The sequence below is a fragment of the Gavia stellata genome, chromosome 16 (genome assembly GCF_030936135.1).
Source record: "Gavia stellata isolate bGavSte3 chromosome 16, bGavSte3.hap2, whole genome shotgun sequence".
Lineage (NCBI taxonomy): Eukaryota > Metazoa > Chordata > Aves > Gaviiformes > Gaviidae > Gavia > Gavia stellata.
In genome coordinates this window covers 11,690,211-11,831,762 of record NC_082609.1, presented here as the reverse complement: position 1 = coordinate 11,831,762, position 141,552 = coordinate 11,690,211, and the positions used below count along the sequence as shown (strand labels likewise).

Below are 141,552 nucleotides of genomic sequence, written 5' to 3'. Positions count from 1 at the left end.
TATGTGTAAGGAAAAAAACCTTACACATAGTAGACCTGCGGCCCATGCAGCCCATGTGTTTTCCACACAGCCAACACCCCCAGAAGTTGGGGCTGCCCAGTAACTGGCAGTGGAGTAGTGGGAGCTCTCTTCCCCCCCCCCCTTGGTAGTGCATCAACGCTTCCCAAAAGTTTTCTTTCCCCCGTGGGTGACCAGCTTCCACCAAGACACTCGGGTATTTCTTACTCAGGGCTTCCAGTCAGCGTCACTTCCACTTCCCCTGCCTCCCTGCCATGCCTCCCCGGCCCCGCCGGCTCCCGGCTGCTGGCTGCCGCCCCACCGCTGCCCTCCCAGCACCTCCTCCCACTCGTCCCTTTTCCCCCAGCCCTTTCCCAGCGATTTTTCTTCCCCCCTGCACTGCCAGCCCCAGCTGCACTGCTCCTTCCTCCCCCCTCTCAGCAGTTTTCTGTTTTCCCTTCTTCAGCTGCTTCTTTCGGAGAAGACCTCTCCATCCTCCCTTCATTCCGGGACTCCTCTCCCACCCTCCCGCCCCACCAGCCTCGCGGGCTGCCAACCATCAGTCCTCAAATTTTCCAGCTTCTCCCCCACCAATGTCCCCCAGTCTTTAACCACCTCAGACCTTCTTCTAAACCCAGCCGGCTCTGTATCTGGCCGAGAGCTCCAGGGCTTTCCAGGCTCTCATGGGCTGTAGGGAGCAGGGGACATGGGGAAGGGCACGGGCAGGCAAATGCCAGCTGCTGCTCTACCCACTTATCGCAGGATTGTCTCTGCTCTGCTGAGCAGTGGGGTTTGTGCCAGAACTGCAGCCTCGAAGCGAATCCGTTTTTTCAACACATTCCTTAAAAATAAACACAAGATTGCACTTTTCATTCCATTTATTTGTTGTTCTTTTAACAGTGGGTTGGAAACAGATTGCGAGAGAAATGCTCATACACTTCAGTGCTGGGAAATGACTCCACTCGACCACACCATCACCCACTCTGTTACTGGGACCCCGCAGCTGTCCACAGCGCATCGCTGGGTGTGAATCACGGGTCCCACCAGTTGGGTGGATGACACCAGTTGGGTCCCTCCGCACCACGAGCGCATGGGAGGTGGGCAGGGAGCAGAGGCCACACCGCAGGCAGCAGAGGACCAGCCTGTCTGATGAGCTCCAAGCCAAATCCTCGCAAGACGTGGTATCACTGTGGCACCACCACGCCATGGCCAAGCTCTGGTGACCTTGCTTGTGAGCTGTCGAACACTGACCTACCCAGATTTTTCTAGGAGATGAACAGCAGGACTTACCAATTATCAATTCCTTGACAACTTTTTGCAGCAGAAACCAGTATTGCAGATGGCCACAAGACAGGACTTTAGTCATCACCTTTTCCTAGAGAAAATGTCCTCCTTTTGATACGGAACTCAGACGTTGCCTTTTCTGTAGGCTTATACCCAGGAATCACTTCACTTTACTCCTTTGGAGTGTGATGCCAGAGCGATTTAAGGCATCACCTGGCAGGAGCACAGGAAAGGCAGGGATTCTGCTCAGCCGGCGCAGAGAAGCCCTGCGGGGTTAGGAGCTGGGAACATCCTTCTCCCAGGGGATTTGATTGGGATGTTGCACTCTTCCATCCAGCCCAAAGCCTTGTGCATTCCAGAAGCAGCAGCATGGGTTGGGAGACCTCACTTGAACGCTTTAATGGAAAGCAGTATTTAACGGTGCTGTGCCGCTACTGCCTTGTTAGTGGGAACAGCCAGCCAGGGCTCACAGACGCAGGCATCCCTATGCCGCTGACGGTCTTTTCTCTTGGTGTCCTAAACTCTTCTCAGTGTCCCACACAGAAAACAAAGCTAAAAGTCTGAGATCTTTTCCCCCTAGTTTGGCAACTTCAAATTTTCCCAAGTTTTTAAAGAAATCACCATGTCTGACACCTGCACAGCTAAGTGAGGATGTGCTCTCAATGACAACCACCTTTCCAGCCATGATGTTAACCAACATCATACAAATATTAAATATGGGCCAGACACTGTGGGCCAGATACCTTGGCTGCTCTGAGACAGTGCAGGGAAGACATCCAGCCGAGGCCTTTGCGCAAAGGGAATTTACCTCCACAACAATGATAATTGCTCTTCGATGGACTTATGTAATTATGAGACTTTTGAATCTGATCTTGTTTACACCCAGTGCAAATGAGGAAGAAAAAACTTCATCACATGTGGCAGTGTGTACTTAATCACTTGTAATCCTGGACTAGCTATTTCCTTGCTTTACTCTATCTTTGTTTTCTTTTCTTAAATAAACCTTCAATAAGAATGAAAGAAAGGAAAATACAAAACAGGGCTGAAGTGGCTTTTAGGAGCTCACTCTGGCCTGAATTACTTTCTTAAGGGTTAGATTTCCTGCTTTAACAAAAGCCAGGAAATACAAAATTAACCCCTTCCTCCAAAACAATCCCTGTTTGCACTTGGGCGACAATGTCATTGTAAGGGTAATAATAGAAACAAGAGCATGAAGTCTGGGGGTGGGAGGTGATGCTTTGATTTGAGCAGATGGGACCCACTGCCGGCATTCAGCCCCCCTTTATACCCTGGGCTTTAACAGTTCCCATGTTGCTCTGCCAAAATATCTACAAGTCCATAACGGCATGAGAGCCCCATGAGTGCGAGCCGGCACTCATGGCATTAGGGACTTCTTGGGAAAATGACTTCATGGCAATTTCATCATGTCACAGCTGAGCATGTTGTCTTTGTCTCAGCGGGACCAGAGACCTGGCTGGCTTTACCAGAGGCTGCGGGTCTCCCAGTGCAACCTGGTTGATGTTTATCTCTGGGAGTAACAGAGGGCTGCAGACAGCTTTTGCATTGACTGACACTGATGCCAATTTGTTAGCAAACTGGTGACAAGTGTAGATAACCCGTGGCCTGGAACTGGCCCATTGCACAAACTGGTTACCCAGTAATACTGGTTATTCAGGCTTTTTAACTAGTCACTCATGGCCAAAATCAGTCCTGAACCGTTCCAGCAAAGCCAGAATTACAGCACCATTGGACCTGACCTAAGCCTGGGTCTCACTGCCCTCAGTGCAAGTTTTGTCTGAATAAAGATATGAAGGATCAAGCCTCAACACTTGAGACAGAGAACAAAAATGCATGTGGGAACATTTGGAAACCATGCTGGATGCATTTCTTCAGCATGTGTAACATTTTCTCCGAATTCAGTTTCACAACCCAGCATTTCCTTTTGTAAATATTTGGACAGATTTTACAGAGACACGGATTCACAAGAAACAGAAGGAAAAAGAAAGGAAAGATGGGGGGATAGAGAAAGAAAAAGAAGGGAAGAAGGGAAGAAAGAAAGAAAGAGAGAAAGAGAGAAAGAAAGAAAGAGAGAGCTATAAAGATAGCGAGAAAAAGAAATCGAGAAAGAAAGAAAGCGAGAAAGAAAGGAAGGAAGGAGACAAAAAAAGGATTCAGCGATGAAAGGTTACAATAAAAAGAGTATGAACAACATAGAGTTACTGATGAGTCATACTACAATGAAAACATTATTTTTTAATGCATTTAAATCCTGAGATTTAACCCTTTTGCAAGGGTTTCGCTGAGCTCAGACTGCCTCAGATTCTTCATGTTGGAGGTGATGAGGAAGGGTCAGTCCAGACAGCATGAAAACCAGCTCTGGACTGGGGTCTCACTTCTGGAGACACAGGCTGGAAAATCTGGTATGGCCTTATTTCTGTGTGCCACGTCCAATGCACAACTATTTCTTGCTGAGTGGAAAATAGTTGGTGTAGTGGCTCGGCTATTTTGACTGAGGACAGATCCTGGATCCAGATGTACATTGATCGAGGAATAAGGAAAGCCCCTTTCTCCCAGCCCTGCCTGAGGAAATCTCAGCTCACTGCTTGCCTGCCCGCCCTGGACTGCTCCCTGCCTCCTGCTCCCAGGACTCTGGGCAGAGGTGGGGGGACAGCAGGCGCTGGCAGCAGTGGGTGCCTTTCCTGCAAACGCGTGGACCGTAAAGGCCACTCCCTGGACTCCAGGCTCCTCACCAGGAGCCTTTCTCTGCTGTATTTTTGATGCAGAGCCATGAGCTCCCTGTCGCTCCGTGATGCCATGGGCAGCACGCCACTCACTGCCAGCTCCAAAATGTGATAGCCCCTGGAGCCAGCCCCGCGCTGCAGCTGGGGGCTTGCCGTCAGCTCTGCATCTGCCACTTGGTTACATGACCCAAGGCACCCAGACAGCGCGCCTGGCACCATATGACCCCATACATGTGTGCGTGCCTGTCACAGGGCCCGACATATGGCATCTCATGGCCTGAAACCCAAGACATTTGAGAAGTCTGCAGCACGGACAGTCCCCAGTCGTAATTTTGCAAGTGGCTCCATGTCTGCTTGAGCAGCTAATGCAAGTCAGGAGTTCTGCTTTCTCTTCCAGTGACTCACCGAGCTGCCTCAGGCAAGTTGCTTAGTGCTGCGTTTTAACATGATTACAGGCATTAGACAGCCAGTCTGGGATACCATGGATTTGATATTCAAAATCATTAAATACCTGCCTCCAAAGGAAAATCTCTGGGAATTAGTGGCACTGATACAGCTCACAGCACCAGGATCAGCTTAGTAGGGCAAATGGTTTAGGCAATTTAATCTTACATTTAATTGCCTCTATTAATCTGCTATGAATCATGCCATGCACTAGGCATAAGGGTATTTATTCAATAAAATCACTGTATTTGTAAAGTTCTCATATTTCAAGATGAAAGGTATTAGATATATAATAAAATATACTTATGGGAAATTATTCTTCCTACTGCTTGAACATGTATTTTCTCAATAACATCCTCTAATGGCTAGTATGGTAAGGCAAGGCTTCCGTGGGAGGAGGGTGAATTTGAATAGAAAACAAATGACGTACCTCGGACCAAGAAGCAGGGAGAGGCGTGCTCTCCTATGCAGAAATATGAGAGCCGGGTTTATTGCTAGTCATGTGATGTCAGAGTTTTGTGGGTGCAGTGAGTATGTATGAGCTTCACATTCCCAGAACCATCAGCTCTCATAAAGATTGAGATAAGAGCTGCTGAGGCACTGCCATTTGCAGGCTGTTCTTCTGTTCTTCTTATCTTGACGGAGAGATGAAGGCTTCATAAATGTACATGGCACACAATAACCAACAGAAGGGCAGAGGAACTGATTTTGAGCCTGGGATTACTCTGGCTTGTGCCCATTAGGATGGAGCAGAGCTGGAAGGGATACAGCTGTAGTCTGGGATCTTGTTGTCTGTCCTGGAGGGAGCGCAAACCGGTTCTCCATTAGCTGTAGCTACATCTCTTCCCACCAGACCGTGGGTGCGAGGGTCTGTAAAGCCAGCGCAACCACCTACTGTGGGAAAGAGATTCATGGTCAGAGTCCACACACACCCCAACTGCTCCCAACTCAAGAATAACTTTGGGTGGATGTAGGCAGCTTGGAAGAATTTAGGACTGTCAGGGCTGAAAGCTGCGGAGGTGACACAAAGGGTACTTCTGCCTCCTCCTGAAGTCCTGTGCGGAGTGCAGGAACCACGGACCCAGAGGGCAGGCCCTCCCGCTGCACTCACACCGCTCATCGGCACCACTTCTGCCACCCGCCACGTCTAAATCTGTCTCACGTCTAACGGTGTTGAAAGGGGCTATTCGCTGAGGGGACAGAAGGGAAGGATGTAACAGCGAAAGTAACTATAAACTGTATGAAATAATGTGAGGCTTATCAAAAGCCATGATTCCCACATGCTTGGACTACGGAGTAACCCAGCGTGGAGACCCAAGAGCGACACTTCAAAACAGGATGTCAAAAAATAAAGAAACTTGTAGGGGAAGCAAAGCACAAAGAAATTCCAGTGGTTATTACACGGCACATGCTCCATCTGAGTCCCATTGTTATTCATATACTTTTTTCTGTGCTTTCTTAGTATGAGCTTCCAAGGTGTTTATAGATATCTTTGTCTTTCGTTTGTAACTGTTAAAAAATACCCCCATATCAGTAAATACAGAAGTCCTTATTCATTTTCTGCTATGCAGTTTGTTAAAATATTTGCAATATGACATGATTCTCTCATGTGATAGAGTGAGGTGATGTTTGTGTGTAATAGCGGTTAGTGAAAACACAGTATTAGTCATAGGAGAGAATAACACTTGACTGTTTTGAATATGAAAACCTTTAGGCTGTGGAAAAAGCCAAACTTTGGCCCACCGTGTTGTTTTCAGAAGTATATGAGAACATACGGGGCAGAGTGACTCACAGTGTAGTGTCCTCTGAGTGTCACCTCGAGTGGGACAGGGCACAATACCCAGGAGAGGGATCTAACGACCCATTTCTTTGTCCATGAAATGCCTTGTCACAGCCACCCGTGACTTGCCCACGTTGCTTATGCCCCATTTGACTTGAAAAAACTCAGCATTGAGCTGATCTCATTGCCTTGCTGTGAAACCTTCAGGTGAGTCTAGCAAGCATTCGTGCTGTCCTTCTCCAAAGCATTGGACAAACTGTTTCTTCATGGGGATGAATGAGGAGTGAAGTCATATAGCAGCGTTGGCTCAAACGAATTTGCCCAAACATGGGACGTTTCTCCCGGGGGCGGCCACACGCGTGGCCAGACGCCCTGCGGCTCTTGGAGCCCGTTGCAAGCTGTGATTTCACCTCGGCCGCCACACAAAATGCTGAGCTCTGTTTAGATAGAGGCCAGCCAAAGGGACGCGCGCATGAATACACTTCTTAGAGAGTATTTTTGTACAACTGCTGTGGTGTAAAAAACTCCCTTCCCAATAAAGGGAGAAGGCGTCCCATAAAAGCAGCAGGCTGAGGGGAGCCCTAAAATGGAAGGGGTTGAAAGTTGGGGGAGACTTTCCTTCGAGCCTGGCAGCTCCCAGATGGCACGAGCAGCCAGACAGCCCCATGATGGTCACAGCTTCGCGTGGACGGGGACCCTGCCGAGCCCCGACCCGGGGCAGCAGCCGGGGAGCTCTGGGTCTGGCGAGGGGCTGCACTGGCAGCGATAGAGGGAAGGCAGAGACGCTCTCTTAATTTTAAAACTGATCTGATTACTGCAAGGTTATGCTGAGAAGCACAGTGTCTCAGACAGAAAGTGGGGACACGAGTCCAGGTGTTTTCCCAAGGCCTGCCGTAAAGATTTCCTTTTGTTCTTATATATCTTATGGCCATCTCTGAGAACAGACAGCTCTTACATGTAATTGGTAAATCAATAATTAACACCCCCCCAAGTTAATTGGTTAAGCCAGTCACAACCATAATCACGCTTCACAGAAAACAAATTAGAATTGAATAACTGAATAAAATGAGGGACTTCTTTTAAACAAACAAAAATAAGATCATTATACCCAAGTTATATTTGAACACAACCCCTCACTTGAACACCCAGAATTTTGAAAACATGTGAAACGTGAGCCAGGGCTTGAATTTTTCAGCTTGGGCTCTGACCAATTTAATAATTCAAGGTATTTTTTCCTGTCTTTTTCATCTCTGTCCAGTTCAGGTTTAGTTCACATGCCAGGTCCCCCAGTGGGATACATCACATCAATCAGCAATCACTTTGCTATCTATCTTCAGCGCTCTTTTTTTTTTTTTTTTTCTTGAAAAAGAGGAACAAGAAGTGAAATTAGCTAAAGGGATCAGGCACATTCTCAAATGGTAAATACAAGAGGAGCATGAATCATCCTCTTATAGAAATGACGAGAAAGGATGGAAAAGGTAGTGGTTTGGGAGAAGCAAGTTATGTTCTACATGGCTGATTCAGCTCTCTGGACTGAAAATGAATCATCAGAATATTTAATACATATTACCAGTATTAACACACACAAAACCCCCAAGCTCAGGAAGCCTTTGTTATGAAACAGATTTGATAACGGGTAACAAAAGAACAAAGGGAAGGCTTCCTAAAAACCCTGTACTCGCTCATCTCTGCTGCATGTCCCAGCCCACAGAACCCTCAGAGAACTGGAGTTTGCTGCAGTTGCAATCACAATGCCCTAGCCACAGCAGAGCACTGCAGAGCCTCACAACCCCAAATCCTTCAGAAACCAAAAGGCAGACTCTCCTTTACCTTCTAGAACTTTTACACTTCAGCAGTGACATGAAGTTTTTTAAAACAAAGGAATTACCCACTGGAGAGTACGTGTCGAAGGGTTCATTACTCCTGAGTAGCATACCGTTAGCTGGTGATACAGACATCGTGTTGGAACCTGAGTAGGAGGTTTGACACTGGAAGCACGGCTTTTCTTATCTAATTGCACCTGAGCCCAAGTTACAGCATTAATGAAGCTGTAACACAGCAGATTTCAGGCAGACTATAGGCGGAAATAACAGAAAGGTTAAAGGATGGTTTAAAATCCCCTTATTTGCCTTCCACGGTTCCGGCTGAGCTTAGCTCAGCTGGGATAAAAAAGTGATCCATGTGTCCAGGGATGCTTTTGTTTGCATAGGAAAGGCAGTCGGTTCCAGGATATAGCACAGCGGAGGCAGCAAAGCAAACCACAGGGCTCTTTTACATAATGAGTTGCAAAGGTTTTGCAGGGAAGTATCTTGTTGCTATAAGGTACATCTGTATATTCCACAGAATTTTGTCACATTAAAAACTCTCAATACTAACATAAATGTGTCTGTTCAATAGCTGGAATCCTCAGAGGGATCAAAATGAGATATAAATCCATCTCCACCTAATTTTTTTGTGTGTTTTTTTTGTCTAAATCTTTTAGCTTCCTTCTCGAATCTCCAATTTGGTCTTTCAGCACTAACACTACAGAATGAAAGCTTTCATTCTCCGCTGGCAAGCAAGAATCGTAATGAAGATTAGCCAAAATCCTGATAAGCTATTTTTAACAAAAGTTGTTTCAAAAAAAGAATGTATATTCCTGAAGTAAACATGGACAGGAAGGCAGAAAGGGAGAGTGACAGGCAGGGAGACAAACACTTCATTGCAAAGAAGCCTTTGAAACATCTGGAATGTTGCAGCGAAAGGTTATTTACCAGGAACATCAGCCAGACCCAGTGCAGATGGTTCCCATTAGTGTAAGATCAAGAGACCAGCAAGGCTAAAAATATGTGTTTGCTTTTTTAGAAACTGGACTTCGTTTTCTGTACTTTAAAAATAATAATCACTCTTACGCAATTTCTGTAACTTAGAAATATTTTCTTGGAATATTGTTTGGCATGCTAGTTGGGTTGCAGGCTCTGTGCCATTGCTATTACTCACAACCTTTCCCCCTGAGGACTTTGTGATGTATCTTTTACTTAGAAACAGGAGGATGGCACATCACGCTGAAACCGATGACTTTTGTTTAGAAAGTGTCAGTGACAAAATATCTGAATTACTGCTGTGGGCCAGTCTCTTGCCTGGCGTAAACGCGTGCAGCTCCCCTGGAGTCCATCAGAGTACCGTACAAAGCCGCCACGGGACTGTGAGGACCACAGAGCCACTTCCCCAGCACCAGGCCAGCAGCATGTGCCCTGACAAGCAGTGCACCTGGGGAAGGTTGGGAGTGGAGTGCTTGTAGTCTTCCTGGTAAATCTATTTGGGAATAGTGGATTAGAGTCAATGGAAAAAAGCTGATTTACACTGGGCAAGAGTCTGGCTTGGTGAGGAGAGGAGGCAGCTATGGGAACAGATCCTTGCCTCTGTAACTCTAAGTGGAGATGAGAGGTTCTGATTTCTGCTGGCATCGCTTACGTGGCACATGGTCATCTACCCAGAAATACACCAGCCTTGGAGGCATTTGGGTCTTAAATAAGAAAAGCAGATCTAGCATCACCCGCCATAACACATTTTATGTTGAAAGCCCTGATGGTCAGCCAGCGGTCTCCAGCTCCGTCCAGAGCACAGGGAGAGAAAAATGTCATTCCATAGGGAAAGGTTCAAAGGTTCTCATTGCCACCTGGGGTTTTGCAGCATCAGTTCAGACTTTGAAACCAAGTCTGCCTTCTCCCTGTGAGGGTAACAGTGGCACCTGTCATCTCTGAACGTAATGCGTGGTATGGCGAGAAGCACGGCTCAGTGGTAGATGGCAGAGGCACTGTGGGCCACAATAACAACACAAGAAGTGCGAGCGGAGAAATGTTGCCTTGACTGCACCCATTTGAAAGTCCTGTGCACGTTCCTCGCTGCTGGCTTAGCTCTGCTATTGAGGGCATACAGCTTAGTGAAGAAACGTGTCCACAGTCTGCGAAGCAAGTGGAGGTAGACTCCAGGTGGACTCCAGGTCCACTCCTCGCCCTCCTCTCTCCCCCTCACACCTATGTGCTGAATGACCCACTAGTATGTGGAACTGAGGTGCCTGAACCTACAGGCAATGGAGCTGGAAAAGCCCAGTCAACACAACCCCCTAAGTTGTGAACAGCAGTTACACATGATTTGGGGTTTGATGACAATCCCTTCTCTCTGTAGAAGCTCCAAGTGGGCACATCCAGGACAACAGTACCTGCTAGGAGTTTCCTAATGGCTGACTTCCCCCCAGGGTGGAAATGAAAGGAAAATCTTTCCAGTCAACCATGTTACTTCTTCTTTAAGAAAACTTCAGTATTTACTGTCACAGAGGGAAACCTCACTGAATAGATTGTTTTGGTTTCCTTTTACACACTTTTCTTGTCAATGTATTGCCTTTCCAATGGTAAAATAAGTTTCTGCTTTGCTTTCTCAGCATGGGTTTAGCCCAATGCAAGGAAGTGGGGAAGGGAAGGGAAGGGAAGGGAAGGGAAGGGAAGGGAAGGGAAGGGAAGGGAAGGGAAGGGAAGGGAAGGGAAGGGAAGGGAAGGGAAGGGAAGGGAAGGGAAGGGAAGGGAAGGGAAGGGAAGGGAAGGGAAGGGAAGGGAAGGGGAAATGTGAATGTGGTCTAATGAACAATTCTTCACTAAAGATTTGAGCTCTCAGTGGAAATACTGAAGAAAATTGTTCACACCTTTCCTATGGACCCCAAATGAATAGCAGGTTTTGGAAGACTGCATTTGATAAAATGGTTTCCACTGTCATTGGTCTTCCAGTGGTAACCAATCCTAAGCAGACGAAAGCAACAAGAATGAGTTCAGCTTACTGGAACTTGTTACTAAAGCCAACATTTTTGGTTGGGAAAGAGAATTTGGGAGGACACCTGAGCATGGAGCACGAGCAGAGCCTGACCATCAGCCCTGGCTTTGCCTGCTGTATTGTGTCCTATCCACGACTGGCAGCAGACCCACAGGAGCCCAGACAGCTTGACTATGATCTGATGGCTCAGAAACCTTCTCCAACAAGCCAGCAACTTTCAGAGTCTGCACACTGCGGGCAGCTCACAAAGCATCACCTGCTGATGGCATTTTGGCTGTTAGGGTATCGCCAGGGACCCGTACAAACACATGAGCCAGTAAAACACGGTCATTGCCCCAAAGACCTTGATTTTTAAGCCAGGGTACAGCAAGGTAGTGTGACAATCAGCAAGAAAGCTAATCAGATGATGAGTGCACTCTGTCAGTTAGTTTTGAATATTTCCTTTTTGTTTGGTTAGTTTTTACGGTCAGTACCTGACAGAAAAAAAATATTTCAAAGGGGAAATATGCGGTCAGTATTTCTGTCATTGAAACTTTAATATGTGGAAAATGATTTCTCAGAGAGGCTAGCTGCTATGGGATATGCTGTTCAGATCTTTCCTCCCGGACAGGTGATCTACAAAAATGAGTTTGTGGATCTTTATTAGTCTTTTTTTTCTGAGCAGGATAGTAGAAAAAGGACCCACTGGTGTCTTTGTGTCAGTGAAGAAACCTAGTTCAAGTAGGCAGCAATGAGAGCAGGGAACTCTCTTGTCTCCTTAAGAAAAACCAGAGGCAGCCTTAGCAGGCAGAGCAGGGGAAATCTGCCACTGCCCACGCTGAACCTCCTGTACCAAGAGAGCATTTGAGCCTGTAGGGATGATTTATGGCACCTATCAACAGCACCAAATTCACCACAGGAAAAGAACAGAAGCAGATGCAAAAAACCTGGAAGTCAGAGCTAGCAGGATAGTGGTGCAGAATGAGTAAATAACCCCCCAAAGCATTCAGTGACAAATCCCAAGTCCTCTCATACATAGAGCTATTTCTTTTTGAACCCAACACTAACCATTTCTTGAAATAACATCAGCCTTCCTCCCTCAGCCCCCATCCAGGACTATGCACCATTCAGCAGGGCTGTCAGCTTGGCAAGTGGGCGACCTTCTGTGTAATGTATAATTCAAGTATCCAATACACAAATGATTGCAGCAGAGTCAGAGAACATGCAAATTATGTCCCACATCCTGCTGTTAGTCATCCTCTTGGGGGAACTCACCCCTACAAAGCCAGTATCCCAGAACACACTGTATGTTTGCTAATCCTCAACTTTCTAAATGTTTCAATAGCAGCAGAAATCTCACAGTTCTTCTCTTGAAAATTACTGTAACCTAAAACTGCTGGAGTAAAATATTTGGTTCTTTCCCTAAAAATAGCAAATGAATTATCCATATTTCGCTTTACTGCTGCATAACAATTAGAGGTATTACTTTAAAATATGATCGCAAATTACACAGAATCTTTCATCAAAGGGGATCAAAGCACTTTGCATATTAATTAAATCCCAAAATAAGACTCTGAGCTAAGCTTTATTATAGGAGATAGTGAGTTCTAGGGATTCATATGGGTGAGAGGAAATCAGGACACCTGGTGATTTACTGCCTGTGACTTGCTACATAACCTTGTACAAGACCTTCAGATCCTCTGTGCCTCCGTTTCTCTGTCTTTAGGAGAAGGATAGTTCTATTTAACCTTGTTTTCAAAGGCTGAAAAAAAAAATCCTCTGGCAAAAGTGATGCCTGATGGTTTATGTGGCAATTACAGTGCCAGGGCGTTATAAGTAGGTAGATGGAGAGACGAGCTGACAGACGTATCCAGTGGAGTCCTAAAGCTGCTCTGTCTGCCAGGCAATTTCCCACTGCTTGAGAGGGTTACCTTAGAGGTGCCACCAGCACTCCTTCCCCCTTTCTCTTTCAAATGTTCCTGAAGGCAGAACAGAGGGCTCTGCCCCAGGCCACCACAGCAGCACTCCCTGTCACAGCCCCAAGCATCTCACAGGCTTGGGAAGCTGCCACTGTCACTGTGACTTTCTAAGATATCATCTACTGTTTCTATCTGACGGTTCAATGCAGTCTAAGTATGTCAAGGTTTTCAGGGGCTATCAACAGGAATTAGGTAACAAAGCTCCTTTAAAATTTCATTTGAGTGTGATGTACTGATCCAGGCTTCATGCATGCTGCCCTGCTAGTGCTCTACGTGCTCAAGAAACCTTCTTCCCTTCTAGGAGACACCGGAGGGCCAAGTCCTGCTTGTTTCTTAGTGTAGCTGGGACAAAGCAATTCATGGGGAATGGATCTAGAATCAATCTATCTCTAGCATTAATGTAATGAAAAGTAATCCCATTTTACAACACTGATTAACAGCGGCTTATGAAAAAAAGAATCAATACCAAATGCCTTGAACAAAGGTTATTTTCATTTGTACATTACTTAAACAAGTCATGTAGAATGATAAATGCACCAATGACTAAACCTGAACAGCTCAACGTCACGAGACCAATGATAAAGTTATGAAAATCAGCAACAGAAAATCAGCCCAAGAGGCAGAGAGGATGGGCCAAGCAGTATTTATTTCTTCATTATCAAATATGTGAAGAATAAACCAAAACAAACATTCAGTCCAGCCTCAGGTGAGTACATTATTAGACAGGAGTGCACAGAAGTATAGTCTAATCCCAAACCAGGGCAAATACCAACTTCCGTTTGCTTTTTAGCAGATGAAGAAATATTTTTGAGTGATACCTGAGTGCACTGAGATGTGTTGAATTTCGTTTGCTCTCACACACCAGTGTTACAGGTCCATGTGTTGGGGAAAGTCTGTCCTGCTATTGCCAAAGTCTATTTATCTTGTTTAATGACTAACTGGAATTAAACTTGGTGTCCCCTGCAACAGTGAAGAAGGTGTTCCTGTAGACATGCCAGTGCACTGAGATGCTTTTTGTTCTTCTCTTAGAAACCAGAATGGCCCATACCGCACCTGGGAGGAAGGGGAGCACAGCTGGTCCCATTTTACTGGGGGAGAAACAGCCAGCGGAAGCTGAACGACTGTGGAGGAGAGCCGCGGTCTGGGGTGAGACCTTTTTGCAACAAAACCAGTGCTCTCCCGCAGGGATTCCCTTCCTCTTTTCTACCTGAAGCAGAGTGGCATTGCCAACAACAAGGCCAACAGAAAAGCCACAAACGTCACTGTGGCCTTGCTTCAGTTACATTTGGCAATTGACAGAAAGCCACTTCCCCAGACAACGGTTGTACTCGGTTTGGGGCAGGCGCTTTCTGCAGTCTTCATGAAGAATCCCTTGGTAACACGCTCTTGCAGAGTCTCAGTCCCTACTGGAAGCAAAGGAGATATATTCAGTGACCTCATCTATTACTAGCATGATGTGACCGGCACCTCTCCCCCTCTTGTCTCATCCTCATGCAAACGAGGCACAGCATGACAGGCAAAACTAAAAGCCTCCAGGCTTCTGCGTTGCCACTGCCACCACTGTCAGCACTTGACAGAGCTGTTCTGAGATTTGGCTTGCTAATGTCTGAGAAGTTGAGATGAGAACGATTATGGAAATCAGAGACAGAAGTCTGGGACAAATGCTCCTGGATTGCTTCTTATGGTGCATGTTCTCATCTCCAGTCCTTTGTAATTGCAAAAAATGGTGCCTTGCAGATACCTTGAAGAGACGGGAGACAGACATATGCATCTCATCATCAGGAAGTCTGTCTTGATAGTCAGCCAAGATCCAAGGGGAGCATGCATTATTTATTATTATCATCATCGCCACCACTAACCTCATTTCCCTAGAGATTTGACTCCAGTATAAATGCATGAAGCCATATCCTGGGGTTGTTACGCCATTTTTGTTAGCCATACTGTCATACAAGCCCTCTCAGTCTTCTCTGGGAACTTTCTGCATAAGGAATGGGTTACACACTGACTAAAGTCCTCTGGACACTGCTCTATCTTTTTTATTGCAAGCTGCGCTTGAAAGCCATATGATAGGAAAGCAAAAAACTGGATGTACTGTGAAATGTCTGCAGAGACTGACTGACTACCTGGCTCCCCGCAGACATCAACTTTACTGAGGAAAAGCAGAACAGCAGAAAATCAATAGCAACAGGCAAAAATTATTTGTGCCAACACTGAATTACGAACCCTGAGCTTTTTGCATATTGCATGTGCAGGAACATGATGTCAACAGCACCGTGCTGCAACAGGAAGAAAAAGATAAGACTTGGTGAACCATCAGCTCTTCCTGAGCACCGGCTCGTCACTATGTTTTTGTTTATGTTATGCTTTACGAAGTAGAGGTTACCAATACAAATAATCTTTTTGGCAACTTTAGCCTTTCTTTCATTTCACAAACTGTTTTCAGCTATTGCCAATACATCTTTTATTTCTAAATACTTCCCTAATTTTTAGCAAGAGGCATATATACAAATGCTACACCATCTGCGGTTTGTGGTGTACGGTCACAACGTAGAACTTCTGTCCCTTGACTGGATGACAAAGAGTAATAAATCAGAAAATGAAAAAACGATGTGCTAGTCATAATTAGTAGGCATTTCAGAGTATATTTCTGGAGAAGTTATTTGTCCTAAAGATTTGTATGCCTCTTTATAATTGTCAGATGACTATGCAAATATTAGCAGTGACACGACAACAAATGACATTACCCCACATATGGAAATGAAGCAAAATCTAAATTTACATTTTCATTATTCATCTAAGCCTAATCACAAACACTGGGAAATATCACTGTAAAATCCAGTGAGTGCTTTTTCTTTTCTTTTTTTCTAAATCAAAAATCAGGGTGCTGTTTCCTTATTCTGACAGCATACTGAATTTAGCACACACCGCTCTGGTATTCTCTCATCCATGGCAGCTGAACTGAAACGTCTGAGTTTCTGGGGCACTGATGCTTGACAGCACAGAGAGCGATGCCCCATTAGGAGCATGGCAAGATCCTCTGCACTGCTCACTGAAAGGAGCAGACGTCGGCACAATGGAGCCACTGATTAATGAGAACAATCATGGAGGATTTCCTATTATGCCAAGCTTCAGAGGGAAACAGTAAGCAAGGTAAAGGAAATGAGTGCATTTGCTCAAAATGAAAAGGTCAGCCAGCCACAAATTTTCAGCTTTGATATATACGTAACATTTTAACTCCCATTTTTATCACAAATTATAGCTTCCCAAGGTCTTCAGGAAGTTGACAGAGAGATTGTAAGGTTATTGGGTGGTGTGAGAACGGAACTATGATTTACAAACTTGTCATTGCAGCATATCCACTTTTGTGTAATGCAGAACAAAGCAACCACCCTAACAGCATCCCTTTTGCATCTTGATCATACAGTTTTAAATAACAGCTCCTGTCACTATCAGAGAGATTCAGACCTCCCCCCTGCAAAGCTAGTTTAACAGAATACAACATGGATAGCCAAAAGCTGGTACCCTCCTGTGAATTGAAGACTATATTGCAACTCTACACAGATTCTGCCAGATGCTCATTCACATTGACATCACTGGAAGTTAAATAGCAGTGACTGTAAATTAAGCAAAATCTTTGACACAAAATACTGTTGCATTGGAAAAAAAAAAGTGTTCCATCCACAATACTTCCATTGCCTCCCTATCACACCTTTATCACCCCCAACCTTAATTCCGTTGTTTATAAAATAGAAATAATAGCATTTAGCTTTCTGTCATGGGCCATCGTGAGAACTGGTGAATCTTCACTAAGTGAAAGATCACCAAATTAGTGTTGCCTGAACAGAAGGACTATTTCTATTAATGCAATAGTACCAATATGAGATTCATATTATTTTAGTTATGTCCCAGCCTCCTCAGCTTTCACACAGCTCTGAAAAACAACTGTAAAGTATTTGTGTTGGGTGAAAACAGATGCTGAACATGTCATGATGCAGGTGTAAAGGGAGTTTTGTGGGTTTTTAGCTAGGGAAGCACACAGCACATAAAGAGTGAAATCATGGTACTACTGAAATTAATAGGAATAGTCATAGCATATAGTACAAAACAGCTCCTTGTACAGCATCTATTGTATCTCACAGAGCCTCACTGAGACATAACTAAAATACCAAATCAAAAAGACTTACAAACACTACCTCAGGACTAGACTGGTAGGACAAAACTTCAGTCTATGGTACTTGAATGTATAATGAAAAATCCATTAGTGACTCACTTTTTCTAAGGATAGAAGGCAGCACACCTTATGAGTCAGCTTTCTGCTGAGAAAAGAGTCCTACCTTCAATGGACCGGGAGATACACCATTGAAAAGAGCATAATTATCAGCCGTTACATTGAGGGACAGAGTGGAGAACAGACGATGAAAAGAGCAAAAATACATGAAGGACTTAGCTCATGGAGGAACTCTTAGCTTCATAAGACTGACCTTTAAACTCAGCAAGAAATGAGAGTTGAATCAATTCATCACCTGTCTGGGAAGTTTACTGCAGACTTCTCTGGAAGTCAACGCACACATTAATTCTGTAGCTGCAATACTAACAAGAGTAGGGTTAAAATAGGCAGGACTGGTTGCCACAGACGGATGTCTGAATCCATTAGAAAAGGAAAAAAAAAAAACAAAGGTAAATAAACTAAATGTACCAAGTATTATCAAATCAAGATGACTGTAATGGATGAGAAAAATTTTGTATAGTGTTTCAGTCAGATAGTACCTACAGGTAAAGGAACAGAATCGTATATAAGAAGAAACATGCTGAATACTGAGAAAAAGTGATATGGGCTCTGAAACAATTTGAGGGAAGTTACTTGCATCTGTCTGAACAGAATTACATAGAGTAAAAAAAGGTAGTCACTCTTCTGTAAGCTCTGCACTAGCAAGGTAGATTTTTTTTTATCTCTCATTTCAGCTCCTAAGTTGTTACTCAAGCAAAACTCCCACTGGAATCAATTAAATCTTTCTTCTGATTTTAAACAACATATCTAATGCAAGACAAATCCTTTCTAGTTTGTTGACTTTTTCATACCTTTTGGCTCTCTGCAGTCATTTGCAGTAGTTGGACTATGCTATATCTGCTAGCAATATACATACACATGAGTCACGGCACCCTTAGAAATAAGACAGCTAAGGAGGTCAACATTTGGGAGGTTGGCATTCTTCTCTCTCATATTAGTTTTACACTAGATTAATTCCATTGTCTTCAGTAAACTTCAGCGTGATTTTTTTTGTGGGTGAGTCAGAGAATTTGGCCCTCTACCTGGAATAATATTATCCGTGGCTTTGGATAGACACAATTCAACTGCACTGCTTTTTCATGCTTCCACTCCTCCTCATTGTTCTTGCCTAGGATGTGCTGCCTACATGAGGCCATCAGGAAAGGGCATGAAGTATCATGCCACTTAGCAGCAGGACTTTTTCTCGTGCTTTGAATAAGCTAAATGAGTTTATTAGCTATGTCACAGATGACCCATAAATCTTACTAAAACTGATTGATTCCCAGGGAGAGAATGGTTTGCCTAAATTCACTGCTTCCCCCTTATCTGGCTCCCCCTCAGATTTTACAGTCAGTGGCAAGAGGCTCAATCACTTTTACAACTGACAGCAAAAGGCAACAACAAACTTTCTCCAGGCATTGCTGCTGGGAAGGAATCTTCAGTTCCAGGGGTTTCACATTCAGATTCACTACCAGTTTTGACCTATTGCCCTCTCTGGGGGAACCACACCTATCTTACCCCATTTCCCTGTCCTGCCTCAAAGACAGAGGGGACATGGGAACCCAACGTCACTGACATGAACTTCACGTGGCCTCATTGGTACAACAGGACGCAACAGAAGAGGTTCCTCATTTACATAAAGCTCCAGTCATGAGTCATCTCTATCTTCTACGGCTCCAACTTGTCACTCTGACGAGTCTCCGGACAGCAAGTGAACGTACTGTACCGTTCGTCAGTCATATGCTCACGAACGTCGGCCCGGCTGTTTCAGCGCCTGCAGCGGGGAAATAGAAAAATGTAAAATGTGGACATAAAATTTCCCTGCAGTGTGGGAAAATTATGTGTCTAGCTTCTCATGCAGCGGAAGGGATCTCTTCATTAATTGTTAACCCACATTATCACAAGCCAACATCTCCACTTTAAGCCTTTGCTAGCTATAGTTGAATGTCCATCATCCGTCCATCAAATCTCTGTCCCCCTGGAAAAAAGTCTTACATTAATTAAGTAATTAATTAATGACTTACATAATTTCCCATACAGAAAACCAAGGCCAGAGGGCTCCTTGCTCAGAACTGCTTAGAAAATTGCCTGCGGAGCTGGGAAGAGAACGGAGGGATGTTGTCCTGTACAATAAACCTGTGGTTACCCAATCGAGAACATCTTTCTGCACGTCAGCACAAAAAGCCAACACATCTACAACAGCGGGACTAGGTACATGTCTGCTGTAACTTCCCTGAAGACGAGAATTGATTTCAATCTTTTCAAGCTTTTAAGTTTTAGGCTTAAGGAGTTAATCTCTCTGGATACCCTATATTCTCCATGGAATGAGGTTACTGGTCTGAATTGCCTCTGGAGGAAACCTTTCGCTGCACAAAGGCTTGAGAAGGAATCTAGGAAAATTAGTTTCATTAGGCTAATGTTAGCCTTTGTGAGTGCCCTTGTAATGAAGTTTTCATCTTCCTGATGCTGTTCACACTACTGTATCTAGCAAAAAACATCCACTGATATGGAAAAAGGGCAGCAGGGAAATTCCATTGAAATAAGTAGAATTGGAAACTTCTCTCTTTTTTTGCATAGGGTTGTTCCCATGATGATTTCAGGGAAGAGAGTGCATGAGTAAGAAGATGAGGCAGGGGCAGGGAAACACCAAATACTTTGAGTGTACACCATCAAAGACCGGATATAATTTGAAAATATTTACCGTAGAATGGAAACATTTGGGAGAGAGAATGGAAGAAAGTGAAACACAAATGATGAGAGACTCATGTTTCAGTGCTGGAAAAATGATGATGAACAGGACAGTCATCTTTGTTTATGTGTTTGTTATACCCATACTACGAAGCCAACCAAAAGGGAAGGGGCTAAATATTGTATCACTGAACACAACCTAATATGCCAAGGTTTATTACCTTGGGCTCAATACTGTGATAACCAAAACCTGTGTATAGATTCCAGAGTCAGTACAGGCCAAAGAATTGCCCTGGGCATTATCATTTTGGCAACCAATATTGCAGAATGATAAAATATGAATTTCAGGAGAACAGAATATGGATGTTTTCTAGGCCTTCTTACTTATAGAATCTTGTCAAATGCCTGTAGATTGCATGTCAGGCGATCACAATCTGCCCATGTCTGACACATTCCCTATAGTAGCCTATTGACACCAGAGTTGGAAGGGTACAGACATCTTACTTTACACCATAGGATGCAGCAGAGCCAAACTACATTAACATATGGCAGCTAAGATTAATGTTTGGAAGTAGCCCAGTATCTGAGTCAGACCGATCCCTTCCGTTCATAAACTTTAAAGTGCCAGGAAAAAAGTTTAAAAGTCCAATTAAAATAAACCCCAGCTAACTCCACTGCAGGCTTATCATCATGGCATGAGGAGAGCAGTATTTTGCTCTTCTCCGAGAAGCTTGAGCAAGAAACCATGAAGTGGCCTCAGAGAAGACAGGGCAAAAGGGGTCTTCTATGGCAAGGGTGAAGTCTGGAGACTGCTAGGCCTGCCTTCCTCTAAAGGCAGGGGGAGTTTTCTGTAAGTGTTTATCTGTTGCTTTGTTCAAGTCACTTTGGTTTAGTGATTTCTGATTATGCACATTGTCATGTGAAAGGGACTTTTCACTTGAGCTTTGTTTCTGATGAATCAGCTCCCCAGATATATCTCCTCTTAGCTTCTGCCATAGGCTGAAACTTCTTAGCCTCACCTCTAAGTTCCTGTACAAGTCTGCCTACATATCTGCTCTCATTTCTTCCCAATTTCCTCCTGCTGGGCAGTTTCTCTCTTCATTCTTTCATATCTTTCCATGCTTCTTTGCGTTCTCTGTGTATTTACAGCACTCTCTCTCTCCATCTCCATCTCATATATGCTAGAGCCAACACTTTGAGATAATCACTGGTTTGGAGTCTCTGTTTGGGCAAATGACAGATCGCTGAAGTCAGCAACAAGGATAGATGCGAGATCAGATTCCAAGTCATCTGAGGTTGGCCACCCAAAACTAACCCCGCTCCAAATCAGAGGCTGAAAAATCATACCCCAACAATGACACTTCAGAAATGCTGAGTCCACGGGCTCCAGGTGAAACCAACACAAGGCCAGAGACAACCACCTCTGGCTTCATTCATTAGAGGGTTAATAAAACCTCTTTATAAAAGTGTTTCTCTCGCCATGCCTTGACTTCTGCAACAGATTCTTTAGCACTGAGAAAGCCTCCACAATCCACTGACCATCATAGGACTGCCAAGTGACCAAGCGAGAATGATGAAAACACAAGTGTCATTTGCAGAAGAGGCAGCCTGCTAGAAAATCACAGAAGAAGCAATTAGAAATCCATATCCTTACTATGAAAAAGATGGAAAAAGAGTATGTATCTCTTGCCTGAAATGTCCCACTGGGCTTACTCAGCTCCCTGAACACTACACAATATCTAAAGGAAACCACTGAGAAAGCTGATAAGGCAGCACAGACGAGCATGCCAAAAGTAAGTCGGTGAAGTGCTATTCAACATCTCACGCACACAGCTGGTTCCAACGGGTGAAATGATGGGTGAGAACCTGCTAAACTGCAGTAGCATGACTGGCTGCCCACAGATTGCTGCAGTAGAATTTGGCAAGTCTTCTAACAAAGCTTCCTGTGCCTTCTTTGAAAAATTCCTCCTTGTCAAGGTTTTGATTTGGTTAACTTTTTTACTGCCTGAGGGCCTTTAGGATGACCCAGTGCTACTGAATCCTCGCATACTCATTCTGCTGAAAAATGCTGGGTTCCGTGTATTGTTGGCCAAAGGATAGCATTCCCTCCTGCTAGACAGAGACCTGAGCACAGCCTGACCTTGCATTTGGATGCCCAAGCTGGCTTCCACAGCTCATACCTAGGAAGAAACCACCCATTCTTGATGCAGCAAGCCAGGCACTTAGCATCCCCAGCCCCTGCTGAGCTTTTGCCCTGACTCCCCACTGAGAGCATGCCGGTGCAAGGTCTCTGGGAGAGATCCAAAATAGCACTCAGGCACCGAAGTGCAACTTATGCAGACTGCTGGCGCCTGTGCTCATGAGAGCAACCCAGGAAAGCTCTGCCTCCCTTCCTCAGCTACGTCAGATGCTGTAAGTGCCCACAGTTCCTGGTGAAAGCTTCTTCAGGTGCCAAAAGGTCTGGCACTTTTTAGTGCCCAGCAGCCTCACTGCTCTGGGTAGGCTGAATTCTGTCAGCTACTTCTTGCCTAAGTCCATCCAGAAATCAGTTAGGGGGTTTTGCCAGTAAGGTCTTAAGGGCCTAATTTCCTAGGAATGCTGTGACTGCGTAGGACTCAAAGTACACAGCAGAAGGGAACTCTCAGGGGTGCTTATGTGCTTATAGGTATTTAACATTAGTAAGTCATGGAGCCCTTCACCAGTATCCCAGTCCCAATTATCGACACTGTTTCCCAGCTAAGAGCCCTAATCAGGCACCCTATTCTGACACAAGAAATTTTGTGTTCCTGGTTACACGTGGCTCAGCTTTCAGAAGCTGGGCAGAGCACATTTTCCTCCCTTCCCCTGAATGCCCTGAAGTTTCTCACAGCACTCCCTGTTCAAGCCTGTCCAGGTCCAGAACCAGCTTCCAGGGCAGTGCTCTTCAGCACTTGGTGAGTATTTAAAGTAGAGGGGGTGGCTCATCTCCCAGGCATATTTTCACTGAGAAGACTGATTCAGGTGTCCATGCCAAATGTATTACTTAAACCCAAAAGCAAACACTTTTTGGTCCTGTATCAGAGTTTCACAGTGAGATACTCAGATGTTCCCTTCTCTTAAGCATTTCCTACTGGCTGACGAAGGCACCTTGCCACTCGGTGTACTAGCTAAGGGCACTTCAAGTCCTTAGGTTCCTCACTATTCCTCTCTCGTGTACAGGGAATTTAGGCATTTAACTCACTACAGAGCATTCCCCCTTTGAGAATCAGGTGCTAATCCTCAACTCTTCTTTGCTGCTAATCCCAAATCTCTTTGAGATTTGGCCCTCTGTTTTAGTGTTCAAAGTCCTCTATTACAGGACTTTGCTCTAGTTAACTGTTAACTTGCATCTCCCTTTGGCCATGACCTTTCATGTGTTTGCAGTCTCCCGAACTACACTAAACACTAATCAATATAGGGATGCTGTGAAAGCATGAGGTAAGCCTGTGACAGGAGCTGGAACTTCTTTATGGAGTTCATTTCCACAGTGGAAAAAGAAACAAAATACAAAAATGTTCTGCTCACTGTGACTTTCCCATAGTAACTTCCTGGCATCCAAAAGTAAAGCAAACAAGCAAGCAAAGAGAAACAGTATTAAAAACAGAGTAAATTTTCTAGGGACTTTAAGAGCCGTAGATTCTCCTTAGCATTGCCCAACGATGTGCTTGCCCACAGTCACAGGACAAGGAAGAGGCCACGTCACTGCGCAGACCCCCTTCTCCATACTCAAACATACACACGGCAGCTGTACCCAGCCCCGCGACCTATCAAATAATGAGATTATTTCTTCTGCATATTGAGCAGGAAGAAGAGAGGTCTGCTTAACAAAAAAGCTCAGATACTCAATAAAGAAAGACCTTATGTAGTAAGTTGAGTAGATACTAATTTATTCTACTGTGTATTTAAAGTCCAGTCTCACAATAATAGATGGACAGCACAACATACCTGATAATGATAAACACATACTACACTGCAACAAGACTTAAAGCTTGCTTTTTTGTTCCCTGGTATTTGGAAAGTACTGTCAACACGTAGCGTACTAAAATCCTAAGAGGAAGGGCTGAGCTTTCATTACTGATTATACTTAGCATAGCACTTGTATTTGAATTCTTCACCTACACGCGCATCCTGTTCCTTCAGAAAGATTTCCTCACATGCTGTTATTTATATTTTTAAATGCTTTATAACATTTTCTCTTCATTCTCTAAAATGTTTCTTCCTTTTCCTGAACGGCAGTTGTGTTTAATGCTTCATGCAGTCAGCGACACACCCTGCAGAATACAACACATAATCAAGTAAACACGCCCTGCAAAGCAATGCGCTCACTTCAATCCCCAACCCACCCTGACACGAGTGCTACAAGCATATCCTGTGAATAAATTCACAAGGGTAAAATCTTGCGGTGCGTATCCTGCCACACAACATCCCAAACAAAAAGCTACACTTCAGCTGGGAGCAAACACACCTCAGTAGCAGAAGGGGTGACTTACACTTATGAGTGAATAAGCACTGCACCTTCCTTAACAGTCACTGCACATTCCCAATTGATGAACGAAACCTAATTGACCTAAACAATGACTGCTTTACCTTTAGCAAACAATGCTGCTCATGACCCAGTCACAGCACTTACAATACATTCCCCGTGCAAGAGCCGTAGCACAAGCCAGAGGCTAACATAAAACTCAGCCATGTGTAAAGAAACACAAACAAAACAAAAAAGGAAATCACACGAGTGTTACAAAATGTTATATTATCCAAACCAACACTGAATAGGTAAGGATCAAGGTTACACTTTTTCGGGAAAGAGGAAATTTTGAGATTACAAAAAAATTATAGAACCATAGAATCATAGGATGGTTTGAGTTGGAAGGGACCTTAAAGATCATCTAGTTCCAATCCCGCTGCCATAGGCAGGGACACCTTCCACTAGACCAGGTTGCTCAAAGCCCCGTCCAACCTGGCCTTGAACACTTCCAGGGGTGGGGCATCCACAACTTCTCTGGGCAGCCTGTTCCAGTGCCTCCCCACCCTCATGGGGAAGAATTTATTCTTAATATCTAATCTAAATCTACCCTCTTTCAGTTTAAAGCCATTACCCCTTGTCCTATCACCACCTACCCTTGTGAAAAGTCCCCCTCCAGCTTTCTTGTAGGCTTCCTTCAGGTACTGGAAGGCTGCTAGAAGGTCTCCCTGGAGCCTTCTCTTCTCCAGGCTGAACAACCCCAACTCTCAGCCTGTCTTCATAGGAGAAGTGCTCCAGCCCTCTGATCATCTTTGTGGCCCTCCTCTGTACTCGCTCCAACAGGTCCGCGTCCTCCTTCTGTTGGGGGCCCCAGAGCTGGACACGGGACTCCGGGTGTGGTCTCATGAGGCTGGAGTAGAGGGGGAGAATCACCTCCCTTGACATGCTGGTCACGTTTCTTTTGATGCAGTCCAGGTTACAGTTGGCTTTCTGGGCTGCAAGCACACATTGCTGGCTCATGTTGAGCTTCTCATCATCCAACACCCCCAAGTCCTTCTCCTCAGGGCTGCTCTCAATCCATTCTCCATCCAGCCTATGCTTGTGCTTATCAAGGATTAATATAAACTGTATTAATGTGAAGTTAAAAATAAAGAATAGCACATCATCTAAAAATTAGCAATATCTAGAAAACCTGGAGAAACAACAAATTTGTGGAGTAAATATCCAGAAAGATGATTCAAATAAAGCATTTTGTGGCCACTTTTTTTATAGACAGGAGGTACCAGTTTTGTTGCTGTGAGGCATTAGTTAGGAATCCAGATAGAGTCATCCATGATCTGATTTATCTATAAGAAAGTGAATTGGAATGAGGAAAATACTCTTTTTGCATGAAGAATTATGAACACAGAATTAGGAATGAAGCGATTTGTTTGCTAATTTTAGAGCTCAAGCTGATCTTATTCTGTAGTCTTAGGTGAGTCAATCCATCCCTCTGCTTCAGTTTCTTCGCTGAAAAAGAGTTCTGAAAATACTTACTGATTTCAGAATAGCAGTTTGGCTCAATTAATGTTCCTAATGCAATCTGAAGAGAAACAACAGATAGTTTTAGGGCTACTGTTGTCAGGAAAATGTTAGTTTATTGCTCACATGAAAAAGAGAGTTAACTTTTAAATCAGTTGTCAGTATCAGTTTACTCATTCCAGTTCTAATGATGTGACAACCACCTTGAATAAACCCGTGCTTTTAGTTCCCATTCTAATACACAACATGATCTAAGCAGCCGCACCCAGCTGGACTGAGGACAAATTCCTGTTCTTATCTCAGGCTCACTAGAAGCCTTATGTAATTAAACAATATTGTGACGAGGGTCTTATCTCAGGGCATTAACTTCTTCTTCCCTTGGCAAGGATGTAAGTGAGCTGGACCCAATTAGAAAGCTGTCCTGGCGCTGCTCTGAGCCCATTACTTTCTTCAGAGTTTGACCTTTCAGTTGCAAAAAAAATCTTCCCAATGTGAGCTCTTACTGTGTTGTGTACTTGAGCCTCGAGCCTGCAAAAGGAACGACTCTTCAAGGCCACCTCAAGATTTGTCTACCGTACAAGTGAAGTGCTTTTGTAACTCCTTCAGCACCTTCTTGGCTCCTGAGAGAGTTGACGCCTTTGCATAAGACAGTTAATAATAGCTAATGATATCGGGGCCTTGCCAGGAGCCTAGGCGAGCACTTGGTTGTGTAACTCTAACTTGATAGGTACTGTTTTGGTTTGTTTTTTTCCACTACAGATAGTACCCGCTGGCTATGCCTATGTAATTGGTTTGACCTCATGAGAGATGAGAATTGTCTCATTAATTTCAGTGCGTTGTTCAGTTTTGGAGCACAATGTGAAGTGCAGCAGGATTTCGTGGCTGATCAGTTAGCAATCTGCTGAATATGCTTGCACAATGCAGTCGGATAATTTAGATGTCTGAGATCAAAAAAACCCAATTAGGTATTTTTATCTATTCCCTGGGGGCTTCTGAGGGATTGTGCCTTGTTATCTCACCCCCGGGATTCCTCCAGTTTAGTTTTGAATATTCCCAGCATGAATTCTTATCTCTTGCTTTGAAAGACTATAGCATTGATTAACAGTTCTGACTCTTTGGTAGTTTTTCTCTGCTTGTTTCAATCTGAATTTCTTTTTTTATCCAGGTATGGGCCTTGTTTCTGGATGAAAGGAAAAAAGGAAAGATCTGAATCTCGAAGTACAGAGATGATGACAGCAGAAGGAAGAGGAAGAAAGCTGCAGAATCAATTAGAAAAGCAGTATGTTGCACACAGCATATTTAGATTGCGGTCATTTCCCTCTTTCGCATGCCCTGCTTTTAGACTTAAAAGGCAAGAGTAGTTGTATTTTGTTCCTGCACTGTAATCTAACATGCACCATATGTAAGTGACAGCACTTCTTAATACAGCAGTGGTCACACCTTACCTGCAGCAAAAAGTCCCTGACTGATGCTGTTAGCTGGCACATTATTAAGGGAAGGACCCGGAGTGGTGTATGGAACAGTGCGGGATTAGCCATGTGCATTGCATTAAACCTGGCAGGGATGCAGTCAGAGAAAAGCATCGGTACTTCAGGCAAAAAGGCAAGACTGGGGAAATGTTTCGCCTGAAGAATGGGGAGCTTTTTCTTATTTTAATTCCTCGGCCTCCAATAAAACTGCAGACTGATTTTCAAGAGAAAGTGAGAGCGCCATGCTGGCACCAAAGGAGTTCATCCTCTACCGGGGCGGGGTGCATGTCTCGGTGGTGCAGGGGTGCTCCTCCTTTACGGGCACTTCCAAGCGCGAGACTTTCCCCAGTCTGTCGCTGTGACTTCACTCTGTCTCCAGACAGAGAAAAGACTACACTGCATTCACAAACCTAAGCTGTTACTGCGATGCTGAGAATGCCAGAGATGCCCAACAAAACCCGAACCACCACACCGGCACAAGCAGCCACACTCCGGCCTGCAGGCCCGGGCAGTGCCGCTGGATCGGCTGATGCAGCCCGTGTCTGCGGGCAGCTCAGGATTGCTGCGGAGGAGCCGGCAGACTCCAACGCACCTTGCTAAGGCGGGCAGTGGCTGTGGAGAGGCAGCCCCACGGGGCTGAGCCTGCTCTGCCGGGCAGGACCATCTCCGGGCGGCCCGAGGCCGGGAGCCCTGCGGCTGTGGGGCAGCAGGTGCTGCCAGGGCCCGGACAGGTGCCGAGAGCGCCCGCGGGGCACCCGCAGGGCCCTTGGGGTGCTGTGGGCACAGAGGGGGTCGGCTGGGGGTTCCACTGGGGCCGTGGAGTGCAGGCAGGGGCCGTGGGGGGCTGAGGGGACTGCCATGGGGCGCCGGCAGGGCCCCCATGGTAGGCGCCGAGGGGGCGCTTGAGAGCTGTGGGGGCCCCCTCAGAGCTGTGGGGTGCTGAGGGGACCCCTGGGGCCATGGGGTGCCGCGTGGAGCTCAGCGGGCTCTGGGATGGTGCCAAGGCGGCGGGCCGGGGCGCGGCGGGGCAGGCGAGGCCCGCGGGGTGCCGCGGGGGCCGGCCGCAGCCCGCAGCCCTCAGGCCCGCCGGCCGCCGCTCCCGCCGCTGCCCGTAACCCGGCGGCGGAAGCGGCGGCGGGCTCCAGCCGCCCAATGGGCTGGTGCTGCGCGGCGGCGGGGCCCGTCACTTCCTGGCCCTGCAGCCGGCGGCAGCGAGGCGAGAGCCGGGGCCGGGGGCGGCGGGGCCCGCAGCCTGCCCGGCGCCCGCTACCAACATGCCCTTTGACTTCAGGAGGTGAGTGCGGCCGGGCGAGCCGCCCACCAGCCCCGCGGCGACCGGCCTCGCCCGCCCCTCGGCGGGGCCGCCGCCCCCCGCCCGGCCTCCCCCAGCCCCGCCGCCCCCGGCCGGGGCAGGCAGCGCGGGCGCCTCCCACCCGGGAGCACCCGCTTGTGTGAGGCCGCCCCGCAACAGCGAGGCGAGGGCTGGGCCCGTGACCGGCTGCGGGTGAGGTGAAACCCGAGGGAGGCCGGGAGGAGGGCTGGCTGGCTGGATGGAAGAAGTAGGTCTGGGCAGGGAAGGAACGTGGGAAACTGGGAGGCTCTGCCCAGCGAGCGGCTGTTATTATACAACGCTGTTGTGCAAAGCAAAAAGGAGGTGTGTGGAGTTTCGAGCTCCCCCGGGCAGGCGGGGTGGAGCAGCGGGGCCTCGGGGGTGACTGCTGCGGGTGCAGCACAGGCCCCCGCAGCGGGTGTGGGGGTGAAGGTGCTGGGCCCCTTCTCCCACAGGTCCCCGCGCTCCCACAGCGGCTTTAGGAGGTCACTCCTTACGGTGAGGCCACATGTGAGAAAAGCTGCGCCCCGTGGCTCTCCGATGGCTGGGGAACAACGTCGGCTCCTCCACCTTTGGTTTTGGCGTTTTGAGCAGGTGTGAGTTGTGGGATTTGGCCCTGCTGCAGGGCGCCTGCGTCCCGAGGGCCGTGGCAGTGAGTTTCAGATACCAAAGCAGAAGCGAAGAAGACCGCTTTGACTCAAATGGAGCTGAAATAGTAACTGTGGATTAACTTTCTCTTTGAGCCATTCCTGAACGAAAGATTTGTAACTTTCCAAATTCATAGATGCCATGGGGAAGACGCACAGATGAGTTTTCTCATGTAGGTTTTACTAGAGCATTAACACTACAGTAAAAAATACATAGGTTTTTGGGAATTGAGAGATACAGTTGTAGATTGATGCTTCTCATGTAGGACCATCATGGACCATACATTTGCACCCCTTTGAGATGACAGGGGAAATGGTGATACTGCAGTTTTTCAGTTCTCCCAAACAAAAGTTGTGTATTGTATTTTTGCTGTAATTCTAAATCAGGCCTCTCATTTATACAGGCTAACAGGATCTTGTATGTGATCCGTGGGGCACTATTGAACATGGAGGCAGTTGCTTCTGAATGAAAACTTGCTGAAGCTGGAAACAGCATCTGCTGGATCATGTGGGATTCGGGGCCCAGAGCCCCATTTCTGCTTTTGTGTAAAATTTGGTAGAAAAATTCCTCTCAGCTTTGGAGCCATTCTGCCAGCTGCAAATCCCATTGTCAACTATTTTCAGACTTGTACAATACATGAACAATAAGGGATCCTGGGTTGTGGCTGTCACTTTGTAATAGCAGATAAAGAAAATGTTATTTCAGATGTCTTTGAAAATGTAATTTTTGTTGGGTCTCGGAATGTGCATGTGGAAACACTGGCTCACCAAAAGTAATCATCTTAAGAGACAACACTAGTGCTTCACTTTGGAATGAAACAAAGACATGAAGTAAAGGCTGAGTTGCAGAGTTTGTGTTATGAGTGACAAAAACATAGAGGCATCAGTACAGATCTGCATTTTAAAGATTCACGATTGCAAATAACTTCTTTGTCATTCAGATTGGAGTATTAGAAATAGACGCGTCAAAGCACCTTCTCAAATAACGTAAGCTTACTGAAGTTCAGCTTTTCTGCAAAGATGAATTTTAAAAAGACTGCCGTTGATAACAAGAACTTAATAATTTCTCTGTGCCTTTAAATATAGTCACATGCAACAAAGTACTTTCCTGTTTTAGAAGCACGAACAGAGTTCAGAACCAAAATTTTTGCAAAGGTTAGAGACTATCTTTTAACTGTTGTGGCTTTTGTTCATTGTGCAGTCAGTGGAACAAAATCTGCTGAGGTTGGAAAATTTTACTGTGTAGGTTAGGTATGATGCATACATTAAAAAAATGTACAGTTACTTTGTGACAACTGTAGAACATACAATACAATACTCTTAGAGAAATAAGGTTACCACCTGTAGTAAGTTTCTGAATGAAGAGGTAGTGATTTTCATTATGTAAAATGCAAGGTTTTTCTTTCAGAGATTTTATCTGGATGTTCTCTTCAGCAGGTACAGTGTGGCACCCTGTCTTTAGCACACACATTAAAGTGTGTGTTATGCCTATGTATGATTAGAAGGTTGGATTGATAAGAAACTTTTGAAATTGCCCCTACATATCTTCTAGAGTCCAAAATTCAGAGGTTCCAAGTGGAAACACATTGTGTTCTTCTGGAGGCAACAGATTTCACAGGTCCGTGTTGCTAATGCATCTGAAAAAATCACTGTCCTTAACTGCTCTGCTAGGGCATTTGTGAAGGCAAGTTCTTTGTTTGTTATATCCTCCCCTCACTTAGAGCTTGTATTTTTTATATTTTAGACTGGCAGGACATTGACAGCTAACATCAGTTGTAGAGAGGGGCATAGTAGCCTGGCTAGAAGTTTGGGTCTCGAGCTCTGGTTCCACACAAAATAGCTCTGGGAGGAATAGGTTGCCACAGTCTCATCTGAAGAAGATAGAGACACAAATGACAAGTAATGAAAACAGCCCGTGACCAAAAAAATGCCAGTTCTTCACCAAATGAAAGTCACACAAAGCATTTCCATCCGTGTGACTAAATCTCTTTCCTATCTCCTAGACTTATGGGTTCATATTTGGCCAGACTGAAGAACCCAAAGTATTTGAACATGTTTCTTGGAAGTTGTCTTCATGGGTCAGAGTCTGAGGCATATTGATTGGTATCAGATATGGAAGTAGCTTGTTTTGTTTCTTGTACCTTTTTTTTTCCCCATAGGACTTCTGTTTTCTTGACTTATCAATGGTTCCCTTTGCTAATCTAAAATGCATTTAATTTATAAATGAAATAATATTTTCACAGTAATTTCAAGTGAATAATAATTATTCTGTCCCAAGTATCTTTAGGGTTTTAATAATACTTAGTGCTTACCTAATGCTTTTCATTTTTCAAAGCATTTCATTCGCACTAATCTCTACAGTCCTGCTGTGATGTTGGTAAGGAACCAAGTTTTCAGCTTCCAGATTGGAGCCTTCTGTACAGGTCTGTTCAATGCATGTCACGAGACACCAGCCCTCCTACAGAACAACTAAATCAGTTTGTATTTCCGGAAGGCCTGGTTCTTTCTTATTTTTTTAAAACCTACTTGGCTGCAAGAGAGAGACAGATTTTTCCTTGTTGCCTCTCCCCCTAGTTTGTTAGAACTTGTGTCAGCAAAGCAGCTTCATACCTATTTGATTGGGGATTTTGAGTTATATTGCTGAAGCTGAAAGGGTATTTCCCCCTCAAGCCTTTAAGACCCAGTGTCACCTGCGTACTTGCAGCATCTGTGGATGGTTAAAATCATAATTAGATTAAACTGTAAGCCTGGGTCATCTTGAATGGTGATGGTGGGCCAGAAGGCTTCTCACATGCGTGGTACAGCTAGCAGGGAGGGTTAGCTTCAGCCACAAACGCCAGTGCTGGACTTCAGACTGCTCTGGTGTTGAGAATTCCAGAAGTAAAAATGAAGTGACTCCTGTGCACTGGATGTGGACATGGTAGAGAAACGTTACTGCAAGTTCTCTTGAGTCTGTTGGCTTTTCTTGGCATCTGCCTATTTGCATGAAAGAGTTACCGATGGCTTTGTAACAGATGCTGAAACTTCTGAACTATTTTGGTAGCTTTAACTGATTAGACTGAGAAAAACTAAAATAGACTGCTCTGAAATCAAGTTTTTGTTCTAACTGTGGGCAATTCTTAGTTGTGCCCTGCCCACTTTTTTTTTTGGCATGGAGTGGCAAATATCTGTGAATCCTTATTTTTATATTTAACTGAGAAATTCAGAATTTACTTCCCATGATTAATCATTGTGATATTTTCATTAGGGGTTTTTTTGTTGTTTGGGTTTTTTGTTGTTGTTTTTTATGGCTTGATAACCTGAATGAAGTAACAGTATGATGTACCTGGATTTTGGAGGTCAAGTGAAAGAAGCCAGACTTAGAAGGGATTTAGATTTAAATGCTGATTTAGAATGGAAGTTCTTTGCGGCAAAGACTCTTATTCCATCTGCACAGTACAATGGGCCCCCATAGTCAGCTGCTCTTTGGCACATCTGTGATAAATGATACTTCTTATGTGGGTATTCTAGTTCAGATATAAACAACATTTTTGTTGCTTTGGGAGACAGGCAGGTCTACGTCTTTTTTTAAATCAAATTGTCCAGTCTTAACCGAAGCTGACACACTTGCAACCGTATTGCTTTTAGGAGAGGCAGTGTGTTTGGTTTTAATTTAGACCTAAGAGTTGTGATGGCTAATAGGCAAACTGATGCTCAAGACATCTGACCTGGCAGAGTTGTGAAACCAGTGATACAGACTGCTTCAGCAACATCAGGGAGGTCTGTCTGTCTGCCTTTGATTCCCAACCAGATTACTGAGGGCAAACCGGCAGCTTGTAGGTGATTAGGAGTCTAAGGAGAAAAATCTTTTCCGAACTAAGCAACCCCTTGGACAACAATTTCTCATTCAGTTGTGAGCCTAAGGAAAATAGCTTTATTTTAGTCTTCAGATTTCAGAAAAGAAGGAACAAAGCTGTCTTTTGTAATCCTACCATTTTTCTTTCATCAGGTTTGTGAGGGTCATGACTTAAAATCTTTCTGTAACCCTTCAAATCTCACTTAAACTTGTATAGGATTTGTCCGGCCTGTTTGAAAATTTGCCAGTGGTTAAGCAGAAGTGGTGACTACGTGATGTTTTGGCACTGCCTAATAAATATCAAATGTTAGTGGAAATGTACATATTTGCTCAGGAGTTTCAATTTGGAATCTCTTTGTGAAGTCTCAACCAGCTCTGCATTTCTCATTGGATTGTGGTGTTCTGTACTCCATCCACCTCCTTGCTTTCTCCCAGCATGTTGTTTAACTAGCTACATTAACACACACTAGTTCCTTTGGCAAAATTACTCACTGAACTTACTTTACAAATGAGCTCACGGTGCCTCTCCTGTAGATGGTACATGGTGGTGATAGCAGCAGGTAGGTGTGTTCTTGGCTGAAACAATGTGGGGAGGACAAGAGAGAAGAATAAACAGCTAAGGCTGGCTGGTATGGCTTCTCCTGATTAGATGAGTTGTGCGTACCGGTTTGTGTGTAGCAATGGCATATCGGAAAGGTTTGCATATGCCCTGTACTAAGCCGTGCATGGTCAAGCTCACTTCCACAGCCATAGACATTGCCACTTGTACAATGATTTTGTTCAAAATCTTAAATCCTTAAAGCTGGTACTCACCACTTCCCAAATTAATGTCTACATTTATAACTAGTGGCTGTAACGTTGTTCTTTGTTGGTTAGATAGTTGCCTCTCTACACTTTGAAGGGACCTGCACTTTTTCTCTCTAGCTACTGAAGCGATAGCTTACCGCTTCAGAGCGCATGGTAACTCTGCAAGCGTATTTTCATCTTGAACTGCAGCCACATCTGGCAAGCATGTTCCACTTCACATTGTGCAATGTCGCTGGTAAACAAGCCTTCCAAGTGGTATTGCTGCCACCTTACGTAATTACCAAAGTTGATTTTGGTGCCAGGCAGTACCATGACTAACTTTGTTTCAACAATAGCCCTTTGAGGGCACCTGAGAAATTATTCTGCAGTCACAGCAGTCAGATGGGCAAGCGGAGTTGTACAGACAGAGTCTATTGATGTTTATGCCACAAATAACTGATTATACATAGCGTGCATATGTGTAAATATTGCTTCCTAAGTCTCCCTAATGCATTATTTCTCTTAAAATATACTTGGAGCAGAAAACTTTTCCTGAGTAAGTACAGAAGTAGTAAGGTCAGGCTTTGTAGGAAAGCTTTGTATTGTTCCTTCTGAACTTCAACTGTCCTCCTTTGTTCACTCGTTGATGACACAGATGCTTTCTTCATGCCATCATAGTTCATTGCTGTGAAAATGACTGAATGGCAGTGTAAACAGAGTTGAAGCAATACCACCAGCATCGAGTGAGAAGCTGTGGAAGTTGTTGAGCTTGTATTTTGAAGTGTGCATGTGTATTTTTTAGGCATGTAATTCAAATGGTGGGGGTGGTGAGAAAAGAATAGTCTTGCAATGAAAGGAGAAATAGTAGAATCATCTGGTTTTTTTGTCTTCTGTCCAAGCACAAGCTCTGAAGTGTTGTCTAGGTATTCCTGTACTGAGCCAGCTGCCCCCAAAATGGAAAACTTGTTCTGCCAAAAAATTATTAACCACAGTTTTGCCACAGTCTACAAAATCTTCCTTATACTGAAATGTTGGAGTATTTTAGTAGTGATCATGGGAGACACACACACAAGTAGGAATTGCAATTAGATAGACAGACAGTGCGGTTGGCTGCATTTGAATTGTGTGTATTTGGATGTTTGCTTTTTTGTTTGGTTTTTAAGGATGTTTCAGAATGAGATGTATATAGTTTAATCCAGAGAAGCCAGAAATATTGGCATTTGATAGAACAGCCTTCAAAATGCTATGTTAATATAGACAGACAGGTATTACTACTAACAGGATTTCAGGCAGTCATGGTTGCTTAGTATTTATTTAACAGTCATATCCTAAGGCAGATCACTTGCCTCCGTAATTGCTGTCCATTTCTGTAGACCACTGTGTGCTGTGAATAAAACAAGGTTGGAGAGCCTGCTAAAATACTAGCATAGCCAGTAATGTAAATATGACTTTGTATTTTCTGATAAAGTCTCAGAGCCTCACTCGGATTCCATGACACTCTAAATCAAATATGACCCTACTGAACTGGAATCTGAATCTGGCTGCTGCATTATAACAAGTTATATCTGGACTAACAAACAGTGGTAGACCTGGTCCCTAACTACAAGTTGTAGTTCTATCTTGGGTCTGTGTGAGTCACGTTTTTGTAGTGGGGTGGCATCAATACGGATGTTTCTTGGAAACTAAGTCAAAACCGGGAACTTCACTTGGAAGCCAGATGATACATATGAGTTGTACTTGCTTGTAGGTAATACAGTTATATGCAACTAAAAAATAGGACTGAGTTTTAGAAGCATATACAGAAATTCTCATCTCCTTAGATTGGACTGTAAATATGAGAACCTGAGCTGGTCACTGCAGGTTTATTGAAATTATTAGGTTAGATACTGAAAAAGTTCAATATATTTGAATCCCTGCTGGATGCCCTGGGAAAGGGTATGGTTTTTGCCCCTAAATCTTGTGTATTAAGAATGGCTTTTGTCCTGTAGAAATTGCTTTGGAGGAGAAGGAAGACTTTGTGTTGTATGTGTATACAGCAGTGAATGTCATTGTCTACTCCCTCCAGTCAGGGTTTTGCTATTCTTAACTCTCTTCAGCTTCAGGCAAGTAGCAATCCCTTTCTGAGCCTCAGTTACTGATTTCTTTCAAGGGGACCTTACTTTCTTCGTTCACTTTGTGGAGCAGTGGCTGAACAGTTTTTCCTTGGAGTGGTTTTCTTGGCCTGGTCTAGCGTGAGATCGTGAGACCAGCAGATGTCTAGGAGTTTCCCTTGTCAATATGGAGAAATCTGTCTGTCATGCAGTAGGGTATGGATTGGCCTGTGTCCTTTTGAGGGAAGCCTTATGAAGATGGAGCTAGTTTCTTTACCCTTTGTTTTTTCCTTTTTTCTTCTCCAGATGTTATATTTGTTCATGCCGTTTTGTACAAATCTCTGATTTGTATGCTGCCCTAGCGCAGCTGGGACTTAAACCTTTCAGAAAGCATCATTCACAAATAAAATCTACGTGGTTCTGATGCTAAATTAATCTTACCAGATCTTGTTTCAGTGTGTTCAGCAGTACATGGCAGCAACAGAGTCTTCATGGTTTGTGATTCCTGGAAGCTACGGGAAAGACTATGGTACAACTTTTTTTCCATAGCTGTGATCTGGTTTTGCTCTGAGTTGTGTGTAGGTAATTTCTTGGAAATCACAGTTCAAGTTTGAATTTTGTTAAGCGTCTGCTAGAGATCAGGACTTTGTGTCTGTGGGGAGAGCTGAGGAGTTGGCTACTGAGGCCAGTAGCACTGGCAATACTGGGAACCAGCAGCTGTGGGCAGCGAGATGGAGCCAGAGGAACGTGGCAGGAGGTAGAAGAACCCTGAGCTGGCAGGTCTCGAATTGGGAAAGGAAGAGATGTTCAGGACTGGGGGGCTCATAAAGGAGGGAATGGGTGAGGCATGGCGCTGGAGGAAGTGTCTGGGGGATACGATGGTGGGAGGCGCTGGGATGTGCTGGGAGGCGCTGGGATGTGCTGGGGAGCTGCAAGAGCAGGAATCTCTGAGCTTAAAGCGGATGAAGGCTCTGCGACAGGAAGGGTTACAGTCTACTTATGACATTCAAGTATCTGAACAATTTACTTAGTTTGGGGAGCAGCCATATATGTTTAATACTGTTCCTTGTTCTCTCTGCCTCCATTCTCTCTTTCTGATCTCCAGAATACGGTACTACCGCTCAGAAGTACAATCGCTCTTGCTTACAGTCCAGTGAAGGGCTGGATCCCTTTAAATACTAGTCCCCTTACTGGAACATTTTTTCTTCATGACACTTTTCTCCTGTTTTGATAAAGCAGAGTATAGTTTGCTCACTTTATTAAAAATACATGTCTCTTCCATCCTTCATTTTGACACCTGCTTCACTGCCTGAAAGGAAATAAAATGCCTGCTGGCAAGACTCCACTATTGAGTATTTGAGATTATAAATACTTTCCTCCTCCTAGTTACCTTTGAAATATGTTTGAGCCTAACATTTTATTTTGAAAAAAAAGAAGTGATGTACCACTTCCTCTCTTCCATTCTTCAGTACCACCTAAAATAGTTTGCTCTTTTGACGTATTTCAGCAATAGCAATAGCTATGTATTCCTAGGCGATAGAGAAGAAGCTTCTTATGCACTGAAAGAATAAGAGCACAAAATTTAGAACATGGTTGACAAAAAGGTGTTATGCAGGACAGCACAGTGGAGTCGGGGAGGCTGGCAGAAGAGAGAAAACAGGAGAACTAGCTCGTTGGAAAGAAATCAATTTAACGGGAGCAGAATGTATTCATTTTTTGTGCCCTCTTTCTGCAAGTGTTGTGGGGATTCATAGTCTTTTGTCCTAGAAATAAACGTTGGGGGTTTTTTTCCCTATACAATCCTGTACCTGCTAAGTAACTAGCAGACCAGATGACATAATGCTGCAGAGGCTGATGCCTCCAACATTCTCTCAGCCCCTTTCCCTAAATGTCCGGTTACCCAAAGGCTGGATTATATAATTAATGACAGTCCTCCAGGCTAACCTTGTTTTCTTGTTCTCAGTACTCCTCCTTATTTCAGAAACTTCCTCTGTTAGTTTCATTATGTTCTTGGAACTAGAATTAAGAGGGAGGAGCTGGCTGGCAAGGAAACCTATTCCTGCATTTCACTCCTGAGCTTAAAAGTGTGGAGAGTCAGCAGGTCAAAAAAAAGATTATTTGGAGGATCGTGCTTTGAAAACTGGGGTGATGTTGCGAGTGAAAAGCCAGTCATACAGAATTTGAAAATTGCAGTCTTCACATGATTGCAGTACAGAAAAACTAGTTTAAAACCACATTAGCCCCTCCACCTCCTTGTTCGGTTCTTCACATATCAATGTAATTTTGAAGCCTTGAGAGTTTGTCCATTAAAGCTCAACTTCTGTTCTATGTGTGTTAATACCCTATTGTGTGTAAATGAGGACTAGCTGATTACTTAATGATGTTTGTATACTGTCTGCTGTTACGCAGGTGTTAATCTTATAGAATGTGTTAATAACTGCTTGGTATTTACAAGTATCGGCTTATTAGTCCTACTTTGAGTCTTTATTTGCATCTCAAACTCGCATGCAGGGCCAGGCTTTGGTAGCTGTATATTCAGTGTTTACCTTCCGTGTGAAACTTAGATTAACAGGATCATTTATTTTACTTTCCACATGCTTCGAAGTTTGCGTCCCAATTCACAAAACCATTCCTGATCGAGATTATTCGTAAACGTGCACTCTAGGCACAACCCTGTAACTGAACCGAGGCTTATCTCTTGCGGTGTGTATCCAGTTTGGTTTCATAAGCGCATCTTCCTGGAGGTTTCCTTGCACAGACCTTCAAAGAAGTTGCAATTTTGTTCGGAAATCCTTCATATTTCTGCAGAGTTTTTCAATTGTAGATTTCAACATGCTTCATGAAAAGTGAGTAAATGTCACCAGGTGCCACTCTGCAAAATGAAGAAGCTGAAGAAGAAAGATTTAATTGACTGGAACAGAAATTACGCAGTGAGTCAGTGCTGGGAGCGGAACAGAATTCAGGTCTGTTGGCTCCCACTGCTGCATCCCATCCACGGAATCTCAGCGTGGCTGTCCTAGAAGCTGTCCTGAGCCGCTCTCTCTGCACATTATGTTCTCATCTGCTGTCAGACAGGAAACATAGAAATTTCATTTAAACAAAGAAGTGACAATCGCAAAATGAAGTGCTCGGAGTCAGTATTTCCTATTTTCTTCCCCTGCTGCTGACTTTTTGCCATTATTTTCCTACTCTATAAAACAGGGTGATAGATTTCGTGTACTTTGTTGGAAGAAAAGTTACTACTTTTTATCTGTACTGGATTGTGTAGGAGCTAAGTGTTCTTGCAGAGTTGTCGGAGCACTCGTTTGCCTTTAGATGGGAAGAAAAGCAGCATGGTCTAAAGAAAGGATTTCAGAATGAAATCTTGAACTAATATTTCTCCATAAAAATAGAAAAATTAGTGCTTCCTATATGTGTATAGAGGAAGGCATTAGAATAAGGCACCTCTACTTCCTTTGGACTGTTTTAGAGTGAATTTACAGGTATATAGAAATTCTTCCTTCTCTGATAGATCTGTGGGGCAAAATTCTGGATTTTTGTCCGGAACGGGTACCGCAAGGACCGTAAGAAGTTGAAAATACGTGGGGAGTTGGAAGTCACTACTTTTTTAGAGTAAAGTAAGAGAGGTTTTACTTAAAAAGACATGCTGTTCTTCATGTTTCCCCAACTAAAACCAAAACAAAATAACCCAAGAGAATTAGTTCTGACAGAACTTCTACTCTCTAAATCTTCTTGTTTTATTTTAATGCTCTTTCCACTGTCCCTGAGAGAAGACCCTCTTGCGTTCTGACATCACTTTGGAGGGAACGCGATGTTTCAGATAGCTTCCCTCTCTGTCGTTTAGAGGTCTCCAGCCCTCTTACTCAGGGGTTGCATCTTCTCTCAAGCCCATGCTTTCCTAGTTTAGGGACTTGGTCTGACCAGGTCTGACTTTTTTTTTGTAGCGGCTTTCAAGTATCTGGGGTACATAATCCAGCCCACAAAATTGCTGAGTAGTCTCCTGTGTCACCTGTCCAGCCATCTGCTCATTCCTCTCCTCTTCCAGGGGAGTCTGATGGTGTCCAACCCCCGCTCTGGGTCACTAGGCAGACTTACTCCTTTATCATCATTGTCCCAGATACTAGCTGTTCACAAGGGCCATCTTCTTTACTGTTGATTATTTAAAATATTCTGTCATTAGGCACATGGAATGGGGTAACTGGTCTTTCAGGCCATCTCTGCATACCCTGGAAGTCCGCCTACTCTTACACTGTTGAATAAAATCAATTTAACAAGTCAGGTCCTGGTCACAGTAGTTCCAGGTATGGTTTTAACAACTGTGAACAATAAAAGTCCACAACAACAACTTCAAACAGTTGCCTGGGATTTTATTTTTATTTTTTAAGTAGATGGTCTTTTGTTAATCAGAAAAGCACTATGTGTGCAAACCTGACTCAGCTGTTCTGTTCTACCTTTACATTTCCCTCGTCTTGAACAGTCACATTGAAAACTGAATTGGTGGGTTTAGATTTATCCATTATACAAAAGTAACAGTTTTGCTTTTAAAGATCTTACTGCAAGTGTCTGATGTGCTTCATAGGGAGGAACAAAGCCAGAAAGGTAGGTTCTGTGTTAGAGGTACCTGTCTGCATTTGGTGGAGTGAGGGCGTGTGTATAAGCCTGCTTCTCTTTATTTAGTGTGTATAAGCTTGCTTGTTTTTATTTAGAGTTAAATGGCCTCTGAAGAGGTTAAAAGCTACTGCAGTGACTACCTAGGGCTGAGTGCCTGATGGCTTGTGCTGTTCAGTTGGTGTGGTTGGCCAGCTCCTACTGCCAAGCGTTCAAAGGCTGTTAAGGCAGCTTTGTTGACAAAGCAGGGATGAATTGTCCCAAAGTCATTATTTGAGAGCAGTGACCCAAGGAAACAGAGGAACAGTTGCTGCCTGTTAAGCAACTTTGTTTTTTTAAGCTGTTAGCTAAGTGATTTGATTTTTTTTGTTTAAAATCTTTTGTTCTTCTATTAGCATTGGAATATTCTATATGCTTTCCTGGTTTCTCTTAGTTTTTCTAGTACCTTGTAATCTTTTTTTTTTTTTTTTTAAATGTCTGTCTCAGTTAAGAAGCACTGAGAGATAAAGTCCTGGGGCAGCAATTTCTTCCTATCTTAGTCTAGTAGCTACAGCCTGAGAATCTGTTTTACTTCATATTTGTGTTGTGGCAGATGGGGAGTGCCAGTTACTGGGTGTTTCAGTGAATGCTCTCTGTAAGCAAGCTCTTTCACTGAGTTGCTTCATGAAACCTCTAAAATATGTCAGTGAACACAGACCCTGTGGTACCCTGAGCTGTTGGCGAGGCAGGTTTTCTCTTACGCGCTTTGTACTTCTGATTCTTAAGCTTTGGTTAGATGATGGACATCTCTTTGCCTGAGCAGTCAGCAGATTGCAAAAATACAAATGCTCCTTGACACAAAACAGCATGCCTTTGGTGGGAAGGTTTCTCTAGAAATACCGGTGGGTACTGCTGGAAGGGTGTTTCCCTTCTGCCATTAGTCTCCAGCCTCAATGATCTTGCTCTGACAACAGTCTCTCCATAGCTTCCTTTTGAATCCATGAATTCACAAAGAAGATATCCAATACGGCCTCTTTTTTTCTCTTTTTTTTTTTCCCCCTTCTGCCTCCAAGCTACACTGATTTTGGGGGGGCAGAAGGAATCTTCTGACACAGACATGGTGACTAAATTCTGATCTCCTTTGTAACACCAACCTCGGCTAAAGTTTTCCTGGAGAGAGAAAATGGAGTCTATTTGTGCACAGTTGTCTTTTGAATGTCAGATGGACTTGATCCAACTTACGTTTATCATGACTGAATTTCTTTCTGCTTCCCATGTCCTCCTTAAACGATAAAGCATTTTATGCAAAGTGAATTGCTGGATTCTCAACTGTAAGTGGTATCTCTGCTAAGAGCCTTAATAGCAGCAGGTGTTGAATGAATCATAGTCCGTAAACTCTTCTGTTGTTTCTAGGGATGCTTCTTCCGGAGGTGGTAGGAGCAGTAATACGAGGAAAGTAAGCTGTGCGGTAGCCCGTACTGCGGACTGTCTGAAAACTCTTCAGAGCCATCGTTCCAGGTCATTTCGTGTGCAGTTAAAAATGTTTCCTGAAGTGGGGTTGAGGTTGCTCATTCTCCTCTCCCCACTTCACACCCACCTTGGTTTCCTGAACTGCTAATGCACCTCTTCTGTCGTGAAATGACAAAGTTAAAAATAGATACAGCTATACAAATCTCGTGGGAAGAGCTGGTTGTCTGTCTCTGCATCAGATCTATAGCTCCTGTGGGGAACCAAATAAAGGTGACTGAACCAACCATCTCTGCTCTCTGAATCATATGTCTGTAATGCAGCAGTATAACAGAAATGTTCAAGGAGGCACATAGGAAACAGTAAGAGGAAGAATAAAAGTGTGTAGAGTGACAAATCCCAAGGTTATGTCCTTGTCTCCAGGCAAAATGAATCTTTGTCAAAGTTATGGATGATTCGTCTCTTCTATGGCAGCTGAATAGAAATTGTTAGTTAGCTGGATTCACTGATGTCTGTGAAGTAATTAAAGAGTCTGGTGTAATTCAGAAGGATGTGGCCTAAAAATGGATTTATTTATAATGTCTAAATGGTAGATGCTCTCAAAGAAGAGAAGACACTAGATGTTTTCTAACCTGTTATCAGACAGAGCTGACTGAAGATGACTCTTACAGAAGGTGAAATGGATGCTGGCATAGGCTTGACTGTCCAAGGTTGCGTTTAGTAGCTGCCTTGCTCTTTGTGTACCTTCCACAGTGCATGTAGTTTTCATCAAAAGCAGTCTGGGCTTACTGTTTTGAATGAATATATGTTCCTAGAAATGTACCATGCAGCAATTTTTCTATCCACCTGAAAAAACAGCTAGTATAATTCACATATAGAGCGTTTTAGCTTCTTTTGACAAAAAGCACTTTTTTTTTTTTTTTTTTGAAGAATAGGTTTCTTAAAACTTAATGTGTCTACTCTGCGTGGGATACCTCTGTGTCATTAAATTTCTTGCACATGGCAAGTACAGTGTGTAAAAGTAAAAATTCTCTCTTCCATGTTGTAACTCCGTTTACTGGTGAGTATGTAATGAATGGACTTTGTAAGGAACAGGCAAGCTCTTTGTTACGTTAGTCAGGAATTGGTGTGTGTGCGGAGAAATACTGGCATCAAGCTGTCTTGGATTCTTCATATTTGAGGCCTGCAGCCATACTCTGATTCACTTTTCTTTGGTTTGCAAGAAGGATTTGATAAACGGGGAAAAAACAGCAGGAATGTTACACTTGAATAGAATTCCAGTTTGCAGGAGCTGTGCTACTTACTGTTATACCAGCACACAGGTAGAAGCACAGGGGGAAAAAAGTTTTGAAAACTGCTTTAACTGGCTTGTATTCCCCTGTGCAGTGGCAAGGAAACATTTCTTTCATGAAATGATTCTTAAAAAGGCCAGCCTCATCGTCTTGCTCTTTGTAGAGCAGAGAGCTTAGCCTACAAATTCAGCGTTAGCTGGCGTGCCGGGTTTTAGAGCTTGCTTTCCTGGTATACGAAAGGGTGAGTGGTTTTAGGGAGACAGTCTTGCTTTTGAAAAGGTTCTGAAAAGACAGACTTATTCCTGTTTTCTGACTTACACAGCTGTCTTGGGAGTGAATTAACCTGTACTGCAGATACTTAAATATTGTGTGAGAAGAGGGAATCTCAACAGAAATCTGAGTGATACAGCCTGTATCAATGCCCCACAGCCTCCTACTGAAGTGGTGACTGCCACTGAAGGCAGGGTTTATTATTTCTTTGCTCCTTTGTGCTGTGATTTAAACTTGAGATGGTGTTTGACCAAGGGCTTTTGTTGATCCAGGATGCCATCTCGGCTTGGGAGGGTGTGTTATTCTTCATTTCTTTAGTCAAGCAACCTGTCCTCTGTGTATGTGTCATAGGTGCCTTGCCTTTCTCTTTTTCAGTCTGCAGCCCTTCTGTTTCTCAGGGCAGTTCTGTTTCTTGCCAAGAAGGAAGCAATCAGGGATGGAGTTTTTGCTGACCCTAAAAGCCCTTTGGGACAGTTCAGGCTGCAAGGCTTCACCAGTTGGCTTTTTCTTGTCTGGGTTTTCCCCTGCATCTTGGAAACCCTAGGGACATCTCCCCCACACCCTTTTTCTTCTCTTTGAGAGACATTATGGTATCTGATAGATTATGATGGAGATGTTGCTCCCTTCTCATCATGAATGAGTGCTTGTCCAGCACTGGGTCTCCAGCATGGAGCATGTTGGAATACACTGGCTCCGCAATTCTTCAAATTTCTTATTGCAGTAGCAGCATAATCTTTATAGTATTTTCAAAGTTAACTTTTTGTATCTGTACTCGATAATCTCCCCTTTGTCTACTTTAGTCAAATCTGCCGTAAAATTTTCAGTTATTTGGTTAACAGCAGAAATGTAACTTCACTATTAAATGCGTTGTACTTGCAAGTCACTTCAACAGAGTTACTTGTTAATGAAGCAAATTGGTTCAGCAGCACCAGGCCGTCTCTTTTTTCAAAGAGATCTCAAAGCTACTGATGTGTAAGAAGGTTGAGGTAGTTGTTCACTGTGCACTGGACTGGTTATTGATAGTGAGTAATGTCACCAGGAATTAGTGACCTCAACTTCAAATGTGGTATCTGCTGAAAAACAGATGCCACTTCTAAAAGCTGGTTAATATGGGAGGTGGAGAATCAAGCGTTGTTTCAACACCCACATTCTTCTGTGTGAATCACAGCCATGGACCCTTGCTGCTAAGACAAGATGACATGATGTATTTACGCCACCACTGACCTGCTAAAGGTGGAAAGTCAACTGCGACATTGATTATTTTTTTTTTAAATTTTTTTAATCATCTTTGACATCAGAAATGTAATTTGCTGTCAATGAATGATCGTGTCCTCTAAACGCCATCCCCTTTCAGTACGTGCTGCAGAAGTACCTACAATAGAGCCGTATGCTTCAAAAGAAGGCTAATGTTTAAACAGTTGGTTTTTCTGGGGAAAAACATAATCTGCCTGAAGAACAAAAATGTTTTTCCCGTCTGTGGGCATTAAAGCTAAATTTCTGAATCATCTGAGGAGTGGAAAGGGATGAGAATTAATCTGTTTGCTGCTGATTTATGGTGCCTGAATTCTGTTCTGTGACCAAGTGCCACATGTGAATGTGTTGCTCTTTTGCTTGGCTGCTTAATTAACTGGAATCCAAAATACAGTCCAAGAGCTGCAAAACATCTTTCCCTTGCCCCTTAGTTAAATCAGTGAAAACAGACCTTGCAGAAGGGTACATGAAAACATCCCACTGCTGCTCGTTCCAGAGTTGTGTTTCAGTGCTCCATAGACAGAGGTAAAGCATCTGCTGTCTCTTTGCAGTGACTGCACACAGTGAGTCCGTACTATAGGGAGATTTATAAGCTGTGCTCTGAATGTCTGCCCTAGGTGACATGGCCAGTGCATTGCTCCTTTGTTTGTGCGAGGGAGGGGTGGGCACACTTGAGGGTTAAAACAAATTCTGTAAACTGAAGGAGGAATTAGTGTTCTTCCTTCTCTGATATGAACTCCTTTAGGTATCGGAGTTTCCCTTTGCTACAAGACATTAAAATTTAACCACCATCTAGTTAGTTGTACTTCCAAGTATTATTTTTTTTTATCGCCTCAAGTTCTTTGCTTCTTGCTCATGAAAAAGTTAACAGCATCTTACAGAGATGTTACTTTAGTATTTTATTTAAGCTCTTTTCAGACTCCAGAGAAGTCAGAGAGAATTTTTCTCTTCGGAGAGGTGGTAATCTTCAGTGAAATAATGTATTTATTACTTCATTTCGTGAAATATTTCAGATCCAGACTTGAAACTGTTCAGGTGTATATAAAGCATGCCCTGGCAGGAAGCCCTGCCCATAGCAGCTCCTGCTGAGGGAGTGAGCTCATCCCGGTTCTCAGGGCAGGCATTGAAAACGCAGTGTTTGGGTAGACTACTTCTGCCCTCCCTGTCACCCGTCTTGCACTGTCAATCAGATAGATTTGAAAGGAAAGTCAGGAATCACCCCAGGGCTGATGATGTCAACTTGCTTCGTTCAGTTGGGTCTGACCTACCATTGCCTCTGTGTAGCGAGTCTTGGACGTGATTGTTTGTGGCTGTCCCACTTAGATGAGCACTACCGAATCTGCCTCTGGCTTGTTAAACACTTTGATGCTTTCTGTGGCTCTAGGAGATCCTGAAAAGTGAGCACAAAGAGCATATATTGTATCTGAAGAAAAAACAATGTTTGAATAGCAACAGACCATATCAGTCTAGATATAGCTTTTGAAGTCCATCTCATACTTACTAGCACTTGAAATCTGCCGTCTTTTTGTTCGGCTCCGCTGAGGTGCCCCCATCTCCAATTTTACCTCCCTGTCCACTTGCACAACTGCGGTAAGATGAGACGAAACATGTAATTTGTGAGAGGACTGTTGCACACCTGTCCATCAGACAGCTGGCCTCAGACCTCACTTAATCATGCTAAGGTTTGTGAATTCTCTGTCTGAATCTATTTAAGAATGATCCTTGTGCTGCTCTTCTTTACAATGCTGTCTGACCAGTTTGTTGACGTTCCTGTCAGGGAGGTGAGAAAGTTTTTGGTTTTGTCCTTTCAGCACTGGATTGAGAAAAAAGTATGGTAGCATTCCCTGATGCTAGTTATGAATGTTGGTTCCTGCGAAACTATGACATTGCCAAACAGCCTTTTTTATTTCTTTGTTTGCAACCATGCTGTCCATTGAAAGAAAACACAATAGATACACTGGATGTGTCAGGAAATTCCTTTGTTATACTGATGACAGCCTAGTTCTATCTTTAGCCTCGTATTCTGGTATTGCAAGGTCCAGCCCTCCCTTTATGAGGATACGTATGACCTGGAGGAAGAGCTTTCCTAGCAAAAAGTTTATTGTTTCCACTCTGCAGCTATGTCAGTTGATTGACTCAAAGATATTACTTCACCTTACAAGTCTTGCCTTTCTGAGCGAAGGAAGAAAGTTGCCAAAAGCTAGATATAAATAATGTGCTGGTCGTCCTGTGGAAACTGTACGTGTGTGTGCTTTGTAAGCGTTAAGTAATGTATCCCCACGTGAAAGTGGGGTGAACTGCTGCATGGTACTGTAGGTTAAGAGAGCTCACTTAGCAGTTAGTGCGAGGCAGTGAACATGGTGTAAATCTACACCCTGGTTTCTCATGGTCATTTTGGATATGACTACAAGACTATCAAAGTGGATATTCACAGTGTAGTACAGTGCGTCTCGCTGTGTTATGAGCTGGCTGGTATAACCTTTCTGAACATCGAACCTTCCTCCAGCATTAGTAATATCTTCCACTGCTTTGAATGTGCCAGTATCAGACATCTGTAAGGCAGCTTCTGCAATATATAGAGCACGAGGTTCCTCTCTGTTCCCAGGGTACAAATACTCTTCCAAGTGACCAACGCCTCAGGAACCTGGAGGCATATTGGAATTTTTACTGCAGGTGCTTGCAGGAACATCTGACCTGAGGGCAAGTAAAACCTGTTCCCCTTTACCATGCATACAACTCCATGGCCTCCTCCCTCATACATTACAAATCATCTGTGGTGTCTAATCCTCTTTCTTTTCTCTTCCCAGGGCAGTGTAAGTGATCCTCTGCAATTGCTTTGAGCTCTGTGGCAGGAAAGAAGCCACCGCTGGTGGCAGAAGGAGAAGGGTTTGTCTAGTGGAGTCTAGCAGTTAATCAGATTTTTAACCCTTAGGTCTGATACGAGCTATGGCTTTCACAAATCTCTGATTTCTTGTGGCTTAGGGTCTCCTGTTACAATAACTTCTGTCAATTTCATGGATTTGCTTGAGAAGTTTACTTGATTTACTTATTTATTAGAATTTTATGTATTTAATGAGGCCTTCTTTGGGGTTCCATCCTCTACTTACTGCTGGGATCTCATATCTCTTGTGTCTCACAAACATACTTTTCAAGCTGTCATTGAATCCTTCGCAAATTTTATCTTCTTTTAACTCAGAGTTAACAAGATAGCTCTGTTCCCTGGCCATGCCAGCATCTCCATCATTCTCTTCAAAGTTTGATGTCTTGCTATGCTTTTGGGCTTCCAACTTGCCCTTCTCTGAATGTGTAAACCCAACTACTGTTTTCACTATCCTGGAGCAGACTAAATAAATGGTACTTTCTCAAGCTGTGGCCAGTATCAGACGTTTTGTTCTCCCAAGATACATGCACATACCCAGTCCTTTTTTTCTTTTGGTTTTGGTTTCTTTTTAGTTTCTCTTGGACTTACTGGTATCATGTGTCAGTGAGCAAAAGCTAGCCAACAGTGTTTGCCTCTTATTCCAAACCTGTCTCTTTCCATTCCCTTGCTGTTAATGTTAATTGTTTTGATCATTTCAGCATCCTTCTGCAAGCTTAAATACAGCTCTCCTGCTTGGCTTCCCTTCTGCTGCTTGAGTCAGGTTCTGGATGTCATCCTTCAAGTTTCCGCGTTCATCCATAAGATCTCAGCTGAGTTTTCCTCCTTCCTCCCTACCATCCAGTCTGCTCTCGTTGCTTCTTTTGCATACGTTGTCCACTCTTGATTCTGTGTTATTCTTTAGTGTCTGTCCTTATCTAAAAATACGTTAATTCTACAAAACAAAGCCGTTAAAGCTTTATGCAGTTCTCCTGGGTTGTTCTGTACTCTTGTACATGCTCCTAGACTGTAAGTTCAAGGCTGGGACACTGTTTGGCTGATGTTCTTTGCCTAGCAAGCTGTGTACGCTCACTGCGCTCATACATTAAGTGATCCTTAAAGTGCATTAAGGGCCTCATGTGACAACTATTGTGAATGTGCTGTACTGTGCTTGCAGGGAGGCTTGAGCCTGTAAGTATAGACCCAAGAGTTGTCAAAACTCCAGGCAAATCAGATCCAGAGACTTGCTTAAAGACCTCTTTAGATGTGTGTCATGGTTATAGAAGAGAGAGGGAATGTAACATTGTGGTAGAGGAGATAGGAAGCAGAATAGCATGGAGAGGGTGGACTGCCTTTTAAGCACTTAAGGCCAGGCGATAAATGTGGCTGGGAGCCATTGATTGCTTTCTGTTGTGTCTTTGCCTAATCCTAGCTTACTTATGCCACGTAAAACTTGATTTGTGGGGTTTGGGTGTTACTTATGTGATTGAAATGGCAGTCCGAGAGGAGAGAACCCTGCCATGACATCAACTTTCCACTGAGTTATTTAAAAAGCTAGATTTATATTTTTTTTAATCCTGTGATGGGTCATCATTTTAATACTAGTAAATATTTCTCATTGTAAGAACAAATTTCCTTTTATAGTATCCACATGCTGCTGTTTTTACTGAATCCAGCATAGAGCTATTTCCTATTTCTAATTGTTCACTCACACTCAGCAGTTCTTGCGTGTTCATGTGCTGTCTCTCTTTTTCTCTCTCTCTCAGCTTTTTTAGCCTTGTTGATCTATTATTGTGACTTTGGCGAGACGACGCCAGCTTTCAGCATTTAATGGGCTGTGAGCGGGAACGATCAGCTACTTCCTCTGCCTGTGAGACCATGATGTCATCAGCTACTCTGGGTTGCTTTACCATCCGCTGCTGCTGTTGCTTTGGTGTATGTGGAAAGAATGTAAACAGCACTTTCCAGATGTTCTCCGGGCAGCTGAAGAGCCATAAATGGACTGTTTGGTTCAGGAATATTACTAATCTATTTAGGAGATGGCAGTGAATAGAGTCGTAAAAACGTATCGCTCCAATGCGTATCCTGTGCAGCATGCTCTGACCAGTGTATCACAGTCGGTTGTTGGAATGGTTAAGTGATTACATAGCATGTTCAGGACTTGAGCTGGGTAGATGAACTATCTTTATACCTGCTCTCCTTCCCTCTCTTACCCTTCCTTCCTCCAGCTTCAACTCCTGAATGAAACACAGCAACGATGACCTTCTAATCTCATGCAAGGCAAATGCTGGTTTTGTTCACCTAGAGTGCCTCCAAGTTGTAAGTGATCTCAACAGATGAAGAGTGAAGAAAAGAAAGATAATCTAGTTTTTAAACTCTCAGTATAAAATTTGGTGTAGTAGGAACAACTGGATAAACATGGGGGTGTTTCATCTTGGTGCGGTATAGAATAGGAATTTGGAAGCCGGTGTCTCTCATGCCTCTCCAGGGCTGGAAAAAGCATCAAATCTCACCCACTTGTGGTATATCCAAAAAAAGTCTATTTTGGGGGAGAACCAGTCACTTCCTTCTTTAGGGTGTGTGTGTGTTTTTAATGTATTAATTAATTTTTATTGAGTGGTGGAAAAACTGATGTCAGAGCTGCATTGCGGCTGGACATGCAGTAACACAAGGCTGTAGGAAATAATACAGCTAACATCATAAGGGCAGTGAAAGTTTACCCATGGAGAGTTTAAAATAGCAAAGCTGAGCCATATGGATATTAAAAGATGTGACTGAATCAAAACAACGGTCTAATATTAAACTAGATTTTGCTGGGGGAGTAGCAAACTTCTTGGTTTAATTTCCCTTGTGTATCCCGTGTCCAGGAGTCGGTTTCTTGCCACAACACCTTGATTTCTGACTTTGGTATTGTCAGTTTCTGGCTATTGCAGGATATAAACTACAAGGGGCAATATAGATTGTGTCTCACTGTTTTTTTGCCAGGCCTCTTTATTCAGGAGTCTGTAGAGTATCCTTTTCCTTTTACGGTGGTCTGTAAACTTGTCCAGCATAACTTCTTCCTTGCCATCTCTCACAGTTCAGATTGCACAGATCCATGACAGCAAGGCGGAGGGAGGCGGAGAGAAGTGCTTTGGAAATTGGAGCCAAGAAGGAGCGCCGTTACATAATTGTACAAAAGAAAAAGGATTTTTTGTTTTGGTTTGGTTTTCCTTCTCATATCCTTCTGCGAACTGAAAAAATTTTGTTGGAAAGCTGGATGGAAAAACTTCAGCATCATTCATCCCTGTGGGGACATGAAATGTATTGAAATGTTCCACCTGTTTTATGGCTGTTGCTTTTCCTCTTTCAGGTTTGACATCTACAGGAAGGTGCCAAAAGACCTTACACAGCCAACCTACACAGGGGCTATTAGTAAGTAACACTTCTTTTTGATGTCCTTGTATACCCCTGGTCTAAAATTAAAGATCGTTTGGCTTCTCTGTCTCCAGGGAATTTTTTTAAAGGGATATTAAACACTGGAAAGGGTATCCTTTGTTGCTGAGACAGCTCATTTTGCCCAATCTGTCAGGTCATACTAAACAGCAGAGTGGTTTGCATGGATTCAGAATCTCAACAACAAAAAGTAATAAAGATATATTGTCATGAAAGGGAGCTCCTAAAAGCTGGCGCTGAAATACCCACTCTTCTAGCTACTGAAGTAGCTAGAGAGCTTTTTGCTAGTGTCCTCCCATGAACAGAAGCTGTGAGTCTGCTCTAAACACTGGTGGGGGGGATGACTGCAGATTTTTTTACTTTTCTCTGATAGGCATCCATCCCTTCAGTCAGGGTGAAAAACAGCTGGTAACAGTTGCATTCACAGTTAGTGTACCTAGGTGTTTGCTTGCTGAAGAGACTTGAGGAATCAAACTACTGCAAATAGGGAATCCAGGTTCTGGACCAGTAAGGAGCAGTGTGGGTGACAATGTGCGGTGACCAGCGGTGAAGATGATTTGGGAAACACATATTTCTCTCACAACATACTTGGGGGATTCATCTGATGTTGTAGGTGGGACTAATGAGCAGAGATCTTATTTTGTTGTTATTTGTCATGCTTTTAAAGAAGAAAAATTGCTTGGTCAGAAACCACCGATAGCAATCCACTCTCACTCCCGTGTATCAATACATAGACTTTGGCTGATATAAATCTCTTGCCTTGGGCCCCTTTTCCTTCCTTCCTCCTCCTGAGGGAGGCTGTAGGAGGCTGAGTAATGCAATTTCACACAATTACATGCAGTGAGTGCACTGTGTGGAGTGGTAAACATTGATCAGGTTGATCCTGCCAGGCCTGTAATCAGACACCTAATGCAGCTTTCCTGTTCCATTGAACAGTGACTTCCTTTGATCATGTAGCTGTGCTCCATTCATCCATTCTTGTAGATGGGTCAGTAGCCTTGTATGTCATTGCTGACGTGAGTGATGTCCTATCCCTTGGTGACAGCAGGCATCAAATAGAACTGAGTCAGTAGCAGTGAATCAATGGAAACAAAGGAAAGCCCTTTGTGAGCTAAAGAAAATCCTCACTCCTTACTGTGACAATGGTCAAAGACTGGAGCAGGTTGCCCAGAGTGGTGTGGAGTCTCCATCCTTGGAGGTACTCAAAACAACTAGACCTGGCCCTGAGCAACCTGCTTTAGCTGACCCTGCTTTGAGCAGGGGAGTTGGACGGGATGATCTCCAGAGGTCCCTGCCAGCCTACTCTGTGCTTCTGTGAAGATAGCACATTACTCTAAATATTTACTTTCAGAGAGTCCTTGTCCTCCATGTTCTCCTGACAGCTGAATTACTTGTATGTTAACTCCCTTTTAGGTTTGCTGAAAGTGTGAACAAAGGGCTTGAATAAAACTGTTTGCTAATTTAGAGGTGTATGAGATTTAGTGTTTTGAAAGAACACTTTGAACTTGTTAGTGATCTCTTCTGTTTTGGAAACTAAGAGTTCCCACACTATAACTGGGCTCCCTTTGAGAATTTGTCTTGTTATGAATCACCTGCAAAAGAGTATGTTTTAGAAACAAAAAAAACCATCAAAGGCCATCCAGTGTTAGGCTTTCTGATCTGCAGTAAACAGGTCAAGTGATAAGTCTATTGTGGGAAGGCTTGAAGGCTGTGACTCTTACTTAAAATTATTAGCTGGCTGACTTCTCTCTGTTGTTATTTGTAGCTTCTCAGGCTTTGATTTTCTTCTCTAACTGGTTCTCCTTCTTTTTGTCAGAGTGTTTTTAGACAGGCTGATATAAGCTTTTGAACCACACAGTCAGCCAACAAACTGTGGTGGCTTTGCATTGAGGATCTTGTGTGCAGCTTTCCTAATGGGCTTTCTGTCTGACCAAGCCTGTGACTTGTAATTTGAAAGCTGGTAATCTTGCGTGTTGTAGGAGGCCATGAATGAGACCAGCCCATTGCCATGCCAGTTTGAAGCCTGGGAAGGTTGCATGATTTTGTGATAAATGCTTTAGGGAAGTCAGCTTGTAATAACATCAGGGGTTTGGGGGTAGGGAAAGGTTCTGCCTCATGAAAAAACCTTTTAGGGTCTAATAAATGTGTGGAACAACTGTGGCTGCTACTGTATTTTGGATTTCTTTAAGTCTTCCAAGGTTTACAGAGCAGATATGAAACAGCCCATAGTAGCTGACTATTAACTTAGGCCCTTCCCACATGATTTCTGCTGAAACTTTAGTTCAGTGTCAGTTCTGGTGCTGAAGGCTTTCTGGAATAGGAATGGATTTACTGCAAGATTCCTGCAGTTGTTTTTGCGTTGTAAAAAGGCCTTTTTAAAAAAAAAAAAAAAAGTTTGTCGTTTATTAGGGAAGAAGGAATAAATCAGATTACAGAAGAAAAGAGATGGAAGGTACCAGCTCTGCTTCTGACTAGCAGGGCTAAAGTGGCCAACTCCTCTAGGAAAGAAGCAGCTCAAGGAGAATGAGCGTTAGGGTATTTTGGTGGAGAAGAGCAGGCAATCTTGAACACAGACAAGTTCAGAAGCCAACTGGAGGGTTATTGAGTCTCTCTGTTACGTATAGGTTTGTAATTTCAAAAGTTGCAGTGAACACAGCGTACAAGGCATTTAAAATCTGTATAGCAACCCTTCTGGCTATCAAAAATTAGTGGGAAAGAAGGAACCAAGAACAGTCCACTGCAGTTCAGTAGAGAGGGGTTTGAACAACATACACACTGCTGTGGACTTCTCTGAAAAGTGTGCAGAAGTTACTCATTCCTTTTTCTCAATAAAAATATCTTGTTTCAGGCAGCATTGCGATCCCCGTGCTACTTAGCCAGTCATGCCATTGTTGTCCCTTTTCCTCCAGATGCTCGTGCCAGTCTTTGCAGGCCTTCCCAACCCTGTGTAGTGTGTCTGTGATGCCAACACACGGCCGTTCTAACAGACCTGACTAACGTGGTGACAACTTGGCCATGTTTGGGTATGTAGGCAGCAGCAGCACATGCCCTGGCTGGCTGACAGTTGGCATCTGGCTGGAGAGGAGCAGTCCGCCTTCTTGAGAGAGGGGCCTGCAAGTCAGACAGCTGCTGTAGCAATCCTGCTATTTAACAGTCAGTGTGGATGCATAGTTTGCATGCACATGTTGTATGCACACATGGTAATGTTATCCAGAAATACTCTATGCTGTTTGGAGGCTGAAGTTTTAAATACGCACCAGGAAATATCAAAGTTATGATTCACATAGCATCTGTGACAAGACCCGTTCCTTGCACTTCATAGCAGTTTGCTCCATTGAACAATAAATGCTATTAATTTTATGCCTTAATATAGACATGGATCCATGTTCTCAGTCTGTATGATGTGTTAAACACTTTGCATTTCTTTCATTTCTTGTCGGGTAGGGAGGAAGAGTCAGGAATGTGCATAGATGGGGTATGTCTCAGAAGGGATATGTACAAAAAGGTTAGGTTGTCGAAGCTAGTGTAGGAAAAAAAAGCATGGGAGAATTTCCCACCCTTTTGGGATTACTGAGTAGCTGACAGCAATGTGTTCCAGTGTGTCTAACACCAGCAACATTTGATATATTGATCATGTTAGCATATTAGACTTTTAAGAAACCTGTCTTAGATGGTCCTTTGAGCTCTGTGGGAACATCGCAATGCTCTTGCAGTTAAGCTAAGCTTTATGCATTAATTCTGTCTGATCCTAGCCTTTAATCTACTTTCTCAAATATAATACAGTTGTCAAATGTGGGTGGCAGGAACTGCACATTTGCATGGAAGCATGTAAAGGCCTTCACTGTGAAGTAAGTAGCTGAAGCACTGTTTGCGTAAATTCTTATGCTGGGAGCATCGTATATGCCTGCAGCTCCATGCTAAAGAGAGGAGCTCACGTTCTGCATCTGAAAAAATGTTGGCTCAAGAGACAGTTTAATGCATAAGACTTTCACATAAGTCTCATGCCAAAGACACCCCCTGTCCTGAAAATATGTGTGTACAAGAAGAGTTTAACACAAGAGTGGCCACACTAGCTAGGTCAGTGCAAATGTCCATGTAGCCTAGTATCCTCTTGTGAGGAGTGGTCAGCAGCAGATGCCTGAGAAGAGCATGAGGACAGGTTAAGCACGTCACCAGGCCTCAGTCAGTTGGCAGTTTTGAGTTCCGTGAGCTAGAGGTGGTTCCTTTGTGTTTAGTAGCCCTCAATGGATTTCTTCTTCAGGGCATGTCTGATTCCTTTTTGAAATCTTAGACTTTTTCTTCTTTTTTTTTTCTTTTTTTTTAAAGCATCCCCAAGATCCATAGTCAAGAATTTTCAGAATTTAGTTAGGTGTTGTGTAAGGGAAAACATCCTCTTGTTTTTAACCTGCCCTTTCCTTCCCATTCCCATACTGTAAGAGACAGTGAGTAGTTGTTCCCCATTCATCTCCTTCAGGCTGCTCATGGTTTTATATACACCTCTCATGTCCATCCTCAGTAATCTCTTTTACAGGTTGAAAACTGACTATATAGTTTGAAGACTGGCAAAAGTATTGAGGAGCTTTGAAAGTCAGTCCCTGACAGGTGTTTCAGGGCATTCTTACAGGATGTTTTAGACATAGGTTAGTGGAATTTTACTGTACTGTATTTGCTAAGTATTGTCACAAGCCTTCACTGCAAGAGCTGGATTGGAAGATGAACTCGAGGGAGCAAATAGTTTGTATAGTGGAAAAGGAGAAGATAACTTGATGATGGAAATGGAAGAGAAGAAAGTTAAAAAATTGGAAGAGAGAGAAAGCTCCGGGACACAATTCACAGTTAGTAGTCCCAGGCTTGCGTAGAAGTGCTGGAGAGCAGAGAGGTCTAGCTGATGCTGTGGAAAAGCTTTACAGGATGATAACAAGCAGAGAGGAATATGGGAAGCAATTAAAGAAGAAAGCGTTGTCTCTATGTCAAACACTCTCCCCTGCATAGTGCCAAAGATCAGAGATCTTGTGTCTCTGCTGTTCGGTGATTAACAGTAAGAAACACTGGATCAACTAGTCTTGTGCCTAGGTTGCTTTTTTTGTGCTCTTACGTAGGTGTATACATTCTCACAAGAATTTGCTGCTGTGCTGTAAGTAGACCCTTCTCCTCCCCCACGCTGCATGGTGCACTGTGCCAGTGGCTTAGCTGGGTTACAGCAGTGTTGTTCTTCTGTGTCTTGACAGCCAAGACTTGGAAGCAACTGTGTGCCCATGTGAGGTTTCTCTTCAGAAATTAATATCCCCTCTTGCTTCCGATTTTCCTATTGGTCTTTGACTTTGTTTTTCCCTTTTCTCTCTTTCTTCATCCTAGTTAATGGATTTTTGGCATCTCTTTTAATCCCTTGCACTTTTCAGAGCGTCAGTAAATGAATCCACCCTTGAAATGACTCTAATGAGGAAGGGGAAGCAACGCATTTCTCCTTCCTCAGAACTATAAACTAACTAATCTGAAGAATGAGGCACAAGGCTTTAGGTCACTTGAGGGTCTGTCTCGGTATTTGCCTTAAGTACCTCCTCTTCCCTTCCCTTGCCTCTCACATTCTCTACCAAGGGAGTTTGGACAGGCGCAATTGTATGATAAAATTGCTCCCCGGCCAGTTGTTGCTTGAGCTTCCCAAAGGAATGGGTATTCAGGCTGTATAGGTCATGTGGAATAAAGTTGAGGAACAGCGTTTTTCTTACGTATTTCTCAATCCTAATTAGTGGCTATGGTAAAGTGGTCATTTCCAAAGAGCTTGGTCATTGTAACTCTTGCTGGGATTGAGGGGTGAGCCAGATTGTGCTCCTGTTGTCACAGCCCTGGAATAGCGTGCCATTTCCTGGTTTACTCTTTCATAAAGTGATTCATGGTGAACTTGGATATTTTATTTAATACAAATACACATTGCAGCCCTGTCTCCTTGAGTTGGCACATCCTTGTCTACTCCAATCATCCCTGCTCAATAGGATTTACAGCTGTCCTTCCTTCCAGCCCCTCCTGTGTGGGTCAATGACTGTGTCACTGTTGTGTGAACGTCACCGTACAATGTTTTGAATAGTTTCCTGAGTAACCAGTAATATGCCAGTTACTTTAGGTTCCCTCCTCTTAACTCTAGGTTGGCATTCTTAGAAAAGACACAGGACTTGTTGTCCAGGTACTTCGCATTTCCTTCGCTGGGAACTTTCCCTCTCTGAAGAGTCTATATATTGGCAAATGGGGAAATTAGAGAAGTATCGGGCATTGGCTATACTAGACCACAATTGCCATGTCTCTGCTGTACCAGCTCTATCTGGTGGGTAGTGCAGGCTGTGACGTGACTTACACATAGCTGTAGAACTTGACAAAGAACCAAAATTTTTCCTAATCCACAAAACACTGCATAGCTGACTATGCTTTTCAAGCAAGGAGGTGTTGATTCTTTTTCCTTTGTGGAGGTTTTAGTAGTAATAAAATCACATTTGGAGCAAGGGCTCCAGAGAAATCATATTGTCAAGCAGCTTTGTCAAGAAGGAGGAAGAGCTGGCAGACCAACATTGTGTGCTGGAGATGGAGAACACAGGAGCCATTGGGAGATGTAAATCATGATGGAAAAGGTGGCCCAAGAATTAAGATACCCAGCAGGATGTTGGACATTGTCATGCCATTGAAGTCACTGCTCTGATGGCCTTGTCTGGGTCATTGTCCCTAAAGAACGTTAGTTCTTAAGTGTGTCTGGGTGGCGCATCCACAAAGGGAATAATATGTCTGTGTGAAAACAGTTTGTCTTTGTTAGAGATTTGAACCTAACCTTTTCCTCTCCTTGCCTCTTTTCTAGTCTCTGTCTGCTGCTGTCTCTTCATATTGTTTCTCTTCCTGTCTGAGCTCACCGGATTCATAGCCACTGAAATGTAAGTAAAAATCATGTTTTCCTTTGTTTGAATGGATGTGCATATATGATTCTTTACAGCTTTACTCTGTTATCTTGAACAAATGTACCTGTAATTTCACTAGGTCAGTTAGTTGTCTAATGGTTTTTGGATTCCTTTTGGTTGAGTCCGAATTCTCAGTCATTCATTCCGCTTTTTAATTTACTAAGGTATGCTAGACAAACTTGGTTCTAAAATACTTCTAACAGTGAAAACAGTTCCAGACCTGCTTGATCCTTTTATTAGCTGCATACTGGATTTCTCTATTGAGCACAGTGGATATTTTTTTTATGTGACCAGAGATCACAATAAAAGCTTCCGACCCTTTTCAGTTCTCTGGTGGTCAGGTGTAAGGTAGTGTGAATGCTAAGAAGATCAATGCCAGTCAGTTGCAGTTTCCCTTTTCCTCCTTAGGTTGTTGATTTCTTGTCCTCATCTGGGATTTGTTTCCCCTCGCCTCCTGAATAGGCACTTTCCTCTGTACTTGTTTGATTCAAAGTGATATTCGTAAACTATTGTATGTTTCATCAGTGATACCATATGTTTAAATGTGTGGTGCCTACTGGTTGAATCCATGTGGACTGTGGGGTACCATTGCAGATATGGTGGGATCTCTGACGAGACTTTTTCTTTTCCCCTCACTTACCTGTGGATAAAATGGGTATCCCATTCTGCCAGCCTTCACTGGATGTTTTTGGAGATGCTTTTTGGAAAAAATTAATTGCATTCAATGTGAATGATTATTAGTTTAATGTTAATATATCTTTTTTTTTAATGTCAGAACTGAATCTCTGATACATGCAGATAGCTTTACTCATGCATGAGTTTCATCTTCTTCCTTTTTGCCTGTTGAGCCTTATTTGGAAACTCAGTTGACAGGTTTTGTGCCTGAAGACAAGTTGTCCCAGGTAACTTCACTGGGACCTTCCTTTGAGTAAAATGGGAATAATTTCTGCTTTAAAAAATTGCTCATAGAACAAGTATTTTAGTTAATCAGATTTTTTTTTTCCTGTTCTCATGCTCCTCCTGCCTTGAAGTAAACTTTTCTTAGTAACTGTTAACACAGGTACCTTTGTTTTGGGTTCTAGGAAATATTCCCCATCATCCTGCTGATGTGGCAGTGAGCTCACTAAACTGTGATGCACAGTTCCTGGATAGTTAGGAAGGGTGGAACTTCTGTCAGACTTACGTGATGGTCCAGATAGCAACAGATATCACTGCTGAGCAAAAAAACTCTGAAACACATTGGGCTCATGTGCCATATTTAGGTTGATCATGCTTTACGTGGGTTCTGATAACCATGTGGCTTTTTCATTGTTTTTGTGCAGCTCTGACTTGGGTCAAGAATATAATTTCAAGAATAATTTTCACCTTGAGTAATGTTTAACCTTAAGACAGTAGTGTAATCTAGCTGTAGCTAGTTTTTTTATGCCCATTGCACATTTACTTCAGAGATGGTATCTTAGGTTTCTTACTCACTTGCTGTTTCTTTGAATTCAGTTCCATGCATTTGCTTGTAAAATACTAGAGTCACCTTATCAACCCACTTCTCTCAGTAGCTGAGTTTTCTTGGTTTTCTTGTTTTTAAAAAACAGAGAAATGCTAGACAAATTGCTTCAAGTAAAATAGTACTTTTTCTTGCTCTCCTCTTAGATCTCATTCTCTCATCTGGTTTTCTTTTTTCTTTTGGTTAATGCTTTACCAGAGGTATTAGTAACATTTACCTAATTTTGATCCAATTGTTTGAGTGCACATGCCTTTATATAGTGGTAGTTTCCTGACTAGAGATTTCTTTTTGAACAGCAAAATTGTGTGATTCTCTGAGGCCTCTTCATGCTTTTTTTCTTAACAAGATGATGCATTTTCCAGAAAGATAGAGGTGCTATAAGTTCCTGCATGCTCAGCTGACAAGTTTCTCATTAAAACCTCAGAGAGATGGTAAACTGCCTTTCCCAGCAGGAACTGCGTGGGGAGGAGGTGTTTGTAAGCAATAAAGCAGTAAAATTTTAGAGAGGATGTCGTGGAAGAGACTGAGACAAATGAATGCAGGAAACTGATTCGTCATGGACCATCCAACTCAATAGCTCACAGAATATGAAAACCTCCTTCTGATGAGTTATAGGTCATCAAAATCTCTCTTGCTGGGAACAGATCACCCACAGCATTTGTGAATAGGCTCCCCCTGTAACAGCGGAAATAACAAAGTGCTTCCCAGTTCAGCAACTTCTAAAGTTGAAGTAAACTTTTCTTTTTCCATTTCTTACTCATTGCTTTCTCTTCTGGGAAACCCAGTACCTTAAAGGTGTTCAAAGATGTTGCGAACCTCTTGTGCTTCCCTTTCAAGTGTGTATTACCGGCAGTGTGTTGCGAGGCAGTATAGTGTCATCATTCAGAATAAGGGTGCAGAAGCGTGGAGCTCTACACGGTCTGGAACAGTGCGAGAACTCTGTGCCACCATTTAAATTGTGTGGTAGCAAGTAACAGGGGAGATACTATCTCACAAAGATATTTTGAGCCTTGTTTGCCCATGAATCAAATACTTTTGAAGATACGGCAGATTCGTTATGTGCAAACTGTTCAATTCTAATCAACTTTTCCTGCAAGCTTTGAGTTTCTTTTGTATTAAGAGAGTACTAGAACAGCTATCTCTCCCAGCTTGAAGTTTCCTAGTGTCAGCCAGGATTTGAATGATTAACTAGAGTGTGCGCTTACATGAGGTGAGCTTTCCTGCTTTGCCAGTGCCAGCTGTACTATGAGGCTGCATCAGTCTTTCTCCTTTTGTGTCACACTTCCCTTAAAGCAGTCATGCGCTTGACAAAGCCGGATTGCATGGGGATAGCTGCACATTTTTAATGGCAAGGTGAAATCGAGAGCACTTGGCCTGGTGCCTTACATCAGAGACGTACCAGGTTTGCTGATGTGGCCTCATGCTTACCTCATAGCCCTATTATGCCGAGTAATTGTGCACGGTGTGTGTGCGTTGACAGCCTGCTTCAGGGCAAGTCAGCAGCAACCTCAACAGCAGTGGTACCCACAGGATTAACTGTCTAACTCTCACCAATGGGAGGTTTCTTTTGGTATCTGCATCTAAAGTGAGAGGTTGGTGTGGTTTGTTGAACTCATGCTGCAACATGAGAAAATAAGCTCTGCTCCACACCATGCTAACCCCTAATACTTGGTAGCTTCTACCCACTGTTGGACTTCTACATTCATGTGACTGTAGCAACTTAAATTCCTGGTATTACTAGAAATCTCAGTTTGGTCACTCTTGCCCAACTTCAAAGCTGTTTTTCCTTGACCAGCCCATTGTCTTAGCATTTATAGTCTCAACTGCTAAAGACTTGTCTGCGTGGCAGAAAGCCAAGGAATTACACCCTCATCTTAAGGATAACAGTCATAACACAAAAACCAGAGAGATTACCTATGTGGGGAAGACAGCGTGCATCACAGTAGCTATGTCATAACTCGTGTGGGCATTTCTGATGAGCACCAAGATTGCGTCTGTGCGCAGGAGCTTACTTCAGTTAGGAAGTCGAACTAAGACACTGCGCATTACATGCAGGAAGCTCATGTGGCATAGGTAACGTGCTATAAATGCACATCCTATTTTGCTGCTGACTAGCTTCCTGTGTAGACGAGCCCTGAGTAGGGTAGAAAACTCCTAGTTTCTCATCTTCTAGATTTATTACGTGACCCGAACAGGCAGTCCTCTGAGCAGCCATGAAGGGAATCAAAGCTTGGTTCTTAGGTGGGGCCACATCATTTTCAGGAAAAGCACAGTGAAGGGCTGGTGAGGGAAGATGTTTTTCTTTCTTTGCTCAGCCACCAGCCATCATTGCAGTTAAGGGGAGGGTGAGTTTAACTTTGGAAATCAAGGATCTTTCCCCCCCTCCCTGCCCCCGTCCAGACTGAGAGTGACTGAAGACTTAGTCCAAAACAAGAATCTAGATCAACCTCCTCAATTCTGTAAAAGGCAGATAAAGAAAAGGAGGTCCATGCTCCACATTTGAACCTCTGCAAAATTGACAGTATCAAACACGGTTGTCCCACTGAGCAAATGACTCAAATGGCCAAAGAAATGAAGGTAGATGAAGCGTTAAATGTGTCTGGTATTTCCTGGGTAGGATCAGTAGTAGGTTGAGAGTTGAGAGTAGATTAAGGGCTAGAAATTGCTTGGCATACCTTTTAACGGCCTTCCTCATTCATCTTGCTGTTATGTTGCAAATCAAGAGTGTAGAAATCACCTATCTCTTTTCTAATTAACTCAGATCAGTGCTAGAAGTTAATAGCTGGCAAGATGATAATCCTGCAGTTTTATCACTGTAATTAGGTCATGAATTATGTTCTGTAGGATCAATAAGAGTTTTCCAAGTATTCCATCATTAAGGAGGAAAGATGTAATTAACTAATCTAGTTTGCCTTGCATTGGCAGCCAGGGGAAGGGGTAGGAGGGTATGAATGTGATACTTGTGGTATGAATGTAGCTGCTCAACAATAATTCATCTGCCACAGCACACTATAGAAAGCAACAGACCATTCCTGGCAGTGTTTTCTTTTTCTTTTTTTTTAATGAAGTAACTGGCACTGAACAGGCTGGAGTGACAAGTTTGCCTCTTAAAAGGCTGTGTCCCCCTGCAAGACAATTAATTACTTAAGCAGAATATCTGTAATAAAAATACTGCCTTTGCATAAAAGCATAAATCATCAGCAATGTCCAAATCATTTGTTCATTTAAGGTGACTGAATCATTCACTGGGGACACCTGCTTGCTTTAATCTTTATGAAAAATACCTTGGCCAGTCTATGAATATCACACAGCCCAGCTACTATGCCAGGGCCACATCACATGCAGCGCAACTTGACTGTTCCTGCAGGCTGTCAGGTACCCTGAATGTGGGAGGAAGCAAAACACCAGGAGCTTCTGAGACCAACATTGCTTGTTCACACTGGATTCATTTGCATGCCCAAGACCAATCCTGCAGCGAAGCAGATTTGGTATCATACCTGCCTTCAGAGTTTTTTTGTCCCTTAGCTCTCCAAGGTATGTGGAATGTGTCTTGTGACTCTTGGCCCATGAAAATTTCTCCTAGCAACCTGCAGGATCAAGCTGCACCTCCTGTAAGCAGTAGAGTGTGATCCTGGTGTTCCTTCTGCTGGAAACTCTAACTTTGGAGCGTAAGCCATCAGCACTGGGAGCACAATGCTGCAACTCATATGTTCTGACCCAGGTCCCAGACACTGGTCCTAACTCCACCAGCTCATCCAGTTGAGGCAGATGAAGTGCTGGAGCAAGCTAGACCAGCATAGGGAATACAGCCTAGTAGTCAGAGGGGAATGGGAGTTGTAATCCTGCTCTTGCCATGGACTGACCTCGAGAGAGACACTTTTCTGTAGAAGGATGTAATACTTAGCTGCCTACTTCTCCGGGGTGCTAAGAAGCTTAATTAATGTTTGCGTAGTAACTTGGAGATTACCTAATAAAAGGTGTTATATATTTGTGAAGTGTTGTTATGCCATTTGTCCTAATGTACATGTGTGGGTTAGCAGGAAGCGGAAGGTCGTGCCATGATGTCATTTGCAATTTCTGACTCAAATCTACATTGACGTCTTTCAAACCCTTCTCCTTCTTCCTGCCTCCTGGAGAACTGTAATTCCTTCCTTTGTAAGACGGTGTGTTTTCTGTGCTTCACAGCTGAGCCAAGACCTAATCTGGGACAAAGACCTTTTTGATGAAGGACTGATTGAGATTCAGGGCATAGAAGGAAGATTACAAATGGCAGAGCAATACCTGTATGCCCAATTTATTACACGGTAGAGAATTTGCTGACCTGCTTGATGTTTCTTCACACAAATTTGGATCTGGACAGGCTGGATCAATGGGCCGAGGCCAACTGTATGAGGTTCAATAAGGCCAAGTGCCGGGTCCTGCACTTCGGTCACAGCAACCCCATGCAACGCTACAGGCTTGGGGAAGAGTGGCTGGAAAGCTGCCTGGTGGAAAAGGACCTGGAGGTGCTGGTTGACAGCCGGCTGAATATGAGCCGGCAGTGTGGCCAAGAAGGCCAACGGCATCCTGGCCTTTATCAGAAACAGTGTGGGCAGCAGGAGTAGGGAGGTGATCGTGCCCCTGTACTCGGTGCTGGTGAGGCCGCACCTCAAATACTGTGTTCAGTTTTGGGCCCCTCACTACAAGAAGGACATTGAGGTGCTGGAGCGTGTCCAGAGAAGGGCGACGGAGCTGGTGAGGGGTCTGGAGCACAAGTCTTGTGAGGAGCGGCTGAGGGAGCTGGGGTTGTTCAGTGTGGAGAAGAGGAGGCTGAGGGGAGACCTTATCGCTCTCTACAGTTACCTGAAAGGGGGTTGTGGTGAGGTGGGTGTTGGTCTCTTCTTCCAAATGACAAGCAACAGGACAAGAGGAAATGGCTTCAAGTTGCGCCAGGGGAGGTTCAGGCTGGATATTAGGAAAAATTTCTTTACTGAGGGAGTGGTGAAGCATTGGAAGAGGCTGCCCAGGGAGGTGGTGGAGTCACCATCACTGGAGGTGTTCAAGGAACGTGTGGATGTGGCACTGTGGGGCATGGTTTACTGGGCATGGTGGTGTTGGGTTGATGGTTGGACTTGATGATCTTGCAGGTCTTTTCCAACCGTAGTGATTCTGTGAAATTGAGAAGATGATGGGTTGTTTGTCCTATGTTGGGTCTTCTCTGGTCTGGCACAACTGAGAAGAAGGTAGTGCGGGAATCTCAGCTTTGGATGGTTGTGATTCTGGCAGGTGGTTGTTTAGAGCTGAAATGGCAAGCAAAGCCAAGAGAGCTCGCCTGAGAAAGTCTATGGAGAAGCTTTGGGCTCCCTCAAGAAAGAATAATTATTTTCCCTGTTAGGCTTAGGGTCCTGGAGACCAGAAAGTGCCTCCTGGGAGTTGGAGCACAAGGTAAAATGCAGCTTGCTGGAGTAAGTGGTTGTATTTTCTGTATGGCTGATGACCAGGGAGGAGGGTGCCTGGTTGTTTGCTGGGAAAGAGGGAGAAAAAAGGCTAGAACTTTAAGCGGAGACTGGGACAAGGAGGACAGAGGACAAGAAAGATGCATTTAGAGAGCACCCAGGCAGCATGTGAAGCTCTGAAAGGTCAATGAAGTGTGTCTCCCCTTGTACTCGAAGGGCTGCAGGCTCTTCAGCTGTTGAAGTGCTGAAGTGGCCGGGGCTGCTGGGTGGAAAGAAGTTACTGGGGGAGTTTTGTTTCTGGGGAAACAAAGCTGTTGTGTCATAAATCTAAGTCCTAAAGCATGGAGAACGGGTCTGGCTTTCTTTGGATAAAATCTTAAAGAAATCCTGAGCCCTCTTGCCGCTGTTTCCCCCTTTCATTCTCTCTCGCGTGCCATTTGCATGATCTGCAATCTTAGCCAAAGAGTCCCTCCAACTTTTTTCTGTGTAATGCTGCAAGTTTGTAAGCAAACAGGATAAGCAACTGAGAAACCCAGCAGCACCACTCAGGAATGTGAAATATTTCGAAGTGGCTCTTTCTAGAAGCGAAGCAGATTCTTTCTGTGTGGATCACGGCTCCTGCTGCATGGAGAAACTTTCCTCCCTTTCCTTGAATCAGTGGTGGGAGGCCCTGCAGAGGGAGAGGTCCACCTCTCACCTATCCTATTGCCCTTGTTGTACTTTCATATCTCTGCACCTCACCCCTGCTTTGTTGTGCCACTTTTATTCAAATAGACCTTAACAGCAGCCAATAAAATACCAACTCCTATGTGTTTAGGGTCTTCGGAGGAGGTACGTGCCATCTTTGGAGTCACAGTAGGACCCTATACGCTGCCTCTCTAAACCACCATAGAAGCAGCTGCATTTACAGTGTCCTTCTGCCTGACCTCAGGTTTTATTTCCCTTCTGACCGTCCCGCATTCACTATTAAGCACTTTTATTCCTGAGACACTTTATGTTCCAGGAGGGACAGCTATAAATTAGAGCCAACTTCATTTCTTCCACTGGAGACGCTATCCCTTTAGGGAGAGTTGCTAGAGGTGGTAAATAGTGCTTTTCCCAACATCCCAGGATTGTGCAATTAAATAATAGGAAGGCTGTGTGCAATTTGGCTTCTTGGCCCTGGGGAGGAGGACAGCAGGGAGGTGTGAGTGCCGGATCTCTGCCAGCTCCATCCAGACTTAGGTGGTGGTGGTTCAGGGGGAGATCCTGGGAGGATTAGCCTTAACCCTGGAAGTTTGCTTTACCTGTGAGGTTTCCAGAATGCATTTGGGGAGTGAAATTTCCAGTTTGTTGAAAATGATGACGTTTCTTCTGAGGTTTGCCCCAAAAAGTGTAGCCTGCGGTGTATTGTCATTGTGCCCTTGGCTCCCCATAGTGAGAGGAACTTCAGTAACAGAGGTCAGCACAAAGGGTACACGTTGGAGCCCCCCATAAGAAACCTTGCTGGGTTTGTTAGCTTGGGCTTTCTGGAAGAGCTGATGCTGCCAGGAGGAGGCAGTGGCCAGAGCTGGGAGGGAGAAGCAGGGTTCAGCGGGCAGGGTGCTTCATGAAAGGCGTCGCTGCAGGTCCAAGGGAGGGGAAGGAAGGACAGACTGTCACGAGCTGTCAGATGTCTAAGGAGCGATAGATAGGGTTATGAAATTGAGAACATGAATAGGAGAGGGGCAGGGGGCTACTAGGTGAAGAGGAGGAGGAAGTGGCTGTGAGCCTTGCCCAAAGGACAGGTTGGGAACCGTTGGTCCAGTGACCGGAGCGCAGGACAGGAAACCAGTTTCCTTTATCTGCGACTAATGGGCTGTGTGACGTGGACAGACTGGCCTACTTCTCTTTGCCTCAGTGATCCAGTCTGCAACTGAGTGACCTCACCGCTTGCCTTCCTATGTAAGAGCTTCCATAGGCTCCCTGTGCACAGTTTATCCTTTGACTTCTACCAGCAACCAGTTCTCAATCGCATATTGCTGAAAGGCTTATGCGCCTTTGCTTACAGACCACACCTGACAATTTCCAATTCTGAACATCAGCAGATACCAATACTGACCTGAGAGCTTTCCTCCAAAGAGCTGGGATATTCAGCTCTGCTGCTGAACCTGATGTGCTTCTCTGCCAACCCTGACGCGAATGCTCCTTTTTGCCAGTAACATCAAGTTGCCCGCGGCACTAGCTGGGCATGGCCCACAGCTCAGACGGCAGAGAGCTGGGAAGAAGCCAAGTGCTGTTATGAAACAGGTTGGCTGGCAACTGGGATCTTGATGGGAGGACTCGGGAAGCGCAGAAAGGTGTATTGCTTTAGGGGATTAATGCCTCTCCTGGCTGGAGCTGCTCCTCACAACCGTATTTGGACATATGACTTAATCCCAATCACTATCCAATCTGCCAGTAATGAACACACAGAAGTTTTAATGCATTCCACCCAGGAGAAGAGGGCTCAGCCAAGAAGCTTCTAACTAGGTCACTGATGAGCAATCTTTCCCCTCCCTCTGTGTCATTTTTATTAATCACTTGAAAAATACGTTGAGTAATGATTGCAAGCAACTTGTCAAGCCAATTAAAAACAGAGAAAGGTAGGGCTGTGAAGCTGAAGACAAATGCTGTGCTGGTTTTAAATGAGTGTCTGTAAACCCCACTGACCTGTGAGCAATTACCTCCAAAAAAATTGGCAGCTGTGTGTTTCTCAGTGTGAAGGCTTGTTTCTTCTGAATCCACAGGGCAAACAGTTCATTATGGTCCAGAGATGTATCACCAGAGCAAAATCACTTTGAATCTGTCTTGTAGCTGCCCTTAGTCTGGTTTGTCTGTTAGCATATAGACTCTTCGGTAAGGGCTTGTCAAAGGGTTTCATGCACTTTGAGCATTAAATAAAAATAAGACAGAGCACTTACTAGTGAAGGTAGTTTATTTTACGTAGCTTGCCTGAACATAAGTTCCCATAACTTTATAATCTGTCTGACTGGAAGAGAAATTGTCAAATCTTCTTATTTGATGAGGCTGAACAGTGTTGGACTTTGAGGGAGAAAGAGCTGCTAGGTAATCTCACCATCTTCTCTGTTCTTTGTGGTGAGTTTCCCTGGAGTGGATTCTCTAGAACTGTTCAGCTCATTCAGCTGTGCTTGCACTGGTTTTTTTGGTTTATTTTTTACGTGTCAAATGGATTGTATGTGCCAACAATAAATATTTATACTCCTGTATTCCTTTTACTCTGTATCTGTATTCTGTCTTCTGTGAAATATGTGCCAGCACTGTGGGTGCTATGAAACAACATTACTTTGGGAGACTGTTGCATAGTGTGTTACATCCTGCTGTCCAGGATGTTTCTTCCCATCTGTTCCTGGCTCAAATCCTCCTCAATTTTAGTTGTTGCTTTTGGTTAGCATTCATAGACTGAAACGAGATATTAAGGAGAGAGATACAAGTATGCCATGCTGCCTTCTCTTGCTGCTGCTCTGTCAACTGGGTGGCAATAACAAAAGGCAATTAGTTACACAAATAAGTTTCCTGTGGGATAGTTGAGAGCAGCCTTTCTCTAAAACTATTTATGAAATAAATTGAAGAGCACATGCTTCCCTCTTCCCTAAAAAGAGTACAGCCCAGGTATGCAGAGGGCTAGCATGATAGCCTGCCACCTCCTCAACATCAGGTTCTTGGTTTGTGTCACCTCTGGAAACTCAGGTTAGGGAAAGGGGCAGGAAACATAAGTCAGAGCAGGAGTTTTGTTTTCTGCTGGTGCAAGGGTCTTGTTTAAAACCTCCTGCACTTGCCAAGCAAGAAGTAAAATTGAATCAGGATTTGCCTCCCATACAGTTGTGGAGGACTTTTCCTGCTCTCTGTCTTGTAACTCTCTTGCAGCTGTCACCCAGTCAAACTCCCTGCTTCAAAGTCTCTTTTTTTTTTTTTCCCTTCCTATGCAAGTTGTTGGGGTTTTTTTGCTGTGGAAGGTAGCTATGTGCCTGAACACATCTGTTTTCTGTCTTCCAGAGTTAATGAGCTCTACGTGGATGACCCAGACAAAGACAGTGGAGGTAAAATAGAAGTCAATTTGAACATCAGTTTGCCAAACCTGCATTGTGAATGTGAGTACCCCTTTTCACTTACCAGGTGTTTTTGTATTTTAAATAATACTTGAAATGAGCCCAAACTGGTACAGTGGCCCTTCTTCTGTAACAGGGTGGATGGAGATCAAGTAGCTGCAGCCTTTGCCAATACCCCATCGCTTTCTGCTCCAGGCCAGGACACCTGTTTTCTTGGACCCTGTGCTTGCTCTGCAGCCTGTGTTAGTGGCTGACCTCCCTCGCTGGCTTCTTTCTAAATCTCATTTCCTTTTTTCATAGCAACCTTTTTGTGTCTGGGAGCAAGAAACCTCCCAAGCTTCATTCGTAACTCTGAATGCACCAGCTAGTTGTCGGCTTTTCACAAATCACCTGCCTTGTCTACCTGAAGTTTTTCTATTTGTGTAATTGAGATTGCAGTCAGCTGGCAGGATATGGGAGGTAGATTTGTGTCAAATAGGCAGTCTGAAAAGTTTGGTTACAAAGTTCTTTCTGAAGAGCTGGTATAACAATTAATATTTGACAAATGATGTTACTAGCGCAGTTTAGTAAAATGTCAGGAAAAAAGATGTGGATTTTTTTTCCCAGTAAAAGCAGTGCACGCTTTTCCTATGCAACCTTCCTGTTATTTCTTTTGTTTTGATTTTTTGTCTCCTCGCCTCCCACCGATGCAGTAGTTGGACTGGATATCCAAGATGAAATGGGAAGGCACGAAGTGGGTCATATTGACAACTCGATGAAGATACCTCTCAACAATGGGGATGGCTGCAGGTTTGAGGGCCATTTCAGCATCAACAAGGTGAGTAGGAGTGACAGTGGGTGAGCATGTGCTGGCTGGGGAAGTGCTAGCAAGATCCGTTTGTAAAATGCTCATGAAAATCTGCGTGTCAGTGTCTCTCCTGTAGGTCTACATTCACATCCCTAATCAGTGGTAAGGTTAAGTCTCTCAGTGCTGCAGAACAGTGTGGGGAGAGGAGGCTGCATAGTTAGACCCGCAGAGAATGTGTTAGATCAGGGTTTTACTTCGTTCTCCAAAACAGGTAATCAAGATAGCATTAACAGCAGAGAGAAGCTCTGTGTAACAGCCAGTGCTGTCTCTTTCAGTGCAGCAGCCTAATGTTTAGGGGATGTACGAACTCCCTACAAATGCCGAATGGCTTCTGTGTTTACTCCTCACGACTTTTGCACCTCCAAAATGTGACTCACTGTGCAGAGGTCTTTGGCAATGTCTCTATCCAAGTGCTCTTTAGTTCTGAGAGCCGCAGAATGACAGGAATGTTCCCTACTAGAGTGTGCCAGCATAACAGAAGTGGCTCCGTGCTGAGATGTTTGGAATACATGCACGCGGCCTGTGCGCATGCTTTGTCAGGATGCTCCGCTTCTATCTCAAGGAATGAAAATCCAGGCCTGGAGGAGGCTCCTCTCTGGGATGGGTGTGTTAAGAATTGAATAATCTTGCTATGTAATGCTGGAGATGACTAGCTGGGGTGGGGGAAGGCAGTGGTGGGGCCCACTGATGTCCTAAGGAGGACACACCCTTTATTCACGCCTCCTCATGTACCACAAGCTACAAAATCCTACTTCTTTTCCTCCCAGGTCATGTTAAATCGCATCTAAAAATAACAGGCAGAATCTCTTACTGATTTTGTGGCATGGAAAGGATTAGGGACTTAAAAAGGGGACGTTTCTTTCCTCCCCTCTAAGCCACCAAGATTACTGGCAGCTGATAGTCCACAAAACTGGGAAAGGGCTTCTTGAAAGGTAGTTCTTGTTCTGTTAATTCCCAAAGCACAGAGCTGAAATACTTGGGGTTTTGTCTGCTAGATGTGGTGTGTTCTGCTCACCAAAGCAACTCAAACAGGGATTTCTGTATGTGGCAGGGAGTAGCTCCCTTCACTGCTTAATCTGTGAAAGGCCACTGGCTCTGAAAACCTGAGCTTCTCGTGCACAAGCTGGAAGTCTGCAGTCCCTTGGCAGAAATTGTACAGGCTTCTGTATGAGCTGGTACCTGGAGTGGGACATGGCCAGGCTTTGAAACTTGACTAAGGGTTCTACTTGGGTATTATTCTCAAAAATAGGTGGTTGTGTGTACTACTTACTGCAGAGTCTGCCGCCCTGTTTACCGAGCTTGTGTATGACACAGCTTGTGTCCACACCTGAAAGTGTTCCCAGGAGTGCACTGCTGTTCCTCAAGTCATTTAAATTAGCTTTCCTGAAAGCACATGGAACCGGCATGTGGCCTCCCGTGGCCCTGCTGGTGAGGTGTCTCTGCAGAGAGCACAATGGGCACCAGTTGTATAACCGTCCTCCCACTCTTGTCCTAGGCCGTGTCAGATTGCTCCTCAGTGTTGCTTAATTTCCAAACCTTTTCTCGACAGGGAAAAATACTTGCACCCTCCATAACAGTGATTGAGCTGAATCTGATGAAAGTCTTCACGGAGTAGGGCTAGTGATCTGAAAAGTGTGTGCATGTGATCCTGTCAGAATGACACCAGTGCTCATTTTATGTCTTGGAACTGAGTCCTTACGTGAAATCTGTATTTTTCAGAATTTTGTATTTCTCTCTGTTTAAAAAATTAAAAACAGAAAATCCTGTACTTGGAAGGGCTATTGCCAGGGCTAAAAGCTGAAGATCTAGCTTAGTTTGTATCGGAAGCCCCATTGATTTTGGTGGGATTTTTCTCTTTTTATATAAAACTCATTCTTATGCACTATCTTCTCAAACGTAAGGTTGTTCATGACCAGTACTACAGTACCAATATATCCACAGTTTTCTTGGGTTGTTCTGCAGCAGTGGGCCCATTTAAAAATGCGAGATGTGGGAGTAAAACGTTAAGCAACTGTTTGTTGCCTGTCAGAGACATGAATCTTATTTTAATAGGGATGAAAGACATAGCCTTAAGTGTTAGGAATCCCTAAAGTTGGGAGTGATCCACTCATCACCTCCTAGTCAGCAGCAGTAGCAATGTGAGGGTGCCAGACACTTGGGCTGCGGGATGTAACCGATCTCTGCTCTGTATGCAGTACGGTAGTGTTGGTCAAGTGCAAGAAGGTATTTCAGAGCCTTTCTCTGATGTGCCAGAGGTTGTCCACTGCTAAGTAGATACAGCCTGCCAGACTGGATGGATCCAGGCACTTCTGCTTCATATCGCAGAGCCTAGCAATGCCTTGAGGGATAAAATGTGAAGTCCTGTCTTCCTTGTCTTGACTAATTTTAGGTCCCTGGTAACTTTCACGTGTCAACGCACAGTGCCACTGCGCAGCCTCAGAATCCTGACATGACTCACATCATCCACAAGCTTTCATTTGGGGACAAGTTACAGGTGAGTTCTCTTCCTTGAAAATTCCCTGGCTCTAGGGGAATGAATGCAATGAAAGTGATTTTAATATTAGACACTTTGGTTTTATGGAAGGGCCATGTACAGTGTGGGGAGGACACAAGAAAAGACTGCCTGGGTAAGCAAGCCCATCCCTTGCATTCATGCAAGGTGCACTCAGTCTGGAAGAGTTCACAAACTGTTTACATGCCACCACCTCAGGAAGGAGCAGTGCTCAGTCATAGAGTAACTTTGCTGTTTTCAGCTGAAACTGAAAGTGCTGTTGGAAAACTGTGGCTATCTTCCTGCAGGGAGTAGAAATGAGGATTCATGGCTTTGCAAAATCCTGTGTAGTACTGTTTTCAGTATTAATACAGCAAACAAATCTTGACTGCTTTTGCAGAGGAGCACTGAGTATACTAAGGGAAGATGTGTGCTCGCTACTGTCTTTACCATGGCACCAGTCAAGTCCTTTTCAATTGACTTTACTGTACTTGTATAGCAGACACCTATTAGTCAAATTTGTTCTATGAAACACTAGTTAGACTTAGAACTGCCAGTTCCCTGCTGGGAAGAAGCTGAATGTGTGCACTTGCCCAGTGGATAGAGTTTCACCAGGTGTTGCAAGTTATGTAATAATTCCTGATTTCTCAATAAGGACAGATTACAGCACTTCGCTAGCCTACTTCCAAGGAGGTAGCATCATAGGTGGGAGTTATATATGTGCACACCCAGTTTGCGACTCACCCTAAACATTGCTTACCCATAGTCTCTCTGTAATCTTCTTTCCTCAGCACAGACATCTCATTAGTCTGCTTCTTGTACACCCACTTCCAAAACCCTTTTTCATGCTAACAAGTCTAAGCGTTGCTTTGTAGTCTGATTCTGCTCCCGGCTTCTTTTAGGAAATATCTTGTGTGGGAACGCTGAAATATTAGCATATAAATAAGCTTGGTTTAATGTCTGTAAAGCACACTGAGATTATGAAAAATATTAGGTAAGTGCTAATAGGGAGTTCTGCAGTTTGCGTGGGAAATCAGTGCTCTAAGGTAGCGTTCCCATTGTTTTATCATGGAGTCTTTGAGTAATGGAGCTGAAGTGCGAATCAGCATGAATGAGATGAGAAGCCTGGACAGTTGGGGGCAAAGGAGCAAGCGTCTTCAGTTCTGGTGGCAAGAAACCTGTCTAGCAAACATGTAGTTGGCTCCTGATTTGGACAAGTTCTGATTAGTATTTTCAAAGTTCAAAATAACTACTCATCAACTTCATATACAAGAACGGAGCATGTAGGTGCTGCTGATCCTGTACACAAACATAAAAGTTCAACAGCACAAATTAAAGAAGGATATGTTCACTAAACAGGTGCTACCAAGACTCAGCAAGCTGTGTAGAGAGCCAGCAAGTACGGAGAGCTTTAAATCTGCCTAGATACACCTTTGAATATTTTGGGTTGTTTCCACATGCTTTGATGTAATATATGCTCATATTTCTTAAAGAGGGTGAGGAGCTTCTTACTCGCTTGTGTCATGTGCTGGGAGTTAGTTCTTTGTAGGTTGTTACCAACTCTGCCAGAATGATCCACTAAGGTACATGCGGTGTTCTCCAGAAAAATCAGTCTGTTTGAAACAGATATTTAAATCTCATCTGGCATTGAATGAGCTTCAGTTCTTCAACAGTAGTTCAGGCACAATAGTGGCAGACTTTCTGTAGATATTTTTTCCCCTCTTGTAGATGAGACCAAAAGTCAAACCAATGAAGTTCTTGCATGTCAGGTAACCCAGTAAAGAAAGAGATGTGGAAAGTAGGAGATTATACAGTTTTAATCATAGAATTCTCTTGAGTGCTAAATCATGGTGTTGAATAATCCTAGTTTTAACCTTGTGAGAGGTCTTGTCTTCCCTTGATAGTTGCAAGGTTGGAAGTTGTTTTAGCCTGCTGAGTTATAACTCTGCCTGTTATATATGCAGTTATATGTCTTTGCATGTGTTTGTAGAGGTTAAAGCCTAGAGTGTTCAAGGCCTTGGCAAGCATCTTTTTGAGGTCCATGTTGCAGGAGAATAAAGTGCTGGCACTGTTAAACCATTGGCTAGCTTCCAGCGCCACTACTCCAAGCACTAGATTTGGCCTTGGTAGTGCAGGACAGTCCAGGCTTGCTTAAATTCTCTGTTGCAAAGCAGTTTTGTTACTGTGGCCAAAAGCTTACTCCTTGTTGAAGTCCCTCCAGGTAGTTAACAAGGTACAAACAAGTATGTTCCCCCAAGGAACACACCTGTGCACTTTGTCGAGCAGAGATTAATTAGCAATCTATGGACAGCAAGTATTGTAATGGAAGTCTAGAATATTCCACAAGGAAAATCATGGTGAAACATCAGACTGGGAGTTACAAATGCCATCCGTGTTGCAAAGACAGGAGAGGTATATGCGCCATGGCACAGAAACAGGCAGTTGTGGAGATGTCTGATGGCTTTGTCTGTGTGGAAGCTCTGTAATTCGCAGCTTTGCAAACTCGCTGTGTAGAGAGATGCAGAGCAGTCAACTTTTACATAGAAACAGAAGCGTGGATGCAGGGGAAACAAGGACAAGAATGTAAGTCCAAATATACAGGTACTTCACAGGATAGATACAGTCGTTTGCTGAGTAACCACTCAAATATTTACTGTTAAAGTGTTTGAAGTGGACCTTAAAGTCTCTGGCCCAGATATGCTCTAAGAGACTTACTTCTCAGCTGCATCAAGGATGGAACATAATACTGTAGCCCAGTCCAGGGACTTCTCTTTCTTCATATGCTTTTCACAATGGGTAAAGAACATGTACAGTCTGCATGCGTAGTTCAGAAATGGTTGCTGTTGTGCTAAATGTTTGAAATGCTGGCAGACTGAAAGGCACTGTAGAAGGTTCAGCTGTTGCTTTTGCTCTGTGCTTGTTACCAGCACCTTGCCAGTTGAACTTGCTGCTGATTTTGTCTCTCTAGAATTGTCTTTCTCAGGAGAGAAATGGATTCAGTTGCTGCTTCCTCCAAACCATCATCCACTCCGTAGCATTCAGAATAGGGAAACAGCCATTAGGATGAGACAAATACATCCACATGCTATCAGTTGTTGAGAGGGTCTGGGAAGGAGATTGCATTGCCCTGTTAGTGAGGTGAAATTCTGTCATACTCATGACCAAATACTTCTTCCAAACTCTTCTTCCCTGTTGTCTGGCTTAAGGTCAGGAATTTCTAGGTTGTGGAGTTATTTTTCCTTTCTGTGTAACTTACTGTACATTATGTGAATGATGCAACCTCTAATCTACAGCTGTTGCTGTGGGGCTTTCCCTGTCTAGAGAGTTCATAAATTGATCATTCTGTTGGTGGACATCAGACTCCAGATCATAGTATGTGGAAGGCATGGGGTGGAAATCCTGTTATTCTGGGCAAACAGATACTTGCATGCCTGGGACCAGCTGCAGGAAAAGCTGAATGGATGGCAGTGTTGGCATGTGTCCTTCGCATCTCCAAGGGCATAGTGTGTGTGGTGTGAGAGCTGGCCTAATGAGTTAAAGCTGTACAAGCCCAACTGCTCTGACATGAGCTACCTTTACAGGAGAACTCTTGAGTTTTAACCTGAATATGACTCCCATTTATTTCCCTTTCAGCCTGATAAATTAATTTCACAGTTAACTATGCAAAGCTCTTGGGAAATATCTCACAATGAAATTTCACAACTGGCCTCTTCCAACTGCAATTCCTTTAGCTTTGGAGTGGTTTTGGAGTTTCATCTTGTAACACATTGTGAAATCAACTTTTTTTTACTTGGAACCAACCTCTGTGGTGATGGTCACTGAAAGATATTTCAAGTCATCTTTTACTGGGTTGAGGCTTTGTTTTTGGAAAGGTTGAATGAGGTTGATCTCCTTGTTACAGGATAGGATAGGGAAGCAAAGGTCAAGAGTACCAAGTCAGAGCATAGTTTCTTCATACGCCTTTTTCCTTTCCAGGTCCATAACGTTCATGGAGCGTTCAATGCCTTGGAGGGAGCAGACAAACTCAGCTCAAATCGTACGTATTCTTGGTGATTACAGGGCTTAGCCACTCTCTGCAGGAGGGAAGACAGGGCCATTCATGCAACACTGGTGTATTCAGAAGTCTTTAATCTGCCTCTTTAACTGAAATGATCCCAACATTGCTGACTGACATTTCCATTTTCTCCAGTACCGTAGAGAAGTCTTAGTCCAAAAGGTCCTTTGTAGCCCTTCTGCAACCTGGACATTGCCTCCAGCTCTGTTATGATCATTAGGACAAACTCAGAGTTACTGAGTTTTTTTATCCACATTCTATTCCTACAGCTTCCCTTTGCTGCTGTCACCACCACCAGAACTTTTCCTTGTTCTTGTGTTGCAAGTTAGCTCTTACCTTAAGTTCTACCCTGTGGCTGGAAGAATAGACATTTTCATTGCCCTTCTTTATGACCAGCAACACAGAAAGAAATTTCCAGTGCACGCTATAATTCAGTGTAGTTTTTCTCTTTCAGGAGTTCAGGCTCCCGCAGGATGTCAGTCTTGTCCACTTCTTGGAACAAAATTTCTATGGCTGTTCCTGAAGCTAGACAATTGTGTTTTGTTTTGTTTTTCCAGGAGCCAAATGTCATTGTGTAACAGTTGGTGAAAGGATCCTGCAAAGAAATAATTTAGAATTCTGGTTTAGAACTGTTTCAGCAGACACAAAAAATGGCACAAGCCATTTAAATAATAAAAAAATAATTAATAATTGTTAAGCAGCTGTAGGAGAAGGAAGAAGAAAAAGAAAGATAGATGGGTGCACAAGGAATGGGACTACACAGGTTGTGATGTCTCTGCTTTTTCTGTCAAAAGAAGCTCAGTGAGCTGCAGCTCTGTCCTTAGCTAGTTCTCGATTTAACTAGGACAGCTAGCTTCTTGGGGTGCTGATAAGTCTTATCATTTATAGCTGCAAGTAGTTAAGAAGGTTCAAGTGACCCAAACTCATCTCTGTGGGTCGTGCTGCTACAGAAGTCAGAATGGTGGGCATGTTCCCGTGTCATCTGATTACCTGACAAAGTTTCGTACAAAGGACATAAATGTAGGATGTGAAATTGTCACTTTGTCACAGAACCTGAGATAAGGAGGCAGGAGATACCTTTTTTGTGACTTACTTGTTTTAGTTGATTTCGCACATTTACTTTGAAATGTTATGTAGGCTGATTCCTTTCTCTGAATGCTAACTTATACTTTCCTTTCCTTTCCTGACCGCAGCTCTTGCATCTCATGATTACATATTGAAGATAGTCCCAACGGTGTATGAAGACATGAGTGGCAAGCAGCGATACTCATACCAATATACTGTAGCAAATAAGGTAAAGGAGCAGGTCGTTCTCAGAGAAGCTCCCCATTGCAGCCCAGTGGATGCATGGAGGATCTTCAGTCACCATTCCTCCCCGCTCTTGCTCCGCTGCTCTGCAGCCACGTACATTTGTTTGTAAGTGAGCAGTAGCCTCTGCTGGGAGAAGGAGGAACTGAAGCTCTTCAAAGTGGGCCTTCCTGTTGCTCCTGGTGCTGGCATTTACCAGGGTTGGGATTGTGAGGGCTTGTCAGAGCAGGTGGTGGTATTGTTTTAATTCTAGAGAAAGGTATTCTTATTCCTGACTTTCTCATACGTCAGTTCAACTGATCTAGGTTTCTGTAAATTGTGTGGAAGGTTTTTACATGCTGCAGGAGCTCTTGTGATTTGTGTCAAGATGCATCTGGATGGAAACTGCAATCCAGCTGAACATACAAAACACTACTTACACATGGTTTTATTAATGAAACAGTCTCAATTGTGACAGACATATTAGACAAATAAGTTAGCAGAATTTTTAGCTTTTTACAAATGTTGATTTCAGATGTTAAGCCGCTGAACCTGAAGCAGCAAATATGTACTGGTTGACTATTTCACAGTGCCTACTTTATTATAGTGGATTATGATAGTTATTGTAACTTTATAATTCTTAAATTAATTTACATTAAATGTGAAGATATACAATGTATTGGACTTTAAAAAAAAAAAAAGACCCTATTTACTTTTTAAGGTAAAAAGCCTCCTTCAATTTAAAATTATTTGCCAGTCAGGTGCCAAATGAAAGTCCAGAATCTGTTCATAATATCTAATTCCTGCTAGTTTGCCATGACTTGAGAATCAAGCACACACTCTCATGGACTAGTTCTCAGATTAGCGTTCCTGTCTAGTAACTTTTGGGCTTGCTTGTACAGTGTGTCCCAATGATTTGGATGTCTCCCTCTATTCAGATTACAATGTATTTGTTCTGTTTAATGTCACAACTGTTGTTCTGATAAGACTCTTGCAACGCAAGTTCTGAAAGTAATTTGGAAAATAGACAGCAGGAGCTTTTGACACTTCTGTGAGCATGGTTGCAATTGGGGGCGTTCGGCCAAGACTGACTCATTAGGGCAGGATCGCTGGTGGGGAAAAGGGGAGAGGAAGGAAAAAATGAGGTCAGTTCTATCAAAACTGAAGTGCAGAGATGTAGTGCTGCCTCTGCATTTTCTTCTCATTAAAAATAAAAAATCTCTTATCGGTGCTTTAGTCCTTGACTCCCATACTGTTCGGTGGGAAACAGAAATCGGAAGCCATTGGAATAGTCTGACACAAATTGACTAGTATGAAGAGACAAATAGAGTCTTAAGCGTGGACTGTCTGTCTCCTCTCCCCTTTTACCTCGACCCTCTGTTTCTTCACTTCCCCAGATAGCCACTGTCCCAAGATATGCTGCAGAACCTCTGCAGTAAAAGCCCTGAAAATATTATGACTAGGGATTTCAGCCACATTCTGTTTCTCTTGTCATCCATGGAAGAAAAAAGCCTAAACAGAGGGAAATTTGGGATTTATGTGAGATTAATGAAGGAGATAGATGCTGTTTCACTAGCTCCCTCTGAGCTCATGGAGAGTAAAGTTATCTTTTTTTCTATCGTGCTTATGGGTGTCCTGTTTCTTGTCCTTTCTTCATCTTTCTGAAGTATGTGAGGTTGTCTTTGCCTCTGTGTGAAGGAGAATTAAAACAGAAGGGGTCATCTGAGTTGGCAGGCATGTCACCGGGCTAAAGAAGGGAAGAGCAGCTGGGTAAAGAGGCAGTGTGTGCCATGCCGGTGCTGATAGCTGTCATTGGATTGCTGAGTCCTCAGCCTGCTTTTCTTTGATTTTTCTTCCATCTGTCAAGATAAATGTCCTGATCCTTGAAATTTGACATATATATATTTCCACTGAGAGCACAGACAAAATACTAGCTCAAAAAGATGTGACTTGATACTAAGTTGATGTTAATATCTGTTCTACAATGGCATTGTGCAGTCTGTCTTGTTGGGGTGTTGTCCTGTGGCTGATTGATTGCACTGTACCTGTTATTAAAGAAATGCATTGAAGGAGGTTATCACTGGCAATCTGAAGATGTCTCTCCCAAACAAGCTTGGAATATTTTTGAACCTTTGCCAATAATTTTCTGTATACAGTTACATTTTGGCTTTCAATATAATTTTTAAACATGGTTTAAACACGGCTCTACGTGATTGATACTGAGTGAGCAAAGCGTTCACATTGTTAGTCCCAATGCAAAGGGGGCCTCACAGACAGGAGCTGCTGCTTGCTATTCTCAGTGCATGGACAAGAAGGGATTTTCAGGTTCTTGCAAACTAAATTCCAGTTGTTTGATGAATATCCCAGTATATCATTTACATACTGACAGTACAAAAACTTCACCTGCAACCACTTAGACTGCTTGTATTTAAATAGAACAGATGTAAGCTAGAGAAATCAATGACAGCCTGTCTATTTACTTCTCTAACTTTGAATGAAGATGAGAGTAAACACCATCACTCTCTGTTCCCAGCTATATCATTATCAGACTGTAAAGAACTTACTTTCCTATTTTATAAGGATGGGGGGTGGGCAGCCATACAGGAATTAACTGTTTGCTTCTTTCAGTCTGATCATTAGTACAAAACAGTGGAGTAAGGGCCAGATCCACAGAAGCAGTTTTATTGCAGACACTCTATCTGGAATGAGATTGCTCACACTTTCTGCCATTTTTCCCCCGCTTTCTTTTCTAGGAGTACGTGGCCTACAGTCACACTGGCCGCATTATCCCAGCTATCTGGTTTCGTTACGATTTGAGCCCCATCACAGTGAAATACACAGAGAGGCGACAGCCTTTGTACAGGTTTATTACATCGGTGAGTTACTCTAAACCTCTAATTTTCCCTTCTCCTGCCTGCTTTCATTTCTCTTCTGAGCATTTCTTGTCCAGAAGAATTGAGTTTCTGCTTCAGAGCATTGTGACATGATTGAAATAAAGCAGTACATCACCGCAATTTTACTGAAGTGTAAGTGAGGTTACTGGTAAGCACTATGCTTTGACAATTTGATTTAATAGCTAGGCACAAGAAGAAAGAAAATCATCCTATTCCAAAAGTGCCAAACTCTGTCTAGGCAGGATGGCACTATTGCAGCATGTCAGGAAAACTTGGAAGTAAAGCTAATGTGGTATGCAGTAAAGCATGCTGCAATGAACCATCTTACTAATGATGAGATCTAACTTGCAGAGCATGCAGAGCAGTGTTTTTACTCAGTGCTGCTGCTTGGCTTAATATGGGCATGCCAGTTCCAGGCATTTACTCCTGGGCAGAAGTGGAGAAGAGCTGCATTATCAAATTCCAGGGGTGTTTTCCTGACGAGTTATGTTTTCATCTATCCAGATAACATCCTGCAGTACTGATCTCAGCATCTATAACAAAGCTGTACTGTCCAAACTGCTCGTCAGGCAAAGAGCTATTTAAAGATATTCCAGAACTTTAAAAAAATGTCTCCTGATGGAGTTGGCTTAAAATTTAAGCTGTGGTCTGCTGTGCCAGTGAGGCATGGTAGAATGTGAAGTAGTTGATAAATTGGCGGAATGAAGACCTCGGATTTTGATTTCTAAACTCTTTTGATATTTTAATTGGAAGTAACATAAACAGTGTGACTGTGTGGCACTTAGATTTTGATTTTGCAGCTTCTGATAAACACCAAGTTCCCTTCACTTAACTTCAGAAATCTGTGTGATCTCTGGGATACACAAATACCAAGAGAAAGGGGCTTGAAGCAAAATCTAAATGTCGTGATTTAAGACCTTCTCTTCTTAGCACGTCTGTTTGGTTTCGAAACATAATCCTAAAAAAGGTCAAACATCAGCATTTTATGACTGGTATCTCATACTGCCTCTACTTCTTTCCCTAACAATATGCTCATATGCATAGGTTTCTTACGCATCTTGTTGGGGGTGAGGGTGTGGAGGTGTTTTTAACGGGAAACAGTGTTTGGAAAGGATTGATAGTTGGCATTATTCTTTGTCATGTCCGTTGCTAGCATTGATTTACTGCTAATATGCCCGTGGATGCATATAAATAGCATCTTTGTGGAATTTGATACCGTGCTTCAGAGTTTGCATAAGGAGTACACAGGAGAGGCTTTCCTCACTGATTGCCACAATGACCTTTTGGATTTGAGATGGCCCCAGCTAGAACGTTGCCCCATCCTGTCTGTAAAGTTAGCCAGGCGTGTGCTGGCTGCTGGGCTGCTGAAGAAGAGTTTTACAATTGATTTTTGTCTACTTTGTTTGGTCTTATAAATGGCTGTAGTCTCAAACAGCTCCCTTGGGGCCATTCCAAGTGAACGTCCTTCCTATGAAGACGTGTGGATGACACCAATATCTGCAATAGCTGTTACACAGTACCTCAGACAGGTGTGCCATACCCTTTTCAGATGTGACTGACTTAGAGGCAGATACTTGTTACAGATGCTGTACCATGGCTATCAGTCTGGACCATCTGGCCCTGGTACAGATGACCTGCTCTTGCTCTCATTTAGGCTAGGAATGTTTTATATTAGGGCAGCCTTGGCTTTGTATGTGCTACACTTAAAGCTTTACAGCGTTCAAGGTGGCATTGAAAAGGTTGGAGGGGGGGAGCTGTGCTGCAGAGGATCAAAACACGTTTTGTCCTAGGTTTCCTTGCCCTGTTTTGATGACATGATCTGTTCCATTGTCCTTTCTACTGCTTTAGCCCCTTCCTGTATCTCCAGCATGGCCTTTTGCATCACAGTTGCTCTGGAGACCAGTTAGTGATAATCAGCACTGGGCTGAGGTCCAGACAGAGATTGTGCTGGGGCATCTGGAGTCGTTGCCGAATGGAGGTGGCCGTGGAAAGCATCAGCTTTTTCTGAGCAGCAGCTGCTTAATTTAAAAACCACAAGAGGGGCTCTAGGGTAGGAGGGGGATCACCTGTGACTCCTTTTAGTGAGCAGATTGTTTACTAGGGCACCCATGTGGCTTTCAGTAAATTTAAATGTGTCCCGGTGATGAGGGAGGATCCTGTGGGCTTGAAAAAGACTTTAGCAGTTAGAGATGTAACACAGTGCGTGGCAAAGTGTGGCCACCTGTCAGGGGAAATGGTGTCAGTGTTGGAGGGAAGGACACGCTGTGGAGGGACGATCCCGTGGGGAGTTGATCGGATGAGAGAGGGGTGTTGGCTGTTCAGCAGAAAGCCAAGGGAATGTCATTCTGCTGCTGGGAAGGCTATCTGATGCTCTTTCTTAGTAATGAGTTTGCCCCCAAAAAACTTCAGTGCCGCTAAGAGCAGCATTATAGCACCACAGCAGTGTTCCCAGGTCTTCTGTGTTCCCAGCGGACCCTCTCTAACTCATGCCTGCTCCTTGGGTTTTTGTGGTTATGAAGAATTATCCTAATTTTCTGTACCATGTGAGAGGTGGTTCCTGTGCAGGACAAAAGGCATTGGTTTAGCATAGGTTTTACTTTACATGTCATGCTTCAAAAAATTCAATACTAAACAAGATTTTGCATTGTTTGTGGATCAGTGCTGCCTCTGTCACTATGCTGTGAATTTGCCGTGGATCCTGGGGTTAACCACAGACACATGGCACAGTGTTAAACACAGTAGTTTTTGCCTGTTAAACCATACTGCTTAAAATCAAGGCATGTCTCCATAAAGATAAGCCTTGTAGTTGCGGTTATGGAGCAAGGGAGAACGTTTCACTGCTGAAAATTTATGAGTTCCTGTAAATGGCCAAACTGAAAGAAGGTTTTATCATGAGGTCAGTCTAGAGCCTGGGAGGGGAGAGCAGGCAGAAAACAAGCCAAAGTTCTGGTGAAGCATTCACAATCCAAAGAAAAGAATAGAATTTTTTTCCTGATAGGAGAGGTCTTGTCTGCCCTCTAGGTATGAAAAAAAAAATAAACTGGAAATAATGGGGGGGAAAAATGGTTGCAGGGAGAATTATTTCAGACATGGGACCTGTTACCGACAGGTATCGTAGACTCAGTCCCGTGGCATTTTTAAAACCAAGATTATGGTGTTCTACAAGATGTGCTGCAGGTCATCCAGAAATCTCCAAGTGGGTTTCTGCAGCTTACCTTACTAGGAATTACCTGGGGGTCCTACTGGTCCCCTCTGTCCTTAAAAGTAATTTTAACATTTTAAGACATCCCAGAGGTCCATACTCACGTATCTGACACTTGCCTTTCTGTCATTTTCCTTGCAGCCTTGCCTCCTCCTACATACCCACTTGTGTTTTCCTTTAGACTTCAGCCTGCATCCTAGCCACTAACCTATAATCATATTCTGTTCAAAACCCTCATGTGTACCTCACATTGCATGGTCTCTCACTGCTGTAATTATTGCACTTCTATATTCCTTTTCCTTCCTCCTTTAATAGTTGGGCCGGAGTCAAACGGTAACCTCATGGAGCCAAAGGCAGATCATTCCCAGTATAAAACTATTAAATATAAGTAAGTGCACGATGCCTAACTTCCTTCAGTGCTGCGAAGGAGCAATGGTCCATATGTATTAGAACTGTGATGATAAAGAAACGCAGTGGTGCAGCTTCTGTGCTGACCTAGAGACCAACCGTGGTGCTGCTTTTTTTTGTTGTTGCAACGAAACAAGAGGGCTGTGTGCGTGATGGGAGGCAGGCTCCAAGCGAATGCCAGGTGTGTGTGACTCATAAACACTCAGCAGTACAGAGCTGTGCAGATGAATATATATTTTTTTCTATTCCCCACCCCTTTGCACTGCTGCACTGAAATCAGATTTTCCTACCATATGATGCAAAAATCTTAGTGTTGGATGGTTTTTCTGTTGTTTGCGGTGTAACATCTCCTGTCAGCTGAGCTGCTGTGGACTGAAATAACCCAACTCCATTGCGGTCATTTTCCCTGAAAAGTCACCCTGCGTCACACACTGAGGGATAGCAAGGAGGGGGGCACAGGGGGCAGGAGCTGGACTTGTCCCCTAAAAATACTAACTTTGCCTCAGGCTGGTGCTCTGGTTTTTGAAGCCTTTATCTGCCGGAATGCCAACTGTCCTGCAAAGGTCGTGTTTACTGCAGCTCCTCATTTCACCAAGCTCACTGAACGCGTATATCCTGGTTATAAATACACATGTAAATGAGTGCTTTATTTCTTGCTGCCTTCACTCACCATTAATGAACTGTTTGTTCTGTTGCCACTGCTAACTCCCTGCCGAGCTGAATGCTGCTGCTGTTATCTTACTCTTTTGTCTGTAACTTTGTCCATGGGGTGTAGTGCTGTGTGGGAGAAGAGACATGGCACTGTAGGTCTAGTGTGGTGCTGGTTTCCTTCTGTGTCAGTTGTATTATATCTCCCCAATACCCTGCTACATTGGCTTACTGATTTGGGGTTTTTCTCTCTCTTGGCTTCTAGCCCACAGCAAAATCCCCCTTTTCCTAGGCAGGCCCTTCTCAGGAGATAAGCTCTGTATCTTGTCCCCTTCTCACTGACCCGTTGTCTCTTATTCTCAGAGCCACCTAATCCTATGCAATGTAAAAGACCAGATTAAAAGAGCATTACAGTTATGAAGTCAAAAATGTGGGAGTTAGAAAATGCCAGGTCCTGTGTAATTATAACTTGGCTGAAATGCCAAGTCCTGTGTAATTATAACTTGGCTGTTAAATGTTATTAGGTTACATTATTGTGTATCATACTTTCCATGTGAACCCTGCCTTGTGCAGTGCGCGGGGTGGGGTAGCACCCTGTGAGCAGCGTTTCTTCCCATCCTATGGTCTTTGACTGCTGCCTTGTTACTAGCAGGTGGTTTGTATTAACCTGGTCCCGAGTACAAGTCATATGTTTCCACAAGGACTCTGAGATGGCTATTGTCATGGTACTGAACCCTTCAAATGTGTTTTCCTTCGCAGTTTCCCTGGGAGACAAGTTTGGCATTGCCCCCATTTCATAGATAAGGGAATTGAAGCAGTGTGTTGCGAAGTTCATAACTGGTGCCCCCTGATTTTGGGTGCTCCAAGCCAAGGTACCTTTGGTTTGACATGTCAGAATACTTTTGCGTTTTTCTAGCACTTGAGAACTGAAGTAGGCTGTTATGCTAATCAGGAGATTAATTTTTTGCCTAACTCTGTTCTTGAAAATGATTATGTGTTTTTGCTGGTGTTTAAATAACTCAACCCGAGCCATCTTGCCTGGAAAACTTTGGTCCACAAAGAGTTAAGTCGGCAGTGCTTTTGTAAGCAGCCCTTGTAATGGAAAGTGTTAGACAGACTTAGCTGTAGGTGTCACTGGTAGCTAGGTTTCTGTTAGTCACTGTCCTTCACATGCTATTTAAGTGTCTTTTGCTTGTTTGCAAATGCTCTATCTTGTGAAATAGGGACAAGACTACAAGGCCCTGGTATTTAAAATAGGAAACAGCAGTAGGAAGGTATGAGCAACACAGAGCTTCTAGAAAGCTTTGTTAGGTGGAGTTTAGCCCGGAAAGGAACAGCATTCATGCTGTAGGCTCCTAGTAGCTGGGATTTATGATTGGCTCAGGCTATGTTGAGTTCAGGGTAGCACTAAGTTATTCCACTGTAGGGAATGTTTTTTCTGAATGATTGTCATGTAATTACGTCCCCAGTACTGTTACCCAGTTCTTACTATGCTTCCAGAAAATACTCCAGCAGTAGGCGATAATATCCTTCCCCCCAGTTTCAAGCTGCATAAAAGTTTCCCTCATCACTGACAAACCTGTTTCCTCTCTCTGTACATTCCAGATATGTGCCATCATTGGAGGAACATTTACTGTAGCTGGGATCCTCGACTCCTGCATTTTCACAGCATCAGAGGCTTGGAAGAAGATCCAGCTGGGGAAAATGCAGTAGCGGTGAAACTCTACCCTCGTCTCCAAGGACAGGAGCAAAGATTGAGAAATCTACCACTACCTGTTTTTGTCTGTATTTTCTATTTGATTGAATCAGTAAGTTTTTCTCTAATCAGGCTGTTCAGTGAAGACATCTTCAACAAATCAAAGAAATCTCCATGCATTTCAGAGCTCTGAGAGTGAAAAATCAACGGAATCAGAAAGAGAGGTTGAAATGCCATATATGAAATACACTGTCAGATCTAAGTAAGGATGACAGTCTGTTCTCTGGGAGGTTCCTATGGCAGTGTACAAGCTAGGTAGTAGATTGCAAAGAGTTGAGCTGTCTTGTGGCACTTTTTGGAATTCTGTTGGATTTGCATGATTAGACAATCGACTTCTGTATAAGGCAAAATTATACATTAGGAAGAAGTTCCACCCGTGGTGCCAAAAAGGTGATGTATCTGTTGGTGAGGAATGGAAAGTGTTAGTCCCCATAGCAAACTGTAGAGACAGAGGGCAGAAATAACGTCAAGAAATGTTTTGTGCTTTTATTGAAAGCTCTTTTGTTCAGATATGACCTTTCTAATGAAATGAGCAAACAAGAAGAGGAAGCCTTCCCCCAACTACCTTTTCCTGGGTAATCTGTGATCCAGGCAGCGGAGGGCCTTTCTTTTATTCTGGATGTAAAAGTGGTTTCATTTCTTCCCAGAAACTGAATATCCAGTCTTCTGTTTACAGGTGGCATGAAGTAAAAACCAAACTGAGCAACACAGTTTTATGTGGCCTTTGCTTTGAAAGGGAATGGTTGTCTTTACAGCATTAGCTTTTATTCTTTCTTATGTTTTTTAAACACAGACCACCCAACAGTCTGGATTCTGCACTTCTGCTTTATTATTATTATTGTTGTTGTCCTTATTTTGAAAAGGGTTTGTATATTCTTATGTGTTCAGAAAAATGGTGCAGTCTTCTGGGTGGATGACAAGCACAGCTTACTGTCTTGCTTTGTGTGTGTATCTTGAATACATCTGTCAAACACAGGAAGTCTGTCTTTTCAGGGTTTAAGGTGCCTCCCTTTTCCTTTAAAATTCAGTTAGGCATCTTTTCTGAGCCCTAGACTGGCACTGTTCACCCACAGGTACACCAGTAGCAGAGGAGGCGTTCCCACAAGCTGGCCTCTGCTAGTAGTTGTTTTGTTTTATTCCTTAAAATGGTACCTGAGTTTCCATGCCCATTTATTCAAGCCTTGTCTTCTGGGGCCTCCAGTAAATGGAGGCATGAGAGGAAAACTACTGCCAGGTGTGGCTTGCATGTAATGGTAGACATGAGTTCACTAAAATTAGACCAATACCCACCAGCGCATTTTCCATAGCCTCCTAAATGTTCCTTGAGTAGTAACAGTCTTTGCATGCTTTGTAAATGTCTGAGCTGAGGATACACAAATTTTAAGTGTTCCAGGATCGATAAAACTCATAAAATAAAAATCTTTAACTCAATCAGTGTTGTAAATTCTAAGACGGGTGCAGGATTTCTCTTAGATAATATCTACTGCCCACTGCCCTTTCCTGGAGGCAAAGTATTCAAACATTATGCTGTAATAATACGAATCTTTGAATATTCAGTGTTAATGCTAGAGTCAGATGCATTTCAAAAGTATTCCTAATACATGTCTGTTGAAATTGTCTCATTGCTTTGGAAGTAGGGAAGATAGCCAGTTTTATCCACACACCAAAACAAAGAAGCCAGCCACCCTCCCCTTGCCATTCTCTGCCCTGTAGTGATTTCGGACAAATTACAGCATTGGAATTTTTCCCTGTTCTTATTATGGACTGATTACTACTCCTTTAGGTGTCAACTGGATTGTGTAACTTCCTGTATCTGTTAATGTATGGATAGATTTTATACATTTTTTTCCATTTACGAAAATCAACTTGAAAATGAGATGCTTGTCTTCATTTCAGTGTGTGTGTGCGTCCGTGTGCCCGTGAGCAGTACCCGCTGGATGGCGGTGGCTGCCGCGTGGGAGCTGGGATTTTCCGTTGCAATTGCTTCTCTTGCTGGCCGAAGGATTTCCTCTAATCCACTGTGACCAGCTGAAGCTCACAGCAAAAAATGTCCTAGTTTTTTCTCTTGAATTTTTTGTGTCTTAGCTCACAGTTTGTGAACCCAGTGGATTACAAGGATGTGATTTTTAACATCTTAGCAACGCGTCCTCCTCCTGAACTGTACAAGAGAAGACCTTTGTAGCTTGGTGCTTTTGCCTGTTAGTTTTCTGAAGTTTTTTCCCTCATACAATTTCTTCGACACAAGCAAGCAAAGCTGGTTGCAGATTCCTGTTTGTCACTGGTGTGTTATTTCTGCCCTTCTCCTTATCCCTGTCCTCTGTCTGATGAATGCTGCATTCTGTGCAGCCCAGGCCAGTTCTCTAAACCAGACCAGTGAAATTGTTTGGCTTTTTTTGGAAATAACAGATGCATACTTCAGTGTGCCTGCTTTCTCTGCCAAAATGTCCACTGCAATAACCTAATAAATCACGGGTTTTTTGCTAGATGTGGAAACCAAATTGTACTCAAGTTCTGGCAAAACTGTTGAAGAAACAGTCCGCCCCTTAGTTCTCTAAACCAGGTCTAAGCTTTTGAGTATTGCCAAGCCAAGGCTACCTTCCAGGTCTGCTGTAAGTTGTGGCGAGCTTGTCCTTCAGACGTGGCTGGCTTGGGTCGTGTAATGATGCTGCATCATGTGTTTACAGAAGAATCTGCTCCTCATCTCTCCAAATGTGAAAGCGAGGTACTTACTGTTACAGCAGTCCTGCCCCATGCATACATGTCTCATTACATTTCACTTTTATTTTCAAACACTTTATAGAGACAAAATGAGCTTAGTTATGCTGTTAAACATCAATGCAAACAAAAATAATTTCAAGCCATAGTGGAAGGAAACTATCGATCTTGGGTGTTCATCCATATTCCTGACTTTGCGCTTTCAAGACAGTATTTTGGCCGAAGTATTTGTGGTTTTCCAAGATAAACATCCCTGTAGGAAGTAAAATATTTAGAACTTGTATAGATTCCAGTTTAAGTCAGTCCCTTCCAGTTTAAGTAAGTGAGAACTTGTGGTGTAGGATGCTTTGCAATGGTGGAGTTAGAATTTTTAGCTCTAGGGAAAGCTGTGCTTAGGTATACTCTAGGCAGTATGTGGACTGCTCAAGATTATTTTTAAGAAAAGGAAATGGGGTAAGAAAAAAATTGGAAGACATGCATTTGTGAATGTTTGATCTGATTTATCAAATACTTGCATTCAACTACTGCTCTGTAAAAAGTGAAATCTGCAGTGTAGATGGTAATGTCTGTAGTTAATTTCTGAATATATTTCATTTGAAGTTGTTTTTATTTGTGTGATACACAAACTGTTTGGGCTGAAAATGACTGTGATGAGTATCTGCTTTAGAATAGTGGTTTGAAGTTTCAGATGAAATATGTCAGTGAGGTATTTCTCAGTAGTCCTTGGAAGAAGGGAGAGAGGGGCAGGGGAGGGAGGACATAGTCCTGTAGTATGTCATGGCGATGTTTAAAGCACACATCTTTTACATTTTTACAGTGGAGATTATTAAGGAGTTCTGGCATTTCTCTTTTAATTTGCAACCTTATGTTAATAAAATCTTAGCCTTTTTAGTTCTATAATTAAAAATAAAACTCTAATGTGTTTTGATTGGCTTCTTGTTGCACTACTATTGCAAAATCAATCTAAAAGGGCTTTTTCCTTTTGTTTTTAATTATTATTTCAGTGAACTAAGCGTTATCACACGATGAAATCACTGTAAGCCAGGTCACTGTGTTAACAGTTAACACGAGGCTCTTTTGTAATCGGCACTGAGTCATGTCTGGACATTCAGTGCTTGGTTTTGAACGGTACCAAGTGTCCTAACCTCCCTTTTTTTTTAATGAGAGGTGAGTGGACTGTGCTTGGAACTTGCTGGGTTTGGCTTTAGTCACTGTGCCACCTGGTATATAAAATAAGCCATTTTTTGTTCCCTCCTCCTTTAATTTCCTTTTAGCCTTGCTTCATTAAGTATTTAGAAGTGAATGTCTGAGGCAATTATTAAAGGTTAAATAGTAAAGAGTTACAACACAGTGAATTTGGGCGCTATACATCTGCACCATATTAAGAAATCGATTCCTTTTAAGTTCCGGTATTGCTTACTTATGTTGATGTTTGCTGCACAACATCTTCATGAAGAGATCCTACCGCCTTCCAGTTAACCTCAAGTACAGATTGGAACTCGGATTTCCAGAAGTGGCAGGTGGTGCTGAAGGTTACTTACTCTTCGTAAAAGGTGAGTAAAGGCACTGGGAAAGGCGTTTGCCCAACTCTCAGCCTGCTGCAGCTCAACAGTGCAGAAACTTTTCCAGCCGATCTTCGTAAGCCCAACCCCACTCGAGCGTCTGTACCGCCGCTCGCCCCAGTGGTTGGTTCATTTCCACTAACACCGCGTTCTGCCGTAAATAACTGTCCTTGAGAATCAATTAATCCGTGTCCTGAAAAGATGTACTAGCACCAACTCTACCCGAAATGCAAGCGGTTTGTGCAGGTGAGTGGGTTTATGGGGCTGCAGGTGACAGTACACGCGGGCACAGGAGCAGGGCCTGGGCTGAGGAATTCGGACTCAGCGGAAGCCCCGGGAAACGACTTTCCCTTTTTGGCTGAGGGTCGTGGGCTTGCTGAGCTGGGCGGGAGGGGAGGGAGCTGCTCGGGGCTTCCTCTGGTTCCATCCACGTTCGGGGCGGGGGCTGGATTTGGAGAGAAGTGCCTGCTGCTAAACAGCTCTGCCTTTGGGCACGGTGAACGGAGGGGGTGCGCCCACCGCCGGGGCTGCCCGCCCGGGCACCAGCTGGGCCCCGCCCCGCCTGTGGCCGCCGGCCGCCAGAGGGCGCAGGTGGCGCCAGCTCCGCGCGCAGGATCTCGCGAGGTCCCGGCGGCCGCTTGGGAAAGCGGAAGCGCGTCGCACTCCTCTTTCCGGTGGACCGTCGCGGCGGCAGCAGCAGGGTAAGGGCGGTGCGGGTCGGCCTGTCCCCATCCGCCGCCATCCTGCGCGGGACGACCCTGCGCTGTCCCCTGCGGGCCGCGGCGTACCCCGTGGGGCCTCTTCGGGGAAGCGGGAGGGGGGCAGGAAGGGGCTCGGTTGTCTCGGGCCCTGCTGGCCTGGCCGCGCCCGGAGCGCCGGGGTGCCGCGGCCCAGGCCCTCTTCGCGCGGGAAGGGGCTGCTTGCTGCCTGGGGCGGGGAGCGGGCTTGGCCCGGGCTCGCCGGCCCTGAGGCGGGTGTGCCCCGAGGGTGAGGACGCTGCTGGCGTTGGTGGGTCGGGCGGAGGCGGCGGGTAAGCTGTGTGTGGGAGCTCGAGCCTGGAGTCCGGCTGCGGGGGTGTCTGGTGGGGCAGGCCTGCCGCGGAGCCGTGCTCGGGTGTGCCGTTGGGAGCTCAGACTCCAGGTAGAGCTCACGATCCTTTGGTCTGTTGCTTGATAATGGGTTATTTGGTTAATGCAGCTCAAGCAGCTTATGGTGTTCTGATTTGCAGCGTGCCCTGACTTGCCTTACAGCCCAGGCTAGCGTGCACAGGAGGTGCATGTGCGTAGTACTTGGAAGTTGCGGAGTTGAGCAAAAATATCGTTTAATGGACATGCCTTTGTCAGTCAGGATGAATTGTGCTATGAGAGACAATCTTGTAGTGCAGTTGTTAAGGTTTAGGGAAGGCCAAAGGTATCTTGGGTTTACAAATCTGTTATGTCTGCCAGTCTGGTGTTACACCTTACTGGAGATAGCTAAGCAGCATGAGTTCCCTGTCTCTGCAAGTCTGAAATACATGTTTGCTTTATTAGTGAAGGCAGCATATACTACAGTGCAAAATTAAGACTAGTCAGTCAGGTGTCCTGATTTCTGAGAACAGCAAGCTTTGGATTAGAAAGAATGGTCTGATGTGTGTGTGTAGCACATCTGTCAATCACGGGATCATTGTCAATCAGGGAAGAGGCTAAGAACTTATTTGAAGTCCAGTTTGTAAGGGTGTGCGAACGGGGGGTGGGATTAAAAATAGTTAAAATTGCTTTTTTATGTCTTAGTCTACTTTGTGTGAGTAGATGATAAAGCACAGTGTGTATAAGTTACAAGCATCTCTCAAACTATTGCTTTTCTTTATGCAGCCAAAATGAAGTTCAATCCATTTGTGACCTCAGACCGCAGCAAGAACCGCAAACGACACTTCAATGCGCCTTCTCACATTCGAAGAAAAATAATGTCCTCCCCGCTCTCCAAGGAGTTGCGGCAGAAATACAATGTCCGCTCTATGCCCATTCGAAAGGATGATGAAGTCCAGGTAGCTGTGCTGTCTGATTTCTAAGTCGTACTGTCTCACGTGAACTTCTGTCTGGTTTTGGTTTTCATGTACAGCCTGTGCAAAAGGGAAGGGCTAGGCAAATTCAAATTGATGCTGGACCTTTGCCATGAGTTTTGCAGAAATAATACAAGTTAATGTAGTCATAGACTTGGCCTGTTCAGTGTTTCTTGAGATCACATCAATGACAACGAAAATACAAGGAACACAAGTGTCCTGGCATCTTTTCTGGACTTTAGTTGCATGCATTGATTATCAGGCTGGATTAAAGGCTTTTAACAATAAAGCACAAAACAAAGAAGTGTTTCTTTCTGTTTTTTAATAGTCTGTTTGCTGCCTGTGATATTTGGAAGATCAGTTTAGAAATTATTCCAAGTTATGTGACTTTTTTTATATAAAATGCAACGATAGGTGAAAAACTAAGATGAAAAACTGTTGAAATTGACTGCTTGCCTTCTGGTTGAAAAGATGTGGTGTTCCGTCATTAGGGTTTACTGCAAGGAAAACAAGGGGAAAGTACAGTTCTGATCCATTGTATTTTCCATTTTAGTGATTGCTGAAATAGTGTAGTAATTGATGCCTTTGTGGCATGTGTATGCAAAGAGCAGAGTTGTGATTTCATCCTGTGCAGTTCTGGTCTTCTGTTGGGATAATTACATGGTGTTTCTTAAGATCTGGTAATTTTTTAAGGGGTGGTTTTGAAGTATGGGGCAGTGTGCTTCTTATATTCTTGTTTAGGTTGTCCGGGGACACTACAAAGGACAGCAGATTGGCAAGGTGGTCCAGGTGTACAGAAAAAAATACGTCATCTACATTGAACGTGTTCAGCGTGAGAAGGCTAATGGCACAACTGTCCATGTGGGGATCCATCCCAGCAAGGTATGGTGCACAAAGTGAGATCTGAAATGCATGAGGGGACCTTGTTTTTGGCAAATGAAGACACTGCTACTAGCATGAGTTGAACCTTATAGCACAGAGAATAACGGATTGAGATACTACAGCATTGAGGGGTCATAAACAAGGAAATGTTGCGGTGTCATGATAGTAGAGAAGTGACAGTTGAAACCAAGAACACCTTGATGTTTCTAGGCTTATTTGGTAGAGAAGCTGCTGGAGACTTCAGAGTCTTGCTAAAATACTTTTTTGAAGAGTTTGGTGTTCTTAAAGCACAAAACAGATCATTTAGAACAAGCCTTCATCTTTGCTGTGTGGCATTTGCACTGGTTAAGGAGGTGTTAGAAATGTTTAGATGGATGCTCAGAATCGTGATTTGTTCTTGTGGGCTATTGTGAACTTAGTTCTTCTGAATCTGGTTTTAGCCTGAAGTGATTTACAATGTTTAGAGTTCATGAAAACCAGGCAAAGCCTGTTTAGAACATAATAGGAAAACATTTAAAACTAAACAGAACAACTAGCCAAAACCTGGTTTGAAGCAGATTAAATTCATCTGCTTCAGCCTTGCCATGTGGGCATGCATGCTGAAGTGTTGGTGGAAGAAATCCAGTTGTAACAGGTTTTCTGGTCTAAATGGTTGGTATGTTCAGCAGAACTATTCCAAAACAACATAATGATTTGTGTAATAACATTTGACGGACAAGGTGACATTGCAGTGAAGCCAGTGTACATACTGCTTGTGTGGAAATAGCAGTGAAAGAAATGGAATGTTGTGCTGGTCCTTTATTTCTGTGAAAACTTTCTCTAATTGGGAATTGGACCTTGATAAAGCTTTGCATAAAGATTCTGCTTATTAATGGAAAAGGAGCAGAAGAATGTTTTGTTTGTTGCAAACTTGCAGTGGGGTGGACGAACAGTTTCTATCTCTCTTAGGTAAAGAGGTAGGAATTAAGTACAATGAAGAGAGACCTAAATGCACAATGGAACTGAGGAGGAGTGTGCGCCCTGCTGCAGCCTATATGGTTTTTCTAAGCTTTGATTGTCAGTTGTACTTTTAAAGTACTCCTTTCAGTAATATCAACGCATTTATTTCTTTGCCAGTTTGAAGGGGCACAAAGAGCACTGAAGGCTGCTTATGGGCTGAAAATCAGAGCTTTAGAAATACCATCAAGGCTGTGGCAGCAGATGGTCTGCGCAATTTACCTTTTATGTGTCCATGTTAGTAATACTTGATAACTGCCTGGCCCCTTTGCAAATGTTCAAGAGCAGATGTGTTCTTTAAAGCGTCTTTAATAGGGGCACTATGGTGCGTGACCTTCAACTGTTGCCTCTAGTTTAGCCAGATGCATTGGCTATTCCAAATGGTACAGTGATGATATGATAATGGCCAGTGGCAGCAGCATGATTTTCCAGTGTTCCAAAATTTCAGTAATATTGTTTAAAATGCAGAAAAGTTAAAATAGTGATCCATGTCTTTGTGGTGGTGGTGGGATCGGCTATATGCTGTGTTTCAGATGGATGTAGTACCCATTATGTTTGAGCAGTTAGATTTACTTCAAAGTAATTATTTTATTAGGTAGATAAATAGAAATTTGGCTGCTCTTCAGTTTGTGCAAATGTTTTGACTGTGCATCAAAGCAACGGACCATATACTCTGATCCCCGAGTGTACCTGGGAAAATTGTGAAATACGGAGGAAATTAATACCTCAGTTCTAATCAAACCAAATGTGACATAGTCTGTGGAAATAACACTTGTGAGCCAGAGCTGGTCTGCCTGGGCTGTGCTGTGTTATCACAGTTCTGTCAGGTTGCTGTACTTTAAGGCTGAAGAGACACTAAATTCTTTGTCCTTTCTCTAGGTGGTGATCACTAGGCTAAAACTGGACAAAGATCGCAAAAAGATCTTGGAGCGTAAAGCAAAATCTCGCCAGGTTGGCAAGGAGAAGGGCAAATACAAGGAAGAAACAATCGAGAAGATGCAGGAATAGATGGTTTCCTGTTTGACACCATTAAAGAACTGCTAAAATGAAACCTGTTGTTGTGTCTTCTCCTTTAGAAAGTCTTGATACCGTGTGCCTCGTTAGCCTTTAAATAGTCATTCTCTCATGTTTTGATGTTGGCTATGTAAAAAATACTTCCACTAAATTAGAAAGCTTTTTATACCTTTTTTTACTTTTAAGAAAACTGAAGACTTTCCCTGTAAAGGAATGTTTCAACCAACGTTAGAAAGGGTAGTGCAATCCTGAAAACATGCGTCTAATGACCATTGTACTTCTGTCTCTTCCACCAATCTTTAACACTTACTTAGATGTATTCATGGGTTTAAATGAACGTGTTCATTCTGTGCACCGTATATATTTAGTATTTTATCAGACACTTGAAGTAAGTCGTTTCTGGCCATTAATCTCTTTCTGTAATCCTCTTAAATTACATTTTTTCAACTGTCTTATGAATCTGACAGTGAAGGATGACATTTTAGAGGTTCACCAGGCGTGTCGTGGCCAAACACAGCACTGAATTTGCCATGGGGTCTTATGTTAATGCTGGAGCTTGAGGACGGGGTTTGCCTCACCAGTGCTGGTGAGGTAAAGCTGTCTGGTTTGAAAAGGGTGGGAGTGAAGACAGTCTCATTGCTGCTGCTAACACCGTTTTGCATGAACTTTTCTGTAAGAGAAAATCAGGTTTTTAGCGCTTTGTACATGTATAATGGAGAGCTGCTGCAGCGTGTTGAAAACAGCCCTGCAATTAAGTGAATTTACTGGCTCAGCGAGTGGCCCTCTAATTGCTGATACAGAGGGAAAGAAGTTCAGCTCCTGCCTGAACAGTGCTGCACTCTGAGAAGGGGATGCTGAGAAGGGAGGGAAGTGACACTGGGCTGTTGAAGTCACGGCATTAATAGGAAGGCTGCGTTCGAAGGCGGCCTTCGGAGGTGGCTGCTTCCACGTCGGTTCGGAGTGTCGTCGCTCGGGCTGGCGTCTGCCCTTTCCCGGGGCGCTTTCTGGCTGTTGAGCTGGGGCGAGGGCGCGCTCTCCCGCAGGAGCCTTCCCATCCTTCCAGCTCTCCGATGAGCTCAAAACCTGCCCTTTCACCCCGGAAGCTTGTCTCTCCTCCCCTCTCTTCCTCAGCCGGCAGCCCGGCCAGGACCCGGGCCCGAGGGCGGCCCGAGGGCGGCCCGACCCGCCCTACGGCCGCGCGGGCTCCCGCCGCCGGCACTCCCGAGCGCGCGGGGCGGGGCCGAGCGCTCGCGCCCGTCGCGCTGCCAGGTGCGGCACCGCCCGCCCGGCTCCGGTGACGTAGCGGGCGCTGATTGGCGGGCGGGGCGGGGCGGGGCGCTGCGGCCGGCCGTGAGGAAGGGGAGGGGAGGCGCCGCGCCGGGTCGGACCGAGCAGCTTCCCCCCGCCGCCTCCCCCGCCAGCCCGGCCATGGCGTACGGTGGCCTGACAGTGCCCATCATCGTCATGAGCGTTTTCTGGGGGGTGGTCGGCGGCGTCCTGCCGTGGCTCGTACCCAAGGGGCCTAACCGCGGGTGAGTGACCGGGGGGTGGTGGGAGGCCGGGGCCTCTCTGAGGGGGGCGGTGGGCCCCTTCCCCTCGCCCTCCCATCCCCTGGGGTGGGGGTATGGAGCATGTGAGGAGGCCCTCGGTGGAGGTGGGCCCGGTACCCCGAGGCGGCGGCGGCGGCCTGGCGGAGGCGCGCCGTGCCCTTGCGGGCCTGCCGGGCAGCAGCGGCCTGGTGGCTCCGGCTCTCTCGAGTTCCCCTTGCCCCCGCCGTCAAGGCCCCGTGGCCGCCGCGGCGCCCTGCAGCGCCGTATCTGCCGTGCTCGCCGCTCCGCCAGGCCCGGAGCCGCCGCCTCCTGCCGCAGTAGCCCTGCGGGCTCCTCGTCGCCGTACTGGCGCAGCGCGGAGGGCGGGCGGGCCCAGGCGCCTGTGCCAGCCGAGATCCAGCCAGCGGCGGAAGGCCGGAGCAAACGCCTGTGAGGCTTCCTGAGCGTGGGGCTGGAGCCAGGAGCGCTGTCTCCGTGCCTCAATAATCCGTCACGGTTTTGAGTTTTCCCCTCAAGCCCTGTAAACGTCTGCATGCACAGCGTTCTGTGGCAGGAAGGTCTATTGTTAAGTTAGAGGGTGTTTGAGCAATAGCTTCCATTTTCTTTTTTTACTTGACCTCTTCTAACTTACTCCGCCATCCTCTAGTTTCACACTGGATGAGACTGAAAAAGTTGCTGTAGTAGATATCTGTTCTGTGCTTAAATGTATGCTGGTGGCTCTGTAGCTGTGGTGGCCTGAGGATGTATGTGGGGCATCTAAGCAGAGACATTTTTCCTGCAGTGATCGTAGGTGCTCAGATTAAAAAGTAGACAAGTTTTTGTCTTTCTCTTTTCCCTAGGAGATAATGACTTCTTAATCTCTCTTCCTCTCTCTGACATCCCCTCTACTCCACAGGTACCAACTGTCTTTTCTCTTAGTTTTTTATCTAAACTTGGAGGAATTCTCTTCAAGTTCTATTTAGCTCTGATATTTACTGCCTCAATTTCAACCTGAAGTGGGTTTTGTGCCTGAAAACTTGCCTATCCTCAGAAATACTTTGGAAATATGTCTTTCTTAAAGTATGTGCGTCACCAACAGATGTTATGTCATTATTCCAAAATGTGATTGTTTAACAAATATGAATAGAGCACTGCTGTGTTCTGATTCTATAGCATGTCTATAGTAACATTGTGTAGTCTGTTAACTTCTCATCTTCTTCTTCAAAAAAAAAAAATAGAAAGGACTCTACCCAAAGCCTTTTTCTGAATAGGATTGTTCTTTTTCTAGCAAAAGAACTTAATGCAAACTTTAACTGACCTAAGAATTCACAAACAGTGACTCTGGGACTCCCTGGAAAGGAGGGGTTCCTAAAGCTTAATCCAGGCTACATTAGCTTTGTAGCATTCATTTGAAAGTTGACAAGGTGGGTCTGTATTGATAGATGAAAGATATTGAATGTTACCTGTGTCACAAAAGGGTTGGAAGTTACTGACCTAGCATGAGTTTTTGTTACTTGGTTTTGGGGGGGAAATACATGGCGGGAAATCCCTTTTTATAATTTAAAAAGAAAAAAAAAACCCTTCAATTTGCTACTAAGTTCCATGAGCTGCCCAGATCACTTGCTGTTAGAAAAGCTCATTTCCTTTCCTCCCATTTCAAAATCCTATGTGTGTATAGCTGCAGTTTTACCATTTTCAATTTCAAGAGCTGCTTGGTTCTTCCTTCTTTTCAGCTTAACTGTGGTTTCTGACACAGTTTTCTTTCAGCAAGAAAGGAAAATATTATCCTACAGATAATTTCATGTGGCTTTGAGATTTTATTTTGTATTCAATTTGCAAAACCCTCATTGATGATATAAAACTAAAAGATATATTTCAATACTGAAAATTTCTGTGAGCAGAATTTTGCAAATGGAGAAAATATTTATTGTTTACCGTTAGCATTAGAACATCCAGCTTCAGTAGTTTACTAACTTGCTAGTAGAAGTGACTGTGAAATGGAGCAAGGACACTGACTGCATAAGATTTTGCTCCTCTTCAGGGCGGTTTTTGTTAAATACAGCTGCATACCTCTGTTTGCCAGAGCTGTGTCAGTTCTTCTGCAGAGTCTTAGCTCTGCCTCTGCAACTTACTCAGCTGGAAGAAGTTAGAACACTCATGTTGAGTAACCTTCCATATGATCAAAGTTGAACTCATTTGCTGGGTTTTTTTTTTTTCCGATGTATCTTGTGGTCAGTCATAACATGACACCTAATCAGCTGTTTCTCTCCTTCCTTTTTGCAGTGTTATCAACACAATGCTGGTGACATGTGCTGTTTGCTGCTATCTGTTGTAAGTATAAATAATGTCTTGCCTCTTAACCAAGGCACAGTACTGATGTGATCAGAACTTCCTTTTTTAATATCAAAACATTTAGGAAGAAGCTTTTCAAATGTGTCACAGAGATTTAGAGACATGGTATTCTTTGACAGCTTTTAGAATTCTTAGAACTAAAGACCTTCACTGTGCTGAAGAAAACATTTTCCCATTGGAAGATACTGAATTAAAACAAACCTGAATATCTCTTGTCCTCTGACACATAACTGTTGAATAGTGCCCTGCGTTGACTTGCTATTACTCCTTTCCAGTTTACTGGCTTATTCGCTCACAAGTGTAATGGCAGTTTGTCAAGTCTTGATTATTTTTTTTTTCTGATTCACAGTAGAGCAATGACTTTTTGCCTTTTTCATTCTTTATACCTTAAATTTATTTCTAAGGTTATACTAATTTAAACCTACTGATGAGTTTTGCTTTACTTAGTTCGGTTGAATATATTCTCGAAATCTGGCAGAGCAGTGGGTGGGAGAACTTATGTGGGGGGGTTTATATATGACAATTTTTGTGACAGACTTGTGATGCTTGGATATACTAACCATTTCTGTTTAAATGCACAGTATGCTTTGAGGCTGCCTCTCTTCTGTAAGAGAATTAGTAGAAATAACAAAATTACTTGTTGAGGTACTCCTCATATCATGTTTGGTTTTTGTCAAGAGGTAAGCCAGCTGTAGCTGGAGTCCGCAAGACAAAGCATGCTTATTGTTTTCTCTCCTATTTTTTTTTTAAGACTGTAGAGACTGATCTTGTCAAAGAAAGTGCTATGCAGAAATAACTTTAAAAGAATTTGTTATGGAGAGTAAGTTGGTAAAAGCCTGGTTAGATCTTTAGGGTTAACTTGTAATAAAATCATTATTCAGAATTCCACTTGAACCTGAGTAGTATTTGTACTTTCCTGAAGTATTTAGGCATTATTTATGCTACTCTAAGGAGCTTAACATGAATATTTAGAGAAATGCATTTCTCATCTCAAGACTCATTCTTAAGAACTGGCAGCTAAAAGCCGTATTATCAGTGTCAGTGTGTTCCGGGAGGGGCCTGTTTGGTTCCATGTTGGCACAGGCTTATGGAGGTTTGATTTAGTTTAATAATGTAATATTCAGGTTTTATACAGGTGAGGCCTATTTATTATTTTTTTATTCAGAGTATTTGACATGTGAAGTCTTAAGAAATCATTCTTCTGGATAATTGTAAAAGTACAGCAAACATGGTTCTGTGTTTTGTACCTGGGACAGTTTTTTAATTTAAAGTTTTGCTGAGCAGGTGTAGAAACTTGAGAAGAGATTTGTAGCGCCAGCAACTTGTATTTGGGATTGAAATTTGGGAATTTCAGTGCTATGAAGGACTCCTTGCCTGCACGTAAAGTATGTAGCAGCCCAGTCTTGTGGTAGGTCCCAAATGCTTGGCTAAGAAAGGGCAACTCAATGCTAATTTTTACTAGGTTACAGTAAGTTGGGGGCAGGGGGGGGGTACGTGGTGTTTTGGGTTTTGTTTTGGTTTTGTTTAAAGTTTTTTTGTTTAAAGTTCTCAGTTACGTTCTTCCTACTCTGTATTTTAACAGAAACAATGTCCTCTTCTAAATTCCTTAAAGCTTAGGGTTTGTTTTCTTTATTGTTTGAAGAAGGACAGTTTCCTTGAAGTCGAGGCCACGTGGCATCTGCAGAATCCTCTAGATTATGATGTGGAATGTATTTGTTGTAGAATTTCTTAACTTTGACTGAATGTTTTAAACTCTTCAAATGTACAGCGGTATTTCATTTGTAAGTTTAGTGTATTTTTTTTTGGTACCAAACCAGACCTATTATAAATCTGGTGTCATTAACGTGATTTATAATCTGTTCTTGCACATCCAGTGAGGGGGTTCTTTTGTAATCTTGTGGGCTTTAACTTGTCTTCTGTATTACCTTTGGTTTTCTCCAATTACACCTTGAAAAAAGAGAAGTAGCAAAATCTAACTATGTTTTAAACTATCAGTAATTATACCCAACCACATAAATTACATAGCTTGCCAGAATACAACAAAAAGCAGATTTTTCTCCTCATGTTCCAAGATAGAGCTTGCCTCATCACACAGTCTTTTTTCTTTTTTTTTTTCTTTTTTTTTCCCCCCATGAATTCTGTATAGAATCATAGAATAGCCCTGGTTGGAAAGGACCTCGAAAGATCATCTAGTCCCAACCTTTCTTTCCTCTGTTTTATTCAAACGTATGTAAGTTTCTTCTTGCCATATCCTTTTCCTCTTTTGGGGGAGGCATTGAAAAAATTTCAGACATTAATTTTGGTGACTGAAGAAAGAGATTTTTTTTTTTTCATACTAGTCTCAAAGCCTGAAAGAATGGTTTCTGAGGATTCTTCATTGGATATGTTAGGGTTAAAATAACTTGTTGTGTTGTCCCAGGTATGGTCTTCTGTATTTGTGTGTCCTTAGTAGGTGACTGGTGCTGTTACCTACTTTTTAGAGTTTAGAACTCTGCTATACCTACTTTCATACTCTTTGAGTTACCTTTCCAGTTGAAAATAGGGAAAAAACAATTTCCTGTCTTCATTAAACACCACTTGATTGACAAATTGATTTGCATCAAACTGAATTTGTGCTAACTAAATTTGAAATCAATCACATTTCAACTGAAAGCTGTTTCTTCTGTGTTTAGATTTAACAGTGATCATCTTGAATAACCATATTGGTCACGTGGTGTTAATTTGGTTGTTCTATAGAAAATTTTTGCGTGGCTAAGTGCATAATTCGTATTCTCCTTCAAAAGGCTGCTGGGTACAAAACCTGAACGCATGAACCTCAGGAATCTAATAAAATATAAGGCAAAGTATAAGGAGTTACTGCTGCAGAAATTATAGGTTATGCCATGTTGTAAGGTACTGTCAAAGTCGAAATCTATTTTGCTCTTTACAAAGCAGTTCCTGAAGCAGTACCATGATATTCTCCTAACAGAGGACAGGGTGCTTGAAAAATGGTATTATTTGCTACTGATTCTAAAAGGATTAAAATATGGTTGCCCAAATTGACATTTAAACAGAGATAGCAGGACCTTAATTTGTAATATGCAGCATAGACAGATGGCAGTTATGGTAGAAAGACCTTTTAAAAAATCTTTCTGGAAGAACATAAGGGACTTTAATTTCCTTGTCTGAGCTGGATAATTAACACTAACTGTTGTAAGTGGTATCTGGTAGAATTTAAGGACCTGTGGGTGGCTCGAATGGCATACCTGATTTTAGCAACTCTAGAACATTACACATTGGATACAAAGGCTTGCTTTGTTTTACTTTGAATGCTGTGTCTTGTTTTGCGTTGTCATGATAGATTATTGTATAAAGCAGCATCACTTAAGCAAAACATGGGAAAAGCTTTTTCATGACTTACCTTGAATGCAAGGGAGTCGTAGAGTTCAGTTCCTAACTGCTGCTTTAAATTATTTGGCCCTAGCAGAGCAGGGAGGAGAAATATACTATTGACCTGTAATGCCACTGTGGCTCAGAGCTTGGGTATCCAGCATGGTCCCAACAAATAGCTTTTGAAAACTGCACAGTGCTTGCCTAAAGCATGGTTATACAGCTGGGACACGTCAATATTTTGAATGTGCTTCCAGCTCGTTTAATTCACAGCCATGCTGGGTCTGAACTTAGGAAGCATAGAGAGGTGAGGTATTTGTGCATAGAGTTCCTTCCTTCTGTACGGTGAGAGAGCGAATAATGTGCTTTAACAGGCTTTTAGTGTTCCAATCCTCCTCCCACTTCTGTTAGTTCAGGATGCTAAAGGCAGATGGTACAGTGCTCTGGCACCTCTTCTATCTGTCTTCTGTATCTGAAAATTAACCCTTGCAAAATAAATTCCATGATATTTTTAAGAGCTAATTTGCTTTTCCCTTAAGTAAATTTCACATAATGATTAACATGATTTCAAAATACATTGTTGTCATCGTTTTGGATAGCAAAGTAGAAACATGTCAACCTAAAGGTTATTGGCTCTTCTTGGTGGTGTCTTGCTGATGTTTTAATTGCTTTGTGGAGCCTGCTACGTATTTCAAGGCTTGCATGACTGATAGACTGCTGCAGGCTCAGCACGTCATTTTAATTAGAGTCCTACTTTGTGCAAAACGGAAAGTGGCATTGAAAATAAATATTTGTAAATTTAAAGAGGATTGATGTGTTTTCTTCAAGTCTGGCCCACATCTTTTGCCCCTGGCTGCTCTAGCTATTTTACAGCCGACCTGCACTTCGTTTGCTGGTCAAAGCATCAAGGTTTGTGTGGAATTTTCCATGACTGCCTAAGCACTCTGATACATTTGTGGCAGCTCCCATTACAAAGCTGCTCTGCTTTTTCTCCTCCTTACAAAGCATTCTAGAAATAGCAGACAGATGAGCCAGTGCGTTCATTAAATGTGTTTATATAGTTAGTATTTAACATAGATTTAAATCCATGGAAGCATCCAATGCTTTTTCTGAATCTTGTAATATTTACAAAGCAAATATATCTTTTAACAGTGGAATATTTATTTCTGTTTAGCTTTCCTGGATATTTTCCACAAACTACATTCCTCTTGTTCTCAGTTCTGGCTGTGGCTTCTGCAGTGTTAGTTTGTGAACTGCTCTGACGACAAGGCTGCTGTTGCTGATGGTCTGGGGTTTGTTGTCATATTGGTTTTGTTGTTGTGGGTTTTTTAATTTTTTGTGTGTGTGTTCCTATAGCATTGTCCCCTTTAGCTTCAGGTCTCTGTTTCTTGACCTCTGTGCCAGGTTTAAATTGACTTTTGTTCAATCTCTGAAGAATATACCATGTCTACAAGGGTAGGTTGTCATACACTGAAAAGAAGAGCAAATGAGAGAGAGTATGTTTCTCAGAGGTTTTTGTTTAAAGGATGCTTCAAAGGCACTGGGAAAAGGTCTGTCTCTCTTATGTTCCTATCTTCTGAGCCCACAAATACCTGAGTTTCATATGTCTCAAAACACTTTCCTGTCAAAAGAAAATATGAGAGAAATGCTGTCAGGTGGCTTTGTGTTGCTTTAAGTTGAACAGGACAATTTATTGTTTGAGTTGTGGAATGATTCTGTACCAGATCTTCATTGCTGGTATCTGCTCTTTGTGTATGAGCTTGAGTAAAATTTTTATTTGATACTAGACCTTCCTGAATATAGCCTTTTCTTCTCTGATAGTACTTGTGCTTTGGACAAGCCTTTCCATTATCATAAGCTTTGTAATTTGGCTGACGTTCTTTCTTTTGGGTTGGGGGGTTGTCTTGCAGTTGGCTGATTGCGATTCTGGCTCAACTCAACCCTCTCTTTGGGCCGCAGTTAAGCAATGAAACAATCTGGTATCTTAAATCTCACTGGCCTTAAGGATGTCTATCCTCTGCTGCAATTTATTGACTAGGTGAGTATGATCAGATTTATTAATATATTTGGTATGTTAAAGCTTCAGGAGAAACTGAACAGTAGTGTAAACAGTGTGTTCAGAATTGCTAGCTGTTTTGCAGGAGAAATCTATCTTTCTATAGGCTGCAAAAAAAGATATTTTGGATGTCAATCTTCACTGGATACTGTGAAAAACTTGGACTGAACTCTTCTACAGTTGTTTTTCTCTGCTGTCATGTCATGTGGTGCTGTGCTCAGTAAGCAGGGGTTTGTAAGGAGAACAGTACATTTCTTCTTCCTACAAAAAAAAAAAAATCAGGCTAGGGTGTCTTTTAATAGCTAGCATAAGTGGATTTCCTAATCTTTAACAATTGTTAAACTTCTCTTCAAGCCTACTACCATTTCATCCAAGACCTGTCCTGATTTCTAAGGCAATGTACAGTTGCCCTCATTCATCTGGGAAGTCAGAGTGAGAACTGCAATTAGAATGGTTCTTTATCTCCTGTCAATGTATAGCACTAACACTGAGCTTACAGATGCATGTTTTTATTTTTTTTAATGATAGCCTGTGTGCAACTTTAATCATAGATGAGCCTGGTGTTGCTATCTGGGTAGTGCTATTGGAATGCTGTTGTTGCAGTTCTTGGGCATGCTTTCTAACATGACCAGCAAAAATACAAAGTCTTGTACTAAAAGTACCATGATGACTTTGGGTTTCTCTAGAATGGCAGCATCTGGAGTTGAAAGTTCGGATGAAGGATAGCTGTGGAAGGAAGTACCCATGATTTCAGTTTTTATGCTGGTGACTGAATAATTAGACACGCTTAGTTTTTTTACCTGTGTGGGTTTTTATCCTTTTAGGTTTAACTGCCTACTCCCTTGCTGTTATTACTTTAACTTCTGTTTACAGAAGTCCAATAGTAGCAGACAGATGATGTTATAGCTCAGTTAAATGCTATCTGTAAAGCATCCTGAACATTTACCCTGAAGCAAAGCTTCACTGCTTCAAAGTAGGCTTCATCTGAACTGTGGTGGTGTCAGACTGTAGCACATGTATACGTCTGCATCTTCTCTTTTAGGCAGCAAGCAGAAGCTAGAGGTAGACTTGGCCCTGCTTCAAGTAGAGGGCTGTAATTAGCTAAGCCAGTCAAGTTGCATTTCATAGGTGCATTTTCACTGCTCCATGTGTTAACACATAATTAGTTAGCTAAAACAGAGACTGGTGTATTCTGGTAATGGGCATACAGATCCCTGAATCCCATAGGATCATTCAGTTGCCTGGGATCTGAAATTGAAATGTAGTTATCTGGACAAGTGGATGCCTTGGATATAAAAATTGGGCTTCCTTCTGACTGATACATGGTCTGTGTGTTACAACCAGCAAGGACAAACTGGAGATGAGATACAACTCTTGAACTTCGGGCACCTGCTAAAAGAATCAGGGCTCTCCCCCTCCCTTTCAGTAAAGGATTCTCCAGAGAAGTGGAGGTAAATTTGTACCAAGAAAGAGAGGGAACTATGCAGTTTATGTGGTGAGGAGCTGTCATTTTTAAACTTACTAGTGCAGAATTTGAGAACTATATAGCACATGCTGTTGTGTTATATGAAGCAGTTTGTTTTAACTTTTGATATATCTGATTTCATTGGCTTAATTTTGGAATAAAATGAAGGTTCTTGTCTTTGAAAAAGATTGCTTTAAAAAAGTAAAAGCACATAATAATCCTCAGATACCATAGTTAAATATTATGGTCTTTCTTGCTAGAAATGTGCTATTACAGGACATACTATTCTCCACCATCTTGTTTGAATTACTCTTCTAGTGTCGAGTGAGCTGAGTGGCAACGAGGTGGCTACCTTGATCAGGCTGCAGTGTCCTGTCTTTTGCTGTTGTGTGCCTCTGCACTCAGGGCCTCCTGTTGAGTTTCTCACTAGACAGGAGCTATGAATTAGATTCCATCTGAAAGAGTTGGGATATATCTCTCTGACACTGCATGGCATCCCATAAATATAGCTACCTTTTCTTGTTTGACTAGTTATTTTTGTCTTTTAAGATGTGCTTTTCTAGCACTCAAGGTGCATGTACTATACTTTTTTCTGACTCCCATTTGTCTTTCAGTTGAGATTTGGATGGATTAGTATAGACAATGCAAAGAGTTAAAGCAAAGAGAATGAAATACGAACTCCCAGAGTGGAGAGATGTTATTTAAAAATGAGGATAGTTTAAGCAAACCCATTTTATTTGACCAATGGAGCAGGCTGAAAATGCACACAGAAGGCTACTGCATTCTAGTGAGGAGCTTCTACAGATGCTGACTTGATAGATCTATGCCAAATTACAGAAGTTTGGTCTGTCTTTTTGGTCAGTATCCCTCCAATTCAAGTGATGATTATGATTCGGATGACTTGTCTATATAGTCAAGTTAATGGCTTGGATGACAGTATGTAAGAACATGCAAACTTCTGTAGCTGTGGTAAATATGGGCTGTAGCTTCTTTTAAGCAATGTGATCTAATGCCACCTTTTCTCCTTAAATTTGTCAATTTACAGTCTGTGTTCTCAGACCAGGAACTTTCTTCACGCAAGTGCAAAAAGGGCTAGCATCCTGATGACTGGGTGCTGTTACAGCATTGAAAACTTTCAAGTAAAATAGTTCTTCTACCAGCTTATAATGTAACTAAAACTACTTGCAGTAACTTCAGAAATGAAACTGCTAAGAAAGCAAGAAAGTAAAGATGATTCTTGAAGTTCCGTATAGATGAATTATCTACAGTTCTTGACCATTTCTCAGTGCATTTGTGGAATGGAAATAATTGTGGTTAACAACTGGGTCTTCAATTAGTAAATTGTCTCCATGGAAAGGAATAATTAAGTTGCCTCTTGCTTTGCAGGTAAAGAAGAGATTTCCTCCATATGAAAAACTCCACTGACCCAAAGATGCCCTTAATACAGTTGGTTGGATACCAAGCCTGCATTAATGCCTTAACCTTTCTATTGTGCTTGAAATGGCTTGTTCAAAGCCCTGTATTTTTTCCTACTATACCGTTTAACAGTGTGCCTAATGCAATTTATACTTCTCCTCGGTACTGTAAATTTTTGTCTGTTAAGTTCAGATGTGATGAAAGTTTTTTATGGGTCATAGAGGCAGCTTTCCTCTTCCTTTTACTCACTCTCTAGGAACACTGTATATATCTTACAGGTCTTACGTTGTCTGCTGTGCTCTTCACCCCTGTTCTGTTTGACTGCACTTGAAAAAAATGTGTGCAATGAAACTGTATGAGGAAGGGAGAAACAGTGGTGCCACATGTTGATGGCATTTATTTTTCAAAATTAGTTGTATTCTTGGGAAATTTGGTCTTGCATTTCTCATGCCTGGAAATAAAACTAATCCTCTGCTTTATACAAAATGCTCTCGTGCCATGTTTAACTGTTACGATGTGCTTTTCTGTGGGTTTAATCAGACAATAGTTAGCCAGAGTTGAGCTGAGGAAACTTAGATGATGTGGGTAAACTGTAATAAAGTCATATAGTGTGATGAGATGAGCACGCTTGCTGCATGTATCAAGACCTCTTGGGTAGTTCTAAAATAGGTCTAAGTTTGCAGTCTGAAATTGCGAAAAGGTCTGCAGGAAGAAATGAATGCTTAGCTTGAGAGCCTCTTCTCCATGAACTTCCCATGGGGACTCAGTAGTAGGGATAACATGACTCCTTTGAATGAAACGTAAATAGTAATTTTGATAGGAGATTGATTTACTCCCTGGCCTTTTTGGAGGAAACATAGTAACAAGCAATTTGAACAGAAAACATAGCAATTGTTTTATACTGACTTGACACTTGCACATGGAATTGCAGACCTGATAAAGCACATGCCAGCATAGGCCAGAGAGGAAAGATTGCTGAGGCTCCTCCATGTCAGCTGAGTCCGTGGGGTTGGGAATGAACCTAGTAAGTCATTTGCGAAGGAATAGCTTCAAAGAATGTAAATACCTCTCCATGCACAGGAGTCTTCATGTATACTTTCTTACCTCCTCACATCATGTCTAGATAAATTGCAATTATTCCTTACTGTGTTTTATTGTTAAGCACAAGGCCGTAAAAGAGCGGTTCATTTTTTTTTTTTCCTTTTGGATAGCACTGTTAACTTGTTCAGTGGGATAGTGCTTATTACTATATGGGAAATTCCGAGATCCAGACAAAATGCTGTAACTTGCAGAAACCGAAAACTGGACAGCGTGAATTGCAAAAGACACAAGAACGCGTCCATTATTACAAATAAGCATGGCGACTGTTGGGACTGGAATAGTGGAATTTTTTCAAGTTACCTACTACTGAGAGCTGTATTTTAACATGCGAGAAGCTGCACACCATAATGCTGTATAGTATGTGGCATATAATTCCTAAGAAAATTGGAAACCAAATGACCTTATAAAAGCTTACATTGTTGCTTGTTTTGGTTTTTTTTGAAGTGTGTGTGGAGGATAATATATGTTGACATCATATGGGGAAGGGAGGAGAAATGCTTCAACACATTGTTGACGATTTTGAATATGTAACAGGTTTTTTTTAAATACATTGATCTGCCTGTCATATTTACCCTAAAGTGAGACATAAAAAAAAAAAAATCCAGTGACAAACAGTGGTATTAGCATATTGGTATTATCACTTTCTTTAACAAGCTTTCTATTTCGGGTTCTATGCCATCACTCACTGTAGAAGATACAGGAGAAGTAAACCAGAGTTCTCATGGCGTGTTTCACTGTTGGTGAATTTAATATAAAGAGCTATGCAAAGCCTGGACAAACAAGCCACAGTTCAATTTTTATTTAGGTGCCTTCCAGATAAAGAAATTTCCCTTTATCTGACTAGTTAATATTTTCTCTGAAACAGATGCTGGGTAGTAGCATGATTGAAGAAGTTGAAAAAATAATGTTTTGTTTCTGTTCTGCTGAATGTTGTGTGACCTACTGTCTGCATCGTGATTATGGAATGGTCTGCTCCATGTGTGCCAGCAATTAACACTGCTTCAGATAATTTCTTTTTTTGCATGACTGCAGGAAATGAGAGCAGACAGATTCAGCCACTGGTGTTTAACAAACAATGCAGGTGTCAAAGCCCTTAAACAGTTTCCTCTTGCTTTTGTGACAACAGAAGAGAATGCCAAATCAGCTTGCTGATGCTTGAAATGGAGAGCAAGCCTGGGTTTGCAGGGGAAGAGTCTGATCTCCGTATGTGTGTTGGGATTTTGGGAGAAGGTAAAAAATGAAGATTGAGGAAACTGACTCCATAGTCAAGTCCTGAAGACTGTAAGTCATAAACATTGGCAGCATGTAGAGCAAGCGTTTAGGTCAGGGTCATTTCAAATGCTTTTAACTTCTTTTGTCTGTATTGTTTAGGGAATTTGAGTATCTGCATCTGTGCCCCTCACAGGAAATTGTTCTGAAGAGTTTATGGAAGTTTGCTTTTCCTCTGCTGGAAATCACGGAAGCATTTTACTCATGTGAAGGGCTTTAATTTAGTTGTCAGAGGTGGGTGGCTGGTCCCTTGTTTCTAGAATCACGTTATGAAGTCTCTGGGGCAAAAAAATGGTTTTTTCTTTGTATTGTAAGGCATGAGGGGCTTTAGGTACAGTGGAAAGAAGTTTTATTACCACAGAGGGGTGAAATGCAATAGCAAAAAATTCTTTACACATAGTAAGATAAGAAGGGCTGGGGGTCTTCCCCCCCCCCTTAATAATTTCTCCAGTTGTGACCTAAGTGATGGAGTCCATACACCTGTCGCTGTGGAGGGGGGCCGTGTGTGTAGGTGTAGACAGCAGCAGAAATGCAAAGCTGCAGATGAGCGGATGAAGCTGCAAGCGCGCCACCAGGAGCGTGTCACGGCGGCACCTCACACCGCCGCTGCCGCCCCTCCACGGACTGCCTGCGGGCACCCACCACCCTTCCTTAAATACCCCCCGCGCGCCTCTCCGCCCTCACGTGACGGGGGAGGTCCCGCCGAGGCGGCGCCCCATTGGCCGGCCGGGCGACGGCCGGCAATTGGCTGGCCCGGCCTCCCCCCGCTCGCCCGCCCGCCCTCCCCACGTGAGGGGGGCGAGTCACGCGATTTCCGGGAACCCGTCAGGAAGGGACATAAACAAAACAAACCCCGAAGCCGCATGGAGGGTCCGGGCCGGAGCGCGCGGGGCGGCGCCCCCTGCTGAGCCCCGGCCGCCCGGTGAGTGCGGGCCGCGGGGGGCGGCGGCGGCCGAGCCTGGCAGCGGCCCCGGCCGGCAGCTGTGCCCCGGGGAGGCGGGAGGGCAGCACGGGGGCCGGCGGGGCGCCCCGGGGCCGCCCGCGGGGCCGCGGCTGCCGGCCCGCCGCCCCGCTGGAGGGGCGGTGGCGGGCGGAGGGCGTCCCGGCGGGGAGGAGGCGGTGTTAGCCTGTGCGCGCCGGGCAGGGGGCTGCGGGGCGCGGGAAGGGGTGTGTCTGCCCGGCTCCCGGGCGCCGAGGAGAAGAGGACGGGGATGGTGCCCAGCGGACAGGAGGGGCGCGGAGCGGCGGGAGCCCGCCGCCCCCTCCGCTCCCCTCGCTCCGCTGGGGGTGTGGCTGCCGGTGCTGCGGGAGAGCAGCTGTGCGCGGGGGGTGTCCGGCTGCCGCCGGCTCCCAGAGCTGAGGTTTCGGGCCCGATGGCTGGGGGGGCAGCACCGGCGTGGCTCGAGGGCGCGGTGAGAGGGGCTGCGGGGGGACGTGTCAGGCCGCGCAGGGGACGGAGCGCGGGCTTAGCAGCGAGTTGTCAGCGTCCCTTCCAACCTCCATCCGTCAGGAGCGGCCCGTGCCTTTACAAGGAAAGTGAGTCTCGCAGCGAGCGCCAGGGAAGCGAAAGCGCCGTCCTGCCGGGGGAGACCGGTCGTGCGGGTTGTCCGGGGGGAGGTGGAGGGGCTGCGCGGGTACGCGGCGCGGGGGCTGCCGCGCCGGGGGTCGGCTGCAGAAGGGCTGGGCAGTTCCTGCGCGCTGTTGCTTTTCAGGCTCGTAGTCGCCTCCTTCGCTTTTGACCTGTTTGAATGCTCGGGACGGCCGGGGGGTGACCCGTGGGTGTGTGGGGTTTCTCCGCCTCGGGCGTGCTGCTCTCCAGCGGGGCGGCTCCAGTCCGTAGGGGGGGGCTGCGCGGCCAGGGGAGGCGGAGAGGGGTCCCGCGCCGGCGGACGGTCTCCGAGTGGCGGGGCAGGGAGGTGGGAGGGACTCTCCCCGCTCTGGCACGGCGTTTTATGTAACTGACTGGGGCGGGGGGGCATGGAGATTCACCGGCGAAGGGTGAGCGGCAGCCCCGTCTGCTTGGGAAGGGGCTTTTCCCGGGCAGCGGGGGGTGCGCTCCGCGGCAGGCCGCGCCGGCCGCCTCCAGCCCTCGCGGGGGCCGCAGGGCGGCGGCTGCCTCCCGCGGGGCAGGGGAGCCCTCCGCGCCCTTCCCGCTACGTCGGGGCTGGGGGGGAAAGAGGCCGGCGCGGGCCCCCAGTGCCCCACAGGCGGGCGGGCACGGCTTGGCTGCGCTCGGGGCGGCCCGGGGGGCCCGGGGCCGCGGCCGGTCCCCTCTGGAGCGGCGGAAGGGGGTTTGTTTACATGTCGTCTCACCCTAGCTTGAAAGGACCGCTGGGCGGGTGAGTGGCGTGGGCGGCGGCGAATGGGAGCGCGCGTGGCTGAGGAGCGAGCCATTGGGCGGGCGGGGAGGTGGTGGCCGCGCTAGGCTGCGCTCCGCGCTTGCTGGCGGGGCGGCCATGTTGGCTAGGAGGTGTGTTAGTGGGTCAGGGGCGGGGGCGCGGTATGGGCCGGGGCCGCCCAGGGCGGGCGAGAGCTGCCCTGCCGCTGCCCGCGGGAGGGACGGGGGCCGGAGCGCTGCCGCTGGCTGCGGAGGGTGCCCGCGGCCCCGTCCCTCCGGAGCGCTTTGCCTCAGGGCGTCTCTCGCTTCTGGGGGTCGGGCCATCGGGGTCCGCAGGCGCGGCCCGAACCGGCCGGCAGCCGGTGCGCTGCCCGGGGGGGGCGGGCGGTGCCCGTGCACGGGCGGTCCCGTTCCCCCTCTCCGCGGGGAGGACGGGACGCGTTCCCGCCTCCTGCTGCCAGACGGTTCCCACAGACTCGACTTACAAAATACCGACAACTTTCTCGGGCCGCCTCAGGAGCTGCCTCTGGGTGTGTCTCTGGCTTTCAGCCTCTCCCCAGACGGGTCTTCGACACCTCTCCGCGTCTGGATTAAGTTCATGCAGGCGTTGAGGCGGGGGCAGCTTGCCGAAGGCCCCGCGGGTCGCCAAGGACCGAAGCCTGAACTTTATTTCCCCTCTGTCCTGAGGGCCCACAGCCTGGACGTTATTTTATGTAACGATGCCCGCGGTATTACTGGTATGCCCTAATCTCATCCCTGAGAGTTGGCAGTGGTTTAACGCAACCGTGCAGCATGGCGAGGCCAGCCCACAGTGTTTCTCGGGCCGTCGTCTAATGTAGCTGATCAGATATCAACGATAATTTAATATCCAGAATTCACTGTGTCACGCTCCAGTATAAAACACACGCTCTTCTTTCAGGCTTCTCTGCGCAACAGGCTGAACAGTTTCAATCATTCAGCTATGCCAGCTGAAATGTTAACTTCTCGTTTAAAGTAAGCGTGATCTTTATGTTGTTGGCACTTGAAGGCAACTTGTTGAAATCATGCAATACATAACCTGCAAAACAGAATCAGATTCTGATGTTATCTTTCAAACACCTAAAAATGTTTTAAAGATGGTGGTAAAAGGTTGCTTAGCCTTTGGCCTAAGGTCATTTAACCAAGTGGCTTCTAAGTATCCTTGTGGGGAGGGTTGATTATTAATCATTACACGTATGTTTTCGTAGTAAGAATTATAGGGCGGCAGACGGAGATGTTTAAGAAACATGGTCGATTTTTATTGTTGGCAACTTAAATGAGAAGTAAGAATCCTGTAGGAAAAATGTTGGGTGATTGTTTTAGCAGCAAAGGTTTCTTGTAGAAATATCAATGCTCAGTGATAGTACTTTTTAGAGGTGTGAATAGTAACTCAGAGACCTCATACAGTGCTTTGTAGCCCGTAGTTTGCCTGAGCGAAGAATTGTTGTGTTTGATGGAAGTATTAACTGATAAGAGAAATCTGCAGCAGAGGTATCAAGCCATTGGACATCCTTGCCATATTTTTTTTTAATACTGAGAGTGGCAAAAGAACTTTTTGAAGGACAAAGGTTTTAAGTCCCTTCAGCTTTAGCAGGAATTAATTGCGAATAAATAGAAGCTTCTGTCCAACTAATAGACTGATAGTGTTGTATAAATAAGAGAACTGGTTTAGATTCCCAGGACTTGCTTGTCCATGGTGTGTGGTTTGTGAAGGCTAATTAAATGATGTTTTAAAATAAAAGTTTGATAAGGATATTTGGCACTTCATAAGAAGGGCTTGAAAGCCAAGCCAAAAGTTTTCTGAAAAGTGTAGATTTTAAGGTTTAGACCATGCTATAGTAACTTCCCCAATTATGATTTTTTTTTTAAAAATTCTCTTTCTGTTTTTGAGCTCTTATTCTGGTTTTTGTTTTTACTTTTCGGACTGTTTTGACTGATGCGTTTTTCTGATTTGTTGCTGGCTTTGAAGTATGCTGTACTGATAACCCATTTCTAACAAAAGTATAACAAAACATAATTTTACAGTATGAAGAGTAGACTAGATGGTACCATTCCCTTCATCATAAGAGGTTTTTTTCTGGAAACTATAGAACTAATTTTTTTCTTACCCTGAAAGACTTCGCACTGGCAGGAAAAAAAATACAAAAAAAACCCCATCATGTAGGGATGTAGAATATTGCTGGAGATTGTAAGCTGAATTGTTGTCTAGTTTTGCTTTTGTTTTCTGTCTTTGCTTTGGCCGCACTCTGCTTCAGGGGAAATCTCTGGCTCAAAAAGTTTGAATGTTAGTCTTACTGCTCATTCTCTTGTGCAAACAACTCTCCTAACTCTACAGTGGGATTTTAATAAAGGTTTATGGAATTCATATTTTGACTATAGAAAGTTTTTTAAATTAATTGAAGTGTGTTAATGTAGTTCTAATAAGTTTAACATGCTGCTCATCCTGCTCTTGGCACTGAAATAATAAAATCTCAGTCTTTGTTCCAGAATGTACAGAAAAGCTGGCGCTTCTAGTAGGAATATATATTATTCTGGGCATAGTTCTTATAAAATACATAGATGCAATATGTTGTTTCTTGGTTTAAAAAACAAAATCACTTTTTTTCTTCTGTCTCTTGCATTATGATCAGTTATTGGCATCTGCCTGTTTGCTTACACAGTCATGCTGAAATGAAATACCCCTCCAAAGTTGGGTAGCTGGCATTAATGTGTAGGGGTATTAATTCAAACAAAGAAAGTAGTGCTGTGTTCTTTTTGGTAATTCATCAGCTCTTTTACCTGAGGTGTTGCATGTGTGATTGGAGACCAGAGCTTCTGTTTCACTTCCAGATCTTGACGTCTGTCTGCTGTGGGCAAGTAGGATTAGAAAAATAATATTGGGGGGAAGGGAATGTCAGCAGAGGAAAAGGAACAAAGACAGTGAAGTAGCAGTTTCCCTCCCCTGAAGGGAAGAGGCTCAGAAGAAGTGAAACAGTCTTGTGTCTTTAGTTCTTTCAAATGGCAGTGCTCCATCAAACTTAGGATCTGGGTGTCTTAAGCAGCTGTTGTTTGCTCTCCAGGATAGAGATAGCAAAGGGCATAATGTCTTAGGTGCTTATGGTGGCACGTTAATAGAAATACATCACTGAGAAGGTAGAGGAACTTGGCTTCTTTGGATGAACAGGTGAATGAGGCTGCGATGGGTGGAAGCAGAGGAAGACCTTTTTTGCAACAGTGTCTTTGCTGACCTCCTATGAAAAATAAATAAATAAGCCCACCACCACCACAAAAGAAAAGATAGTGTCTCTGTGGTGAGGGAGAAAAGTAAAAGAATTTTTTTAAGTCTGGCTAATAATTTAAGAATCGCGTAGAAAGAAAAAAAACCCAAACAAAAAGAACATTACACTCAGAAACAAAACTAAGACAAATACGTTGTGTGCTTGAAGACCACACTGAGCAGAGTATGTTCTGTAATAGGAAACAAACTGGCACAAACTGTGGAATGAAAAAAAGTTTTAGGAGAACTTCTTGCATCTCTAACTGTAGTACTTCATAAAATGTCCCGATACAGCAAACACTGCATAGTACATAATGGTTCTTTTAAAATACATGGCATAGCTTTTGTGTGTTCTCCGAAATTCAAAGTTCGGCATTTTTAATGTTTTAGCCGGTTTGTAGGCTTGGCATTGGCAGGCTCTCATGATGTGCTATTTCTTTATCTGCATCAAAAATGTAACTTTGACAAACTGTCTGTATGATGCAGTCACCATTATGGAAAGTGTAATTGTTCATGTAATGCATTTATAACAGGCATTTAGCAGCTGTGATAATAAGCACTGTACAATCAACAGAATGGTATAGCGAGGCTCTGTGTGCTTTTCAAATTGTACAAAATACACATCTGAATTGAGACAGAAATAGCAACTTTAGTTATAGCTACAGTACAAATGATTCATACAGGTGACTGAGGAAGACCTTCAGAGTTGTCAAGCTGAAAGCTGGCAGTTTAGGTTTTTCTCTTATGGGGGCTTCTTTGGAGATAATGTATTGTCGCAGAAGGGTGTTTTACTAGGCTGGGGAAGCGGCGTCTGCATGGTAACTGCCATGCGTCTCCTTAATGCTGCATGTTTTGAGTTTAGGTCCTGCTGTCTGCCAATTTAAGTGCACTGCTGCATCAGTAATGTCATGTAATAAGCCTGCCACTAGATTGTTTGAAGTTCATTCTTCCCAGGTTGTCTTGGGACTACGATTAAACCATATTAACTCTATAGAACAGGTTTTGTTTACTTACGGATGACTGATAGGATTTTAACCGATGTATATATGCATGCCTCCATCAGTACCCCAAATTCTTAAATGTTAGATGAACACAGCAGTTCCTGAGGTGTCTAACATGCCCAAGTGAACAAGCGAGCCTTCTCCCAGGAGCAGGGGCGCAGCTCCGCACTAATGTGACTCAAGAATCTGCAGACACAGAACCAACTCAGGGACTGGCTCCTTAATCACCTTAATCTGATTTAACTGCAGGCTGCTGCCAAAAGGAGTGGCGGCACCCAGCCTGCTGCCTCTGGCTGTGTATTCCACCTGCGGTTCAGTTGCTGTGAAGCAACTACATACTTTCACCTCTGTATCTCTGCATTTGGGAAGGGCTGATGTAAGGCATTAATGAAAATTGTCCTAAAGTAGCAATTCCTGCTATATTTATCTTCAGTAATTCTTATACTGCTATTCTTGAGCTCTGCCACAGATCTTTCAGTTCATTCAAATCTGTATTCATTGTAGATAACGTAACAACTGTACTATTCTTTTCTCAGTCTTGAGCTGAGAGTGACAACAATGATAAATTCTGTAAAAATGGGACTTCAGCTGTGGTCTACAGAGTTAGTTTCCTTCACAGACAGTTCAGATTGTACATCTGTGCTTCCGTATGTGTCGTTGACTTCTACTTTACATTTTCATTTACCAGTTCATGAAAAAATACTGGTAGTTAAGTGTGAACCCTGGGAGTCTTTTAATGAAGATCTTGATGATTCTGGGAAATTTAGAAAACAGTTGGAAGTAGGTCTGCTTTGTTGGGAGCATGAAGCATGGCTAGATTGTGCAGCACCCTGAAGGCAGTGTCTTTCTTTTTACGGCTTCACCACATTTCCTCCCTCCATAGAGCTACCAAGAAAAATCAAATGTTGTAGAATATTTGAATAGATCCTAATAGGATTCAAATCACATTTAAATTTTAATATTATAAAATGTCAGGAATTAAATATTAAGAGAATTACGGGAACAATCAGATTAACTGATACACTGCTTTGACCTGAGAGGACATACACTGTCATTCTTAAATAGTGCTATAAGTTTATAGGTAAAAGATTACTCCAGTCTTTGAGATGGTAAAAATATTTTGAATGTTTAATGTCTGTTTTGATGATTTGTGAATGATCCAAAAGCTCCCTGGTCCTGACACTTGGAAGCGTTGGTCAGTTGTTACTGCAGTCAGTGTCAGTACAGATTAAGTTTCACCCCCCTTTCCTAGTTGTGTATGAAAGACAGTGGAATGGCTTGAGGTACATGTTCTAACAAAAACATAACAAAGAATTACTGGTAAAGAAGCAGTAAACATCTCCTTTCTTTCCCCTTTACATCATACAGAACTTAGACAGTCTCCCACATGAATGCAGATGGTGGTGTTCTGGTGTTGATGTCAAAGTATTAATCTGACGTTCTGTTGAGAAAGACATCAATCTCTGCCACTCTGGAAAGAAAGTTAAGATGCTACTCAGGTGTAGATTGTCATTACAGATTATATCCTTCTCTCCTTTTTCTTTGCATATGACAACATCGTTTATTTGTTTTAAAGAACAGGCTCTTTCTCCTAGATCAGGCCAGGTTGAAAAGTGAGTTAGTCATTCGTCCCACTTCAACAGCATAGGCAGGACTAGTCCTGCTGCGGTGTGGCCTTTGCTGGGTGAAGGGACACAGGGGTTGTTGAGGCACGTTGCCCTGGGACACAAACGTAGCTTTAAATGTCCCTGTAAGATAAGTAAAAAGAGTTCCCTGAAAGTTTTAGAGCAGAAAGAAAATTTTCTCAGAAGGAACTGGCTCTTACTCGACGCAGGGCCCTACAAGGAATGGCTTGCTTTGGCAGCGGTAGCATGGCTTTACTGACAACTTGTGTATAACTGGACTTGTAATTGTTGTTCTTTGTATTCTAGCCGCTATTTGAAAAGCAGATGTTTTGATAAGTAAAGACTTTTTTGCATAGCATCTGTTTTTACCACAGTCTGATGGTATATATGCTGAATATAACAAAATAGCCGAGATTCTATCTGAAAGTAGGAATAATCACGGGGATGCTGTCATGTGCTGGTGGGAGGACGGTTCTGAGCGTAGCTCCACTGTAGGAGAACACTTTTCCTTTACTATTTGTTTTTCAAAACAAGAGAATAAACATAGCCTGAGCAGATTGCACCAAAGTCTGACTTAGGAGCAATGCTGAGTGAAGAATTCTGCTCAAAGAAACAAATACATTTTAACTGATAATGCTGAAAAACTGTACAAGTATGATGGTTCAGTTTTTTGATTATGTTCCTCTAATGCTGCTTTTTTGTTAAAGAGACTTTTTATATAAGGGTAGGGATCTTGCAGGCAAGCAAGACAGTAAGAAAGCAGCATCCTTGAAGGCAATGTAGTTACATTAGATACTAAGGTTTGATATCATGGATTATTTTTTTATTACTGTTTTTGATATAACATTGTTCTTTTTTATTTCCTGTTACTTATTTTGTTGTCATACTTTTAGTGTAGATATAGTTACTGATGTTTGTGCTAAGGTGCTTGCTTTTTTACAGTTCAGTTTTTCCTTACATTGTTAAAAATGCAGGATTAAGCAGGATATGAGGCTCAGAAAAGTCTTTACATATACATATGAAGTAGTAGCGGGTCTGTAGAAATTAATAAACTGATAAAGTTACCAATAGATAAATTGGACCAATTTCAACATGGGCCTGACTTGAAATTAATAGAGAAGATGTTTTATTAGGCAACTCTGAATTTGGCACAATTTTTAATTTGTTTTGTTGGGGAGGTCTGTCTCTTCCCTTCCTGTACTGCTGGACGGTGAGCATGCTTGCTGTAATCCCTCTGCCACTAGATGTTGCTATAGGAGTGATTGATATAATCTTATCTGATGCTGGATGGATTAATCTCTTAAGAAAAGGAGGCAATATCGCTGAAACAGTATTACTGCCTATTATGAAATCAGTATTTTGAGACGTTTGCCTGAGACATTTTTAGAATTTATTGGCTCTGTTACATTAGTCATAAAGATTGTTTCTCTCTTGTATACCCAGCAGTACGCTAGTCATTATTTCCAATTAGGCAGGCTTTTCTTTTCATATGTCTATAGAGCTCGTGGTCTTGGTAGAGAGGAAAAAAAGCAACAAAATGTAACTCAGCCAAAAAGGTTTTTGCAGGAACTCTGTTCTCTAGCATCTGTGGCTTTTCATTCGATGAAAGGTGGCAGGGGAAGAAAATTGCTATACGTTCCAGCCTGAAGAATAATCACTTTTCAGGGGAAATTTTTGTCTTTACTTCACTTAGGCTGTTTTTTAAGCACTGCCTTTTTGGTGAAGGATTACTTACCTCCTTGGGGGTTTGCTGTGTTTATTCTACACAGAAGTCTACAAATAGAAGAGCTCTGTCAGGGTGAACTGAAGTTATCCTAAGGAAAAATTTCATTGCATGGACTGTGTAAACTCACTGAGACTGAAGTAAAGCTGGAAAGACATTTACAAGTGAATAAAACAAGAAGTTTGGAATTGGATTTGGGGAATCTGGGCTTGGAAATGCCTCAGGTAAGTCTGTTATGATTTTATTTGCTTCTGTAAATAATTTTGCTTCCTTATTTAAAAAAAAAAAAAAAAAGAAAATCTAAGAGCAAATTTGACTGGCGTTAGCAGGGAGAATTCTTGTAAGAGATTAAATGGTGTATATTTTTTAGGTCCCAGTAGTGTCTATGGTGGAAGCTGTGTTACTGCTTTTGGTACTGTATTTGTTCACACAGTAAGATTCAGCAAAGTTGTCCTCTTGATGAGGGTGGATGCCTGGAGAGCAGCCTTTTATTACTGCAGTGATTCACACATCAGCACACTGAATGACTTTCAGCAGTAAAGTGTTCCTCCCTTCCCAACCCTCAGGGCGAGTGTGTCTAGAAGAGAAATAGAGGTCTAGAATTAAATGTAGCAGAAAGTCTTGATGTCCATTCCCTGCATGCCCAGTCATCTTGCATAATGTTTTTTTGCAAAGTTCCACTTTGTTCTCGAGAGATATAACACTCTTGATTTAATTGTAATAAATTTTGCTTCTGTTACAATCTGAGGTGGAAGTTTTAAGAGTTCTAATGGTTCTAAAACCAGTCCACACTGCTTTAGTACAAAATGGTTGTATTAGGGTGAAGGCCCTGCAAGCGTGTAGTGCCTGTTGATATTCACAGATCTTGCCAGTACTCGCTCCACTCTTCTACAGATGCTAACATATCCGTAAACTTGGCAAACGCATGAGAATTTCAAACCAACAAAAAAGAATGAATGAGCAATGCTTTTGCAGCTATATGATGAATACAAATGTGTCCTTTGATTAAAGAGCTGTGTGTTGTTAGCTGCTCTTAAAGCATTCTCTTGCTCTGAGAAATGGCATGCTTATCTGTGTAGGTAAAAACCTTCTAGATGCAAGTATAGCACAAGTTCAGAGACTTGGATGAAATAGCAATATTCTTTATGTTTTGTTGAAGAAAAGAATGTGCCTTTTTATATAGTGTGTTTCAAATGTCAGTATCGATTTTGTTTATAGCCCAGTGTGAGTGGAATGGACCCTCCTTTTGGGGATGCCTTTCGGAGCCATGTGTTTTCAGAGCAGACTCTGATGAGCACGGATCTCTTGGCAAGCAGTTCAGATCCAGACTTCATGTATGAGCTGGTAGGTCATCTTTCTCTGTGTGTACATAACTTCCTCTCTTTGACTAATACCCTGAGTTTGTGTAGTAATAAAGGGGTATTTGTTCAAGAATGCTAGAAGATTATTCATTACTGCTAGCTGCTGATTAGGGAAGAGCCTAACTGCTTGTCCAGCAAATGTGATGCTTCCTCAATAGACGCTTGTTGAAGCTGACCTTTAGGAGAGGCTTGGTATACAAGTCTGAAATAGAGCTCTGTTGACGTTATGTAATGGTGCTTGAGACTCTTCCTTACAATCTTTTCTGCAAGAGCAGCTATATGCTACTTCACCCAAGCTGTGAATGCCGAGGAAGCAAAATAAAAGTTGACTCATAAGCTACTTATACTAGCATTCTCCCCGCCCCCCATCAAAGGAGAAAGGTAGTTCATAGTCATTAATTGATCATGTTAGAATGAGGTTTTCCAGGGACTGGTAAACTTGAGCATATGCTGTTAAGCACACAGCAAAGATTGACCTAGGTTAATAGAGACTAGAACAGCTTGCCTGTGATGTCTTTCATATTTTATATACATGGACATTGGTACTAGTCTAGTTCCTGATGACGAGATAAATTTGCAATAGCAGAAAAAGAATCCAGCGGCATTTGACTTCTGTCTTTAGCAATCTCTTCAGAAGGATCTGCTGCTGAAGCACAGAAGCTGGACTTCGTTTTGACACTCAAAAGAGGCTTTTAGTTGGAAGTTGAGGTATCTTCATATGTTATCACCCTCCTACGCTTCACTGGAATTAAGCTCACCATACTAGATTAACTAGAAGACAGAGATGATTGATACTTTTTTTGTATTAATTTTTAACTTGTCTTATTATGCACAGGACAGAGAAATGGACTATCAGCAAAGCTCCAGAGACAACTTACTTTCAATGGAGGACTGCAAAGACCTTGAGAACTTGGAGTCTTTTACGGACATCCTGGACAAAGAAGCTGCTCTCACCTCAAAGTGGGAGCAGTGGGACACCTACTGTGAAGACTTAACTAAATACACTAAATTAACCAGCTGTGACATCTGGGGAACAAAAGAGGTGGATTACCTGGGCCTTGATGACTTTTCAAGCCCATACCAAGATGAAGAGGTGATAAGCAAAACACCGACACTGGCTCAGCTTAACAGTGAGGACTCCCAACCTGTTTCTGATTCACTCTATTACCCTGATTTGCTCTTTAGTGTAAAACAAAACCCTTTAAATTCTTTGTTACCTGGCAAAAAAATTGCAACCAGAGCAGCAGCCCCAGTCTGTTCCTCCAAGAACGTTCAGGCTGAGGCACCTTTGTCGGACTGTGTTCAGAAGGCAAGCAAACCTGCAACTCAGCCTGCTTCCAGTACACAAATCATGGTGAAGGCCAATGTGTACAATAATGAAAAGGTGAACATTCACGTTGAATGTAAAGACTATGTTAAAAAGGCAAAAGTAAAGATCAATCCTTTACCACAGAGCAGACCAGTGCTGAGCCAGACACATGCTGATGCAGCAAAGGAAAACACCTGCTATTGTGGTGCTGTAGCAAAGAGACAAGAAAGAAAAGGAATAGAGTCCCCGCATAGTCACAGTATGCCTCCTATTTTGCCTTTTAAAGAGACTCGAGAACTGCTCCTCAGTCCACCCCAGGAAACCCCAGGGCTTATTGTGGGGGAGAGCAGTCTTTCTGCCAGCACATCAGTGTCAGATTCTTCACAGAAGAAAGAAGAGCACAACTATTCTCTTTTTGTAACAGACAGTTTGGGTGAACAGTCAACCAAAGGAGACCCTGAGGAAGATGAGGATGATGAGGACGATATTGAAGATGAGGACCATGATGAAGGATTCGGCAGTGAGCACGAGCTGTCTGAAAACGATGATGAGGAAGAAGATTATGAGGATGATAAAGATGACGACATCAGCGATACTTTCTCAGAACCAGGTACCAGCAATGTTGGGTTTGTTAACATGGAGGTTAATGGATTTGTCTGCCAAGCGGGAAAGAATGCTTTTGAATGCTTTATAGTTACAGATGAGCAACACTGCTCTTAAGTTACGAACTTTCATCCCAGCTTTTCTAAGTGCTTTGCAAAATGTAATTAATGAAAACAGTACAAGGTCTCTGTTGCCTGTTTCAAGAAAAACTGCATAAACTGTGGTCATGCAACAAAAATAATAATAGAGGTTACAGGAAATGTAGCTTGTAGCCTAAAGTCATAGAGCAACTACCTGCAATTGTTCTCTTCTTTTTTCGTGTCTTGATGATAGGATGTGCACAGCTTTCTAGTGCTTCAGTAGGTTGTTGCTTTGAATTTATCCAGAGTTGTATCTGTTGATAGCTGGTATGAAAATCGTAGCCTGAGTGAAATAATTTGATAATGACCTAAGTCCTACTGTAGGTACAGTTTTCCACAGTATCCAAAGAATACCTACCACTGAAACTAATAGAACCGTTTCTTGGTGGTTTTCAGCAATAACACTTAGTGGGTCTTCAAAGGATACTGAATTCCTCTCTTCTGCATGTAGAAATGGAGCCTTAACAACAGAAATAAGAACTAACCTTCACCTAGAAGGTAACAAAGCGGTAACGTTGTGTAAAAATAAAATCTGAAGGAAAAGGGACAGGACTGTAACCAAGTATTAGTTTCATTGTAGAAAGTATTACAATATTCACATTTTATAAATGCTTTGCAGTAGATTATAAGAATTAAGGTGTTCAGACATTTGGCAATATGTAACTTTGGGGGGGAAAGCAGCTGAAATTTTGCCTTTTTAAAAACAGCAGCTTCTCTAAAGCTTGTTAGTGTTTGTCATAATGAACTCAGATTTAATTACTTTCTAAGTAGATTTCCTGACTTGGCATTAAACTTGTTAAGCGTTACGCCCTTTATGTTACTTTTACATGTACATAACACATCTTTATTAGCATTTCAAAACCTTTTCTCCCTTCTGAATTGAACTCCCTCTACTTTCTGGGGCTTTGAGTAGCTATTACAGCTTTGTAATGATTGCTGTACTGCACAGTGCTTTGCAGCCCACAGAGGTATGTTGCACAGAAAGCCTGGTAACCTTGAAAAAGAGATGTTGTATTAAAATGCTGGGGTTTCAGTTGGTGGAATTACATTAACTATTTGCCGTTTGTTCAAATTTTACTGACAAGCAATTGCTCTCAACTTCTAAATACAACTACGTTGTGCAGTACAGTAACTGAGGAACTTGGCTTATACAAGCCTGCTCTAACTTTTAAGTGAATGAAGCCATTCACCTCAAGTATGGTGATATTAAAAGTTTCACCATATGTTTTGATTATATTGGAAAGTAATGTCTCCAGGTATTTTAATTATGTCACTCTTGTAGTTTGTGTTGCTTTTTTACCTTTAGAGTGAAGGTAAATACTATGGATAGTTTCCAAAAATAGGCACAGCACAGGAAGATTTAACCTTCCATAGTACTGAAACCAAAATCAGTTGATAAATTCAGAGTGAAGATGTAATTTTCTGAAAGGACAAAAACTTACTAGTTATTGCTGACCCTCTGATGTGTTTTATATGCAGTTTGCTTTTGTTTGTTCTTTGTGTATGTTTTTGGCGTGCATGAAATGCTTTCTTAAAGCATTAGTGTTGTCTGAGGAAATACTTAGATATAGTGAACTTCAGGAACTTGGAGAAATAACTAAAAATGTGACTGGCTGTCAGGCAAGTTTGGACAACAATGTTTTTATTATCACCATGATACAGATTTAGCAACTTTGGTCGCCTGCAAAGGTAATTTATTATGGCAATTACCAGCCTAAGCCTTTTCTAGCACTTAAACTTCTTTTGCTGTTACTAGTATATTTTACCTGTCCCATTTAATAGAAATACTTGTAAATGACTGCTTATCCCATCAAGTAGTCAAGAGATACCAGAAATGGGAGATGCAACAACTGATTCAGTTTTCAGTAGCACTGGAGAAGAAATAGCTGAAAGGGAAAAGTGCTTGTAGAGACATGGAGATTGTTTAAAGAAGTTGCGTTGCATCTATTCTGAGCACCTGGACCATCAGCTGGGGGAAAAAGACTCATAAATGGTTTGACAGAAGCCAGTATGATTAAATGGTAAAGAGGAGGGGTTTTCTGGTTTTGTTTTGGTGGGGCTATTTTTGCCCATCTGGCAAGATGCAGAAGTCATGTCTATCCTGTTCTCTGTTTTATTTAATTTAACCCTGGCAAATTTAAACCTAAAACCATAGAAAGGTATGTGAACAAAGATTTTTAGAAGGGACTTGTGAAGGACTTGAAAGGTAAATACAAGAACCCTTTCAGATTTCTTAGAAGCCCACCAAAGTAAGTGAGACTGCTGTGCAACCTTTGGTCAGAGGAGAATTCAAGGAAGATGAATGCAGTGCACAAAAGCTAAACAGATTTGTTGCACTCCTGTATGTTACAGACAAGGTTAGGACATTATGCACGAGACTTTTCTATGTAACTTTAAAATGATAGCAGGTCAATGTTAGAATTGCAAGGCAGGATGCACTAAGTTAACATAATTTAAGCTGCTAACTAAATTAGGGTTTAAATAAGCAAACAGAAAGTCTTGATTTTAACCTTGTTTTACATTTGTACACATTGGCTCTTAAAGAGTTTTGTTTTCATTGGTTGGCTTAATTCTGTGTTACCATGAAGATGGGCTAAATTTATACGTATCTATTTAATGAGTTACATAGCTTGATATGTTTTTTTCAAGTGGAAAGTAAGGGAGCTTTAAGAGTATTTTGATACTTACGTCAAACAGCATTTGGGTAAAATGGAAGTACAGTTAAAATATGGTATTTGAAACTATTTAATGTAAATTGTCATAGTAAGTTTGGCTATACAAGAAAAAATGTTTTATAAAGCCTGCTTCATTGTTTGATTTGCCTTTTAAAATACTGTCTTTTTAATAAACCAGAGAATCAAAGTAAATGAGTTGATGAAATTATTAGAAACAGAGTTTTAGAACTGATTTCATCCTTCTGCACACCTTTTATTCATCTTTGGGTTATGAGGTGAGAGTCAGACCAAAGCAAGAAGGTTTGTTTTTCCTCTTTCAACTGTTTCTTCAAGTGCAAACAGACTAATTGAATGAGCTGTTTTAAAAAGAAGAAGGTGTTCTTTGTGCTACTGTTAAAAGATGAAACAGAGCTCAAGCATATGGGGTCAAGGCTTGTTAAGCTTCAGTCCATTCAGTGGTTGGCTTTTCTTTAAGCTTCATCAGTGTATGTGATGTTTTGAAATGCATTCTTTTTCAAGTAAATGTAAACAATTATATAGTATTTTAGTACAAAAGGCGATACAGTGATTTGGGGTTTTTTAACCTTAGTATAAGTTATCTTTATTTTCTAAAGCATAAGGAGGATTTTCTAAAGCATAAGTAGGATTTCAAAACCTGTGGTTTGTGTTTACATAATTATGGTATAAATATTTATGCGATGTGGATAGTGGTATTACAGTTTCCATGTACTTCATGAACAGTTCATCATACCAAGTGCATCATAATATACCTCTAAAATATTGTGTAGCTTTACTGTGGATCGTTTCTCTTCATCCCACTAAAAGGGGTGAGGAAGAGATTGAACAGCTTATGTCCAGACCCCTTTAATTTATAGATGGTCTTTTTTTATGGACTTTAGGTCATTGTCCTGATAACAGAGCCCCCTTCCTTTAGTCTAATAGAGATGGGTGGTTTGATTTATTTCCTGAAGGAAGCTTAAGGAGGAGCAGGAGTTGGACTTGATGATCCTAATGGGTCCCTTCCAACTCAGAATATTCTATGATTGAATAATTTTGCTTGCTTTGTTAGTCTTTGCTAATCCGTCTTTATTATCTGCTTCTCTTTCCATGCTTTTTGATTAGCAATTAATTAAAATGTGGAGGCGCGTTAGGATTATGTTCCTGCAGATTCATGGAGAAAATTATAAGGATGTAAGAAGACTCTCCAACAGCTGTTGTCTGTACTCTGCAGTGGTGGGATTGTGGGGGAGGAGAGCAATAGAGCTTAAGGGGTCAGAGAACAGAAGGGGGATTCAATGCATAAATAATTTGTCTCTGTTCAACTGATGAAGCACCATCACTGGCTCAATGTCTATCGCCGGATTTAAGGCAAGTACCCAGTAGTAGTTGACGCTGAAAACCAAGTCTATTAGATAGTGTAAAACAGGCCTCGTCTGTGGTTTTGCTCTTAACTTGAATACTCAGTCCACCATTAAATGGCTAAAACCAGTTTCATCAACATTATATAAGCAATGCAATGCATCCTTTTAGGGTATGAAAATGATTCTGTGGAGGATTTAAAAGAAATGACTGCAATATCCTCTCGGAAAAGAGGCAAGCGAAGATACTTCTGGGAGTACAGTGAGCAACTAACACCATCGCAACAAGAAAGAATGCTGAGGCCATCCGAGTGGAATCGAGATACGTTACCAAGTAATATGTATCAGAAGAACGGTCTCCATCACGGTAAGAATAGAATCCTAGTTACAAGTGAGTTTCTTTCATTCTGACACCATCAGCAGCCAAACTCCCATACTTGCAAGTGCTGAGAAGTTGTATTTTGGCCATGAAAATAAATCATTAAAACACTGTAAGTCTGTTGCTCAATTAGCAGAGTTCTGCACAGTGTCCAAGGAAGGCACAGTGAACATACAGTAGTAACTTTCAGTGTGGTTTCTTCCAGAGGAAGGTGGATGAATTGAGAATTGTAACTTCCAAGGGCTTTCAGTGGAAACCCCAAGAGTTCAGAATTTTCTCAGTGCAATGCTGTAAACATCATGGATGGGTTGCTTGACTGATACTTGCTCCTTGTAGCTGTTAGTTCCAGTCTTGCTTGGGTTAGAAGTAAGCTGGAAGTGATCTGCGATGCAAAGTTCACATTAACTGCAGTGTGAACTATACGACAAGCAATAAGGCGCAACTGTCTTTCTGCTCCTCCCTATGTGTTCCTCCCTCCCATGTGAATGCAGCGCAGTGAAGCAGTTACTTTTCTGTGAATAAACTATTTCTTTAAAATACCCTCTTAGAAACTTAAACCAATTGGTCTAGTAACTGTGGTTTATTCCCGTAACTTTTAGATTAGCAATTTGCTGTACTGCACACATAACTAGCGTCACTCAGAACAAACCACTCTTAGGAGTAATGTTTGTTTTCTTGTCACAGGACCTCTTTGGTAGGCTGCTCCGTTTGAGTTTGGCTTTGAAGGAGAAAATGAAACCAGCTTCCCTGCTTGTAATGTTAACATTCCCTTAAAATTGAAAATTGCTATCTTTAACATGGCAGTTTACTTTCTGTTAAACCAAAAGATTTTTTTTGTTGTTGTTACTTGTAGATTTATTCAGGGAAGAAAATTTCTTTTTGTTTTTAATCTCCTTAGTTTTTATATGCTTATTTATTTTGTAGTGAAATGTCACTATCTAAAGTTCCTATCACTGCTCCTCCTTATGAAAGCATAGATCTATACTTGTTATTAAACAACAAATAACCAAACATGCCTTGAGGACTCGGTCCCACCAGACACTTGGAGGAACAAATAGCCTTTAAGTCAGGTGCGTATGCAAGGGATTTGTGGGATCAAACACCACTTAACATCCAGAAGCTACAGAATGTAACACGTGGAGGATTTTTTTTTATTTTCATATACAGACATGTACCAAGGTCATCTACTACCTTAGATAAATCGTGTTAAATTATCAGTTCTCTAATAAATATTTCCGGAACAGGTTTTGCTCGTGTTATTAATATTTTCATGCAAGTGTCTGTAACAACCGACATTTTTAATAGAAATATAGAAAAAGACACATAAGAGTGGCAGAGAAGCTTAAAGAATAAAGATTTTGTCTTGAATATGTCTATTTCTTCAGGAAAACCAGGCCTTAAATAGCTTCAAATACATATAAAAGGGGTTGACTAGCCTTTAAGTGGATCGTTTAAGCTCAGTATCACTGAAGATCGTTTCAGTACCAGGGCTTAACACTCTTTCCTTAATACAGAACTGTAGCACTAAGATTATTTAGGAATTTAATCAACTTGAGTGTGCAAGTGGATATATTGACTGAACACGAGTTAGCAATTTACAGTTGGGGCAAAACAACTGGGTTTGAACTTGTGACATACATTTTTCAGCACAGTTGTGTGTATGCTGTCTATGACATTCAGTAGGCTGGTCAGCAGTATTTGCTCCTGTCTGATCTGGATATAATATGAATTGTATAAAGCAGTTTGTCTAGAAATGCTCTTTCTTTTGTGCAACGCCGTAGGGATTACCTGATTCCAGTCCATTCTCTTGCAGTGAACAAAGGAACTTAAACTGCACCCCAAAAAGTACATATTTAAGAATGTTTTTTTGCAGGTTTGTGTACGTATTGTGTCACTTCCCAACCCAATTTTCTGCATATTTAAAACAGGAAAATATGCAGCAAAGAAGTCACGGAGGACTGATGTAGAAGACCTGACTCCCAACCCCAGAAAACTTCTACAGATTGGTAATGAACTGAGGAAGCTGAATAAGGTGATCAGTGACCTGACACCAGTCAGTGAACTTCCCTTAACTGCCAGACCAAGGTCAAGAAAAGAAAAGAACAAGCTGGCTTCCAGGTATATATTAGATAATGCCACATGGATGAGTAAATTTAGATTACTACAACTGTACGATTAAGTTCTAACTACTTTTTGCCTCGAGATCCTGCTTCATCGTGGCAGTTCCTGTAGTGGGCTAATTACCAGTTTATCAAAAAGCAGGGCAGCTGACACTTCGGAGATGTAGTTTGCCTGTTCCCTAGATAATGATGTATTTCCACTAGAAGCTGGCTTACTTAGCTGCAGGGCAAATTACTGATACAGTGATAAAATCCACAAGAGTGAAATGTAAGCAAATACAGGTAGCAGAGTGCTTTCAGTGGAGGTGAGTAAGTAGATAGATGATTTTGTACATCACAGCTCTGGGAGTATTGGTCAGTAAGTTTGTGTGGCAAACAAACAGATGCTCTTAGTATTCTGGAATTTTTGTTAGTGTTCTAATTCTTCCCCTCTTCTTACTATAGGGCTTGTAGACTAAAAAAGAAAGCCCAGTATGAAGCCAATAAAGTAAAACTCTGGGGTCTCAACACGGAATATGGTAAATACAACTCTTCACATCTTAATTTTTCTTTTGTTCAGACAAGTCTGTGTTTTGCACCGTCATGTAAGCCAGGTCATACCTGGCAGTTTATAGAGAAAACAGGGTTGGTACAAACCCAACAATGTTGTGGGTACTAAAACAGTCCGCTCCATACAGTGTACATAAACTGGGTTACCTGCAGTGTTGAGTTACTTTACAGATGTAAATTATGTACATGTATGCATGTAATGTAAATACTTTTGAAAATATGTTTACAGATGTAAACTATTACATCTTAATTTTACAGTAAGTGTGATGTGACACCTTTGACACTTACAGATAACAGTGTGTGGACGACTGTGGATCTCTCTTGCTCCAGGGGGAATGTCCTGTAAATCTAATCCAGGTTTTTTTCTTTGCAGATAATTTACTGTTTGTGATCAACTCCATTAAACAAGAAATAGTTAATCGGGTGCAGGTACCTAAAGATGATAGAGGAGTCAACATGGAACAAAAATTGAACATACTTATTAAAGACACTCTTGGTAAGCAGTAAACTTAATGTATTTGCACGTAGGTGAAGAGACATATAATCTATGATGTGCTAGATTGCAAACAGTTTCTGGAATAGGGAAAAGAAAGAAGCGCTTCTGAATTTCAGTTGTTTATGCCTTTTGGTTGGTTACTAACCAAAGTGTTCATTGGCTTTGTATTATAGGAATGTACAAATACATGCAATGAATAGTAACCTGAACAGAATGTTTTCTTACCTTCCCTTTTTAGGACTACCTGTAGCTGGACAGACATCAGAATTTGTGAATCAAGTCCTAGAGAAGACTGCAGAGGGAGACCCCACCGGTGGCCTTGTAGGGCTACGAATACCAATGTCAAAAGTTTAAGACGTGATTTCAGCTGTTCTCATCCGTCAGATTCGACCTGTGTTGTCAAGTACTTCATTGTAAATTGCATTCTGGTCTGCATGTCAGTTTAGCATCATGTAAACACTTACAATTAGGTTCCATTGTTTTTAAATAACAATGTAGTAAACCAAATCAAAGCATGATATAAAATGCTTAATAGCATTTTTGGAGCATAAACCAGATAGTTTCAAAGCTGCTTTAAGCTTAAAGACAGAGATGAGGATTCTTTTTAAAATTAAGTTACCTAGGACCAGAATACATCTCTTTTGTTTTAGAAGCAAAAACATGTTCTTGCTAGTAAAAATTTTTAGCTTATGCCAGACATTGTGACAGGTTTATGCTCCAAGTAAAATAAGAGGAAGCGTTTTTTTGGTAAAGCTGTCAATTTAGGGAGGTTTTTGTTCTTTTTTTTTTTAATAATTGGATTTTCTTTTATTCTTCTTAAAAAGCAGTAAGCTTTCTTTGCAACCATTAACTTGTACATAGCACACATGGCATTAGAGCTAGTGTGCCATATAAAACTTTAATTTTCTGAGCTTAATATAGTATTTAAATGTCTGTGCAAGCAAGAGAAAAAAAGTATATTCTTTGTGCCTTGTATTTTGGGGGGGAGAGCTATCAGTATAAGCTGGTAAAGTTTTGTATGAAGAAAACCCTGAGGGGAAAAACCAAGATGTATAGATGGTAAGATTATAGGTTTTAATGTATTTGTTCCAGCTCTTAAAATTTTTGAATGTATATAGGAATATGTTGAAAATGTAGATATATGCCACAGAGTCTATGTATTGTATAAAAGATGGCTCTAGAAAACTCAAATTTCGGTACTTTGGCCGGAAGAAAACAAATACTTGCACATTAATGCGATTGTTTATTTTTGTACCAAAGACAAATGCAACTGATATGGCGAACTGCCAGTCTAAGTAAAGTTTTGCACAGCTTATCTGATACTGTACTGAATGTAAAAACAAATGAAAAAAGAAAAAAAAATTAAAGGTCAGGGTTAGGGATCTTACTGAACTGTGAATTTTTTTGTTTGGGTCCAATTATCTACAGAAGGAGCATTCATATAACAATATTATTTTGCTGTTCTTGTAGTTCGCTTCCATGGTAGATAAGTTGGTGGCCATCTCGGAGTCTTTAAATCTTTTTTTCTCTGCACTTACTGTAGGAGATTTTAATATATTTGGATTTTAGTAAGCTATTGGTAAAATAGTTTTCAACTTTGAGAATTTAAAAGAAATATTTAGCTTGTTGTAGTATACTTCCACCAAACAACCAAAATAAAATTATTTTTATTGTAATGTGTATATATGTAAAGAGAAAAAAGAGCTACAAATATCTAATTCCTTAGTTGCCACTTTTCCAGTTGATGTATTATTATGCATGTGATGTTTCCAAGGATCAACACAGGCTTCAAACAAAAGAAAAAAAAAATTTATAGACTTTTATATTTTTGTACAGGTATTTCGAAACTAGCTTCTTCAAACTTATATGTGACTTATTCTTGTTAATTCAGTAGTTTCTATGATTGAGGAATATTAACACACAGTTCTTATTTGCTCTTCTGCTAATAAGAGTTGGCTTTGTAGTCAGTGTTAACGTACAGATTAAAAGCTTTAGCCTTTGATGAGAAAGTCCTTTATCTCAAGGCAAGATCATTCTCTGGTTTCATGGACCCCCCCCTTTTCCTCCCTGTTCTTTCTCTCCCTATTTAAAGATGACAAAACACTGTTTACTGAAAATAGAAATACCAAATATTTTCAAATGTAGCTGCTGAAAAAAAATGCAAAAGTCCATGAAGGCTTTCTCCCCACTCCCTTTGGGGAATTTCTCCACTTCATTTATAGTTTGTCTAAGTTTGTTTGTACTGTGATTCCTTTTTGTTTATAAGTAGATTATTTTTATATCCAAGCTTGTACTATTAAAAAAAGTCTGAATCGGTAATAGTGCAGTAAGAGTGGGCAATGAAGGTGGCAGTCCTGCCACATACTTGCGAGCGTGCACACAGCTTACTTTGTATCTAAATCTTTCAGAAGACTCAAAAGGGAGGAGGAGGCCAAAATACCACTACTGAGCTGTACAGAAAGTCTTTCCTCCAAGAGACTGAACAAATAAATACCCAGGGCAATTTAGGCAAAACTTTGCAAATCCACTTAAGACTTGTAAAATCTGAGTGGAATGTGGGTGTTTTTGTTTCAGGTGTTTTTGTTGTTGTTAAGGTGAGGTGAGAGTTGGCTGCTGCTTTACACAGTGGGTCACATGTATTTCCATTGTAATTATTGCTGGTGTTGCAGTTATTCCGGCGATGCATACGGCCCATAAAACCGCGACGAAGAATGTCTCTTGTGAAGTTAAGGCCATGTCTGTACCAAGATTTGAATACTGTTGTTCCTTTCTGATGAATGGTGTTAACGCACTGCTCAGATACGAGAGGTCCTTATGCTATATCCAAACTGTGTATACAAGGCAGCATTTCTAAACATTAAGAGAGCAGTTTTGCAATTAGGTAAAAACTTCTGTGACAAATTAAACTGACAAGGTATTAAAAAGCCCCTTTTCTACTGCTCAGAAATACTGGGCAAATATAACTTTATATGTTTTTATTTTTGTCTGAAAACCAGAATATGATTTTGGTCTAGCATTTCAAAGTAGACTTTGAATCTTTAGTGAATTCCCTTGCATTTCAGTGTTTTCTATGTATTATTTTTAAGTTAAAGCTTTTAAATAGTTGGGCTTTTTAATGTTGACACTTTATTTTGTACCTATTTATATGTATGTATATCTTAGAAAAGCACTTTGTTTAAAAAAAAAAAAAAAAAGAAACTGCGTTTTATATGATTCCTGCCACTTGCTGCTAACTCTGGGCTGGTCAGAATGCTGCAGCGATACTTGATATAAATAAAACCTGGCAGTAAAATGTAGAGTAAAGATAAGACCTTTTGCTGGTTTAACTTTATCATAAAGGTGACATAGGCAAGCTGTGCAGCTTTACATTTTAACCAGGGGACTCTGTGGCATTTAAACCGTCTAGAAATGGTTGTACTTTAATGCCAGTAACAATCTGCTTCCTCTAGTGTCATTAAAATATATACATTTAGTGTATACTTATCACAAACAAAAATCTTATAAGGGTATAAAAACCAACAACTGTACGTGTTCTGTTTTTTGGCAATTGTGGCATGCATTTTTGGATGATCTTTAGAGAAGACCATTTTCTAAAGATTTTCAGTGTTCATACATGGTATGTGGATCTTAATGAAGTCCTGGATTTTTTTGTTTGTTTTTGAGTGTAGGCATTGTGAATATTCACTTTTAATCCTATATCCAAAAACAATTATACATTTTTGATTTAATACAAACAAAAGCTCTTCCTTTTTCTGATACACTGGATTCTCTAGAATTTGTTTCCATATTAAAAGCATGCTGTCATAACTGCTCTTGTTGAGATCTCGTCAGTCTGAACTTAGGTGCCACACTTTGAATTGATGGACTGCTTGTTCTACTGTACCATGTATGATTCTTGTCCTTTCCTACTTCCTTCATGACAGATGATGATGTGGCTTTATATTGTGCCTTACTTGTACATCTAGAACTAAATGTTTTTCATTCCCTCTGAACTCTTCAAACCTAACCCTTCTGAAATTGAATCAGAGCTGATAAAAGCATCCTGAAGAAAGCCTGGATATATCTGATTTCAGTTTCTCTCAGTAGTAGTCCTTTTGTATTTATATGAAAGACCAGTTTTTGAATGGCCTTGCAAAATGTGGGGGTGCTCACGAAGGGTGGTTTTGAGCCCTAAACCCCTTTTGCTAACGCTTCCTTTTATGGATTATTGAACACATTTACTGATACTTGGTGAGTACCTTTTTTTTGGATGAGAGGGACTTAGTACTAAAGCTATGTTTACGTGTGGATGGGCTGGATTTTCTTACCATACCAGTTGAAATCATTGTGATTTAATGAAGCTGCATTGATATAAAGCTGATAGGAGAGTCAGGCTCAGCTGTGTTCAGTTCCTAATTCTTTATAGATAGACTTTTTTCCGTACTAAGAGGGCCAGGAAGAAGTTTGGGTTTTTTTAAAAAAACAAACAAAAAAACCTGTAAAATTGATGAAGGGTCTTTTAACTAACCTAAAAGCAACCAGACACTTCTGAAATAGTGGTGTCAGTTTTGATTTTATTTTAAAAATACCCCCCCCCCCTAATATTTATCTGATATTTGCCTTCATTAATAAAACAATTAGCTTATTCACAAAATATAAAGACTGGGTGTGCTTTTCTTTTCCATAAATCATTTAAACATAGCTATTTTTTTAAAGCTCTAAAAGGCTTTATCAGGAGAATTTCAAAGGGTTGTATACAAGTTGCCTTCAGCAGAAATAGCAAATGCAATTCTGGTCCTCAAACGTGCTTGCTAGTCTTCCTGAAATTCTGTTGAGGCATAACCCAATTGTGTACCGTGATGTTAGGATCTGTATTTGGCCTTGAGACCTGAATTTCAAGAATGCATCTAATCATGATTTTATTTTCTTGTTTTTTAAGTTGGAGGCTTCAGTTGGAATCATCTAGTTAAGTGTGCTGCTAGATGTGGTCTTGGCTTATTGACACAGCCTTGCACATGCTGAGGTTTATTTTGTTTACCCCAGGGATCGTGTGAAGTACATTTCAAACAGTTACTGCTTCAGTGACTGATTCGTCTTGTAACTGTATTAAGGGCATTAGTATGTTGAAAAAACACCACTCTTGAATATCTCCCAATATAAATTGGGATTCTTAAATGTCATTAATAAAAGATGGCACTTTTAGGTTTTACCTTCTTTGCAGCATACAAAAATGTCTCTATCTTTCTACAATTTACGTTTCACAATATGCCATGTTTTTTCCCCCAATGCTTCTAGCATGATAAGAAGGTGTGTGTGCGCACTGAATTATAATCCTCAGCCTCTTAGACATTCATGAACTTCCACAAGAGCAAATGCTGACTATGCATTTATTGTCTTTCTAATGAGCTGTGGAGCTAAAAGTGGAGGAGAGCTATTTTAAGCTACGCGCTTTTTTTTTCCATAAAAAAATAAAACTCCAGACTTTTTAGATAACATCAGTGTTTGGAGTTTTTCTTAAGAATATTTTGTAGTCGGATGTCTGTTTAAGTCTGGGTGAGTTAACTAGCTACTGTAGGGAAAACTTCTGGATTGGATTTGGTATTGGCAAAAGCACACTCCGCCCTATCAAAATCTGCTGATTAAGAAACAGAACCTAGTAGTAGCACTTAATTTTATTAATCTTTCTTATAATGATGGATATTCATATATTCTGATTTGAATCATCTATCCTCCCAGAATATTATGTCCAAGTAAAACTTACTGCTCAGTATTTGTGGTTGGGTGAACTCTTAAGGCTGATGGCACATGCAGATGTAGGTGGTTGACAGGCAAAACAAAAGCATTTTAAAAAAAACATGGCATCCTGTTCTGCCTATGCTTGGGGTCATGATTGTAATGCTGTCCTTGATATTCTATAATCAACTTCCAACTGGAGCTCAGAAAAACTTACTGAAAGTCTTGTCTTTGTTAGAAAATAAATTTACCTTGTTAAAAGCATGATCTGTTAAGAGTTGCAATGTTTAATGTTGGTTAATAGTTGTGCAGTTTTTATTTTTTGAAAAGAGGCACAATTAAACTCTGGACTTTGTTTACTCTGTCACCCTTGATCCCTAGCACTTCTATTCAGATACAAATTCATCAATGTATGCAACATCCTTTGTAATTTAAAATAAAAATTGTGGAGGAAATAACGTCTCAAATCGGTTTATGTGTGGAGTGATAGTGAATGGCATGTGCTCCCTTGAAGTAAATGCCCTCGCTCTCCTGGTAGTGTCAGCAAGTTCCCTTTGGAAGGAATCGTAGCTAGGTAAGGAAAGCACTTGTTTCCCCCCCTGCTCGGCACTGTACTAACAGCGGCCTCGCAAGGCTGTGGCCTCAGCACGGTGGGACCTCGGGAGAACCTGAACTGCAACCCACCAGGTCCTGTGACTGGCTTTCTGCCACAGCCGTGAAAACGGCCTCCATCGTCAACACCTGCTAGCTTTGTCCAAACCCGTTTTGTCGGACAGCAGGGTCTGGGGCCCGAGGGGGAAGACGGGGCACCCAGGGAGGAGCGTGTGGAAAAAGCAAAGGGGGCAGTGCGTTGCCTCCCCTTTCCTCCTTTCGGGGGTACTGAAGGTACCTCATGTTACTCCCCCAGCCTCCTCACACTGACACCAGCCACCCTCCCTGCTGCTGGGGGTCAAAGACCTCACCAGTCCAGGCCTGTCCGCCCGGAAACCCCGGGAGGAAGGTTGGGTATAAAACCGTGCAGCTTCTGAGGCCGGCGCAGCCCTGACGTTATCGTTGCTTCTCCTGCGTGTCACGGTAGGTGCTGCTTTGGGCCCTTTTTTAAGCTCCTGAGGGCTAAAGTGGGTCCCTTAGCCCTCATCAGCTAATAAACCACCTGTCCATGCTTTTACACAGCGCATGAAGGAACGTTTCACTGCCCGAAGAAGTCTAAAACCCGTAATACTGGCAGCACTAAGGGAACACAATACGCCTTACTCGGCACAGGACTGCCGCTGTTGAACAGAACGGCCGCTCGCCGTTCGGCACACCGCGGAGGTCCAGCACCGCCGGCCGCCCCTGCTGAGCCCCCGCGGTGGCCCTCCGGAGCGGGCGGGAGAAGGCCCGGGGCGGCGGCTGCCGCCTGTCGGCTCCTCGGCGCCCGCAGGGGGCGCCCGCGGGCCGGGCGGCGGGGCCTCGACCTCCCTCTCCCTTCCCAAGATGGCGGCGGCCGCCTGCGTGCCGGTGCGGGTCTGCCACCAGGAGATCGTCAAGTTCGACCTGGAGATCAAGGCGGCCGTGCAGGTACCGCCGCCCGTCCCCGCGGCGGGTCCCCCCTGCCAGGGCTGCGGGGCGGCCGCCGCCTGGCGCGGGGAGCCCCGGCCGAGCGGATGTGCGCCGCGGGCCGCGCTGACCGGGCCGTTGTCTTCCAGGACATCCGGGACTGCCCGGGGCCGCTCAGCGCCCTCACGGAGCTCAACGCCGCCGTGAAGGAGAAGTTCCGCCACCTGCGCGGCCGAATCCAGGTGAGGCTCCCGGCCGGGGGCTGCTCCGGTGGCCGGCCTTTGCCCCAGGCCCGCGCCGTGCGGCCTGCCCTCGGGCTGCCTGGGGGCGGCTGGCGTGCAGTGGGGGCGGTGGGGAGTCCTGGCTGCGGGGCGTTGGTTTATCGGGTCAGTCCGCTGTTCGTTCACTCCCTGGCCGGGGCTGGGGCGTGCGAGTTGCAGGTGGCAGCAGTTGTTGATCAGATTTTCGTGTTTCTGCTTTCTGCCAAAGGAGCTCGAACAGATGGCGAAGGAGCAAGATAAAGAGTCGGAGAAACAAGCCTTACTGCGGGAAGTGGAAAACCATAAGAAACAAATGCTCAGGTGGGTTGGTCAGACGGTGCTGTTTATAGGTCCCCTGTAACCAGAGAGATGTGACTTCTGTACAGTGTCTTTCGGATCCTGTTTTGCAAATATGGTCGCTGACATGATGCTGTTTTGTCCACGACCAAAAGAGGTTTGGGGTGGAAAGAGTAGGGCTCCCTTCTCCTCTCCTCTCCCCCATCCTGACTCCCTAACCATGGTGTGTCCGAGCAGTTGAGCATGTAAGTAGGTGGCTTGAGAGCCTGTCATTTGCTATCTGGCACAGTTTTCTTCTTCCCTTGCTCCATAAACAAAACGCTTCGGAGAAGAAATGAAAGGACAGTATACTGTTACTCTGTAGTGTAATGTAAAGTCCATGCACGTATCTGGGGTGCTCAGTTACGGTGGTGATTGCTTTGTGAAAATTGTTTTGTTTTGCAAGGTGTTACCATCATATTACAACATTGTACTCTTGTGATTTCAGCAATCAGGCAGCTTGGAGAAAAGCAAATCTAGCTTGCAAAATTGCTATCGACAACTCTGAGAAAGATCAGCTGCTCCAGGGAAGAGACTCCTTAAGACAAAGGTATTAGACTGTCCCACTGTATGATGTGACATTTAAACAGTGTATGCTATATTCACTAGCTTTAAATGGAAGCGATGTAATGTTTTTGAGTTACTTAATTGTATCTGGAACATAGCTATTTTTATGAGTGCATTTTGCTTTTGTGGAGATTTAAACTGTTAAGGATTGTGATAATTTCAGGTTTTGTTGGCATGTCTAAGCAGAAAAGGGGGTAAGATAGCCTTCATAGTTTTTCTGCCCGTCTTTTACATTAATTCCAATCAGGGTCACAAACAAGTAATGATCATTATGCAAGCTGTTTTCGCATGCGGAACTGGATCTAAGCTTGTATAATTTCTGTATTGAAAAGTTGGCTTATTTAGTATTGTGAAGCAACAAATGGGATACTCAAGATAGTTTGTATCAGTGCTTCCATACCAGCTCATGAAGTCATGGATGAATAACTGGTGAAATGTGGGCCCCCATGAGTTTCTGAGCCACTAGCAGTTGTTTTGGCTCATGACTTTAACGTGATTTTTTTTTTTTTTTAAATTGTTTGGTGAAGATAATCTGAATTTCTCGTGCAGTAAAACTGGTTGTGTCTTTTGTACATTGGAAAGATGCTTGGTGCCAAGCTCTGTTCTAAACCCCCTGGCAGCAGCATTTTCCCCACAGTACCCAAAGACATCATTTTATCCCCTCCTGCTTTACTTTTTCCCGTTCTTTTTCAGGAAGACCACAAAGGAAAGTTTGGCAGAGAGTGCAAGTAACATCACGGAGAGTCTGATGGGCATTAGCAGGATGATGTCACAGCAGGTCCAGCAGAGTGAGGAGACTGTGCAAACCCTAGGTAGAGATGTTATTTCAGTGTTTGGGTATGGATAGGATGATTAAAGCACCCTTCACCAGTTCCGTTAGGATGAGAAGAGACAAACTGACATGGTTTGGAGCATAGCAGAAACCTGCTTTGCTGTAGGAGAACTTACTACCATGGTAACTAAAGGACCGTCCAGCAGAACTCCTCTAACAGTTGGACATAAATAGAAAATAATAACCTATGTTGTGTGGAGCTGTTTGCTAGAGTTTCTGTTTCATGATTACAAGTAAACAAGGAAGAGGGGGCAGGATGAGGAGCTCTTGTTTTAGCTTCATAAAAAAGCAATTGTAAAAGCAACGTGAGTTCACACGGTGCTAAGAACATGTTTGGTGTTACTCTGTGCTGCTGTCCTGGCGTGCGTGTGGTAATAGCAGAGAAAATAAAAGCGTAAGTACAAGTCCATACACAGAGGAAACTTAGTATGGCTGGAAGGCTGTTTTCACCCAGTCTCCAGCTGGGATGACTGAGAGACGAGGAGATCAAGTGACTTGAACCTGAGGTCACTTGCTCTGTCAGCAGTGCATCAGGGACTGTGAAACCAAGATTTCACCCAGTTCTTTGGCTTAGACTCCTAAGACAATAAATCAAGTGACCTGTCAGAACTGGTGATTCATGAAGCATTTAGAAGTTGGATCTGTGTTGCCTGGGCCTCTTACTAGCTGTGCTTTTGGGCAGAAGAGAGAACAGTTTAAAGACAAGGATAAATAACACAACTTCTGCCTTCCTTGTTTTCTGCCCCCATGTGAGGATAGCAGCTGGGCGCAGTTTGTTCATGCGAAA

General features: G+C 43.1%; 5 protein-coding genes across 9 annotated transcripts in view; all 5 read left to right on the top strand.

Moving 5' to 3' along the window:
• Positions 1–28,674: 28,674 nt before the first annotated feature.
• On the top strand, positions 28,675–88,669 carry ERGIC1 (endoplasmic reticulum-golgi intermediate compartment 1). Of its 2 annotated transcripts, XM_059825271.1 has the most exons (10): positions 28,675–28,726; positions 51,197–51,258; positions 58,118–58,190; positions 69,165–69,259; positions 69,910–70,034; positions 72,454–72,558; positions 76,531–76,591; positions 77,803–77,903; positions 80,650–80,772; positions 86,654–88,669. In XM_059825271.1, the coding sequence occupies exons 1-10, from the start codon at positions 28,707–28,709 to the stop codon at positions 86,759–86,761; spliced, it is 873 nt and encodes a 290-aa protein (XP_059681254.1). In that variant the 5' UTR covers positions 28,675–28,706; the 3' UTR covers positions 86,762–88,669. The 2 variants fall into 2 exon arrangements, with proteins under 2 accessions (XP_059681254.1, XP_059681253.1); XM_059825270.1 differs by lacking the exon at positions 28,675–28,726 and having other exon boundaries at positions 51,141–51,258.
• Positions 88,670–91,230: 2,561 nt separating this feature from the next.
• Positions 91,231–96,043, top strand: RPL26L1 (ribosomal protein L26 like 1). 2 transcript variants are annotated; one of them, XM_059825336.1, is made up of 4 exons: positions 91,231–91,327; positions 92,932–93,104; positions 93,861–94,001; positions 95,877–96,043. In XM_059825336.1, exons 1-4 carry the CDS (start codon positions 91,309–91,311, stop codon positions 96,003–96,005), a joined length of 462 nt encoding a protein of 153 aa, XP_059681319.1. In that variant the 5' UTR covers positions 91,231–91,308; the 3' UTR covers positions 96,006–96,043. The 2 variants fall into 2 exon arrangements, with proteins under 2 accessions (XP_059681319.1, XP_059681320.1); XM_059825337.1 differs by lacking the exon at positions 91,231–91,327 and adding an exon at positions 91,730–91,782.
• A 1,357-nt stretch (positions 96,044–97,400) lies between these two features.
• Positions 97,401–109,789, top strand: ATP6V0E1 (ATPase H+ transporting V0 subunit e1). Of its 2 annotated transcripts, XM_059825399.1 has the most exons (4): positions 97,401–97,543; positions 99,824–99,871; positions 105,172–105,299; positions 108,169–109,789. In XM_059825399.1, the coding sequence occupies exons 1-3, from the start codon at positions 97,440–97,442 to the stop codon at positions 105,263–105,265; spliced, it is 246 nt and encodes an 81-aa protein (XP_059681382.1). In that variant the 5' UTR covers positions 97,401–97,439; the 3' UTR covers positions 105,266–105,299; positions 108,169–109,789. The 2 variants fall into 2 exon arrangements, with proteins under 2 accessions (XP_059681382.1, XP_059681383.1); XM_059825400.1 differs by lacking the exon at positions 108,169–109,789 and having other exon boundaries at positions 105,172–105,301.
• A 10,930-nt stretch (positions 109,790–120,719) lies between these two features.
• CREBRF (CREB3 regulatory factor) lies at positions 120,720–132,018 on the top strand. The gene is made up of 8 exons (XM_009816173.2): positions 120,720–120,753; positions 121,748–121,873; positions 122,726–123,809; positions 128,148–128,342; positions 130,283–130,472; positions 130,919–130,992; positions 131,397–131,519; positions 131,758–132,018. Exons 1-8 carry the CDS (start codon positions 120,745–120,747, stop codon positions 131,871–131,873), a joined length of 1,917 nt encoding a protein of 638 aa, XP_009814475.1. The 5' UTR covers positions 120,720–120,744; the 3' UTR covers positions 131,874–132,018.
• Positions 132,019–138,707: 6,689 nt separating this feature from the next.
• The window catches only part of BNIP1 (BCL2 interacting protein 1), a 4,899-nt gene continuing 2,054 nt past the window's right edge, over positions 138,708–141,552 (top strand). Inside the window, exons 1-5 of one of the 2 annotated variants that reach the window (XM_059825426.1) lie at positions 138,708–138,791; positions 138,920–139,012; positions 139,260–139,351; positions 139,815–139,916; positions 140,627–140,745. In XM_059825426.1, coding sequence (XP_059681409.1) covers positions 138,708–138,791; positions 138,920–139,012; positions 139,260–139,351; positions 139,815–139,916; positions 140,627–140,745 — 490 coding nt within the window. The remainder of the gene's footprint in view (positions 138,792–138,919; positions 139,013–139,259; positions 139,352–139,814; positions 139,917–140,626; positions 140,746–141,552) is intronic. The other variant, XM_059825427.1, reaches the window with a different exon arrangement.

Excerpts from the sequence above, each read along its gene's own strand:
- RPL26L1 (XM_059825336.1), top strand. Across the intron at positions 93,105-93,860 it reads GAAAGGATGATGAAGTCCAG|GTTGTCCGGGGACACTACAA; the intron begins GTAGCTGTGCTG and ends ATTCTTGTTTAG. Across the intron at positions 94,002-95,876 it reads TGGGGATCCATCCCAGCAAG|GTGGTGATCACTAGGCTAAA; the intron begins GTATGGTGCACA and ends TCCTTTCTCTAG.
- ERGIC1 (XM_059825270.1), top strand. The coding sequence starts at position 51,141 with ATGAAATGTATTGAAATGTTCCACCTGTTTTATGGCTGTTGCTTTTCC. Across the intron at positions 69,260-69,909 it reads GCCAAACCTGCATTGTGAAT|TAGTTGGACTGGATATCCAA; the intron begins GTGAGTACCCCT and ends CCACCGATGCAG. Across the intron at positions 80,773-86,653 it reads TGTACAGGTTTATTACATCG|ATATGTGCCATCATTGGAGG; the intron begins GTGAGTTACTCT and ends TGTACATTCCAG.
- CREBRF (XM_009816173.2), top strand. Across the intron at positions 128,343-130,282 it reads GAAGAACGGTCTCCATCACG|GAAAATATGCAGCAAAGAAG; the intron begins GTAAGAATAGAA and ends TATTTAAAACAG. Across the intron at positions 130,473-130,918 it reads AAGAACAAGCTGGCTTCCAG|GGCTTGTAGACTAAAAAAGA; the intron begins GTATATATTAGA and ends TTCTTACTATAG.
- ATP6V0E1 (XM_059825399.1), top strand. The coding sequence starts at position 97,440 with ATGGCGTACGGTGGCCTGACAGTGCCCATCATCGTCATGAGCGTTTTC. Across the intron at positions 97,544-99,823 it reads CCCAAGGGGCCTAACCGCGG|TGTTATCAACACAATGCTGG; the intron begins GTGAGTGACCGG and ends TCCTTTTTGCAG. Across the intron at positions 99,872-105,171 it reads GCTGTTTGCTGCTATCTGTT|TTGGCTGATTGCGATTCTGG; the intron begins GTAAGTATAAAT and ends GTTGTCTTGCAG.